The 142,531-nt window shown below is 36.7% G+C and overlaps 10 protein-coding genes and 1 pseudogene across 14 annotated transcripts; 6 read left to right on the plus strand and 5 right to left on the minus strand.

The window, feature by feature from the left end:
• Nucleotides 1-14,125: 14,125 nt before the first annotated feature.
• Nucleotides 14,126-19,385, plus strand: LOC126795829 (uncharacterized). Its single transcript, XM_050522575.1, has 10 exons — nucleotides 14,126-14,459; nucleotides 14,564-14,605; nucleotides 14,853-15,578; nucleotides 15,711-15,869; nucleotides 15,958-16,068; nucleotides 17,002-17,106; nucleotides 17,338-17,403; nucleotides 17,689-17,733; nucleotides 17,835-18,256; nucleotides 18,527-19,385. Exons 1-10 carry the CDS (start codon nucleotides 14,126-14,128, stop codon nucleotides 19,163-19,165), a joined length of 2,649 nt encoding a protein of 882 aa, XP_050378532.1. The 3' UTR covers nucleotides 19,166-19,385.
• Nucleotides 19,386-28,305: 8,920 nt separating this feature from the next.
• On the plus strand, nucleotides 28,306-29,461 carry LOC126794583 (uncharacterized). The gene is made up of 2 exons (XM_050521339.1): nucleotides 28,306-28,527; nucleotides 28,620-29,461. The coding sequence occupies exons 1-2, from the start codon at nucleotides 28,400-28,402 to the stop codon at nucleotides 29,128-29,130; spliced, it is 639 nt and encodes a 212-aa protein (XP_050377296.1). The 5' UTR covers nucleotides 28,306-28,399; the 3' UTR covers nucleotides 29,131-29,461.
• A 12,471-nt stretch (nucleotides 29,462-41,932) lies between these two features.
• Nucleotides 41,933-43,615, plus strand: LOC126794570 (serine/threonine-protein kinase-like protein At1g28390). Its single transcript, XM_050521320.1, is given in 2 exon segments — nucleotides 41,933-43,459; nucleotides 43,462-43,615. Coding segments are annotated over 2 exon segments (1,515 nt in total). The 5' UTR covers nucleotides 41,933-42,034; the 3' UTR covers nucleotides 43,552-43,615.
• Nucleotides 43,616-62,064: 18,449 nt separating this feature from the next.
• On the plus strand, nucleotides 62,065-62,844 carry LOC126794579 (zinc-finger homeodomain protein 2). Of its 2 annotated transcripts, XM_050521335.1 has the most exons (2): nucleotides 62,065-62,137; nucleotides 62,183-62,844. In XM_050521335.1, the coding sequence occupies exons 1-2, from the start codon at nucleotides 62,065-62,067 to the stop codon at nucleotides 62,842-62,844; spliced, it is 735 nt and encodes a 244-aa protein (XP_050377292.1). The 2 variants fall into 2 exon arrangements, with proteins under 2 accessions (XP_050377292.1, XP_050377291.1); XM_050521334.1 differs by having other exon boundaries at nucleotides 62,065-62,844.
• A 5,336-nt stretch (nucleotides 62,845-68,180) lies between these two features.
• On the minus strand, nucleotides 68,181-71,527 carry LOC126794577 (GEM-like protein 1). Its single transcript, XM_050521332.1, has 4 exons — nucleotides 71,128-71,527; nucleotides 70,878-70,979; nucleotides 69,965-70,236; nucleotides 68,181-68,596 (listed from the first exon to the last, which is right to left on the minus strand). Exons 1-4 carry the CDS (start codon nucleotides 71,453-71,455, stop codon nucleotides 68,420-68,422), a joined length of 879 nt encoding a protein of 292 aa, XP_050377289.1. The 5' UTR covers nucleotides 71,456-71,527; the 3' UTR covers nucleotides 68,181-68,419.
• A 15,978-nt stretch (nucleotides 71,528-87,505) lies between these two features.
• LOC126794568 (transport inhibitor response 1-like protein) lies at nucleotides 87,506-90,902 on the plus strand. The gene is made up of 3 exons (XM_050521314.1): nucleotides 87,506-88,468; nucleotides 88,773-89,274; nucleotides 89,355-90,902. Exons 1-3 carry the CDS (start codon nucleotides 87,837-87,839, stop codon nucleotides 90,111-90,113), a joined length of 1,893 nt encoding a protein of 630 aa, XP_050377271.1. The 5' UTR covers nucleotides 87,506-87,836; the 3' UTR covers nucleotides 90,114-90,902.
• Nucleotides 90,903-108,840: 17,938 nt separating this feature from the next.
• LOC126794569 (pyridoxine/pyridoxamine 5'-phosphate oxidase 1, chloroplastic) lies at nucleotides 108,841-115,238 on the minus strand. 4 transcript variants are annotated; one of them, XM_050521318.1, is made up of 14 exons: nucleotides 114,990-115,238; nucleotides 114,734-114,868; nucleotides 114,610-114,648; nucleotides 114,160-114,327; nucleotides 113,920-114,025; nucleotides 112,914-113,077; nucleotides 112,534-112,776; nucleotides 112,346-112,434; nucleotides 112,035-112,085; nucleotides 111,844-111,934; nucleotides 110,612-110,716; nucleotides 110,058-110,128; nucleotides 109,779-109,892; nucleotides 108,841-109,230 (listed from the first exon to the last, which is right to left on the minus strand). In XM_050521318.1, exons 1-14 carry the CDS (start codon nucleotides 115,122-115,124, stop codon nucleotides 109,164-109,166), a joined length of 1,578 nt encoding a protein of 525 aa, XP_050377275.1. In that variant the 5' UTR covers nucleotides 115,125-115,238; the 3' UTR covers nucleotides 108,841-109,163. The 4 variants fall into 4 exon arrangements, with proteins under 4 accessions (XP_050377275.1, XP_050377276.1, XP_050377272.1 ...); XM_050521319.1 differs by having other exon boundaries at nucleotides 114,734-114,863; nucleotides 114,990-115,135; XM_050521315.1 differs by having other exon boundaries at nucleotides 108,842-109,230; nucleotides 114,734-114,919; nucleotides 114,990-115,237.
• Nucleotides 115,239-118,031: 2,793 nt separating this feature from the next.
• Nucleotides 118,032-120,039, minus strand: LOC126795830 (hypersensitive-induced response protein 2-like; annotated as a pseudogene).
• A 1,051-nt stretch (nucleotides 120,040-121,090) lies between these two features.
• LOC126794580 (uncharacterized) lies at nucleotides 121,091-125,171 on the minus strand. The gene is made up of 5 exons (XM_050521337.1): nucleotides 124,790-125,171; nucleotides 124,602-124,700; nucleotides 124,429-124,470; nucleotides 122,233-122,362; nucleotides 121,091-121,452 (listed from the first exon to the last, which is right to left on the minus strand). Exons 1-5 carry the CDS (start codon nucleotides 125,015-125,017, stop codon nucleotides 121,271-121,273), a joined length of 681 nt encoding a protein of 226 aa, XP_050377294.1. The 5' UTR covers nucleotides 125,018-125,171; the 3' UTR covers nucleotides 121,091-121,270.
• A 2,553-nt stretch (nucleotides 125,172-127,724) lies between these two features.
• LOC126794584 (bet1-like protein At4g14600) lies at nucleotides 127,725-130,072 on the plus strand. The gene is made up of 4 exons (XM_050521340.1): nucleotides 127,725-127,874; nucleotides 128,026-128,197; nucleotides 128,907-128,963; nucleotides 129,660-130,072. The coding sequence occupies exons 2-4, from the start codon at nucleotides 128,084-128,086 to the stop codon at nucleotides 129,816-129,818; spliced, it is 330 nt and encodes a 109-aa protein (XP_050377297.1). The 5' UTR covers nucleotides 127,725-127,874; nucleotides 128,026-128,083; the 3' UTR covers nucleotides 129,819-130,072.
• A 158-nt stretch (nucleotides 130,073-130,230) lies between these two features.
• Nucleotides 130,231-132,373, minus strand: LOC126795831 (uncharacterized). The gene is made up of 4 exons (XM_050522576.1): nucleotides 132,359-132,373; nucleotides 131,540-131,952; nucleotides 130,982-131,426; nucleotides 130,231-130,620 (listed from the first exon to the last, which is right to left on the minus strand). The coding sequence occupies exons 1-4, from the start codon at nucleotides 132,371-132,373 to the stop codon at nucleotides 130,231-130,233; spliced, it is 1,263 nt and encodes a 420-aa protein (XP_050378533.1).
• Between the last annotated feature and the right edge of the window lie 10,158 nt (nucleotides 132,374-142,531).

The raw sequence follows: 142,531 nt of genomic DNA on the forward strand, positions 1-142,531 counted from the left end.
TGACGCCATGCTTGCTTACATGTCTCCAATTCGACTTAATGTGCTTATGTGCTACTTTGTGTTTAACTAGTACGCTTCGTTATGTTGAACTCTTGTTAGCATACGTTTAGGATTGAACGCTTCGTTGATTCTAAATAAATAATAAGTCTTAACGATTAGATGAACCGCTTCGGACTCTAATTAGAATTGGAATTGAAATGGACTTAGAAAGAATCGAAATAATTTGCTGCCTATATGTTGTTCTATGCGTGTCAAACATGTTTCTTGAGTGAAATTCGTGTTTTGTTTATGTGATGAATGGTTGATCAATTGTATATAAGTAATTTAGGATTTATTTTAAGTTGTAGTTTTAGAATCCAACTCAAATCCCCCAATAACATGATAAGTGTTGAGGCCCTTTTGATTCCCCGGACTGAACGATCCCTACTTATTCTATACTAACGATGATGTTTACAGGGTATTTTATAGACGTTCTAAACGAACGCTCTATCATTTTAGCGCCGTTGCCGGGGAATTGATTAATTCTCAATGCTTTGAAGTGTTAATTTTATGTTATATTGTGAATTGTATAAGTGTATATTGGTTTATATGTTTCTGTGAATAGTATTCGGAAATTTCGTTCCTGTGAACAGTAATTCGAAGGATTCGAAAAAAAAAAAAATTTGTGTGTGGAAAGTTGTTTTTTGTTATATTGTTGTAGTAGTATGCCTATAGGAAACTTGTTACACATAGTAATTTTTTTTTTTTAGGGAAGCTAAATGTTTATTTATGCGAGGTTTATTGTAAGTTATAAGGTGAACGGAATAGGTAAAGTCCATTTTGTTAATACTAGCCTTAACCCTCCATTTGTACCTTGCAAAGGTCACTTGGGGTTGAGGGCGGCTTTTATTAACACTTTGGGGCCAGTCTAACACGCAAAGTTGTTCCGAGCTGAGTAAGGGGCTATGCTATTTTCATTACCCTGGTTCAAGGTTTACAAAATTGGATCTCAGAGGCCCATAGACTGACATATATCTCGGTGATGGAGTCGATTGGGAAAGCATCCTTTCGAGGTTGTGGCCCCCGTGGTGTCCAACAAATGAGTCCTGCCTTGTGACTATCTCTTATTCTAGCTATCAAGCCTTCTGAAACAAAGGAATGAGTTTGTGTCTAGACGACGTACTTAGGCCGCACGTCCACCTCACTTTATAACTTAGAAGATAACTTTGTATAAATAGATGTATATAGTTTCAAAAGAAAATGATGTTCTAATTTTTAAGGTATATCGGATAAAGCAAGACCCTCACCTTGGGCTGTTTCAGTCCATTGCACAGTTAGCTCCTCTGCTCCACGTGCCTTAAAAGTTAGGATTGTGTGTGAATAAAATCAATTAGACTTAGTTATACTCCTACACATGTAATTTTCGAAATATAGAAGAAAAGAAACAAAGAAAACGAAATTGAACAAGATATAAAGAGAGTGACGTTTTTGTAAAGGAAGAGAACGAAAATTTGTAATTGAAAGGAAGAAGAAGTTTATATTTACTTATACTTGTATTTCATATGTTGTAGAGATACTAATATATATGTGTTCTTTTCAGGCTAATGAATGTCCAAGATTACTGGTTGGTCCGAAGAGATTAGTGCACGCCTGAAAAGAATTCAGCCTCCATCTCAGTTTGATAACGTATCCATTGAATCAGATTCATTTCACGAAGAGAAAGAGTTTGGGTCCATTTCGCCATTTCCAAGTGCAACAAGTTGTAGTGGGCTCAATCCTTTGTTCTTTGAGGATCCGGAGTTAGAATTGTTGACAAGCCCATTTCCATTAGCCCAGTTGAATTTCGATCTACCCGATCCAAAACTTGAAAATCAAGAAGAAGTAATGGCATCAATTAGAGAACAAAATGGTCAAGTTGAAGGAGCAGTTGGTGGGACAGCGCCCTCTAACATTGCATATCATGTTCCACAAGAGGGCAAGACTAGTGATTTCGTTTTGAAGAGTGGGTTTCTACATCATTTACCCAAGTTTCATGGTCTTTCTGGTGAGGATCCTAATCAACATCTCACCTTGTTCCAATTCAACTGTGAGACTATGTGCCCAAGAGGAGCAGACATTCAGATTGTGAAGATGCGAGCATTTCCCTACTCATTGGAGGACCGTGCTCAGAAATGGTTATTTGAGGTGCCAGCTGGTAGGATTACTTCTTGGACCACTATGGTGAACGAATTCTTGTCCAAGTATTTCCCATCTTCAAGAGTTACTCACATAAGGAAGCAGATCACTGGTATCAAGCAAGGCCCAGATGAGTCGTTTTACAACTACTATGAGAGATTCAGGTCTCTTATAGCATCATGTCCAGCTCATGGCATTAGGGAAGGTCTACTCCTTCAATACTTTTATGAAGGCCTTCTACAAATGGAAAGGGAGTTCCTTGATCCAGCTGCTGGTGGATCGTTCTTGGACAAGAGCAATGTCATGGCAAAAGATCTTTTGGAGAAGAGAGCAATGAACAACCAACAGTTTGGGACATCTGCAAGTGCTACAAGGCAGGTGCATGAGACTCACTCCAGTTCGAACTCTGCTCTAGAGGACAAGGTCGACAAGTTGTCCAAGATGATGAGCCATTTCATGAAGTCTAGCGGAGCTCAAGTCTGTGGGATATGTACGGAGGGGCACCCTACTGATCAGTGTCCTCAAGTTGCATCTAGTGGAGGGTATGAAGAAGTCAATGCCCTTGGTTATCAAGGAGGTCAGAGGTACAACCCATATTCAAATACCTAAAATCCTGGCCTACGCGATCATCCTAACTTTCGATGGTCCAACAATGAAAATGTACTAAGGCCACATCAGAATCAAATGCAATTTGGGCCTCGTCCGGGTGGTTTGTTTAGACCACAAGCTCCACTACTCAATGTACCACCTCCAAATGTGGCTGCTACTCCGAATTATGATGAGTTGTTGAAATCCTTAGCTGCTGGGCAAAGTCAGTTGAACACCGTTACTCAAACTTTGGTGGTGGGTCAACAAGCAAATAGCAAGGACATTGCGGAGCTGAAAACGCATATGGGCCAGGTAGTGGACTTCATGGGCCAATTTTCTGAGCAAGGGAAGCTGCCTAGTGGTGTCATACCCAACCCAAGAAATGAGCAAGCCCAAGCTATCATAACAAGGAGTGGGCTTGAGCTAAAGGAGAGCCCAAGTGTTGCAAAGAAGGCCCATATGGCCCATGAGCAAGAAAGTGACGAATTTCCTATGAAGATGGACTTGGAGAAGGATCCAGCTACCTCCAAGAAGGAGATGGTGCCGCGCCATGATGCACCCAAAGGTACAATTCCTAACTCAAGTGGTTTAGTTAAAACTAACCCTATTTCGTGTGTACATTTCCCTTCTAGGTTTGCAAAGAGCAAGAAGGACAAATCTGATGAGGAGGTATTGGAAGTCTTTAGGAAGGTGGAAGTTAACCTTCCTTTGTTGGAGTGCATCAAGCAAATCCCCAAGTATGCGAAATTTCTAAAGGAGCTTTGCACTTCAAGAAGGAAGACTAGGGAGGAGAAGGTAGTGAAGATGAATGAGACAGTTTCAGCTGTCATCCAAAAGAAGCTACCCCCTAAGATGAAGGACCCCGGAAGTTTCTCCGTCCCATGCAAAATTGGTAACACGTTATTTAACAATGTTATGCTTGATCTAGGTACTTCAATAAATGTTATGCCATATAATGTTTATCAATCACTAGGATTAGGACCTTTAAAGAATGATAACGTGATTATTCAATTAGCTGATCGATCTAACAAGTACCCTAAGGGGTATGTTGAGGATGTCCTTGTGCAGGTCAGTCACCTTATTTTCCCTGCAGATTTTTATGTGCTAGACATGGAGGTATCACCCTTGGAGACAACTCCACTGCTTTTGGGGAGACCGTTCATGAGAACTGCTAGGACATGCATCGATGTGGCCAATGGGAGTTTATCAATGGAATTTGATGGAGATGTTATCAGTTTCAATGTTTTTGAGGCTATGAAATACCCAGTTTCTGACCTTAACTTGTGCTTTGCTATTGATGTTGTTGAATCTATTGCACAGGTTATGTCAGAAACGTTGGAAGCATAGCAATTAGCTATGGAGCAAGGGGCCGGATTTGACAAGCATGGGGACCGTGTCCCAAGAGAGGAGTGGGCTGATCTTGAGCCCAAGATTTTTGAAATTCTTTGTGAGCTTGAAGCTCAACCGTTCAAAAGGTATCCCTCTTTCTTGTCAATTCCCATTTCCACTAACAAATTGTTACCATCTGTGGTTCAGGCCCCAAAGTTAGATTTGAAGCAGCTTCCAGATCATTTGAAGTATGTGTACCTTGGAAAGGATGATACTATACCAGTTATTGTGTCATCAACGCTGAGTGAGCAGCAGGAAGCTAGATTGATTGATGTGCTTAAGAGGAACAAGACAGCTATTGGATGGACTTTGGCGGATATCAAGGGAATCAGCCCTACAACTTGTGTTCATAGGATCTTATTAGAGGATGGCGCCAAGCCTACACGTGATGCTCAAAGGAGATTGCACCCACCAATGATGAAAATTGTGAAAGATGAGGTGATCAAGCTGCTTGATTGTGGAGTGATCTATCCCATCTCGGACAGTCGGTGGATTTCGCCAGTGCAAGTTGTGCCTAAGAAGAGTGGGGTGACTGTTGTGAAAAATGAGGCAAATGAGTTAGTACCCCAGAGATTGGTGACCGGTCATAGGATGTGCATTGATTATAGGAAGTTGAATGCTACAACACGCAAGGATCATATGCCTTTGCCGTTCATGGACCAGATGTTGGAAAGATTAGCCGGGCACGAGTTCTTTTGTTTTCTAGATGGGTATAGTGGCTACAACCAGATATGCATTCATCCGGAAGATCAAGAGAAGACGACATTTACATGTCCATTTGGCACTTTTGCATATCGACGCATGCCCTTTGGGTTGTGCAACGCACCAGGTACGTTTCAGCGATGTATGCTTGCTATTTTCTCTGATTTTATCGAAAATATCATTGAAGTTGTTATGGATGACTTTAGTGTTTATGGTAAAGACTTTGATGCATGTTTAGAGAATTTAGAGTTAATATTGAAAAGGTGTGTAGAAACTAACCTTGTGCTTAATTGGGAAAAATGCCATTTCATGGTTAATCAAGGGATAGTTTTGGGACATATTGTATCTGCTAAGGGTATTCAGGTAGACAAGGCTAAGGTTGATATTGTGCATCACTTACCCTCTCCCACAACTGTGAGAGAGGTTCGTTCTTTCCTTGGTCATGCAGGATTTTATAGGAGATTCATCAAGGATTTTTCCATGGTGGCGAGACCTATGTGTACCCTATTGCAGAAGGATATGTCGTTCATATGGGATGATGCATGTGAAAAAGCGTTTGTGAAGTTGAAGGAGTTGTTGACTAGTGCACCCATCATTTGTCCTCCGGATTGGAACCTGCCCTTTGAGTTGATGTGCGATGCTTCGGATTATGCCGTTGGGGCGGTGTTAGGCCAAAGAAGAGAAAAGAAGCCCGTAGTGATCTATTATGCGTCTAGGACTCTTAATGAGGCCCAGATGAATTATTCGACTACGGAAAAAGAACTTTTGGCTGTAATATTTGCTTTAGACAAATTTCGATCATATCTTTTGCATTCTAAAGTTGTTGTGTATTCTGACCATGCAGCCTTAAGGTATTTGATGACAAAGAAGGATGCTAAGCCCAGATTGATCCGATGGATTCTATTGATTCAAGAGTTTGACCTTGAGATTCGAGACAAGAAGGGAAGTGAGAATGTGGTGGCTGATCATTTGAGTAGGATCGTGCGAGATGAGGAAAGAGAGCCACTACGTGAGACTTTCCCAGATGAGCAACTCTTTGGGATAGAGGTAAGTGTGCCTTGGTATGCCGATATTGTCAATTATTTAGTTACTAAGGATTTTCCTAGTACACTTTCGCATGCTAATAAGGCTAAATTGAAGAAAATGGCTAGATACTATATTTGGGATGAACCGTATTTATGGAAACAATGTAGTGATCAAGTCATTAGGAGATGTATCCCAGAGAATGACCATAGGTCGATTCTTAACTTCTGTCATAGTGAGGCATGTGGAGGTCATTTTGGGCCTCGTAGAACAGCTTTAAAGGTGTTGGAATGTGGTTTCTATTGGCCTTCTATTTTCAAGGATGCATATTTGTTTTGTGTTTCTTGTGATAGGTGTCAACGGACTGGTAATATTGGTAAGAGAGATCAAATGCCCTTATCCCCCATTATAATTGTCGAAATTTTTGATGTGTGGGACATTGATTTCATGGGTCCATTTCCTTCATCTAGAGGTTTCTTGTATATCTTGTTAGCTGTTGATTATGTGTCGAAGTGAGTGGAAGCAAAGGCCACCCGAACTAATGATTCGAAAGTGGTTGCAGGTTTCTTGAGAACTAACATATTTTGCAGGTTTGGAGTACCAAGAGTTTTGATAAGTGATGGAGGTTCTCATTTCTGCAACCGGACTATTGAGGCATTGCTTAAGAAGTATGGAGTAACCCACAAGGTTTCGACACCATATCATCCTCAAACAAGTGGCATGGCAGAAGTGTCCAACAGAGAGATCAAGGGAATTCTGGAGAAGACTGTAGGTCCAACAAGGAAGGATTGGAGTGATCGATTAGATGATGCATTATGGGCCTACAGGACTGCGTACAAGACGCCTATTGGGATGTCACCATTCAGATTGGTGTATGGGAAGGCATGTCACCTTCCAGTGGAGTTAGAGCACAGAGCATGGTGGGCGGTGAAGACATTCAACATGGACAAGGATGCAGCTGGTCTTCATAGGAAATTGCAGCTCAATGAGCTTGAGGAGATACGAAATGACGCCTATGATGCTGCATGGATTTACAAGGAGAAAACGAGAGCCTATCATGACAAGATGATTCGTGGGAAAGAGTTTGTAGTTGGTCAAAAAGTTCTTTTATTCCACTCTAGACTTAAACTTTTTCCTAGAAAATTACGTTCTCGTTGGGTTGGTCCATTTGTTGTTACTAATGTGTTTGCTCATTGTGCTATTGAAATTAAGAGTGACAAAACAGGTCAGACATTCAAGGTGAATGGGCATCGACTTAAGCCCTACTATGAACCTTTTGAGGAGCACACGTATGAGGAGACGAGTGTGAGAGATGCGCCAAAAGATGTATGAGCATGAGAGAGTCTAGGCTGAGAGACTTTAAAACTCAAGCGCTGCATGGGAGGCAACCCATTTCAACCGTACCTGTGGAGGAGTCGTCTACGGGAGTTTGAATTTTCTTATCCCTTCACTCTTATGGTTGAATTCTATATGTATTGATGTGTGATCTTATTCTCTACTTATGAATTACATTCTGATTATTGAGCTTACATTGAGGACAATGTAATTTTCTAAGTGTGGGGTAGGGTTGCATGATCATTGTTTGCTGATTTTTGCTTTGATTTCATGTTAAAAAACGAAAAAAAGAAAGAAAAAATTCGAAAAAATGTTAGAAAATTCGAAAAAAAAAAGTGTTGTTTTGAGTCTTAGGATGCCCCTAAAGTCTAGGATGATTATGTCTCTAAATGCATAGATGATGGTTTTGCATTTCATAAGAATTGAATTGTAAGTTTCATTGATAATGTGGATTTGGTATGAACATGTGAGAGTTGATTGAATGTAATATGACATACATGTTTGGTTAGTCTAAGTCCATAACAACCTGTGAGTTTTTGAGCCTATATATGCTTTCTTCTTGAGTGATAATATGAAATTTCGTGGTTGTTTTGTGAACCTCATTATTCTTTGCATATTCAATGACTATGTGCCATAGCTTTTAATGGACTCTAGAATTTACTAGAACTCATCTTTTGTGATTGTTGAAACTTTTAAGTCATAAAATGCTCTGATTTTGAAAGGGATTTATGGATCATTGCTAGGATTACCACCACTTTAGCCAAACAGCCATGTATCCCTATATGTGCCATGTTTGGGACCCCTTAGTTGAACCCCAATTGAGCCTACATTGAGCCTTTTCTTCATCACCTATGTTATCTCCATGCTTAGTATAGTTATCTCTACCTTGTCCTATAGACTTGGCAGAACTAATTTTGAGATGATGTTGTGATGATGTATGAAATAAGTGTGGGGTGGAAGACATGAGAAAAAATATGAACAAGCTTTTAAGCAAATGCCGAAAAAAAAATGATGAGATCGGCAATACAAGGAAAGAAAGGAAAATATGTTGTCTTCCATGTGTGATTTGGAGTTGAGTTGTAATTGAAGGTCTAAAAATGTTTATTTGACCTTTGTCCATGTTCACTTTGTGGTTAAAATGATGTTGGGCCCAACTTGTTATATTTGGCCCTTGATGGTGTGTGGTGTCATAAGGATGGTGTTTACTCTGCTAAGTCTATAGGATTACCTTTGTAATTCCTTGATACTCCATGCCTTTAGCTAAGCCTAAACATTCACCTTATCAAATGATCCTAATAATTCTTAAAATGAGCAAATCTTGGTTTGTGGAGATGATCACAAGAGTTGAGCATATGGTTTTGGTCCATTTGTGCACTTAGTTGTTAAATGAGGTTTTCCTTTTGTTATTCACAAAGTGCTTTCATTTGATGAAATATGCAAGCTATTTGATGCTTTATTATCCTTTCTCTTGCATATACTTATGTGTGAATCATAACCATGAATCTGAGTGAAAAGAAAAAAGTATGCCTTGTGAGGAGGATTGGATTGACTAAACATGTTATGTGCCTATTGTCTCATTTCTTACTTATTCATACTATGAAACATGTTTATGAAACTTGGAATTTATGTGCTTACATTCAAATGCTTAAACTTGAAAGCTATGTGTTTTGAGATTCTGAGACAATCATTTAGGGGCAATAGTGTTTTGTGTAGTTTTGTTTTGTTTTGCTAAGGGACTAGCAAAAGCTAAGTGTGGGGTAGTTGATAGGAGCACTTTGTGCTACGTTCTTAATATGTTTTTACCTCCATTTGTACTTTGCTTAACCCTTATTGTTGTAATATCGAGTCATTGAGTCACAATAGGAGTCTTGGATGGTTATGGATGTGTTTTTGTGCTTAAACGAGTTAAAAATGAAGAATTGGTCTAGAGTCCTAGTTTGAGTAGGAATCCTTATAGGACTAGGAAACCTAGTTGAATTAGGAGTCTTCATCTTTCTACGTTTTGGTCGCATTGGCGATATCTTGAGAGTCATGTTTGCATTAGGAATCCTTGTTAGACTAGGAAACGTACCATTTTGGAAAGTCCTACTTGAACTCAAACTCTTATTACGAAACTTTCCTAAATGAACTTCCTTGTTCTAGTAACTTACTTATTCTAGTAAGTTTCCTTTTTTGCAAATTAGAAACTTTCCTAATCTAGTTGAGCTCATCTATTACATGTGTCTTTTTAAGACAACTAATGCTAGATTAGGACATGATTTTCGAATGGATTATCTCTTACTTATGTTTTCTTTTCTTATTTTCAGATTTAAGAGGTAATTGCAAGGTAATTAAATGATCAGCCGTGCAACATAGGAGATGAGATAATGCACGAATTGGAGAAGAAATAGGAGTCCTTGCCGTGCAAGACTCTTGAGAGAAAATAGGAGAGGAGGCCGTGCCTTGTGATCAGCCCAAGGAGTTCCATGCCGTGTGAACTCTTGAGAAATTGTAGGGAGGAGCCGTCCACATTCATCAAGGAGAAGGAGCCCAGCCCATGCTATGCTAACCCTAGAGAAACAAGGAGATAAGAGCTTCTTCTACAAGAAAAGCAAGGGCAGCATTGGATCCAATTAAAAAGAAGAAATCCCAGCCGTGCATACATGGATCAGCCCATCCTAAACCCTAGCAGCCTCCTCCCTTGGTTCCTCTATATATAGCTCGGCCTCCCTTCATATTTTTCATCTCCATTCTCTCACAAAGCTAGCCGAATTGCTGCCCAAACACAACCAGAAAATTCAAGCCACAAAACCTTCATCCATCATCACCAAACCGTGCTCATCTTCCTCCTCTCCCAAATCGAATCCATTCTTGCCGAATCCTAGAATGTTTCTAAAGTGTGATTCATCCATGGCTTGTAATTTTTCTTTTGGTTTTCTGCAATTTTCGATTTCATTGTATGAATTCTTGGATGTGATTTTCGGTTTTATATATGAAGAACATAAATTCAGACTTCTTTGGTTTTATGTTTTGATTGTATGAATTCATGAGATTTGTATGTTTGCTATGTATAATGACATAGGGGCAGTAGGTTTCGAAATAATTTTAGGTTTTATTTCAATTAGTTCCTTGAACTTGTACATCTAAATCAATGCTTGAGGAAGCCAAGGCCATGGTTCTCCTAGGGTTGCGATTTAATTCACCAAAGTGTTCTTCGATTGAATATGCGCTTCGTGTTTCAATTATGGATACTTATATAGGGCTGTGATAGTTCTAGGAATTTGCATGCTTAATCAAGATGAGTGACGCCATGCTTGCTTACATGTCTCCAATTCGACTTAATGTGCTTATGTGCTACTTTGTGTTTAACTAGTACGCTTCGTTATGTTGAACTCTTGTTAGCATATGTTTAGGATTGAACGCTTCGTTGATTCTAAATAAATAAGAAGTCTTAACGATTAGATGAACCGCTTCGGACTCTAATTAGAATTGGAATTGAAATGGACTTAGAAAGAATCGAAATAATTTGCTGCCTATATGTTGTTCTATGCGTGTCATACATGTTTCTTGAGTGAAATTCATGTTTTGTTTATGTGATGAATGGTTGATCAATTGTATATAAGTAATTTAGGATTTATTTTAAGTTGTAGTTTTAGAATCCAACTCAAATCCCCCAATAACATGATAAGTGTTGAGGCCCTTTTGATTCCCCGGACTGAACGATCCCTGCTTATTCTATACTAACGATGATGTTTACAGGGTATTTTATAGACGTTCTAAACGAACGCTCTATCACGTCACGATTAAGAAACTTCCGCAATAACACTTAATAACTTATTAGAACTATAACAAATTAAAGATGTTTTATTCACAGCTAAAAATTCAAGGCTACTTTGCGTGAACCTGAATTGACAATCTCCAAATATAAAGAACATAATCATGGAATGAAAGATATAATTATAAATAATAGTAAACACTTATTAGAATAATTTGAAAAGTAAGAAAAACAAGTCGATAAACTCGATCATCCAATACATGAATTCCAATGTCGAAAAACAATAACCAATAACATAAAACCAATTAATCATAGTACAAGACATAGAATTACACTTTTATGGTTAGAGCAAAGGCTTGAAGCATTAAAAATTTGGCTGGCTCGTAGCTTCTTGGCTTAGAGATGTGAGAAAGGTTTTGGCAAGAGCTTTGGCAAAATTAACGTAGGGAAGAGATCCCTAATCTGTTGCCTCTCCCCTCCTATTTATAGAGGATATCTCTATTGATTTTATAATGTAAATAGAGTTAAGAAACCCTAGTAATTCGTTCATGGGCTTTCTGGAGTGGTCCGAGATTTGAAATAGAACTTTGATCCACAATAGGAAAATTGCACAAACCAACCTTCACTCACTAAATTGATAAATAACTTTCTCCAGAAAATTGATATTTTCTATGATTTCAACAGCTCTGAGAAGTAGACTCATAAGGCTTTTCATCGATATATTACTCATAATTTTCCTCCATGTAGATTGCCCGCCATGATCCGTTAAAGCTGACTGTTATGCAGATGTAGAATCCTGATTTTAGGCTTTATTACTTTTTTTTTGTCCTTTAAACACATATTTCTCTTTTATTTTGCTTTAATATACCTAAAAACAATACCCTAAGTTAAAATAGACAATATTAAGAGAATAGCTATACTAAATGTGAGAGATAACATATGTATTAAGAACGTTGCATTATATGTTCATATCAGAAACTATGGATTGATGATGGCGCCGAAAAACCTCTCTCCCATAAACCTTGGTCTAAAAGCCATGGCTTTGGGGGTGCTTGGAGTTAGGCATTCAGGTCCTTCACCGGCGAAGGCTGGTCGTCCCAGACGTAATAGGAATAAGAAGAACGCCACTAATTGTCCACCCAATATGGAGGCTATGACGGAGTTACATATGTCCTTGGATGAGTTGGTCCAGGGTGCAAATCTAGTGGTGGCGCATGAAGCAAAATAATTATAATCGTAAATTAAACATGTAGGAACAAAACAATAAAATGAAAGAAATAACAGCTTAAGTAACAAATCTTTATATTGAGTTTATTTATAATTTTCTCTATCTACACTACTTTAATGGGAAGTCTTCACTACTGTAATAGGAAGCGCATGTTTGGTGTCAACAACTTTATCAATCTTTTGAATTTCTGATATTGTCCATGTAAAATAATTTATAAGTAAAATAAAACATATCAATAATGATTATTATCGTAAATCATAAAAAGTAATAAATGAATTAGAACATGGGAGCAGTACTGCATTCTAACTGCTATTGCAATTATAAATTGTGAAAAGATAGGAAAAAATACATTTTCTTTTATTAAAATGTTAATCAATGAATAATTAAATATGCAACAACAACAAAATACAAATTGACATACGCGAAACTTTTTTTAAAAATTTAATAGGGCAAACTGCCCCTAATTTATTGAAATCAAACTAACAAAGGACCACAAAAAATTTGACCTCCTATGTCTGATAAACTCTAACAAAGAGGATAAACAAATGCTCAATCCGACATGTGTACACTCACCCATGCAAAACCATATATATAAAAACTCATAGCAAATAGCAACCCCTCAGCCAAGAAACCTTTAATTAAAGGACGGGATGAAGCTGGTAACATTGACAGACAGTTGTGAGATACTAAGAATAGAGAAAATAGACACATCATGATGCTTCTTGTAAGGATGAAAGGAATGCAGAGCAGACTCTGAACAATTCCAAAAGATGACGTTGGGCTTCTAACACATTAAAAATCTTACATTCGAAACGCACCAGATTCCTAGTGATCCAAATAAACCAAATTAGATTACATGAGACTAGAAACCAAAGTCGATGTTTAGGTTTTGGGAATGCTGAAACACCAACACCATTAAACACTTCATCAAAGGTAGCCCAAGGTGAGAATAAATGAGAAAATAGAAGGCAAACTCATTTCCATAAAGTCACAATTTCAGAACAATGCAAAAGAAGATGTGTACCCGATTCCGCATGACTTCCACAAAAGAAGCAACGAGATGGAAGTGAAAAACCTCGCTGTTGTAAAACATCATCAGTTAGTAAATGTCCATGAAGAGCCTTCCAAACAATAAGAGTTTTGCGGGATTGAATTGCTTTACTCCAGATCACTTTACCCCAGTCTTTATGCTCACCATGATTTGAGAAGAAAACAAAAGCTTCTTTTGCTGTAAGAATTCTTGAGGAGGAGTGCGGCCATAAAAGAGAGTCAGATGTGTCTACATCAGGCAGAGCAATGCGCTCAATTTTTTCTGCTGCTTGAGGGAATGAATAAATAAAATCTGCTGGAAGAACCCAATGAGAATCAATAATAACATCATTCACATTAACATGAAGTGGAATAAAGCCACTTATTCCAACACTAGTAGCAAGAGGCTCACCCAACCAACATACGCCTAGTTTCGCGTGTGTTAAAGATGCTAGTATTTACAAATGAAGCGCCTATACACCAACTGGGCTAAAAAGTACGTGCTGTTGACTTCTACGAACAATCATTCTTATTTCTATGTCAACTACTTGAACGCTTATATAAATCCTCACTGATGATCCGGGACCCTCAGCACAGGTCATACTTCTATTTTTCTTTTCCAATGAGGTCGTATGTTTTTGTTTCTACTGTAAGTCTGTTGCCGAAGTCTTTTTAAATTGTCAAATCTAAAATATAAAAGCTTGCTCGGTAGCTAGCTACTGCGCGCAAGGCTCTACACAAACTACCACCAGCTTTGTGAAGTTTGTCCAACTAATTCCGATCCATCTGTGATTAGTTATATCTTTTTCCCCCATTGATCTTTTTTCTTGCTTAATTTCTATTCACTTACGTATACAAATTAAGTCTTATCCGGACGTGGAATTGATCAAAGCATTAGCTGCTAGGTAGCTGGCTAGTTGAGCATGTCAAGTACTACTGCAGTTGCCTCCAATACAATAGTCCACCAAGTTCTTGATTATCTTGACCAGCAGAACTATCAAGATTGGAGTTCTCGGATGGAGACTTACTTATCAGCTGAAGATTTGTGGGATGTCGTCACAAGTGAATCTCCTGTACCAAGAGATGGGGAACCTGATGATGAGTACAAGGGTTGGATGAAGAAAAATGCCAAAGCTTTACATGCTATTAAAGTTTCTTGCGGGGCTCAAGTGTTCTCTACTATCAGGGAAGCTCGAACGGCCAAGAAAGCCTGGGATGATTTGGAGAAAAAGTACAAATCGAACGTCGATGAACAACGTAACCCCCTCACAGTGATATTATTGCTATTCTCACTCCATGACTTACAAAAACATCAATGCCTGGTAAGTGTTAATTAATTATTATTATTTTTTATTTTGCAGAGCAAGAGCAGGAGGAATTGTTGGAGATAATAGAGCCTGAAGGTAGGTGTGCGTGGATGTATAATTATATATATATATATATATATAATTTAGCATTAAGTGGTCTGCTTTCTGAATTAAAATTAGAAAAATTATTATCTCTTAATATTATTAGTCTATTTTATTTGATCCTACAGTCCTAAAGAAATTATTACTTGTACTGATTGGATGGATGACGACAAAGGATCCAAATTATTACCAATCATAATTTATAATTTTATACCAAGTCCGTACGTTGACTGGCGTGCAGGTAACTCCAGCTATGATAGTTTCTTTGAATTTGTGGATGCTGGTGATTGCGACAATGTAAACAAGTGTCTTGCAACACCGCCTGGCGATACTAATGCACTAAAAGCCAGAGATCTGGAGAACGGATATACGCCTCTTCATTGTGCAGCTAGGAAGGGGCATTTAAGTATTGTGGAAAAATTCCTTGAGCTGGTAACACCAGATGATATGAAAATAAGAGACATGTATGGTTATACAGCTCTTCAAGTAGCAGTAGACAACGGACATCTGGAAATTGTGAAAAAGATGTTGCTCAAGATGAGTCGAGAAGATTTGGGGATTACAAACACAAAGGGTGCTACCGTTCTTCACACGGCAGCCAAACTAGGGAATGTGCAAATTGTGAAAGAGTTGGTTACTAAAATGATAATAGAAGATCTGGAAACACAGAATAAAAGAGGTTACACAGCTTTAGGTTATGCCTTGGTTGCACGCAACGTGGGTGAAGACAAGTGCAGTGAAGCAGACATCATCAAAATGGCTAAATTTATGGTCGAAAAGAACCCGAAAATACTAACAATCTCTCTTGGTTCCAAATTAATTCCAGTTGTGGAGGCTTGTAAGGAGTTTAAATGGGATGTGGTCCGTTATCTCTGTTCCGTTACTCCACGCGAGGCTATACAGCCTCCGGAGAACGCATCTCAGGGTGCTACGCTCCTTTGCTGTTGTTTAGAACAGCAAAAGTTTGGTAAGCCAGCAATTAATTAAGAGGACTTTTATTTTTTATTTTATAAAAACACTTACGAGAGCTAATGACATCCTCATGCTTAATTACTAGATTTTGTGTATGTTATTCCTCTCTGTTCTCTCTACTATTTAGATATTGCGAGCGATTTGCTTTCACGCTGGCCAGCCCTGGCCGATGTTGCCGATTTACGTGGAGAAGGAGACGATTCTCCTATCTTACTTTTGTCTCGTATGCGTCCTGTATTCATGAGGGATATGCAACTGAGATTTTGGCAAAAGTGGTACTATGACTGTAAGTACGTTTGCTCTTAAGTATTGAATAACGATCGAGCATGTGTACCAATTGCATGACTTGTGTTTCTTCTCTCTTTTTTTGATAGGGATAAGCAGACCGGTCGATTCTAAGAATCCTGATGGTACTAAAATTGTTCCCGCAAATGTTTCAAACTCAAAAAATGATCAACGCAAGCATGCGGATGTCATTAGCTCTCGTAAGTTGAATTCTTTCATAAATATAAAGGATAAAAACCTAAAAGCCAAAATCTGTCAAAAATGGTAAATTCCTCATATAGTACCTGATGTATGGCTACTTAAACAATTTAATACATAATGTATGAAAACGGACAATTTGGTACCTGAAGTTCTCAAATATATGTCATTTTGATACTTAAGTTAATGTTGACCATATTTTCAAGGCTATTTCCGTCATCCTAATTTTACTTCTTCTTTTTTTCATATGAGCTTCAAATTGCCTCTAAATGATTACCAAAATTTTGATAACTCCTCCACTTCGCATTTATGATGATTTACGTATATAAGTTTTTGTAATGTGGCTACCAGTCTAATTTAAAAAAAGATTTTTTTGAATAAAAATTAAGATTTTTTAATAACAAAAAAATTAAGAGTAGATAAAAGCAATTTATTTCCTTTGCCGAATATAATTAGAAAGCAATAAGTTTTTTTAATATATGCGAAATAGATGCTAAGTTGAGTGGATGTATCAATTTAATTATCTCCAAAAATAAGCAATTATACGAAAAAATTTGAAGAAAAATGTGAATATGATAAGTTTAGGACTAGAATGACGAAATAACCCCAAAAATGATCAAAATTGAGAGAGATAACAAAATGGTTTACAAATAAGAACTTCATGTACCAAATTGTCCGTTTTCATACATTAGGTATCAAAATGTCCAAGTAGTTATACTTCAAGTACCATAGAAGGAATTAACCGTTCAAAAAATGAATGAAAATGATGGTCATCTGAAAGAGATATGGGAAGATTTATTATACCATTTTCTGTATACTGTCCCTTAATGAGCTTACCTTTATATATATAGCAAAAATGAAATTCTTTCATATCAACAAGTAATTGATTTAGCACTAACATGCATTCTTCTACGTACGTTCTTTTTCTGTTATAGCTTCAAGTATACAACCTCAGGCTGATTCTAACCCTGATCAAGTTTCAATAGATGTTCCAAACTTGGAAATTAATCCAGGCAGTAAGGACCCTGTCCTTAGCTCAGGTAAAATTGCACGTACGTGCTCCATAATCTGTTGATGCTTATTATTCGTAATCACACGGTTCGATCAGTAATGGGTTTAAGATCATAAACACACATACATGCATATTCGTGTGTCTACGTGTGTGTATAGCACTATAGCTCACAATAATAAGGAAATTTTTACATTAAATGATCGAGTAGTCGGTTAATATCTTCGATTTATAGTTTTCCTTCTTGTTGTTGTTCTTATAGTCATATGCTTACCACCACCGGCTGATTCTGATGTTAGACAAGGTAGTTATGCGCATCTCAGCCCAGGTCCGTGCGTTCTCTCTTTTTGATAACTTCACACATCTCTACAACTCTACCACTATGGCTCTATGTCAACAAGGCTACTGTTTAGCTGTTAATTAGTGCATACATTTTTGAACTCGAGTGCAATAATATGTTATTCACAAGCCTTGTTGATGGTATCCCTGAACTCTTGGTTATATGTTAAAATGCATGTCTTACTTTATATTAATCTAAGTTATATATATATATATAATCTAGTGTTAATTTCAAACAATAGCTAATACTAACATATCTGACCTTGCGATGCAGTAATGTTATTCAAAAGGCTCAAGAATCGTCTATGTCAACTTACTGGTATAGAGTTGATATTGTTTATTTTCATTAACATTGTGGTTAAATGAATTAGTTAAAGTATCTTTGAGCTAACAACGGTTCTTAAATTTCTGATAATCTAGGAATCAATCGTATACGTAAAATAAAGTCTGTCCATGATCAAATCGTTGAATGTATATGCTTTATTGGCAAAGAGTCTGAGAACCTTAATGACGAGATGGTCAGTAAGTCGATATTTGAAGCAATAAAACAAGGAGATGTGGACTTCGTTACTCACATGTGTAATGAAAATCGCCAGCTTATTGATGTGTACGATGAAGAAGGAAAAACCATATTTCATATGGCCATTGAATGTCGTCAGGAAGAAGTTTTTAATCTTTTATTTGGTCTCAGCGAAGAAATGATAAATGAGTTTGGACGGACTACTGTTGTGGGTACTAAAAATAGCATGTTACACAGTGCAGGAACTAGACCTCCACTTTCATCGTTTAATCATATTCAAGGTGCCAGTTTACAAATACAAAGAGAACTACAATGGTTTAAGGTTAGAATTCTTAATTAAACACTAATTATAATTCAATTTGTATCTCAACGTATTCCAATTTAAATCTAACACCGATGAGATCGATAGTGTTTAGATCAACTTAACATATATAACACTACCCATATATAGAAAATTAAGAGAAGTAGCTAGGCCGGGTTGATGTCTTGCTTAGCAAATAAGAAACCACTCTTAAAATAAATCATCTTTTAATTACAGTTTTAGTGGATGAGCTTTTGACCGATCTTATTCTTGATCAAATTCAAAATGCAGGAAGTGGAGAAGGTTGTACCTCCGGGAATGTACGAATGCCGAAATACAACAGATAAGTTGACAGCTCGCGAACTATTTCATTCCAATCACGAGAAATTGATGGATGAAGCTGAAAAATCAATGAAAGGGACGGCATCTTCTTGTACAGTTGTGGGATCTCTCATTATAACCATGATGTTTGCAGCAGCATTTACAACTCCCGGTGGAAACGATAGTAACTCAGGCATTCCCGTATTCGTATCAGACGGATTATTCATGTTCTATATAATTGCGGATGCTGTGTCACTAGTAACATCCACAACTTCTGTCCTTATATTTTTGGGAATTCTCACGTCACGTTATGCAGAAAAGGATTTTCTGATAAATTTGCCCACAAAGATGATGATAGGACTTTTCGCCCTCTTTGTCTCTATTGCCACCATGATGATGACATTTTATAGTGGCCTTGTCATGATGCTTCGTGGACAATATTCATGGGTCGTTACTCCTACCATAGTGGTTGCTAGTATTCCAGTCTTCTCATTTGCGTGGATGCTCTCTCCCCTCCTTGTTCAGACTTTCATATCGACTTATGGACGTGGAATATTTAGGAGGAAAGTCAAGTGCCAGCAATGGTTGCAGAAAGAGAAGCTTTTATGAATTCTATTGATACTAATAATAAGCAGTATGCAATGAAAGATTTCAGAGATAAAGATAGTTCTGCAGCTCTTCCTTCCTATCCCTGTACAGGTATGTGTTTGATTCAAAACCACGCTTCGAATCAGTTCAGGCCAGTGATGACGATCAACTCCAGTAGGTTGTCATACTAGTGTCCTCTAGTGATCATCTTTCGATGGATCTGTTTATTGATTGTGGTATTTGTAATATATTTCATGTTTTGATGTGAAAGATCGTCTGTTTGTGGAATTTCTAAGCCATTCAGTTATGAGTAGGAAATGGTTTTATTGATTTTCCATATTTTGTAACGGCACCTTCAAGGATGTGTTATCTTCCACTGTTCCACATGGAAGAAGCACTCAAACCCTTTGTCAATCTCATTGACTCCTCTTGTTCTCTGTTTACAATCCCCCCCCCCCCCCCCCAAATGATCAAACGAAGAACGCACCCGAACAACCTCTCCCCAAACTGCTTTGTTTTGAAGACTAATTTGTAAACGCTGCCACATCTCCACTAAAATTTTCTTCCTCTCTTGGGGATATGTCTAAAGGCGACTACAAATAAGTTTGGCTAGGCATATATCGGTTCGGTTCGGTTTTTGGCCCAAATTGAAACCGAACCACTTTGATCAGTTGTTTAGAAATTCAAACCATTCATTGAATTGAATTAATATGAATCGAAACAATCAATTTAACCGAAATTCGGTTCGGTTTCGGTTCACATCTCATATGTAAATTTTTTTAATTTTTCAAGAGGTGAGACTCGAACTCCTACCTAAAAATGATGTCACAAATTACTACATCACACACTTCTCATCAATAAAACATCAAATATCAATATTGAGATTCAAACTCCTGACCTAGAATATAATAACCATGCGCTCTACCAACTGCGCTAAACAACTTCTATGTTATGTTTGTTATTTTTTGTACTAATACTCATTATTTATTATTTTTTAAATCATTAAATTAAATTCGGTCGGTTTGGTTTTAAATCGGTTGGTTTGATCACGTAAACCATTTTCAAACCGTTTAAACCAGTTTCGGTTCGGTTTTTTTCATTTTCTAAACTACATCTCTTCAGTTCGGTTATCCAGACCATATTTTCGGTTCGATTCGGTCAATTTTTCTTATTTAATTCGGTTTACGCCCACCCTACAAATAAGAAGCCAGCCAGAATTTGGGAGAGTATTGTCCCTTTTACATATCTATTGCGAGCTGAACAGATTGTGTAGCTTTGGGTTCATATATAATTGGGTGAGTATATTGTTGGTGTTGGCTTTCTCTTCACGGGCTTGGCCCAAGTTGATATAATCTCATGTGGTCATGTGCGCTGCATGTGCTAGGTTAATAACACAAATTGGAGGCACATATCTAATTATATTGCCTTGAGGAGCAGCCGCACGTGCAAGTTCGAATGAGAAGAAGAAAAGCATAACGGCAGTCATATACTTCAATACTCCTACTGTATTTTCTCTTGGTCATTGTGACGTAAGCTTTAAAAGCTTAGTTTTTGGGGCTGTAGTATATTGTAATTGAGAAGTATTACTCTTCTTCTCTATGAATTCAAGAGAGAACTAATAGGTTTGGGTGTATTGTGTTTTAGTGGAAAGAGTTATTATTAACTCTAGTTATTTGTTTCTCATATTTGATCATAGTGAAATATTTGCTGGAGAGTGGACATAGATCAATTACATTGATTGAGTAAACCACTACAAATTTTGTATCATTGTATTTCTTTTCTTTATTATTTCATGTAAATATTGTTGTTTGTTTACGTTTCCACACAACATGTATTTATTTTACTATATACTACTCTGTGTGTACTGTTCCTAAAGTCGCAGTTACGGTTTGGCCCTTACTAATGTGTTAATTGCAGCCCTGCCACTCGCTTAGATATGGAAACAGATCGGTTCATCCTGAAGCTTCCACTCTGCGTTCTCTTCTTCTGCGTTCTGCGTTTCTTTCTCTCTCCTGCACAGTTTTTTTATCTCTCAGGTATCCAGTATGGGTATTTCTATTTCACCTTCAATTATTCAACCTTCAAACTTATTTAATGAGAATAGGAGGATGGAATGAATTCAATACAAACCCATTGATCAATTCATACGATTCAATTTAAATTCCGAGCGTGCAACTTCTCAGCGGTGAATTACGAGTATGATATATTCCGGGTTTCCAGTTTAAGTTGTTTTTCTACCGTGTTTGTGATGATGATCATTTGTATCTGTCTCATTGTACGAGATTGATTTGATCCATAGAAAGAGAGACGAGGAGTTGGCATGACCAAGCCAACAGTAGCTACCAGACATTTTTCTCTGGATTGAAACTTGAAATTAATTGCAAGCTTTATAGTATAAATTTTCTTCTCATTTTTCTTCCTCTCTTTAATTCTGGGTTTGCATTTGATAATTTTTTTTCAATTGTGATTTTGATTTGAATTTGTTGTTATCTTTATATGTTCAATTGGGTGGACACTACGGTGCCTGCTATTGATGTTGTTCCTCAGCTCTCCAGGAATACTTAATGCTCTGTAAATTCATTTAGTTTGTTAGATGTGGGATTTAGATAGAATTTGTCATATCTAATGTTCTTTTGATAGAGCGAGAGTGATTCTAATATTTTGAATACATAATAGTTATTATCATTTTATAAAGATAAAAAGAAGTTAACAGATTGATAAGTGATCTAGATGTATAGATAAGACAGATTCGAAGAATATAGATAAAGAGCAAAATATACTTGAAATTGCAAAAGTGCATGTTTAACAAAGTAATTTAGCTGGATATACAAAATTGCTTCTCAGAATTTAGTTCACCCTTATCAAGTTTCCACAAACGTTTAGATATATATTACACGTATGAATTGTTGAAGAGGAATTGTATTGTGTCCTTTACTTCAATATTTGAAAGAATTATTGTTCCTGGTTAGAAACCGTAGACTACCTGACTTCTACCTGCAAGGCCTTCAGATAAATAAATGCGGATTAGAGGATCTGCCCGGTGGATCCGAGCTATTCCACTTTGATGCTGAAGTTAGTAGAGGGATGAGAATTAATCGTTATAATGGTCAGAGCAGAATGATATAACCCCGTTCACGAAGGTCTCAGTAGTCTATTTGTGATCAGCTGAAAGCACTGCCTTTGGGCTCTCCTCGATTTGGAACTGAGGCCCTTCTGATGTGATACTTTAGTTCTTTTTTCCTCACTTGTGGTACCGCCTGGATCGATTCTCCGGCCCATACCATCTGCTGGGCTAAACTAGTGCAGTATCATTTATTATTGGGCCGCAGAGGGCGGGCCCAGATGACCCAGTAGCGGTCTCATTGCTACTGTCAACAATTATGTTAGAGAGAATAGATTTCAAAAGGAAAATATAGATTAACCTCTATTTTTGTATTACAGTAAATGATTGTTCGATATTCAATGACTGCAAGAGACTCATGTGCCTTCATATAAAATGATTGTGTAATGAATGTTTCCAGTTTTGTAGCTCAGTTGATGGAAGATTTGGTTTAATTTGTTTTTCCTGGAACCGTTTCAAATTTAAGAAACAAACTATCATCTTAACATGAGCTTTGTGTGTGTGTGTGTGTGTGTGTCAGGATATATGGAAACTAATGAATATAGAGGTTGTATGTAAAGGAAGGAATGTTCTGAAACTGTTTCATTCTTGATCAAATGAATATATAAAGCTGAAAATGTTTTGATCTTCATTCTTTCATTTTATTAATTTTCACACTTATTTGAAGTTGATTGAACATGGTAATTCCATTGGATTTCAGTCTGCAAGCTTTCATTTGTGGGTTTGAAGAAAGAGACCAGAATCTTGGGGTTTGAAGAAAGCGATATTTGAGAGCGGATTGTTATTGGTATTGTGAAAGGGAGCTAAAAGTTACCAATTTCTTAATTCCATCTGCACTATTACTTCTTTTAGAATATATAGCTATACATGAATGACTAATATTAAGTTTCAAAATTCAACGGTTCTTCTTTTGAATATCTATACTCTAGCAGTAACCTATATATTCTGTAACTATAAGCGTTTATTAGTACAATTTCATAATATAAACTAGAAAGATAAAAACGGCAGCGGATCGCGGGTGTTCTGCTCAGTGTAGTTTATATATTCACCAAAACATGTTGGCACTAATTAGTTCAATAGTACTCTATCCTAGTTTCATTGCTTTGTACTTTTGTAGTGCACTCTGTTTACAAATTATGATTGAACGTACGTACTGTAACTATGTAGTCGACAATCAGCTATCTGAAGAAGGTAGCTAATCAAAGCTGTATATATTAAGTTCTTTCGATTCTGAGCTGCATGCTTAATAGTTTGAGATGTGGAAATCAGCTTGTGACAGAAAATTGATGCTGCATTATTAATTCTTCTTTTTTTTGTACGTACGACGTAGTTATCGATCATATCAAATTGTAATAAAATCAATACAATGAGATTAGTGGATACGGCTGTCTGATGACTCTGATCAGACTCCATGCCAGGACCCAAGAATGAAATCATGCAGACAAAACACTACCTAGCCAAATTAACGATTAGAGATGTTCAGATAAAAGATCAATGATGAAATGCATGTCTCTTTACGAAAATGATTTGTAATTATTCTGAATCCTTTTGCAATGGATAGTTGAAACTGGTAAGCAACTGCACTTCCAAGCTCCAAGCAGGCAAGCAGATTCTGGTCGATTTTAAGCCATATTATCTAGATGTTGGTTCCTTGCAATATCTTTTGCTGGATTTGGTGCTTGCTAAATTTAAGTGAGGTTTCTGTAATACAGAATAGAATAATTAATACATTGGTTCTAAACGATTTAGTGGGTGGCCGTAAGGATTCGACTGCAAAAGAAAAATGATATATTCTAGATAGTCCCAAGTAATGTCGGCCAGATACATATGTTTTTCCATTTCTAGCTTCTGGAATTAAATAATCGGTTGGTTTTTGGTACTACGCAATTTCTCATGAGCTGTTCAACCTATTCTATATATGAGAAAGCAAAACGTGTACAACATGACAGACTCACAATGGCTGTTGATCACTACTAGCAAAAAGCCAGAGCATGCATGTGTTCATATAATCCGCTTCTATATGTTAATCTTATTGATGAAATGATCCCTGTCTAACACTTGTTATATTCTTATAGAAATGATTGCTGCAGTTTTGTTTGGTCACGTGTTTAAAAAAGATCACCACGAAACTTATTTAGAGTATGAGTTGCACTTATACTAACTTAAATTATTGATTAAATTTTTATTAAATATACATTTTTATTATTAAAAAAATATCATTAAATATCAATAATTGAATTATAGATGATCTATTTACACCTTGTTGCATTGAATAACAACCATTTGCGACTCAATTATAGCAGGCTAGCAGCTCAAAGAACAGAAGAAAACGATGAAGTGTTTTGGTTTGGACCCGGGGCGATCCAACTCAATATATGTTCAAAGTTTAATGCATTTCTTTGTCCTTCAACTTTAAAATATTTTAATAAGAAAATTGGAAAATAAACCAAATTAGACCAACTATTGGGCGACGGCTACACTAAAACAAAGGGGATCCGGAAGAAGTATATAATGTCCAGGTATAGATGATATTAGTTAGATTTGGTGTGTTATGTCATTCTCAACTCACTGTGCATGTAATCTATTTCTGTAATAATTGAGTCGACCAGCTGTTTGAACAATGTAAATACCGGAGCGTTTATATATACTATTCATAGGAATACTCCAGTATTGAATTTTCTGTTCCAGCTTAGCTGGACAATTTTAAGTGCTTCCAGTACGTATTTCACATCAAATTCCTTTTTCCAGTACGTATTGATGGTATTGTTGTGTTGTGATGGAAGAATGTTCACCAGATAGCATACACTTGTCTGGTTTTTCAATTATTTTCAGATAGAAATTTCCTTGGACTTCATGTTAATAATAGATGTGTATATAATTTTGAATCAAATGTCATTACGAATTTCAAATTAATAGGGACATGTCACCGTGTGTATATTGGATTATTTAAGTGAATTGATAATGTGTCAATCACGGGAGGTGGCAGGCCAAAACAGATAGATCGATGGGTGATATTTCGATCCTAATTAGGGTGATGAATACAGATCGATTCGATGGTGATAGAACTTCTTATTTGCAATTTAAATCATTTAAATTGCTACTTAAATGTGCATTTAAGCTCAAGAATTTAAATGGTGCACTTGCGTTCCTGTTTTTTTTAGAAAGACACTTACGTTCCACTTTCATGTTATATATAACAAATCAACTTGCGGATACAAGTTTTTAATTGCTACACTCAATAAGTTTTTTGAAGTTACAAAATTTCCAAGTGAGAGTCTTGAAAAGAAACTTAATAAGTAGTGTCTCCATCCTAAATTAACACGATGTTGTGGCTTGTGCTGCTATGGCTAATGATGTTCCTCCTCTTCCCAACTCTATAAGACCTTCTCATCCAGTGTATCCATATGCAATTGCTTGGAAGCCCCCTCTTGAGGACCATAATAAAATTAACTTTGATGGTTCTGTCTGCCAACAAAATTTAAATGCTGCTATTGGCTGTGTTACGTGATCTTACCGGTTGTGTACTTGTGTTATTTGTGCAAGTGCCAGGAGAATAGGACAAGCTAATGTGCCTATTGCGGAAGCTACATCTCCCAAAAATAGTCTCCTCAAAGCCAGAGAGCTTGGTTTCTCCAAAGTTAAGTGCTATTACGAGAGATGCTAAGGTGTTTGCTTCAGTTTTTGAGCGTATCTCTTTTATTTATATCTTTTGAGAAGCTAATTATGTTGTTAATGTTGCGGTAACTATTGGTCATTGTCATAATGTTGGTGTGGAGTGAGATGTTAATACCTCATAGTGTAGCCTTACTTGTTAATTTGACCTCTTTGAGACAAGTTACCCCATAGGCGATTCTTTATAATTAGATCGTTTAGTGCACTAACAAAAAAAGAAGACCACAAACGTTAGAAAAAGTGAAGAGTACATTGGCTATAAACATCTAAAAGAGAATGTTCGAAAACAATGCAATCAAAATAGACTCCGACAACTAATAGCTTTGGGTGCTGAAATTGGCACACCCTAATTTGAAATTTGCACACCCCTTGTCTGTATTTTACCATAGTACCCCTTTGACTTGGACCGTCCTCTCCCATCGCGTAAAGCACACACGCTCCTCTCTCTCTCTCTCTCTCTCTCTCTCTCTCTCTCTCTCTCTCTCGGCACCGATTCGATCACCTCCATGGACTCCTCGTCAGGTCCCTCATCATTCTCAACCAATGCTTAACTCGTCGGTGACTATTTCTTCCACATGAACACCCCTTGTAGTAGTTGTTGAAGTTGTCAAGGCCGATGACGCAGTCGCCGTGCTTTCTAAGGGCGACGGAGTCGTGGGTACTGATGAATCTGACGGCGCCAGTGACGAGAACGGACATGCTGCCGGAGCAGTGGATCTGGGCGGAGCTGCTGACCTGCTTCTCCCACTGGATTTCGCCCCAGGAAGTAGCGGTTGTCGAAGTCAACGAAGCTCTGGAAGCTAAAGTAGGAGGCAGGTGAGGGCTATGAGGAAGATGGCCCACATGAACATGGTGCTGGTGGAGGCGAAGCAACGTTGGAACTTCCGGTTCATGCTGTGGTGGTGGGACCCGCCCCAGTCAATCTTGAACTTTCCCGGCGTCGAGGGGAAGAGCTCGTCTTCCAATTGCGACGACGACAACATTCTCCTCTGATTGTTCGCAATTTTCTCCTCCCTAAATCTTTAATTAATCTCACGCTTTCTAAATTCTTCTTTAACAAAAACTTGAGGGGGTGTGGGGGGATTTGATGAGAAAGAAGAAGGAGATTGTTTTCATGTGGGGGGGGGGGGGGCTGATGTTTTTATGTGCTTTTTTGCCTGATCATAATTATCTGTCTATTGAAAATGATGCTCACTTCTGGAAAAATCAATTGGAGGAGTTGTAGAGACTAACACAGAGAAAGTGAGAGAGATGAGGGCAGTTTTGGAAGAGAAGTTTCATGAGTGAATAAATAAATACTAAATAATAGAAAGGGTGTGCAGATTTTAAAATAGAGTGTGTTAATTTCAGCACCCATAACTTTTTGTATGAAATTTCACTTTACTTTGATCATGTATATGGTTAGTTTTCATGCTTTAATTTAGGGATGGGTAAGGGATGGGACGGAATGAGGGTTTTTAAGAATGTATCCCACTCGGAATTAATCTCGGTTGGGACGAGACGTGATCGGGACGGGACGGGACAAATCTCATCTTCATATGAAGTTAAATAACCTATATTTTTACTTTTTCATTAACAAAGTAACATTCAATAATGAAATTTTAACAAAAAAATGCATATTATGTTCAAAATATTATAATTTACCATTATTATTTGAGTTGATATAATTTTGGAGTTATTAAAAACATAAATTAGTTTCATTTTAATACAAATATATAAGAATTTTTAAGTTTTCATTAAAGGTGGGACGGGACGAGACGAAGCGGGATAAAAATTATTCGTCTCACGTCTCATCCCACTATTATGAAACGGGACGGGACGAACGTTTTGAGACCTCCGTCCCGTCCCTATAAATTTCGGGACAAGATCGGGATTTCCGTTTTTTATGCCCACCCCTACTTTAATTTATTTGTCATCTGACTCATCTCTACATAAAACATGAACATCAATTCTTTGTGATTCAAACTGTGTATAGAGGTGGCAAGCTTCTCAAATTTTACTACCATTGAAGCCTAAAAGCCAATCCATCGTTCCCCGGAACACCGCTCTGCCTACACTGGCTACACGAGCCACTCCATTGATGGCGGAGATACATAGGTGTACGAGTGTATCCGTGTATATTGCGCCATTATTTGAGATCAGTGATTTCTTAGGAATCACAAAGTGTATAGGAGAATCAGCTAACACACTGACACAAAACTTAAGATGTCAGGTTCGTGGTCAACACTCCTCACTAGGTCAATGAAATATTGGAGAATTTGCTTCTCTGGAGAAAAAAAAAATCCAGATAGATAATTGTCTTTTATTTTCCTCAGATACCCTATAAAACATCATCCTTTAACGTGGCCTTTTGTTGTGTGGCCGACGGCCTACCGAAGTCCATCATTATTCATCTCTCTCTCTCTCTCTCTCTGCATGAAGAAAATCGAAGATCAAAACAGAACAAGAAGCAAGCAATTAACATGACAACAAGCAAAGCAGGAAACTCAGCATCAATTGAAGGAACCCTTGAGTGTTGCATGTGTGGTGATTTTGGCTTCTCTTACGAGCTCTTCCAATGCAAGGCCTGCCAGTTCAGATCCCAGCACAGGTAAAACCATATTCTTAATCCCTCTTGTTTTAATTAACTTGTTCATATAGTTTCTGGGGTTATTGAATTCAGTTTCATGAATCATCATATAGGTACTGTAGCAATCTTTACCCAAAAGCAGAGTCTTACAGACTATGCAATTGGTGCCTCACCCAGAAAGAAGAAACAAAAGAAAAGTCCCAGAATTCGTCAAATTCTTCGTCTTCATTTAAAAAAGAGCAATCCCATCAAGAACACCTTCATCAAAATCATGATCCCAAAGTCAATAGGAAAAAGAAGAATTCAACAAAAGCCAGCCATGATCATGATACGCATGGTTCTGGTCTAAGAGGCAGCATGAAGCTTCAGCCAAGTGGCCCTATAAAGAAGCAGAGATCATTTGATCATCATCAGAATCAAGTTTCAACATCACCAAAATCTCCATCTGTGGCCAGAAAGAGGATCATCACAAATGGAGCAAAGGAGGAGGCTGAGAAGATTAGGAGGACAATATCAGAAGATATATCAAACATAAACAGAATCAATAATCGAGGGATTACAAGGCAGGTATTTAGGAATAAGGTGAGGAGGTACAAGCTTCTGGATGAGGTTTCAAGTCAATGACCCCAGTTGACTTGGCTGCTTGCTAACAACTATTCCCATTTCCCTTTTTTCAATTTTATTTTCTAAGAGGCAATGAATAGAGATATAGACGCCCCATGAATTATGGTAGGATGCAATTTGGTTCAACATATGTACATAAGCTTTGGGGTTCATAGGTGTAGTGGGAGGTGATTTTGACAATTATTACTCTCTTATCAATTCCATATTACGTAGTAATTTGCAAATAAATTTGAAATTATAAGAGCTTGGATAGTTGCGTAGTTACTTTCTAAACAAGAACGAGACTTCTTACTCTATCTTGGAACGATCTATTCAAGTTATCTTTTATTCTCGAACCACAAATTCATTTGAAAGCTGAATGTAACCGAAAATCAAACAAAAATGAAGGAAAGTAGTGTATATATCTCACAAATTAGATCTTACGAAAGCTACTTAAGAATATCATATCAATGTCTTATTCTAATTGGCCTCAAAATCTAGTATTTTCCATGTTACGGTACCGCAAAGGCTTCATACGCCAAAAAATTAATCACGTTAGGTGTATGAATGCTCAAACTATGCATTGCAACAGTGTATGTTCACTTTGAAACTACTCTAAAACTTACTGAAATTATTGACATATTTTAATTTTCTTTTGTAAAATTAACTGCAAGTCCAATTATTAAATCTGAAGAAGAGCTTTCTAAGGTAAAACCAATTCAGTGGTATGCAGAAGTGCACAACCCACAACCATAATATAGCTAGGTAGGTGGAATCAAACCTACTATCTATCTACATTTTATCCTAATTGGAAAAAACAACAACCTTAGAACAAGTCATTTCATTATTCAAAGCCTGAAAGGGAGGCTATCTAAAGATTCCAAGTTGCTCTTAAGGTTCAAGAACAAATCGAACTTTCTGGATTTTATGAAAACTACACAGATGCCAGTAGGAAATATACTCAACTTTCTTGTTGATACAAGTGAACAAAATCAGTAAATTAAATATGTCGGACGTATCAGAATAAGTTGACTTGGTACTTGGTAGGAGGCAAATCCAGACTTGATCATTTTCAATATGAATAAATGATCGGATATGAAAATGGCAAAATCATTCACAGATACAATTTTTTTTTTGTTTAGTTGTAGCCTACCGGCCTGGGAGGAATTTTCGAACTGTAAATAAACAACCTCCTCTCATAACTTTTAGAAATTTAAAAAAAAACGAATATACTTATTCTGGCATGAGTCACAGGTCTAAATTGAATATGGAATCTTATAGAGAAAACTAGCTTACCTGAGAAGGTTAATCTCTCGGTTGTTTCTGAACCCTAATCACATCATCCAAACTAGCTAGGGAAGCAGAAGAGTCGTTGCACTTCCTGTTGGTGACTGTGTTCGGCTGAGAGTGATGTCCGGACGAGGCCGGGTTGTGGAGCGCCGGGGTAATCCACTAATCCGCCGGAGAGAGATGAGATATGACGGCGAGTCGGCAAGAATAGTCTTTCTTTTTTCTTTTCTTTGGGCCTTAACAGGCTGGGCAAAATCGGCGAATGGTGAGACCGGCTAGGTGAATCCACTTCATGTGGGCCGAGGTGGGCTGGACTGCCCTCCTTAAAGATACAGGAAAACCCAAATATTAATTAATCCAAAAAAAAAAACGAAGGGGAGAGGAGCTGTAGAAGATCGAAAAGCGTTACAATAGCAGCAGGAGAAGAAAGCTCAATGATTTTAAATCTAATCCCTGCATCTCAGAGAGAATTTTAAATTGTAGAGTCACTGATTTAAGAAAGAAACAGGGAAATGTAGTCTTGAGCAAAAATCATACGCTTCTGAGCTTTGACAATGAAGACTGGTGAAAAGGGTTTATTTTCTACCCAGAAGGATTGAATCAGAACGATAACTATAAGATGAAGTCCATTTCGTTCCAAAAAAAGAAATCTGAGAAGGTTAAACAAAATATATAAGCTCTCTTCTCCACCTATAAAAGCTAGGTGAAGGGAAGTGAAGGCACTCGATCGTTGTGATGCAAGAGTCTCAATGAGATTATTAGTGGTTTTGACCTTCAGATTGTACGTGTTAAGTTTTGTTTTAAGTGCAAGTATTTGTTGAAATAGTGTGATCCTTGAAGCATGGAGCTCAGTGGTTGGACTGCAGGATTTTCACTCATCTTCCTCATCTTGTGTGATCTTGCGTTTGTCATCTCAGCATGGTCAATGTATGGTTAAGGATGGGCTTCTTGTTAATACCATACTTAACTTTTAGTAGGTTAAACAGTGTAGTTGATGTTTTTATTTATTTTCCTCTTATAAATTGTAAAGTGCTTGTTTTCAAATAATTAATCAATACAACTTTCAAAGGGAGAAAATTTGCTCAAATTATCTGTGTTGATGAATTCATTTTTCTTCATGGTATCAGAGCAAGATGATTAGTATTATGCTTCTGCCTGTGTTATTTGCTTGTACGATCCAATCTTGTTCATAGTCTTTCTCTTTCTACTCAATTATGGCAGACGAAGCTTCTTCAAATGTCAGTTTCTACTCCTAGTTCTGGATCTGCAGACCATGATGGAAACACGAATCAACGTTTGTGTTCGGTCCTGCTGAACCAATATAATTATCTTCACTGGTCTAGAGCAGTGACTTTAGCTCTTGGTGGTAAATCCAAACTCAACTACATCTATGGAACTGTTCAAGTTCCTGAAGTTGGAACTGATCAGTTTAGTGCATGGCTTAGCACTAATCAACTCGTTCAAGCATGGTTCATCAACTCCATGAAGTCTTCAATGACAGAGATATTTAGCTATTCCACTTCTGCAAGCACAATGTGGAAAGATATTGAAAGTTTCTATGGCAATCAAAACAACTCAGCTAGAATTTTTCAAGTCAAGAAGGAGATAGCTAGTATTGAGCAAGAAGGTAACTCATTTGTGCATATTCTTGGCAAGTTAACTAGTATGTGGAATGAGCTAAATCTGTACAGACCTCATACTACCACTACAAGAAAAATGACATACGACAACGTCACAATAACAACATGCGCGTTTAAAGCGTTGTTGATTACTGTTTTCAACAACATGCTTATTTTGTGCGTTGTGAAAAGTTATATTCAACCACATACGTCACTAATATGTTGTTACTGATAAGCCTCAAACTTCAAGATATAGAATTCTTGGTATATGTTCTGGATCAGACTATCAGGTTTGATTTTTGAATTGTTTATAGATTAATGAAGTGGTGGAAGGTGTTGGTAACCAGATGGATAGCATGTCTCCTACTTTGCTGGTCATGAATAAGAAAGATTTGATTAAGCCAGGTGAAATTTCTAAGAAAGTAGAGGTTAGTTTATGTTTGTCAATATCTATGTTAGCATTAACTCTGGATCTTGTTGCTCCAATTGAGATTTTAAGACCAAGTATCACATTTTACAGTGGTATGAGAAGTTCACAATTGTTGATGAGGTCAGTGGTATGAGAAGTTCACAAATGTTGATGAGGCTATACCAGTGAGTGCCCATGAACTACACTTTTTTAAAAGCGCAGTATCCTTTTATGTTTGCAAGTTCAATCTTTAACTTAACTCATAACTTCAATCTGATTGCTGCTTACTGTCCATGATACACTTCATCTGCATTTTCATTTAATACTTCAATCTCCAGTTCAATTATTTTCACTCAGCTCTCTTGCCACTTTTTAGTTTCCTTGACATACATAAGATATATATCTCACTAAGAAGATTAAAAGACGACTCGAGGATGATGGAATATTTTGGTCATGCAGCCCATCAGTACCAAGCTCACATAGTGTTTGTGGTACAAATTGTCATTGTGGGTAAGTATGACATAATCTCTCTACCTTATGTCCGGTTTATGAACTCTCATTTTGATATAAAATTTGCTTACATATGTAGTAACCTTTGTTTTCTCTAGTTAGTGGTGCTTGTTGCCCGCCAAGGTAGTATAGCTATTAGGCAGCGTTGGAATGTTTTCTTATTGAGACATACACAAATGTAGATTAATGAATGATGCATCTTGTGTGTCTCTTATTCTTATTCATATGTTCATATTTGTGTGTGGAACAATTTGATGAGGTCAGCATATGATACTTGTCTATTTTTAGTTCTTAGGCGCATAAACTTATCGATGCTGGTGGATCTACAAGGCTCCTCAGTTTTCAATGTGATACGACAGTTGACAACTTGAAACAACTGCTGAAATAAGTTGATCCTATATTTCCCACATGATGCTACTATCTAGCTGCTCCAAAGGTTGTAAATGTGGAAGTTCATGTCTGAACAAAGTCAACAAACCATTCCAACAGCAGCCTATGAAGAAGATGAAGCTAGTGAAAGTATTTATCTTACGTTTTTTTTTTTGATACAAAAAATGTAATACATTTTCTGAGAAGGGAACAATTCAAATGGAGAAAGATCTTTGAAAATTTCCATGTTAAATGAATTTAGGATTTTAGCTATTATAAAGAAGGTTCCTTCATATAAGTTCATATATATTTATATACCTTTGCGAGCTCTAATATATATGAAAGATATGAATCTTCTTTGTTATATGATATATGCTTTTGTTCAGGTATATATACTATTCCTGTTAATTTTGAAACTAATGAGTATGCATATATAATCAACTGAACACATTGTCTTCTTTTCATGCAGGAGATATGCATGTGGAGGTGATCCAGTCTTTGTGTTGTAATTTAACTAAGTAATGTTGTTGATCCCTCTCATTTTAGATATTTCCAAGTGTACATATGCAGTTTGTATTGGAAGGGGTTAATTCAGTGTGTCAGTGTAGTATAAATATTTTGTAAAGAATGATGTATATATATATAATACCTATGGTAATGCAATTGTGGTTTAGCCAAGTGAGTCTTTATTGAGTTAAAAGCACATAAGATCCCAGTAGTTTGAATGAATGTAACATTTGTACATATTGAACTGGTATACGTAAAAAAGCATTTAGTAAAATAACAACATGCATGTCAAGTTGTTTAAAATGTACAACATGTAAAGTTTCTTGTTAAAAAGCACAATGCTCAAACCGCATGTTGTCAAAAAACTTACAACAACATGTAAAGTGCGTTGTGGAAAGCACAACGCACATAATGCATGTTGTTGTAAGTTTTCAACAACATGCAGAGTACCTTGTTGAAAAGCACAACACGCATAATGCATGTTGTTAAAAACTTGAAACAACAAGCATTGTGTCTTGTTAAAAAGCACAACATGCATCCTATTTGTTGTTGAAAAATTACGACAACAAGTAATATATATTGTTAAAAGAATACAACAACGTGCATCATATCTTTTTTTTACAACGTGTAAGTCGTGTTTTTAAAAGTTTTAGATTTTTAACGACTTCAACATCTACAACATGCGCCGAACGTTATCAACTACTTTTGACAACATACATTGCATGTTTCTAAATGCTTTTTATGGTGTAGTGTACTGACTCATTAATCTTGCACAAACGAGCCGAGGAGGATAAGATTTTTCAACTTTTGGCAAATATCAGTCCTAATTATGAAGATCTGAGGAGTTATATACTTATGAACTCATATCTTCCCTCATTCATTTCTGTGTGCAGCACAATTAGAAGAGAGGAGACTAGAAGGGAAGTGATGAAGCTTGACATGAAGTCACATCATGCTGAATCAAGTGCATATGCCTCCAGTTTCAGACTGACTGATAAAGGGAAGAAAACAGGTGGAAAATGTTCTCACTGTGGTGGAAACCATTTTAGAGATAAATGTTGGATTTTATTTCCAGAGCTCAAGGTTAAGTTTTTGAAAGAAAAGGCCAAGAAAGAGAGCAAGGGAAAAATGTGGAGTGACAATGGTCAGTGGTCACAAGGCTAATTCAGCTTCTTCTCCTGTAGTCTCAGATGAATGTCCTCGAGCTAATTTGGTCACTGCTACTTCTGATATGTCTATGGATTTCACTAACAACCCATGTTCTCTAATCAATGATTTTGCAATGTATCTCCAGCAGAAACAGAAAAAAGGTGAAGGTAGCCGTTGAAATCATATTGCCTTATTGAGCAATTTTGCAGAGTTTCTTGCTGAAGCCGATCATGTGAAGGATAGTGATATCTCAGGCATCTTGACTACCTTCAAAACTACACTTCAAGTAAATTTTGAGAATGATTATTGGGTGATAGATTCTGGAGCCACTTATCACATGACAAATAAATTTGAGAATTTACATGATTTTGAAAATTTGTCTTCATATGTCTCTGTTGCAAATGGAAAGGGTGCTGCAGTGTTAGGAAAAGGGAAAATTAAATTATTTTCAAATCATATAGAGTTAGATGCTCTATATATTCCCTCCTTTCATCTTCAATTATTTTCTCTCCTCACAGTGTCATTTTTCAGGATATCACCACCAAGAAGAATATTGGTGAAGGGTTTTTTTTGAATGGCCTATATTACATTTTCAAACCCTTCCAGGCTTTTCAAGTTTCATCTTGTAAAAATTCAGATATTTTGCCGTGGCATCATTGTCTAGCTCATCCATCAGAAAAAGTGTTGTCTATTTTGTTTCGCTCTCTGAGCCAAGAAGTCAAGGACTGAAGTTTGCCACCTTTCCAAGCTTACTAGATTACCTTTTAACTCTTCAGTTTCTAGAGCTTGTAATCCATTTGAAATCATCCATTCAGACAGGCATTTAGGGGCTTATTCTAGAATCCTTTGATGGATTTAGATATTTGTAATCTTTGTTGATGATTTTACTAGGATTACATGGTTGGATCTGTTGAAATACAAGAGTGAAGTGTTTGAAGTTTTCAAAATTTTCCATGATCTTATCAATACTCAATTCTCATCAAAAATCAAAGTCTTAAGATCTGATAATGGCTCAGAATATATGTCTCGAAAAATGTCTCAATTTTTAAACTCAAATGAGATAATCCATCAAACCACTTGTATTGGCACTTCTCAGCAAAATGGTGTTGCTAAAAGAAAAAATAGAGATTTGCTTGAAAAAACAAAGGCTGTGATGTTTCATACTAATGTTCTTAAGAAATTTTGATCTCAAGCTGTCCTCAGAGCAACCTACCTCATTAACAGACTGTCAAGTAGAGTTTTGAATGCCATATCACCTTTTGAAGTTTTGAAAAATAGAAAGATTGATCTGTCTCACTTGAAAGTTTTTGGTTCTGTGTGTTATGTTCATGTTCAAGCCAAGCATAAGGATAGACTTGATTCTAGAGCTGTTCGATGCATTATTCTTGGATATTCATCTACTCATTAAGGATATTATTGTTATGATCCAATTGCAAAGAAAATATTTGTCTCCAAGGATGTGAAATTTAATGAGTCAATTCCTTATTTCTTTGAGAAGTTGGATATTAGCTATCAAGGATGTGAAATTTAATGAGTCAATTCCTTATTTCTCTGAGAAGTTGGATATTAGCTATCAGGGTGAGTTTTATACATATTGTTTCCTCAACCTAATTTGAGTATTGATGAAGATGTGAGTCACTTACCTGATTTGGTTATGAACAACAGAAGCTCTGGTTTAATGATGTTAATGATGGTTATGGTCAGTTTCAACAGCAAAATGATGATGCTACTGCAGTTGACCAGTCAACTACTGATATTGACCAAACTATTACAACAGTTGACTTACTTGTGTTTTTCTGCATTGCCTAGGAAAATCATGCTCGCACTAGGAATCCTCCAATAAGGCATAGAGACTGTCTCATACACTTCCAAGTATCCAATGACAAATTATATGAGTTGTTAAAAATTTCTGCTTCTCATATCGCTTTTTTAAGTGCAATTGACAACTGCACTGAACCACAAAATTATCATGAGGCTTGTCAATATGAAGTCTAGAGGGAAGCTATGGATGCAGAAATTAAAGCCTTGAAAGAGAATCACACTTGGAGCATTGCAAGCTTCCTAAAGGCAAGAAAGCGGTTGAAAGTAGATGAATTTATAAAACTAAGCTTAATGTAGATGGAACTTTTGAAAGATACAAGGCTCAATTAATAGCCCGTGGCTTCACACAAACCTATTGTGTAGACTACAAAGAAACTTTTTCTCTTGTGGCTAAAATGAACACTTTAAGAGTGTTGTTGTCTGTTGCAGTGAATCAGAACTGGTCTCTTCACCAAATAGATGTAAAAATGCTTTCCTTCATGGTGAATTGCAAGAAGTTTATATGAAGATGTCTTCTGGTTATGAACAATATGATGAACCTGATGTTGTGAGCAAGTTGCACAAAGCAATTTATGGCTTAAAACAATCTCCTTGAGCTTGGTATGCAAAGCTTAGTTCTGTTCTTGTAGATATTGATTTTAAAAGAAGTAATGCAAATTTTTCCTTGTTTGTCAAAAATAGTAGTGCAGGAAAATTGATGGTACTTATCTATGTGGATGATCTGATTATTACTGGTAATAATATTGATGAAATCGATTCTCTTAAAGATTTTCTTCAAGCTAAATTTGCTATGAAGAATCTTGGACCTCTGAAATATTTTTTTGGGGATTGAAATGGCTTCATCCTCAAAAAGATTATTTTTGTGTCAAAGAAAGTATGTGCTTAAATTGCTAACTGAGGCAAGAATGCTCGAGTGTAAACCAACTCGAACTCCTCTTGATAGCAAACTTGTTCTTGATTCTGAAGGTATTGTTCTCTCCAATTACAGTTACTATTAGAGATTAGTGGGAAAGTTGATTTATCTCACAATTACTCGACCTGATATCTCTTATGATATAAGTATAGTCAGTCAATTCATGCATGCTCCCACAAATTTTCATTTGAGTATTGTGACACTAATTTTGAGATATCTAAAAAGGCTCAGCCTTCTAAAAAATAATGGTCACAATAAAATTGTGGGATTTGTTGATGCTGATTGGGCGGGAAATGCAATTGACAGAAAAAACACTAATGGTTATTGCACATTTGTTGGTGGAAATCTGGTTACTTGGAGGAGTAAGAAGCAAAATGTGGTTGCAAGATCTAGTGCAAAGGCTGAGTATCGAGCCATGAATTCAGCCTCTTGTGAATTAATTTGGCTGAAAGGTCTGCTTCTTGATCTTGGATTCTCTTATTCTGATCCTATATCTCTTCACTATGATAACCAAGCTGCAATGCATATTGTATCTAATCATGTGTTTCATGAGCGCACAAAACATATAAAAATGGACTGCCATTATGTCAGATCTCAAGTGCAAGCTAAGCTTATTCAAACTGTCTATACTAGAAGTGAAGAGCAACTTGTAGACATTTTTTACAAAATCCCTTTTTGCAACTCATTTTCAGTTCTTTCTTGGCAAGCTTGGATCAATCAACCTTCTTAATCCAGCTTGAGGGAGAGTGTTGAAATAGTGTGATCTTTGAAGCATGGAACTCAGTGGTTGGACTGCAGGATTTTCACTCATCTTCCTCATCTTGTGTGATTTTGCGTTTGGCATCTCAACATGGTCAATGTATGGCTAAGGATGGGCTTCTTGTTAATACCATACTTACTTAATTTTTAGTAGGTTAAACAATGTAATTGCTGTTTTTATTTCTTTTCCTCTTATAAATTGTAAAGTGCTTGTTCACAAATAATTAATCAATACAACTTTCATAAAGGGAGAAAATTTGCTCAAACTATCTGTGTTGATGAATTCATTTTTCTTCAATTTGATAGCTAAATTGCCAACAAAGACTATTAATATAAATAGAAAATTACTTAGTATACTAGACAATATTTGAATTAACTAAAAACTCACTTTTCATATTTCTTATATAAATTAGAACATAAGTCCAAGCCCAAAAATGAGTTGACCAACTGATTAATTAATTAATGCTGATATAACCAAAGTACCACTATTTTCACGAAAATTACCAAGTTGTCACTCCTATATATAACAAGTTTCTCTCTCCTCATTTTTTTAGTTTTTTTTTCCGGCAATTTTAAATTTTCCGGCCAAACCAACGGCAATTTAGAAGGGAGCCAATATATAAAGTTGTTCTTACATCATAGGCTTTCATTTAAGTACCATATTGCATATTTCTTTAGAAACTTTGAAATTTCGAATTTTGCTTACAAAAAACGACATTAGCAGTCATTTTTACAGTCGATAGTAGCATGTACATTCTCAGCCGAAAGTAGCACGTTTTAAGTCAATAATAGCAGTTAGTTTCATACTCGACAGTAGCAGGTTGCTTAATTAGATAGTAGCCGTTAGTTTCATAATCGACAATAGCAGCTAGTTTCTCAAACATTCAAACACCTCAGGGCACGTCACAAAGAAAAGCATGGGCGGGTTCAATTCATAGAGTTTAGCATCATACACTTACCAAATATAGGTAATATGTGCGTATTTCAAAGTTGACACTTCTTGAAAAAAAAAAAGCGACACTTCCTGATAAGACCATAAAGATAAGATTAGAAACAGATACAACATCATTTTTTAGCATTATTGTAGGCAAATTCCATTTATAATCAATAAACAATGACGTACTCGCATTGCCAATCTGGTATAGGATCGATTCAATTCTCTACCATTCTCGATCTCCCAATGAAAATCGCTTGGTTGAATTAAGTTAAGTCAAGCCGAAGAATTGACAATATATATGGTAAGGGGCATGCAATTGTTGATTTTGATATGGTGTCCAAGAGCCATCTCAAATCATTATAAATTTTATGACCTTATGGGCACCAGAGGATCTTCCATTCAACTGATTCAAGAATGGAAAATCAACTGCCATATATTTGCTTTGGTGGAGTTTGACAGGACCTGACTGGAACTCCTGGATGTTTTTGTTTACTGTTTTGTTTTTACAGTTTTAGGGTTTTGAAATTAATGGCTCTTCCCATGCATTCGAATCAAACTGAGTAAATTAATGGCTCCACTCCCTAGTGTTTAATTTGTTAATTATCAGCAGTGTACATATTTTAGGTTGCTATCTTTTCACCCTTCGGAGTGCCGTTAAAGCGAATCAGATTTTGCCGCCGAATCATGACTTATATATGTATATATAATTATATATATATTCCCATACTTTATCTAGAAAGAGCCCTCCACGTTCTGATTAGTCTGAATGTCTGAAGTCTGATCGAGGTCACATCGATCAAGATGAAGGTCACTTATTCACTTAAGAATTATATTTGATTAACTCAACTCTGCAACTTAAGTTGGGATGTCTGAATCGGAAGAAATAACTGCAAGAACCGCCCACATAGGCACATATGAAAGAAGTCGATCAAGAGTACCAATTTATTTTGCTCAATGGTGATATATAGTTATAGAAGACTATAAGTAACCAACAAACATGCAACCGCATATCACTTCTAGCTCAAATAGCTCTAAGATCAGGTCCATAACTTCATGACATCATGATCGACGTACTCATGATACAATAATCTGTCTCATGAGGAACACGATTCTGATAAATATATCTCAATATAAGTCCGTATTAACTCCATGATCATGGAATTTGTTCTAGATTTTCACTCTCACCGCAAACCCCTTATAACATTTGTTGCTTTGTTCCAAGTCGAGTTGACACAATTCATTACAACCTTCTTGTCTCACCTATCTTACGCATTGCACAACAAACATCTGGGCTCCAGTGGTCCTTTCTATATACATGCTCATCATCATCCACATTTTTACCTCTTTGTATGGAATTGATTTACAAGTGCTACCAATTTTAGAATTGTCATTAATCAAATCCAAACTAATCTGTCACTGTTTCGAGCCTGTTTTGATGCATGCAAACAAAAGAAAGGAACGATAAGGAGATAAAACCACAACCACCGGTAAGTGGTGTAGTGGAATCAGTGGGATCCTACCTCGGGTATTTTCTGATTTGGCAAACAGGTTGGGAGTTCGAACGCGGGGGGGGGGGGAACATTGAAGCTATTATATCCACGAAGGTGGTCAGGGGAGGGGTGCAATGCCCCTTCAGCCAGACGGGGCCCCGGCATATGAGTAATTTTAGCCACCTGTGGGAAAACCTCTGTTGCCAATCCGAAGGTGTCAAAAACTGGCTTCGGAGGGTGTCAAAAAAAAAAGGAGATAAAACCACAATTCATTCCTGATTTGACAACTCCATTTGTTTGAACTTTAATTGTGATGATTCAGAAAAAATAATCACAAAACGTTTGGGTCGGTTCCTAATCCATTTAGTAAAATGGATACTATGTCATTTGAGTTCCAAATATCATGTTATATGGTGATTGACCATTGGCTAATTACAACTTACAAAATTCCCATAACTAATTTATGTTTTCTTGGACAAAAAAAAACAAGTTCTAAATATTGAAGTTATACACAAATTTTGTTTCATGTTAGGTTTTTTGTTTTTTCCACTTTTGTGTTTAGTAAACGTAGAGAATTGCTGAATATGTTTCTTGGAGTCTGAAATTGTTATCGGAACCAAACGAGGCGTAAAATCAAACCTATGAAAGAATTCATAATGAAATGGAAATGCCACCCAACTATCTTAAGTTCAAACCGGTTGTCACTTACAAGTTACAAATGATTCCTTCTTAAGCCTTTGTCATATAACGCCCCCTCCCTCCCTCTCTTTATCATATTGATGATCACTTAATCGCAAGTTCACAACACCAATTTCAATCCATTATTATAAAAGAAACCCTGAAGAAGAATAAAGTTGATTCTATGTTTCATCGTCTTTTGAGTTAAAGACCAACCACCCAAGAAGATTCTTCTCAAAGCAGCACGCTTTTGCATGTACAACAAACTTAACAAATTATATTTCAAAAACTTTGATCTTTTCCTTCTTTATACAAAGCTGTTAAATCAAATATACCAATTCGAGAAGAGAGAAAGAGCCTCTCTCACTTTAAGCACCCACAACCTCTGCACTAATGGCTTTTGCCGCTCATCTCCTCCCCCATCTCCACCCCCACCTTTATTTTCTTCACCTTCTCAACCAACCCGCCTGAAAAATGGGTTACTTCTCCTGCAATGCTGGGTCCGCCGCCGCTATTTGCGACTCCTACAACAACTTACGAAAACCCAAACCCAACAAGCCCATCTCGATCAGGGAGTTCCCCTACGACGTCCTCGCCGCTGCCACCAATGGGTTCTCCGCCGAGAGCTTCTTGGGCAAAGGCAGCCACGGCAGCGTATATAAGGCCATTCTCGACAAAGGAAGCCTCATCGCGGCGGTCAAGAAGACCAAGTACCCGAAGCAAACGACGTCGTTGGGGCGGCGCAACTGCACCACGTGCGTCGCGGCGGAGAACGAGATAGAGATTCTGTCTCGTGTCCGCCACCCCAGGCTCGTGAACCTCATCGGGTTCTGCCCCGACGACTCCAAAAACGACGGGAAGCTCATTGTCGTAGAGTACATGCCCAACGGAACCTTGTACGACATGTTGCACTCCCGGACCAGACCTCCCGGTTGGGTGCGGCGAGTGCGGCTTAGCCTACACGTGGCGAAGGCGGTTCAGGTGCTGCACTGTTCTAACCCGCCGGTGATCCATAGAGACATAAAGTCGTCGAATGTTTTGATCGATGGGAACTGGAACGCGAGGCTTGGGGACTTGGGTTTGGCTTTGAGAGGACACGTGGAGGACGTTCGCGTGAGGTGCACGCCACCGGCGGGGACGTTAGGGTATCTCGACCCGGGGTATCTTGCGCCGGGTGACCTCTCCGCCAAGAGTGACGTCTTCAGCTTCGGGATTTTGCTCTTGGAGATCGTCAGCGGAAGAAACGCCATTGATGTCAACTACAGCCCTCCGTCGGTCATAGACTGGGCCCTACCGTTGATAAAGCACGGTGACTACGCCGCCTTATGCGACCGGAGAATGGGCCCGCCGCCGGACCCTGCAGTGATTCGCCAGCTCGCGGTGTTGGCTGCGAGGTGCGTGAGGTCGACGGCGGAGAAGCGACCCTCGATGGCGGAGGTGGTTGAGTGTTTGAAGGCTGTGAAAGAGAGAGTTCACGCGCCGATTTGGTACAGCTTGAAGCGGCGCGTGTGGGGCGTAGAGAGGGAGGAAAAGGATGATGAAGTGGAGGAGGTGGTAAGGAGTACGAGGGGGAGTAGGAGGAAGTTGAATGGGAAGGTATCGAGTGTGTTGGGCGTAGAGTACGAGGGTGAGGACGAGGCGATGATTGGTGGGAGGGTGTTGAGGTCAAGGTCGATTGGGTCGGTTAATGAGATTAAAGCGGGAAGCGGCGGTGGGGTGCGGATGGGGGCAGGGGTTGCGGTGAAGGTGAGGCTGAGCAAGTCGAGGTCGGTTGGGGGTGTATTGGGTAGTCCGAGGATTGTGCGGCGGAACAAGAGAGGGCTTTTGATCGAGTCGATTAGATTGGACATGTCGAAATTGGTCATTAGTGTGGACGGTGAGAGATCTGATAGGAATTTGCTGGAGAAACCTCTGGTTTCTATCTAACATTGGGGATTATGGGAATATTTTCTTCCATTGGTATTGACCGTATTGTGGTATACCAGATTTGATGATATTCATCATCTTCAATATTTTGATTGACAAATGTAGAACTTGAATCAAACTTGATCTAATTCTGAAAATTGTACCATATTCTGAAGTACAGTAAAGCATATTATTTGATTGTTCATATAGACAAGAATTGTTGTTGACATGTAATGTACAATGTAGAAACATTGTTTAGTGATCGAGAATAGTAAGCTTTTACACTTCATGAGAAGGTGAATGAATAGTTTAGGTTGTCTTCATTTGGATTACACTTCATGAGACGAGACGTAATGAAATGCAATAAGAAATTATCAATCAACTTAATTGTTCATGATATGTATTAGTTTTCAAGGTGATATGCCTGCGTTCTGGGTAACAAAATCTCACATCTGCGGAATCCCCATTTCCAGTGTAGTACCCGAGTTCTTTGTTTGAAGATAGATCTTACAACCAAATCACAAACCTTTAGCCTTTAGCAAAGCAAACACAAATATGACATGCTTATCGAGTTTAAAGTTAAAATCTTCGATCACAAGTTTATACCAAGATTTAATTTAAAGAGAAAAAATTTAATGTAGAACGTGATGGACTTGAAGTGAGACTACTCTTATGGAGCACAAGCATTGAATAATGCACATCAATGAAAACGAATGAGTACCAAGAAAGATGGGTGCTGAGAGCATTATATATAGAGCGCAGGCAGCCATAGGTGAACACTTCAAAGCTAGTTTTTTTCCCGAATATTTGTGGCTGAAATCATTCTCTGATTCTGGTATGTCAGTTCAGTTGAACCAAACGGTTGTTGGATGGCTCATTAAAGCAAACGACGGTAACCACACACGACGGTGGCTCCATTCAAAAGACAATTAATCAATGACATCCTTTTCATTCTACTTGTCAGTTGGGCAGTTAATATATGGTTCTTCGATCTTCTTCTTGCTCTTGTTTTGTATTCTTCGTTGGATGACTTGGATCCTATAGTTATGAATGCAGATTTGCTTGTTGGCCTTTCTCATCGTCCAGTTCGGCAAAGCCTGTCTAACCTTGTTGTCGCTCCTACTCGAGCTTGCTTATATATGTATGTCACTGTAACATCGTCTATTAAATTCATGGGAAGAAAAAAAAATTATCATTGATTTTACGCTCTTAGCTAAAACTTCTTCTAAGATGGTCTATAAGTTCATGCTTCTGACCGAGTCGAATAAGCTGAATTAATATGGATCAACAACAGTTTATTTAAGCTTCTGACTAAGTTTCTCGCTTAGGTATTTATGATAAGAGTAAGGTCTCAATTTGAAGCAAGACATATTGATTGACTCGGGTTACACTTCATACGTCTTCATCTTGTTGTAAATACGCATCAACGACAGACAAATACGAGAGACAGAGAGAGTCCATCTTACAACAGTGATACATCTTTGGGCCTACGGTTTTATTTCAATTTGGGTCTTTCTTAGGGATTCTTGCTCCAAGTTTGGTTCTTGTATTAGTTAGTAGTTACCCGTCTTTTGTTTTTTTGTTTTTTGTTTTGCATCGTAAAAGAGAAAATTCCTTAGGGAACCAATTCATTAATACTCACGGATCTTACATCAGGAGGCCAAAGTATCTCTAATAGTAGCATCTATCAAAATACTATATTTAATTGAAATTTTAAATTTTAACAATCGATTTAACAATGTTATTCCAGCATTAATTGCTACATGTTATTGCATATTTAGCCATTTCTATTGTAATGAATGACAAATTAAGGGTGGCATTTATGGACCGAACCAAATAACCAATTACATACCAATCGAACTAACACATGTCGGTAGTCGACGGTTCAACGGTTACCGTACTTGTTGGTACGGTACAACCGAACCAAGAGCGAAATATAGTACGGTAGTGATACAGAATTTTATACAGTACATCAATACCACCGTTCCGAATTCTAGTAAATGTACGCATTTTAACATAAATACGTATATGTTGCAAAATGCGCTAAGACTTTGCGAGAGCCTAGATTCAAAACTCTGATTTGCAAGGTGCATAAGATTGCCAAAGACCACTGCACCACTTGTTCTCCTTCTTTTTTATTACACAAAAACTATACTTATTCTATCTTTTGACAATTCTTTTGTTTTGTTGCATAAAACACTTTAGTAGAGTCTATCAAAAGTTCAATATATTCTCCTCTTTCCTAAAACCAGAACGAAAATCTTCATCCTCTCGAGATCTCCTTCCTCCCCACAATTTTATCTAACAAAACTGAAATTCTAAACCCATATTCTAATAATATATTTCCTCCTCCACTTTCTCTTTCAATTTCCTTATTCTTTTATCTTCTTTCTTCTCCTCTAGTTCTCCACTTTTGCGAAAATTGCAGATCTGAACAGGGATCGAAGGTCTCTTTTCACATCTATCTTTGCCTCACCTCCTTCTCCGCCTTCGGCTCTTCCTATCTCATCATAGGCACGCCAACCAAAGCATAAAGTTCTCAATCGAGTACTTATTTTTACTCTGGTATTTCAATCAACCACTGCACTTCTTAGTCCGAACGTCTACAACTTCCGGCAAGCGGTTACCGACCAATACCAACCGTGATATAGGTAATCAACAACCTTGGTAAAGGGATCACTTTCGCTTGATTGTGGTATCAAATTTGCGATACCAATAGAAAGGTCAATTGGTAGGGGGTATGAACCGTACCGAACCTATCCTTATGACTAATTGACAAATATAGCAATTCGATTTAACAAATATCAAATTTAGCAATTATGTTGGAGCTTCAATCTATAAAAAAAAATTGACAGATTATTAGAAAATTTCAAATTAGCAATACTGCAGGAGATATGGCCTCATCAAAAACTCTGCCCCATCAAGTGAGTAAAAAGTGTACCACACCCCTACATCAAAATAAGACTAACATCATTCACCTGAGATTGCCGAACATAAATAGATTCCCCCATTTCAATCTAGGGAGCAAGCCGAGACTGATGATGATAGTGTTGTGGTGGAGCGTGGAGCTCAGTCCCAAGGCTCCAAGTGGAATCAATCAATCTAATTTAGGGATTTAGTTAATTTATGAATTAGGACTTTAGTCTATGGGATTAGGGTTGGGTAGTTGGGAAAACGAATGGAAAGAATATAATTTAGTGTGTGTGAAAGGGTTGGATGTGAGTAGGTGTAGGGGATGTTTCAACTTAAAAAATATATATACATATTACTAGTATTATTTTGTTTTGTGATTGGTTGGGGGATGCTTGAGCATCCCCTTGTTATATAGAGGATGAGAAAAATTCACCACATGTGCCTGAATTCTTGTGCACATGTCAATGTGATACCCAAACTTTTAATACTATGAACGTGATACCTGAAGTTAATTTTTAATCTCCATGTGATACCTCTGTCAATTTTTCCCAACGGCACCATTAAATAAGACACATGTTGGTCACGTGAGACCAAATAGAAGGACATAATTGACTTTTAAACCAAACCAACCTAGATAACTTTTTCCCTCCCATCAGTCCTCATTATCGACTCATTTATCGTCTTCAATCAAAAATGAAAAACTCAATTCATCTCTCATTCTCATAATCAACGACCCCCAAAGAGAGAGTCTCATATTCACATAGCAGAGGAGGACCACACCGTAAACACAGTTGAGAGTCGAATCCCTAACAGTAGAGAATTACAGTGATGGAGAAGAGGTGGGGTATATTTCGGGAATTAGAACCACAACCCGAAAGTAAGTTTTCATTCCTTTTGTGATCTCTTTTCTTATATATTCTTCTGGGTTTCAACTTTCTGTAAATTTTGAACCTTGTTTATGTAGAAACCCGAGTTTCATTTGGTCTAGGGTTTCAATGATAAACATATAACAATTGGATTCAAGTGTAATAAAGAACTTATGGTAAAGAGAATAGATTTGTGTGATGGGTTAAAAAAACTATTGTTATTGGACTGTAGTTGAACATTGTCATCAACTTCAATACAGAATTTTCATTTTTCAAATGATTGAAATCCCCAATTCTATAAAAGTTGAATATTTTAAGAGATGATTGAATTTCATAATAATTTGATTAATAAATTAATGTTTTTATACAATTGATGTTGCCATATGACATGATATCAGAACATATATTCTTAGGTTTGCCTCTTGTACAACTTTTACATGATAAGTTTGGATTATAATCGTGTATTATGTTTGATAACCATTGTGATATCAGCTTTTCTTTTTTAATGTTGGAGAGTGTAAATCAGCTGCTCAAATGGAAGCTTACTTCAACTATTTAATTTGATACTCATGGAACCTCATGTCTATCTAAACTACTTGCAGTTTAATTTTAAAAAATTGAATGAATCTCTGATAACAATTGTTGCTAGCTGAATTTGATATTTACTGTAATGTATGTGGTGTTGCTTATCTTATATATGTTACAATGTGTAAAATGCTTATATATGTTATATGTGATTACGTGGGCATAATTGTTACTTATTTTGTTTTTCTAATTGCAGTACCTGAAGGGTTTTACTCAATGGAGATTTGGCATGGAGGGTATTTTGATAAGAAACTAGATGTCACAATGAAGTATAAGGTACTCAAGTTCAATTAGAATTGAGGGAAGATCTACCTGGATGGACTAGATCCTGAAAAAATTGCATGGGTGGAGATAAATAACACTGCTCAAATTGCATTGGGGTACAAAGAATTACCCATCTCTTACCATTTCAAGAAGCCTCGAACTACTTATGGTGAAGGGTGAATTCCTATTAAGAGTGACGGCGATGCAATGGAGATGGTCGGAATGGTTCCACCAAGGACTAGGCAGATTAGTGTATACATTACATTTGGTGGTAAGAGGAGGAAAAGGGAGGCTGAGTTGGAATTTGATGATCCTTAAGACCCATATTGGGAGAACCCTTTGAACAATCAAACAAATGATAAAAAGAAGATGGTCTTTTATGAAGCAAACTTGAAAGCAAGGAGATTAAATGTAGATAAGAGATCAAAGTCTCTACTAAGTGAGGTTATGCCATTAAATTTTGATGGGGTTAATGTGGCTTTAGAGGTTGAAGCAAGTCAGTCAACATTTTTAGGTTTGTCTGATATAGTGAGTGACATGGGTTTGGGGAAAAAAGAAACACTAGTAGAAACGGTGGAGCTGATGGGTAACTTGAATAAGCCAATTCTAAACCTTAACATTAAACCTCAGCCACAAGGAGTAGAAGAAGAGGTGGCAAGAAGAAGACGTGAGCTAGAGAAAAAAGCAAGAGAAGCTGCCGCAAAGAGAGAGACTGAGGCTTTGAAAAAAGCTACAAATGAGGTTGAAAGGAGGGAGAGAGAGGCTGGACTAAGTATTGAAGAGGTTGAAATCATGACAAGAGAGGGGGATAAAAAGTTGGCAAAAGAAGCAATTGAAAAGTTAGTGAGAGATGAGGCGGAAAGTAGGGAGAGAGAGGCTGCTAACAAGAGGGTGAGAGATGCAGTTGCGGCAAGACATAAGTTAGCTGAAGAAATTCAACAGAGACAGACTGTAAAGAAGCAAAAGATAGATCCAAGTATAACAAAATTTAGTGCATCTGAAAAAGGAAAAAGCTTGGTGAATGCAAACAAGGTGGATAAGAAAGGGAAGAAACCAAAAAAAAACAAGATACAAAACAAGAGAAAGAGCAATGCCCTAAGTTGTGATATTGAAGATACGTCAGAAACTAATGATTCAGACTTCCCAATTGACTCTGATTACGATTTGGACCAAGATGAGTTTGATGATGTGGAGTTTGAAGCAAATGTTGTGCAACCAAATATTGTTAAGGAGTTTGAGGATATGGGGTACACAGGCTATTGTTCAGATCAGGCAAGACCGTAAGAGACTCAGATGGGCTAGAGAGTTTGGAAGGATCAAAAATCGATGAAGACGAGGATGGGAACCCATTGTCTAAGAAGCTGATCAAAGGTGTGAAAATCATACCTTGGATAAGATCGCTTGATATTAAAGATCTCAAGTTTAGGGTAGGACATGTCTTCCCTAACTCCGAGTATTTCAAAGAAGTTGTGAGGGAATATGGAATAATAAATCAAAAAGGTGTGTGGTTTAAAAGAAACTCAAAGCATAAGGTTGAAGTTAATTGCCAATGGGGTTGCCAATACAAGTTGTACGCAAGCACTGCTAAAAATAAAGGTGGTCAGATGGTTATTAGGACTATTTTGGAAAAACTTCAGACTAGCCACTTTCTAACCTACAATAGGATTGCACAAGAGGTTGCATATGACTGTTGTTGGATGAAGATTGGTCTAGGAAGGGTATTCACAACCACACTAGTAAGAAATTTAAGTTAGATGTTGGAGTTCAGGCCATCACAAGAGCTCAGAGGAAGGCAAAAAGAATGAATGAATGTCATTACATTCATCAATACAACAACCTTGCTTCTTATAGGAATGAATTGATGAGAAGCAATCCCGGGTCAACTGTTGAGATAAAAATTATGATGGATGGATCAATTAGAAGATTCCAGAGAATGTATATATGTCTTTCAGCATGCAAGGAAGGTTGGATGAGGGGTTGCATCGCATGTCTCTCATTTTCTTATATGGGTGTCACATCAAAGGGAACCACTATGGATAACTTCTAGCAGCTGTTGGAATAAATGTAAACAATGGGATGTGTTTCCAATTGCCTATGTTGTTGTTGAACTTGAGTGCCAAGAGACTTGGTGGTGGTTTCTTGAATACTTGAAAGAGGATTTGAAGATAAAACGAGATAGCTCATACACATTCATGACCGATATACAGAAGGGTCTAAAAAATGTCATAGCATGTCTGAATCTCTTAAATCAACGGTGCATTAATTTTTTTAACTTCAAATTATGACATTGTTTAGCATCTTTTAATATTCTTTTTGTTATTAATCAGGTGTGTTTCAAAAATCTGCTCATATGCATTGTGTGAGGCATTTCTATAACAATTTCAAGCATAAAAATTCTAGGGAGGGATTGAAACAGTTACTATGGAATGCAGCAAGGTCGAGCACAAAGGTTTGGTTCAATAATGGATGAATGAGATACAAGAGCAGGATGAAGATGCTTGGTTATGGTTGCAAGGCAAGGACAGGAACCCTGAGCATTGGTCCAAGGCTTTTTTTTAAGAGGAGTGAAATTGTGACATTTTTCTAGATAATCTTTGTGAGTCATGCAATTCAGCTATTTACAAGCTAGAGACAAAGCTATTCTGACTATGCTTAAAACATGAGATGGGATATAATGGTGAGGCAAGCTAATAGAATGATTGCTTGTGAGAAATGGAACGATATTGTGGGGCCGAGAATAAAAAAGATTTTAGACAAGATTGGTGAGAGAGCTTCATTGTATACAACAGCTAGAGGTGGAGTACTATTTCAGATTACAGGAGGTGGTGAGAATGGAAGCCAGCATGCAGTAGACTTAACCATGCATACTTGCACTTGTAAAAGGTGGCAACTTAGTGGGATACCATGTGTTCATGCCATATGTGCAATCTGATTCAAGCACCACGACTCTACCTTGTATTGTGATGACTATCTCATATTTTCTACATATTTGGAGGCCTACACCCCTATAATATATGCAATTGCATGCCAAGATGAGTGAGAGTATGTTGATTATCCAATTGCACCAGCATTGATAAGCAACAACCGAGTAGGTCTAAGATGAAGAGGATAAAAGAACCAGGAGAGCAAAAACAAACCACTGCTCCCCCTGCTCCCAAAGAAGGAAAATTGCCTGGAGTAATAATTTCATGTGGGGTGTGTGGAAAGCAAGGACACAACAAGCTGGGTTGTCCAGTCACCAAAGCATCAAAAATGACAGCAGTAGTAAGTTCATTAATATGCAAATTTATTCTATATAACGCTTTCAACGTACATATATAGTTTACTAACTTCTGGATTTTTTTTTGTTATAGGGTGAAGGGTCATCAACATATAAAAATACAAGTAACAAAAGGCAGAGAAACAACAAGAAGGTATGATTTTAGATGTTGGTGTTTTTAAAAATTGAAATGACATAATTGTTGGTTTCATCTTAGTTTTGGGATGGTTTATGTAGCCTAAGAGAGCACCTCTTCCAGAAGGTTGTGCTAACTTGAAGGAACAAGTCATAAGATCAAGGAAAACATGGAAGAAGATGAAAGAAGTTGTTGGTGATGGGTCTACTACTTCAGTTGGTGATTTTTCAAGAATAATGCAACAACCTTCAACTCAATGTAGCCAAAATGTCGTTGGAACAACTGCACAAAGGAAAGCATTCAAGCCTATGCCTCAAAGTCAGGGTTCATCTAAATGGGCAGCTATGTGAACATTGTACCAATTTTACATTGCTCTTAAAATGCAGGATTTGATCTCTTTTGCTTTTGTTTGACTTTATATGTTGGGATATAAGTTTCTTAGTAGAGAATGTGTTTGAATGATACTGGACAAATTAGTTTTTTTTTCCTCGAAATAATGATGGACAAATGATTGGGCATGATCAAACATATGATCTTTAGAAGTGGATCTTTTTGCAGGTTTGCATGAATCAAATGATAGAACATAGAGATGATTGTTCAACTATGAATTTTTCATGTTTTGAGTGTTACACGTTTGTAGCAAAAATGTGATATGTGAAGGGAATCTATTGATTTTGTTCAATTTGTTCAAGATTATTTGCATGTTTCAATGTCAAATTTGATACAAGGGAATAAGATTTGAACCATTTTGTTAAAGAAGTTCACTGCGAACTTTCTTTAGAAACCATTTTGGATAAATTTCATACATAAACGACTTTTCTCTCTCTGTCTTCTTCTTATTCTTTGTGGTTTTAATTACAAAATCTTCAAGTATCTCATCTCCACCACCCAATCAAAAACCCACCTAAAATCCTCATTTCGCATCTCAAGCCCTTCTCTACTTTCCGAAACACCGAGCGCGGCGGCAGCAATTCCAACGCTAGACCCACACCGCACAAGTCCAAGCCTTCGTCGTCCTTCTCCTCCACCATCGTCATCCTTTTCGGGTGGTGGAGATGAGATACTTGGAGATTTTGTAATTAAAACTAGAAAAAAAAAGAAGAAAACAGAAAGAGAGAAAAGTCGTTTATGAAGAAAATTATCCAAAATGGTTTCTGAAGAACATTCGCAGCGAACTTCCTTCACAAACCGGTTTCAAGTTGTTTATGCCCTTTCTAAAATGGGCATGTGCTGCACACGTGAGAAAAATAACGGGTTTGTGCGAGAAAATGGCCTTCGGCCCCTTGTTGATAGCAAATAATGAGTTTGGGTACCACATTGATAGTTTTATAAGTCTGAGTACCACATTGACCTTACCACCAGCGTTTAGATACTGATGGTGAATTTTTATTTTTTTCTTTAATTTAAAAATTACAAGCTCGCTCACCCTTATGGTCAATTTAAGGAACTTTTGTGGGACAAATGCATTTTAACCACATGTATTAGATTAAAACACAGAAATAATAACAATTTATAATTGTGTATTTATTGTTGGCCGATAAATTCACTTAAGAGACGCACAGTTCTTTTATAATTGTCTCTAAGGTGAGCACGATTTTAATAATTTATGCTAAAAGTGATTTGCTTAAGTTATATATATATATATATATATATATATATATATATATATATATATATATATAGCCCCTTCTAATGATAGATCTTTTTTTTAGGTATTTTAAAGGGATAGCTCAATAATCAACTTTTTGATTACATTTTCACATCTCCACCGTTCAACTTTTAGGGTCTAATGTGTAGATCACTTCTGTAAAATTTCAACCAAAATGATGACCGTTAAGATATCAAACTTTGTGAAAACAATGGATGCACCAAATCTATCAAACATAAATCGTTCATGCTTATAAGTTTAAATCTCAGTTTTGAATGCCTTAAACATCTCAATTTTGTCTGATTTTACAGATGTGATATACAAATTACTCTACATATTGAACGGTGGAGATGTTAAAAGGTGATAAAGAAGAGATAATAACAACAAGAGATAATAAGAGAGTTGAGACGTAAGGATACACTAGCTAGCTCAAGAACACTCTCTACTTACCTTTTTCAAAAGAAGGCCGGGTGACATAGGGTGATAGGGGAAAGGGCTTGGCATGGGAGTTATATATACTTAAAACCTTTCTTTTAAATTATATTTTGAAATGATGGAAATGTTTTTCTTATTTATTTTTTATTGAATCGCTTTTCTTATTTGTTTGGATTTTTTTAAGAACAATATGAAAAGTGAGAAAGAAGTAAAAAAAATTGGTACATGGGAGTAATAAATCTGAACATTAATTTGAGAAATCAGTCATCGACCAAATTTTTTTTTTTTTTTTTTTTTTTTAGAAAACAGACGTAATTTGACAGAGGGACATGGAAAAGGGAAACGGAAGTGAGGTCAGAAACCCTAAACCCTTCAATATTTTTTCTTCTCGCTTGTCGTTATCTCCTCTCGATTCCCTCTTCCGTCTTCAAGGTTCAAACGAGTGATCAAATTAAGAAGTCATGCATGCATATGGTCAGAGTCTCTCACTCACATCTCACAGGGTACATTAAACAGACTCTATGCAAGTACAGCTATACCCCGATCTAAATGGAACCAGAAAATCTAGTCTTCTAGACCTTCAGTCTTCATTCCATAATCTATGTGAGTCGATCTCTGGTCCTTCATCTAGCTAATAAATTAACGCTGACCATTTGCTGGTCTTCTCTCTCTCTCTCTCTCTCTCTCTAGATGCAGAACGGTCTGAACAAGTGAACCCACACTTCGCTTTTTCAGACTTCCGGAGTTCCGGACACGAGATGAGGGAATTTACGTTTACCTCACCAGGACAAAACTCGAGCAGCTAACTTGATAAACGAGGCCAGTCTTGATATGAAACCAGGCCCAAAGCATTTCAAAGAGGCTCAGGGTACGGTGCAGGGCAGCATATAATCCATAAATAGCTCAGCCAAACCTTCTAAGTTCTCACTAATTGATATATACTGTTTCTTAGTATCCTGACTCCTGAGACGTACTGTAAGAAAATATAATAAAATTTACTCAATTTTTCAAACAAAAGTAGGTTAGTAAAGTACACTAATCAACTCACAAAAAGAAAATATGAAGAATAGATCGCAAATTAAACTTTTGAATTCTGTTGGGATGTAAGCAAAGAATAATCACAATTATACATTTATCTTGCAACACTCCCTTAACAACTACCACGAAACTCATATATACAATATATTTTATCTTTTTTTTTCATTTCTTCCTTCCATGCTTTATTTTAGGTAAAATTGTCAAAATACACTCTAAATTTGGTTGAAATTGTCAATTTTCACCACGAACTTATATTTGAGTCAATTTACCTCCTAAACTTGGTAAAAATTACCGATTTGCACCTCATCTGTTACATTTAACTGATTATATCCAATTTTGTGTCACATGTCATGCACATAAGAAGTCATTTTGTCATTTTCTATTTATATTTTTCTTAAAAACAAATAAAATATTCTTTAAAATGATGCTTAATTTTTTTAATCAAATTATGTATTTACATCTTTTTTTCTACATACTTAATCCTACTTAGAATTATATATTTAACATACTCACTCATTCAAATATAGTGTGTTGTGTATATATATATATATATATATATATATGTATGTACACATATATTTTTCATTTTCTATGTATTTATTTATATTTTTCTAATATATTTTAACATATTATATCACGTAAAATAATAAATATATAAATCAATAGCATGTTTTAAAAAAAAATAAAAAAACATAGTAGTACGTGTTCCTTTTAAGTAATTTTATTAATTTATTTCATTATTAAATATGAATACATATATAATGACAATACGGCCCCTCAAATGTATGATATGTGACTTAAAATTGGATGAATATCATTAAATTTAACGAATAAGGTGCAAATTGGCAATTTTTACCAAGTTTATGAGGTAAATTGACTCAAATACAAGTTCGGGGTGCAAATTGATAATTATAACCAAATTTAAGGTGCAAATTGGCATTTTTGCTTTTATTTTATTTAAACACAAATTTTTAATTTTGTCATTATTAACAGTTGTAAAGCATCCATTTTCAATATAAACTAGAAGGATTATATTTGCACCTCTAAAACTTTTGTACATACCTCTATCATATTTCTATTTTTCGTTGATCGTGTCAGTCATATGTGTAATAAGTACCGAAGATATACACAAACGTTTTAGAGGTGCAACTACTGAACAACCCCCTAGCTATAATTCCTATAAACTATATCCGGGGATGAAGCCAAACTTTAATTTTTTATTAAATTCTCTAACATATATGAAACGAATTCCATTGAGTAGAATAGATAAACACCCCATTGGAGCTGAGATGCGTGCTATTAGAAGATATGCCAAAACGAGGATAGCCGATAGCCCCTCCAAATAGCACTGATTTGTTGGAATTACCCTTTCACCATCTGTGTACAGTGTAAACCTCTCGAGAAATCTCATTTAAATACGCACCGCGAGAGATTTACCTACAAGAACAGAGAAAGAGAACGGTCTTGTCATTGGTATTATGTATCTTCCAAGACTTTAATATATGAAGTTTCATTTGTCCAAAAGAAAAAAGTAAAAAGAAAAAGGTTTCTGTATGGGCGAGGCTAGGCACAGTAGACCAGAATAGAGTACTGTAGAAGGAGCCCTCGATCCTATTATTTTCACGACAACATCAATAATCCAACATCACTCCATGTCTCCATACCAAGGACGAGGGCAACTGTAACGCCAGTTGATTAGTCTAATCGATGTCCAATCCAAACCAACTTTGTATATTGAAACTTTCAAGTTGCACGTTCCACGCTCGAGTGTTGAGTTTACTATCTCCATCCTTCTCAATTCTAACATCTTAATCACCATTATGAATTCATATATCTTTTCGAATCACTGTAATTTTCGGTGATATTCTACTAGCATATAGATATTATCAAGCAAATGTGAGGTAAGTAATACGTACTTGGAAACAGTTCCGTGCATTAGAGGAGATTAAAAAAAACTGTACGTCAGTACGTGTTCATATATAACTTCATACCTACGGTGGATAGAGGAGAAAGAGACTGATGCACGTGGGATATTAGTATGAATGTGTGGTGAATGTTATTGTTATTTGTCATACAGTAGAGCAACATATAATTTTCCTCATTTAACATTCTGACAAATAAAATGAAACCAGTCGTATTACACGTATATAAAAGAGTACAAGATATGCTTTGCAAAATAAGATAGTAAGAAAGGAAAGGAGGAAGCTAGCTAGATATTTAGGAACGGGAATTAAGAACAATTAAAATGTAGTTCTTTGAATTATTTATATATCAATAACTATATATAGTTCATTTGTTCATATACCGATCTTAACCGACGAATCCCGATCCACAGTTGTAATGTTAAACCAACGAACCATTGCCGCTCAAGATCTTCCCGAACAATAAGCTTGCAGCCGTAATTCCGTACACGATGAAGGAAAATGAAAGGACTTGGCTAAGGCCTAGATATAAAATCCATGCAAAGGCCTTTTGTGTGTAGTATAAGGATTGACAGCACTATTTACATATATATGAGAAATTAATAATCGTTCAAGCTGGTGCACACAAATATCAGATTCTCCAAAGAAAAGAAAAGAAGAGGTGTTCACAATTTCACATCGTTAGATCTGTTGAAGGAGCAGAGAGGACGTGACATAAACATAATGTCTGAAAATGGAGGGCAAGGCAGCTCCCCGAAAATGCAAACAATTTAATGTCGGTACGGTTATTGTCATCTCACAATCTACTTTGTTCATCCTATAACTTATTATTTTATTAAAATACTATTATACCCTGAAGTAAAATTGTCACATATCGGGACCTGCTCCACCGTAACATGATATTTTTCGCTTTGGACACTCTCCTCTCTGGCCCTCACGGTTTTGTTTCTAAGAGCTCACGAGCAACTTCCCAGTAAGTCACATATCTTGGGATTGTTGTAGGCTCAACTTGCTTAACTTCGGAGTTCTCATCCCCTCCGAAGTCAGTGAGCCCCTAAAAGGCCTCATATTAGATGAAGGTGGGCATGTACCTAAGTAGCACGGACACGGACACGAGTGTCCGTATTGGACACGATTCGATACATAGACACGACATATAGAATTTTATTTTTGACACGGACACGTTAATTAAATATTATTTTTAATGTATATATATTTATTTTAAAAATTATTTTATAAATTTGAAAGTATTTAGAATTTTAGATGTATATATATATATATATATGTCAAAGTGTGCATTAAAATGATGAAAACATAACTTGTTTGAATAGCTAAGGACTTGATAAGTACCTTGGATAACCAAGGTTCGAATCCCACCACAAGCATTCTTATTTTTATCATGAGTTTCTCTTTTTATATATATTAAAGTGTGCATAAATATAACAAAAACTGAATCTGTTGAAATGGTTGAGGAGTTGTTGAGTGCCTTCGATGAGCAAGGTTCGATTCTCACCATAAGCACTTTCACTTTTATTATGAGTTGGTGCGTGTCCGATTCGGGTACTCGCGTGTCCGATTTGAATACTCGCGTGTCCGGACCGTGTTCAAAGTCAGTTCGCGTGTCCGTGTCCGTGTCGGACACGCAATACGGTGCCATGAGCACGTGTCTGTGCTACTTAGGCATGTACATATAAGACACATCACCTCCTATCCATTTGCCGATGTGGGATATTTCAAAAAAAAAAATTATTATAATTGATAATAAGTTATTTAAATTTAGGCTAAATTTTAAGAATGGTACATTTTGCTCCACTAATAATTAAGGTTACTCTATTTTCAAAACTATCATATAAGTACATAAACTACATATTTCGATCTACTTTTGATACATATTGTTATTTACTTGGTTAGTTGATATGGTTACCGATATACTTTCAGGAGTAAGTTGGTATTCTCAGTAGTGATGAATAATGGAAAACTACTTTTACTCATTTTACATTGTTTTTTTCTCATTTCTTTGTATGTGTAATGGAAAGCTTCCTCAAAATTATGTTGTACGTGTAATCGATGAAATTATTGATTTTGGGGTTATTAACAATTTACTATGGGTATCTAGGTCTTAGGGTTATAAATAATTTCATCCCCTCTTGTCTCCCCCATCTTGCTCTAAACCACAGTTCCGGTCAAATATGGGTCATTTCCTTGCATTTTGTTTTCTTTCTCCTCCTCTTCTTGCACAACCTCAATTATTATTTCAATCAACATGTTATGAATGAGAAAGATAAACCCATAAATTTCAAAGATGGAGGAGAAGGGGGGATAAATTATTTATAACCCTAAGACCCAGAGTAAAATTGTTAATAATCCCAAGACCAATAATCTCATTGATTACACTTGCAGTATAATTTTGTGGAAATTTCCATTACGCAGACAAAGAAGTGTGAAAAAAAAACAATGTAAAACGAGTAAGAATAATTTTCCCTTCTTCATTACTACTGAGAAGACCAACTTACCCCGGAAAGTTTATCGGTAACCATATCAACTAATCGAGTGAATAGCAATATGTATCAAAAGTAGATCGAATTATATAGTTTATGTACTTATATGATAGTTTTGAAAGTAAAATATTTTGATTATTAGTGGGGCAAAAATCATGTATCATTCTTAAAATTTAGCCTTAATTTTATATATGTTTTTGTTTCTTTCACAAAACATACATCTATTAATATATATAAATATATATATATTAAATAGTTAAAATTGAAATTAATGAAAAGATCAAAATCTTTATACTTATGCAATATTGTTAAATTGAAGAGTGTGTTCTTGTTTTATTTGGAGTTCAATGTGATTGATTTTTTTTTCTTAGCTGATATTTTAAATTTTAACTAAATCATACTATTGATATACGTATAAAGGAGAAAATTACAGTATATGACCCCATTTTATATTTACAAAACCTAGTTACATGGAGTAGTAATTGTATTTTTTTTTCTTAATAAAGATTGTCAAAATAAATTTGAAATAAAATCTGAACAAAATTTAAAATTGAAAAAAGAAATTGTGTGATGTAGGGTGAAAAAAATAAGCTTAAAATTGAAGAAATTATGTTGGGTTATTGAAAATGGGTAATTTAAGTGTTATAATTGGGTGAACAAAATAATTTGAAAATATAAAAAATATACATGGAGTGAAAAGAGAATGTGAAGTGAACAAAATAAAATGGGAATTAGCAATAGCTACCCCTTTAATTTTTGCTGTGTTAAATCAGTGTACTATCCTTCCTCCTTACTCCTTAGCTTACAACACTTCTACTCCCAATTCTTCAACCACCAAACTTACCCTCAATGCCACCCTCTATTTACTCCATTTCATTTGGTTCATCAGTCATCAATTATTATTCATTTTGGCAGATAGTTCATCCATCTCCCCAAACATACAAAACTCCCTAAGTTGTCATACCAAGCCAAACTAATAGACTAAACATAATTTATTAGCTTTTATTAATTTCTCTTAAATTATAATTGTCACGACAAAAGAAGTTAATTGAGTTTGCAAACTATGAAATGGAGTGACGTAAGATCACGTGAAAAAAAAACTTTATTAAGCGTTAAACTTTGAAACATAAATGTGCACAAGAAAGTCCACATGCAATTAGAAAAAATTGCCAATTTTAGTTAACATATCGAATAAGATATGGATATCACAAACAAACTATATTTTGTATATATATATATATATATATATATATATATATATATGAGATTAATTATGTTCAAAGTTGTGCCAAACTAGAGTTAAATGTCACCTAATAAGGATATTTTTGTGAAAGCTTGTAGCGCTAGCAAGTGAGACGAACGCTACAAAGATACTCTTTCTAATATGAGATCATTGGTTCAAACCCTTGTTAAAAAAACATCCATTTGGAAGGAGTCAAAACCCAAATTGCTCCTGATCCTAGAGTGGTTAGCTCACTCAACCATCAATTTAATTTTTTGTAACAAAATAATAATAATGTTAATTGTCCATTTTTACTGTTCTTTTCATTATGTAATTCTCTATAATATCTCACGCAAAATTAAATAGTTTTGTTATTATTGTAATTCCTTTCTTATGCCAGCTAATAAGTCCGGTACGTTTAATGGAAGACACCGGAACTTCGTATTCCTAAATATTTTTGTATCACGTCTAATACTGTATAAGTTCAATTATCGCACCTTGTTATCGAAGTTGAAGTTGATATATTCTTTATTCAAGGGAAGAAGTTGAAGCTGATATAGTAGTAATGTACTTAGAAAGAAAAGATTATTGTGATTTGACTAATTTCTCTTTATCTTTTCTAGTTAGTGGTGCACTATTTGCAAACATTTGAGTACAAAGCTAGTGGGTTGGTTATAGGGAAACAGGTCTATCAGTCTTATCCCTGTTCTCAAACATCAGTGCTACGTCATTGTTTTGGAGAATACTGGTCAAGTGGGCGGGCATCACTCCTTTCCCGCTGCCATTTTCCTTTTTTCCATTTTCATGCTATTACTGATTACTGAGAAAGTGATTCCCCACTCTATACTTTTAACCAGAGAGAAAAATTATACAAAACAGAGGACAGTACTGTCTCCACAGAAAAGGAAAACCCAGAACCCTAAAACAAGGACCATAATTCACCATCGAATAATTAACCCAAAAAATGAACAATATATATGATATAGTTAGAGCATCAGCAAAAACCCAAAGAACAAAACCAACCAGTAAAGGTTTTCCAAAATTAACCTCTTCCTATTACCCCACGTTTGGTTCATAGAATATAAAGGAATTGAAACCAATTCTTTGTTCTTTCCATTGCCAGCCATGAGAATATTAATTTTCTATCAGGTTTCTTTTCTGGTGTTTGGTGTTGATAGAGAAATGAATCGAAAATTCAGTCTATTTTTCTATAATACCCTCACATATGGTATAAAAAAGGATAATATAGTACAAAATTTTAATAATGATTGTAGAACTTAATTAGGAAAATGATTCCACAGGAATGAGGAGGGAAACACTTTCCTCCCTATTTTCCAATCCATTTGGAACCAATTTAATTTCCCTCTCTTTTTCTTGAGCTCTCAAACAAAGGAAAAAAGCTATTTTCCTTTCTCATGCCATAGTTTCTTTGAAACAAACATAACCTTAACCTTAAAGGAGAAAGAGTGAGAATAAGACAGGTGTTTTTTTCTGCATATAGAGGAATTGATGGCCACACTCTCTTCCTCTTCTTATCTTCTCCTCTGAGCTGCACTGAATCCTTTTTTTCCTTTCATATAGAACCAAATAAAAAGATTAATAATTTATTTTAATTATTACGTTATTAAGTAACAGATGTACTTAGATGTAATAATACAAACAAAAACCTTGGTCATATTTATATGTATATCTCCGATGGTGGAAGCTTTGTGCTGATCATCGATTTCAGTTGCAGGTAGCTAGCTACCGGCTATGTAGATCCTTCAGTTCTTCACTTAAACCACATCCCGAGAGAAACAGAAAGACAGAGAGCATGGAATTTAGCGACCATCACGACGACCAAGACGAGGAAATGGAGCTCAGCCCCACGGCGCCAACACCACCAGGTTACGACGCTTCCAGGTCCAAAATGGGCAGCGGCCGCGGAGGAGAGGCCACCCCCAGAAAAAGGGGCGGTGCTACCAACTCAACGTCTACCGGCTCTAATATCAGGTACAGAGAATGTCTGAAGAACCACGCCGTTAACATTGGAGGCCATGCCCTCGATGGTTGCGGCGAGTTCCTTGCTGCTGGAGAGGAGGGCACGCTGGACGCGCTGCAATGCGCCGCGTGCAACTGCCACCGAAATTTCCACCGCAAGGAGCCCGCAGAAGTCGGTGGAGGGGCCACTCTCGCCAACCACCAACAGCAACACACCCAGCAGCCGTTCTCGGCTTACTACCGCCACCCTTATCCACCCCAGCCATCGGGTTACCTCCACCTCACCACGGCGCAGCCGCACAGGCCTATTGCCTTGCCCGCCGCTGCTGGGTCGGGCGGGTCCCACAGCAGGGAGGAAGGGGACGACGTGTCGAACCCGAGTTCAAGCGGGGGCGGTGGGAGTGGGGTTGGGCTGTTGAAGAAGAGGTTTAGGACCAAGTTTACGGCGGAGCAGAAGGAGAAGATGGTGGAGTTTTCTGAGAAAGTGGGGTGGCGGATTCAGAAGCATGACGAGGCGGCGGTGGAGGAGTTCTGCGCCGAGACTGGGGTGAAACGACAGGTGCTCAAGGTTTGGATGCACAATAACAAGCACACTATCGGTAAGAAGCCCTAATAAGGGTTAGCATCATCACCATCTTCTTCAAATTAATCAAGTTTCATTAGCTCAGGGAGAGAGAGATGGGTCAATGTTTGTAGTTCAATATTTAGCTTGCTTGTTAGATTATCTTCAGTCAGTCATTAATGCGAGGTAAACTAATTAGCAATAACTAAGAGCATGCTAGAGAGAAGCCATTGTAATCTCTGCTGTGAATTAATAATTTTCATGTAGTTCTATCAATCATAGTTTAACTAGCTAGCTTAGCTTAGCTAGGGTTTCTATTTGTTTGTCGATTTTTCTGTCTCATCTTAATTAGTTTTTCTTCAGTATAATTGGTCGCTGATTACTTAACCTGATAATTAATTAATAGGCTCTGCTAATTAAAGCTCAAAGCTTCTCTGTTGCTCAATGGAAAATCTATAATCCATTCACATTTGCCGTAAACTCCCAAACTGAATCAGAGCTCCCATTTCCAATTTCCTAAACTTAAGCTGAACTGGGTTGTAATAAATTTGCAATAATCATGGTGATAATGATGACGATGATGATAAGGGGTTGGTGATCAAACCAAAGATAGCTGCAGTGAAACTCCCAAAAGTCCAGTCAAAACGTGTAAATACCGGCATGCAAGGCAAAGGCAAAGCATAGCTACAACTAAAAGCTGGAAAACTGTTGTTTCTTTCTTTCTTTCTTTCTTTCTTTCTTTCTCTTTATTTCTGTTCAATTTGTTTTTGTTTCTTAATCAAATCTGTTTTTTTTTTCGGGATATGAAGTCTGTACATATATCACCACATATGTCAAGATTTCCTTATTTTCGTCCATGATCTCACTGCTATGTAGAGGCTTCATCTTTACTCTCCTTCCCTCGGTGTTTCTCTCTCATATTTAATTTGGCTCAACCTCTTTGGATGCAAATATGCATTGCATTCTGGTCTTTTCTGGACATTTCGACCAGAAAAAAACTGAAAGCATTAAGGAGCTGCTGGGGTTCAATGACAATTACTCGAGAGTTTTTCTGAGCTAAAAGGCAACATGTCTCATCACTCTCATGCATGAGAAGAAGCTAGATCGATTACCCACTGCATTGGTTTTACATTTCGATTTAAATTTTCGGAACCTCTGATCCTTAATTATATATAGCTAGCTGTAAATTTTGTTTGTTTGTCTCACAAGGACTGAAACGGCATTCATGATCCGTCTCAATCACAACCTTGGTTTCTGTTCTCTCTAATTTTTTTCAGTTGGTAATTAATATCAAACACTTCAAGAAAATCCATCTGCAATTAGAAAAATGATATATACTCTCCGTCTTTTAATACAAGTCGTTTTAGGAATTTTCACACCGATTAAGAAACAATTATAATGATAATTTAACTCATATTTAAGGCTTCATTGATATACATCCCCACAATGAAATTAATGATAATTGATACTCCCACAATGAAATTCTTGTCATTATTGTGGGTTAAGAATAAATTAAAAAATATTATGAAGTAAAAATTAAAACGACTTATATATTGAAACGAAAATCAAAACCTAAAACGACTTATATTAAAATACGGAATGAGTATAACATCTTCAATTACTGCATGTGCTTAGAATACAGTTCACTAACAGTCGTTTTATGTTTTTGGGTACAAAGTTAATTAACACTTGTTCAACAATTAAAAAAGTGATGATCGATCTAGCAAGTTGCAGGAAAGGAAACTTACCATTGAAACACACTAGCAGCTAGAGTTGTGGCTACCAATAATCTTGTTAGTAATATAGCCTAAAGACAAGGACGTCTTCGAGGAACATGCAGAGAACCACAAACTACGTACGTAATTGCTTCGCCTCTACGGGCATCCTATATGGAACAGAATATCCCATATGAAAACCAAAAAAATTAACACGTTAATTAGTTTCTTGCATTAAAATTATCAAATAAAAATAATCAAACCACGAGTCCTTTGTTCGAAAAGGTTGGCTTAGATTAGAGCCATATGAAATCTCACGTTGGAAAAAGTGAATAGTCATCCTTAATTTATAAATATTGATACCACACACTAATGTCAATGTCTTTTGTGGAAAACCTTATATCCTAACTCTACCGGGTGGCTAAAAAGTGGGGAGAGTGTTGATATTGTTGGACCCAAGTGTGGGAGACTGTTGGCCATTTCTGCACAACAAACTGGTATCAGAGCCCAAGTTACGTTTAGAACTTGATGTCTCGTACGATCGAATTTGGTAGAGACCACATTTGAATTGAGATCACAAGATTTGGAATTGGATGCTTGTGGTCGAGGTTGAGCTATTCGGATCGTGAGATAATTGGTGATGACTCAAATCACGCTAAGTTGAAGATTGCTATAAAATGTTGGCTTAGATTAGAGCCGTACAGAATCTCATATTAGAAAAGGTGAAGAGTCATCCTTAAATTATAAAAATTGATACCACACACGCTAATATTAAAATCTTTTGTGGAAAATCCTATACTCGAACTCCACCGGATGACTAAAATTGGAGGAGTATCGACATATTAAACCTCTGTATGAGACAACGTCCTTAAATCTCCACGCAGCAGTCAGTCTAGCTTTGTTGACCGAGAAACTAGACTGGAGCTCTACCTACAAAGTTGTCATCCCAAACTTGCAATTTTTCAAAACTCAAAATTGGTCAAAGATGATCAAATAATAGTGTATATAACGTAGAGTTTTCAGTTCACAGTGAGTTTTTTGTTTTTATTATTGATGCCACAAAATACAATTAAAATTACTATCTCATGTTTAATGAATTGCATGTTAGGTAGAATCCTATGCAAATTCTCCCTTCTTTTGAGAGTCGGTGGTGTTGATTCCCGCCCACTATTTTTTTTTTTGGTCAATACGAATGCGAAAATTCATTAAAAGCCAACCGGCCAAACCAACAACACAGTGAACAGAACAACAACTGAACGAAGGAAACACTAACCAAACTACTGGATCTCATCATACTAAAATCATGGTGGCCGGTGACCATCAGATCTCAGAATTTCAAGGAGGGAGTTCGGAGGACGATTGGTCCAGTCCGAGGAACACACCTTCACATTAGCTTCACCATTGCAAGCTATGACGACTCTAGTTATAGTATTCTGCTTGGGGTTTTTCTTTGGTAGTCTCTCTTTTCCCTTTCTTATTAGTGTTGGTTCTGTCTTAGGCCTCGTGTTAGGTTACATTTCTCGATCTTTTCAACTTGATCCGAAGTCCTTTCTCTTCAGATAACCCCTTTCATCTTCCTTGATTTCGAACCACTAATTTGCTAATATTGTGGTGACTTTCTACCATATGCTACACATAACTGCATTACAGTACGCAACAATCAACAAGGGATTACGTTTGGATACGTCTATCCCTTTGATCCCTCTGGGACCTCTCTCTCTCTCTCTCTCTCTCTCTCTCTCTCTCTCTCTCTCTCTCTCTCTCTCTATATATATATATATATATATATATATCCTTCTGGTTTCAATGTTGGCGTGCAGAAGGTATTCTTCGATAAGGAGATCGAAGTTGATTGAATTTAGTTAGCAGTAGAATGGTCCAGAAGTTGTCTCTTTACAAAAAAATTGTGTTTGAGAAAAATGTTCTTGTTCACAATCGTTATTTTAACACCTAATATATGCGGGTTTAGCTGCTGTGCAGCGCTGCATACCATACATACCGAATCAGACAGTAGATAAAGGGTGTTTTGAAATACTCGTGGGGTCTGTGGAGATGTATGGACGGTGAATTAAGAGCGTTGTACGCATGCGCTGCACTAATTTTACATGTCGAAAGAAAAACAACAAAAAACAAAAAAGAGGAAAAAGGAAGAAAGCATCAGTGATATCCCACTGTCGTAGCTAAAGAGTTGAACATGTTGGAAAAATGATCGATGTCAAGTTCGATCAAAGCTTTATGCTGCTGCTTTATTCTAAATTGGCGGGGGCTCCTAAAAGCTGACTCAAGTAACAAATGGAAATGACATTACATCTAGGCTTACATCGAATACAACTGTTTAACAATTTATTTGGGAACAATTTCAATAATGGTACATGAACTTTCTCCCGCGGATGAATATGGGTTCTCAACTTCATAACTACAACATAAGTAGTTAAGTACATGAACTATTGAATTCATACCAGTTTTCATACATCCCTGTTAACTTACAGTTGCAGGCCATGCCATTATGGTAAGTGGTTTAGTTATCAATGAGCAACCATATTGATTTGTTCATTCTCCTTTCCGTTACGTTTTTGTTTCCAGGAAACTGTATTGTAATAAGTCAGACACAATGTTACGGGCAACAGCCACCCTAGAAAGTAAAAACTAAGTTTCAAACAGGTTTATTTTCTCTAAAACTCTTCCTGAAACCACTGTCATAGATTCTCATCGATGCTAGAAGACATGGTATAATTGGTATTGTTTACGCAGAATCATACATGTTGCACGAAGTTAAGAAATACTTTGCTTGTATAATCACATTTCCCGTTTACAAAACTTTCAACATCCAAAAAGTTTCAATATCACAAAAGAAAACATGCAACAACATAATAAATAGAAGCTAGGAAATCTTTCGATTCAGAGCTGCAAGAAAGAGGAGACTTAACTTATGCATCAAGCTAATAATCGATCTATATATCAAATATTGTACAGTTCAAAATTGAACCTCCAATCCAAGATTGCTTCTGTTTCATACTTACACATGGTCAATTCACATCTCGATCTTGATACTGGCAACTCACGGTGTAAATGGTACCGGTGTAAATTGGAAAATCGTCCTTTCCGTAAAGACACAAAAGTACGTATACGTACTTCGTTGGTATGTACGTCCCAGAAATTACACCGCCGGCAGTTCGATCTGTTAAACCGTAAACATATCGGATGAACTAATGGTGGTAAACCTTACTGAACAACAAAACTACAAGAAGTTACGTAAAGACTCTTTAAACAACATGGGTATATGCATGCAATAATGCGGAAATCACACTGCAAAAGCCTACTAAAAAAAACCCAAGAGGTGGAGAGATAGAGTCGTGCTGAGCAGCAGGGGCGGAGCCAGAAATTTAGCTATGAGTGTACATTTTATAGATGACTTGTGTCTTGAGCAACGTAAGGTTCAAGTCACTAGGACAGCCGGATAAGACTTGTTTCAGCTTCAGAATTGTAACATAATGTGTGAGGTCTAGCGGTCTAGCCTCTATAACAAGATTGCGAATTTCTTCTCCTGGGCTGTTAAGTCATGGCGCATAGCGAGTGCACCCTTGCCGCACACTCCTTATGCATAGGTCACGTCCTCTAGAAATCAGAATACTCCCTACAATCGGGAATACCAACGGTTGCATTCACAACAAGTCAGTGTCTGAAACATGATGTACATAATCGCAAATGTCATTTACAACAAAATATATGAATTTGGGTAGACGATTTTCATCCCAAAATGTAAGAGAAAATAGGGGGTTCTAAACAAACACATTACACGGCAATTCCACTACTCATACCATAGAACATACACATCAGAGCTCATATATTCTTTTATAGCCTTTCCTGTGAACACCGAAAAGATTTAGCCTTGCACTCATTACAAGCTGGGGCTAGGGGTGGGGCTGCACCACTTCTTGAAGGTGTTTCACAGCACTATCATAGTTTACAAAGCTCATAAACCAGAACTCATGGTTGTCCACAGATATGACCTGGATATATTTTTCAGCTGCTTTGACCTTGCTTGTTGACGGGTTCACTGCCTTAAGCTGATGTAATGGAATAACCACCTGCATATGAGAAGGGAGATCTTGTAAAGCTACTGATGATAAATACATAGATGATCAATACTGTGCACTATTTGCTAAAATATACCTGTTTCTGCTGTCATCAGATCTCACTTTCACACATCCCTCAATTACAAATGACAGGACTTTTTTTTAACTAAGGATATAAGTACAATCTTCTTGTGAACATCAGGAGACACTAAACACTTCAAAGTAACAGACACTGAACTGCTTCAAGATGATCCGACACTACATGAAACAGACTAGTGGCTTAAAGACTTCCTAGAGCCTATCATACACGTCTATAGACATTTCAGTCATTCACCCGCAAAAAATGGTGAAATAAATGTTGGCATCAATCAGTGAAAGACTAAAAATGAAGACTCGATTAATCCCATATAAAGAATATAAAATTGGAGCGAACTAGAATAGGACCATTACAGGTTGCAATATCCAAATTATGAACCTCTCAATTTTCAGAAATCAGAAAACCTGTACAGTTTCATTGCATTTCAGACAAAGATAAATGTGCTCCCGAAAAAAAAAAACGTGTCGCTCTAATTCTAAACTCCATTCCAAAAGCTCATCAGAGAGAAAATTTTGTTCTGTACTACCAGCCATCTCCAAACCATGATCTATATGGGCATAAATCCAAAAAAAAGAAGGTATTAAACATAAAACCTGACATAGAAGCCTAGAAGGTTAGATTAATCTATGCACCTATGAAGACTTTTCAATTTCACTAGTCTAATAGGTTATCTATTAAAAAAATCAAGTTTAACTCCAAATTAGGCAACGCAAGCAAGGGGCACCAACAAGGCTTTGTATACTAATTACCCGTTAGCCAACTTGAGAGGTAGCTAATTATTATAGGGTTTATGCATTTTGTCTATCTTAAATTTGGTCTATTGGTTTCTTTCTTTCACTTACGAGCAACTTTGTATACAAACTCAAATGAAGTTTTAAGTAATCTATATATTATTATACAATAATGGCTAATCTGAAAATTAGAGGTTCAGAACTTTAGATGCTATGGTTTCTTGCCTCTAGCTCATCTGCATTATATCTTGGTATGGTTCTTTACTATAACTCCGGAAACAAAAGTATAGATTTTCTTGGATCTCTTTGCCCATATAGCTTTTGGTTAGATTGTTCTCACTTTAATTCTACGCTCCTTGTTTGTCTATTTCTGGAAGTAGTTTCTAATGAGAATTTATCCTCTTGTATCAATCAGAAAGTAGCCCTAAAAAGCTTCTACCTTTTGACATAACTCACAAGGATTACTGGTCCCTAGGTTGTAATATAATCAAATAAAAGTGTGAGCTGCTTAAACAGTAAATACTTTTGGCCAAGCAACATTATCCACAATACCTTATAATAGCTCCATGCCGTCTGATCACCAGTTTTGTATGAAAGTGGATCGTCACTGCAAAACGCAAGCTTTGCTGTTGACAAATATATAACTCCCATCACGGGGCCAGCAGATGTGGATAGGTAACAAGCAAATGTCTTCAGAAGTTGTTCGTCTGGGACTGTCTCAAAATTTTTCTGAAAAATCTTCTCATAACCACCTTCAGCAATAACTTTAGCACTCTGAGCAATTCTTCCTACAGCAGCATCAGCAAAGCTGGGTCCTGTTTTCACTGGTTCAAGGAAACTTACATGCATTACTCTCTAGAATAAGAATAAGCTCAGACAAACAAATATGAAATCCAGAAATGGTTTTGAATCCCAGAAATCACCATGCTTACATATATAATGCCACAAAACTTACGTGATGTAGATCTACTACCACAAAAACTTATGGTCCTATAATTAATAACTCTACAGCCTCTACTACCATTACCTCAACAAAAACTTCAGCTGAAGGAACGCTTATCAAAGTTAAAAGTTAGAAGAGACTCTGTGAAGGTCACATTTCGCACGTATACAATTGTCATTGGTTATATAGATGGGGCAACAAAAGCATCAAAAGATGCAAACAACTAGATTCTACACCTCCGAGTAGCCTATATTCTCAAAAACACACCACAAAACAACAATATACCTTCTATGCACAAACAATTCAGACCGAAAGAACAAAGTAAAAAATAGCCACTAGGAAGGTTTTGCGACGCAGATATAAGGGAGATCACAATTTTAAGTACATTCATGCCGCAAACAATATTCGAGAGCACATATTAATATTAATCCACTTTATTCCATATACAAGTCGATAACAATCGCAGACTACAATCAGAAACAGTAAAATTCAGTACACCTTCTACTGGAATCGAATGCTTACAGTGTTGCCACATGTTGCCCGCAAGATCCTGACCCTTCTTGGTAGTCTCCACAGCCTTCTTCCCCCATTTTCCAAGAACACCTTTCACCGACTCCACCGTATCTAATCTCACCCGAAACATAAAATCACACTCATCAAATTCTCATTTCCACAACTCCTTAACTCATCTTCACCAAAAATCAAAACCCTAACACGGTACATCACACTAGACTCTACAATTCAAACGAAGTCTCGGTTAACGGTGACTCACTCTTGACGGACGAAGCGGGAGGCGGCGCCGGATTGCTGACGTAAGGATTGGACTCCATCGGCATAGTAGTGGCGGCGGCGTCTGCGGGGATCGGCGGATCCCGAGCCTCGGGGTGTACTTCGGGAGTCGCGACGGGCGGCGTCGCCGGGAATGAGGGAGTAGAATCCGGCTTCGGCGGCTGGTCGGAGGCGATGGAGACGGAGGTCCAGGTTTCGGAGTGTGGAGGCGGAGCGACGTCGTTTGGATCGAGCTTAGGATAAGGAGCGTATTCTTGGGAGTGAGGAGGAGGAGGCTTTGTGTCGCCGGCTGGGTGTTGAGGCTCACTCATATTCGCCGGCTTTGTCTTCTTGTTTGGGATTTCAAAACGGCGACGGAGATTCCGAGAAGAAATGGAGGACGATCAGTTTGGACAAATGGCCGACGAACCAGGTTGTAGGGAAGGAAATATGAGCTGTATTTGGGCTGCCTTGTCATGGCCCAAATTGGTAGGGTCCAAAAAACTGAATTACAGGCTCAAACACTTACCCCTAGGCCCATCTCAGAAATGATGCTTCCAAGGGACTGCTATTCATATTCATAAAATGTAGAATAAACAAAGGCAAGATTGCCATATCAGAAAAATGATGGTCTTTAACTCTTTATTCCTATAAAAAGATAGGGTCATTACTTTTTGAAATAGTTAATTGAGACAGTATCAGTGCTACAAATGAATTATGATGTGATTCGTAAAAACATATATGGGCATGTACTATAATACGTGTGCATTTCAACTATTTTCTTACTGAAAATGCGGTACCGCACCGTATCGCACCGGTTCAAATCAGATAGTAGACCGCACCGTTTCATGTGGGATGAATTAAGATCGTGAAAAATATTAAATCGCTTATAAATGGACTAAATTAAGATTAGGCATTTTCCAAACCAAATAAACTGAATCGCGCATGTTTAAATAAATAATTATTTTTATAAATGAATTAACCCTACTATGGTAATATAGTAATACACAAATACCATAATAGTAACAAAACCTTAAATCTAAGGGTCTAAGTAACAAGTTTGCCAAGATCTATTCTAAATTGAGGTAAATTATATTACTTTCTACCGGTTCCTCTTTCTTTCTCTATTTGTTTTTTATATTGTTTAATCTCTAGTATATTGTTGTGAAATTTTAATTATAACTTGTAAGGGCACAAATCGTCGTTAATATAGTGTAAGTACGAGGTCGTTCCAACTAGGGATTGAAAATCGTTTTAATTCTAACTTAATTGATCTAAACTAAGAACATAAATTTTAGGTTTTCAAATAACAAATGATACGAGAGTTAAATAAAGAAACAAACAAGATAGAACCTAGGGTATCAGAACCAATCATTAACAATCCTATTTATGTATCAATGTAACTAATGGATTATTCGTCTCTCTAAATGACAATTCTTGTATCTATGTCCTTCTCATGTACTCTAGACTATAGTTTTCCTTAAGTGTGTGATGCTCTTCCTCTCGGGTAAAATTCGTATATCTCAACTATGCAGTCTATCATTCTCATGTATAAATTTAATATGCAGTACTCATTACGTTCTAGAAAACAAGGAAATCAAGCAAACCATGATTGTTTCTCGAGTAACAATGTAATTCACTACATTTAATTACAAGAAGCTTTATAAATTATATTGCAACTTTACTTCAAATTTATTTTCGAATTACTATATGCAAAGTCTTAAACTGATCAATCAGAAAACTTAAACATAACGCATCAATTCAAATGGTGACTAAGAATTCATCATAAAAAAATATAAATCCTTAAATAATAAACAATCATGATATGATGGCATCCTAACCCTAGAGAGAGGTTTAACAAACAACGACTAAACAAAATATAACAAAAACATTAAAGAATGAAATTGTGAAGATAGACGATTGGTCTCTGTTCATTTGGCGTCTACATTGTGCTCAAGAGATCTCATCTCATGTGAAATTCATAATCTCTTACACAGGGAAGATTTTTGCTCATCTTTGACTTCAGTTTCCTTGTAAGACTTGGATTTCAGACTCCATACTTGATATGAAATATGAAAACCTTGAAATATCTCTTATAAAAGTAGGAATCCATATACTATTTTCATATTCAACTGAATCATTGACCTTGATGTATTAAAATTAAATGCACTTGGCAACACAACTTGAGTTTTCCATGAATGTTAACGAACCCAAGCAGATTTCAGCTATGACCGCTCGTCACTCAAACAATCATAACTTCTTCTTAAAGTATTGAAATCAAGATCCGTAAAATTATACAGAAAGTAGACATCCGTATATTTCCAATGATATAGCTCATGATCTAATTCGATCTGGAACTTTCACAATAGCTCGGTAAAGTTGGATGTTCTACACTAACAGATTCTGTCAATGAAGAATGTAATTGTCATTTAATCTTTATTAGCTCATTTTAACTTATTTTCTTCTATATTTAACACAAACTTATAAACACAATAAAATAACATAAATTAATAATAAATTAGATAACTAAATTTATAAACTAAAGATATGATGCATAGAAATATAAGATAATACATGCATATTATATATTTCAAGGCCTAAAATACTTATTATGTAGTATTATTCAAATATTTTTACATTTGAAACTTGATTAATATTTTGGTCTGTAATATTAATCAAAGACTTGATGACTTTGTTTATTCTAATTTGGAAGCATGTGGTTTATCCAAAAACACACTAAAACCGCATAGGAATGTAAAGAAACGGTTTGACTAAACTCAAAACTGGATATAGTTTGTAAAATTATCAAACCATTTGAAATTGATGTTAACCTCCAACCCGCATTGCACTGTGCACCGTGCACACCCCTACTATAGATGTATCTCGGTGGCTCAGGTTTGGACGTAGTGTGTGTGATAGTTTATTTAAGGGGGCTGAAAGTCTAAAAGTAGTCATTACCCCAAAACCCGCATGATGCAGGGTGAGCAATACCTAGTTAGTGGAGTCGAATCAATCATATTTTACTTTTGTAACTGGTGTTCTTAACGTAATTATGTGTCTATTTTTCTCATAGTTAAGGAAATAGTAAAGATAAATAAATAGTGAGATAGAGTGCAGTCGTGATGGTAAACAAGAATGACGTGGAGGCGGCAGAGCTATGGCTTTCTTGCTTCTTTATTTTCCAGAATTCGACAGCCCACTTGCACGGAATATCAATGTCCTCTTTCCCCTCCAATTCTCAGAACAAGCATATATTAGCTGCTGTCCTTTACTTCTAGCTTAACAATTTAACATAGGCTGCTCATAATACACAGCTAAAAAGGCTATTGCCAAAAAGTGTGGCCCAAGGCTAATGCCATTCTGGTCCGACTCTACCACAACTTTTGAAATTGTGAGAGCCAACCCGAATCTATTGGCTAAAACAATGCTTGCTTCCAAGACAACTCATAGCAAATGAGCACTACCGGCAAAAGCTGTCTTGCGGTTTTCAATCTCCTTATAATTTCCAGAGATCTTTCTAGCTTGGTTGGTCTCGTCGAGTCCACTCAATGGCAGTAGCTGCTTGATCCATACAGTACAAAATCTACAATACTAGCAAGTGGAGAAGATATCCTATCCAAGGTGATATACTTTGTAGAGAAGATCTTGGTTCGGTTCGGGATGTTAGGGGCATTCGTCCCACCCCCGGCCACAATCTAAGATAACAATTATTTGTTCACAAAATAGTTTGGGGTACAAGTCAATAGGACAACTAAATGTGTCTAGCAATTATCTTGTATCAAAATTCATAAAATGTCACTACTTTGTTGTCAAATTGCACCTGTAACGATAAAACTAATAAACTTAATGATCCGACTCGTACTAATATTAAGGTTTGTACTAATAATGTAGATGAGTACTTTGGTACGATACTATCCTTTCTTTTTCATATAACAAAAATAAAATATCAAATAACAACCTAAAACCTACGAATGATTTATTAAAACGAAGAGCTTTAGCCAAAGAATATGAAAACTTAGAAGTCCACGAACCAAGACAGACAAATAACCCAAGTGTGCCACTGATATGCTGCAAAATTAGCTTCTTTCCAAATTAACACGCTGGAACTATCTCGGCCTATACTTTGGAAGTGATTAGCCAAATGCTTTATATCTGGAACTAGAGAACTGATTCTCCAAGAAACACCATATAGTGGTGATACAGGTATGATACTACCATTACGATTTGTACTTTAGGAACAATTAAGATGCATTATGTAGGTGCCAAAATATAAGTTCATGCGTACAAAAAATTCCATTGAGAGACCATACGGAAGTTTTTACTTGTTGACTTTCAGCTTAATTTGATCACCAAGATCTCAAGCCTCCATATTTTTTTTAATCTCTTCCAATGAAGTCACTTGTCTGTTTTAATTTATTTATTTTTTTCAACTTGTACCAGCAGTGGCTGCAGTGCCTTCTCCACATGGGTTGTTTAGTGGTTGCCTCCTCTCTGTCTTTTAGCAATTAACATTATCCTTCAATTTTTTAGTGCAATTTTTTAAAATGAATTTCTGGATCTAAAATGATGGGCTTCAATTTGATCAAATACCGATCGCTAAATTCAATGGAATAAAAAAGTTTCTGTAGATTGATTGCAGATGGGTGGTCTTGTTTGATGTGTAGAAAAAAAAAGTTAATCTCTCTGGGATATGGTTATATTAAGAAGTTAATTAATAATTACAATGTTCAACTGTAAGGCTCTTGAAACTGCATTAACCCTATCATTCTAATGCAAAGGTAAATTACATAAATTTGGTAACATTCTCCAATATGACATATTGGTGAAATCTTTTTTTGTACAAATAGAGTCATTAGTCCAAACAAAAAAAAAGCAACGAAGAAACTAGTCTAGCTACAAGTCATAAACTCCATAGCTCTAGAAAGACCAACAATGTCATCAAACAGAGCATCAGAAACCAGCGTAGGAGGGTCATGTTTCACATTAATAAAGTCAAAATCACACATCAAGCTTATGCAGTTCATTATCAAGGTCGCAAGAGGATGCAAATCAATATTATCATGTTGAAGAAGATTGATAAGCACTAAACAATCAGACTGAACTTTCAATCCTGAAATTTTTAAGCTACGAGCTAGGTGTAGACCATGGAACAAGCCCCAAGCCTCAGCTTGCAGGACCTCCCTAGTCCCAATGTTCACCATAAACCCACCCTGCCAACAGCCAACCTCATCCCTAAGCACACCCTCTGCTCTAATATTTCCATTATTCATCCTAGAGCCATCAACATTCAGTTTAAAATTTCCAACAGCTTGTTTAATCCAATATAGCATCTCCACATGTTTAGGCAAGTTTGCACCAATCTTAGCATTAACTTTAGCCCATTCATCAACATAACTAAACACAACTTCAGAAAATATTAAAAGGATACTTGAAGGAGCTATCAAAAATGGATTTGCACCTCCATTTCCATATGAACCAACAACAGTATATGAAGAAGATATTCCAACTGGTATTATTCATATAATACCATTTATGAAGCAAATTAACATAGATCCAATTTTCCAAACTCAGAACAAATGTAGCAAGGATATTCAAGTAAATCTTAAAATTTTGCCAAACCTGTTTAGACTTAGGACAATCCCTGAATAGGTGAATAATTATTTATATGGTATTAGTGCAGAATTTGCAGTGAGGATTGGAGGCAAGCTTCATTTGAAACATATGCTCATTAGTTAACAATTTGCTTGAAACAAAGGTCTATAAGAATATTTTAATCTTTAGAGGTATAGGAAGGGACCAAATCTTCATCCAAACATACTTTTAGAGGCCGTGTTCATCACATAGCACATTATAAGCAGATTTTACAGAGAAGATTCCAGAAGAAGTCTACCCCCATATAACTTGATCATGAATATCACATTCAGTAATAGGAACAAATAACACTTGAGCAATTATTTCTTGAGGGAGATTTTCACCAAGCATGATCATATTCTAGCTACCATCAATCAAAAATTCATTCACAACAGAGTTAGTATTGACAATATCATGATTAATAGCATGGTTGAGAAGGATACCAGAATGAGCCCAATATCAGTCCAAAATTTAGCCTGAAAACCATTGCCAACTCTCTAGGTAAGCTATTTTCGCAGTAAATTAGCCTCATACATAATACCAGACCAAGTACTTGAGCACTGAGCATGCTTTTTATAAGAATTATGCATGAGAGAACCAGAATGCAGATAATTCCTCATATAAATCTCGTTCCAAAGCCCTTGGTCTTTCTGGACAACTCTCCAACTAGCTTTAGCAAGCATGGCCATGTTCATATTAGCTGACTTTTTAATCCCCGAGCCACCATAGCATTTAGGCCTCCAGACTGTATCCCAGTTAGTAAGATGAACTTTCTTTTTCTGTTCAGTATCGCCCCATAGAAAACCCATATTGAGTTTATTCAGCTTGTTACAAATTGACATAGGAAGCTTAGTAGTGCATTGCATAAATTGGAATGGAAGCATTAACATATTGAATCAGATTTAATCTTCCCGCCATATTAAGAGTCTTACTTTTCCAACTAGCCAATCTGACTTGAACCTTGTCAACAATACTAGCATAGGTGTTCTTATTAACTCTTTTATGAAGTAGAGGCATACCAAGGTAAGTTTCTAGATCATCAGTTAGTGGAGAGCCAGAGAACTTGCTTATTTCCTCGGCAATCCTAACTGACACATTAGGAGATACAAACACCATAGATTTCTCAAAGCTCACAGTTTGTCCCGAGAGGCCATAAAAGAGGTCCATACATTGCTTCATCCCTTTAGCATGAACACTGATAGCCTTAGCAAAGAGAATTAAATCATTAGCAAAGAATAAGTGGGAGACAAAAGGCCCATTTGTAGAGGACTGAATTAGGAGCCAATGTTTGGAAACAACCGAAGTTCTAATAAGATGAGATAATATTTCCATGCAAAGGACAAAGAGATAAGGGGATAGATGGTCCCTCTGCCTAATTCCCCTGCCCCCTTTAAAAAGCTCCGATAATTCACCATTTACGATAATTTGATAGCTAGCAGAAGTAATACAACTCATAATCAACTTAATAATATTGCACTAAAGTTTAACCTCATAAAGAACCTGCTCAATGAAACTCCAGCTGAGTTTGTCATAGGCTTTCAAAAGATCAATTTTCCAAGCCATGAAGCCTTTAGCACCCTTAGAGTTCCTGCATTTATATAAGATTTCTTGAGCAATCATAATGTTGTCAGAGATATGTATTCCTGGAACAAAGCTAACCTGATTAGGGCTAATCCATTTTTCCAACATAGGTCTAATTCTATCAACAATGATTTTAGAGATAATCTTGTAAACAGTACAACAACGGCTGATAGGGCGAAAGAGGTGCATACGTTGAGGGGCTGACACTTTTGAGACAAGAGTGATAAGAGTATGGTTTAGACCGGGAGGGATAGAGCCCGCATGAAAAGCAGTGGTAACAACTTTAATATTCTCAGAAGAACACAAGGGCCAGTGTTGTTGGTAGAATAAAGCAGGAAACCCATCAGCTCCAGGAGCTTTCATCTTACCAATTCTGAATAAGGCACTATGAATTTCCTGTCTAGAAACATCTATGCCAATTAAAATTGACTATGCAAGAAGAGTATCAGGAAAAAGAATAGGAATATGAAACCTGAGATCCAAGCCACATTCAACTGCAAAAAGATTATAAAAGAAATCCACAACAATTTTCTTCATCACAGTTGGATCATTAGACCAAGTACCAGAGGAGTCAAACAAGCCATCAATCTTATTTCTTCTCCTCCGAACCACAATGGTTAGAAGTTAAACCTTGAGTTTTTTGGAAGAGATCACCACCACAATTGTTCCATGTGTCAGTCATCTTATCAATATAGTTTTCATGCTGCATTCACATAGCTTGAAACCTGAAAGGAGAATTAGGTCTTGAAGTCCTAGCATCAGGCTTCAACTTGATTAATATAGGGCAGTGATCTGATTTCACTCTAGCAAGGTGGATGACACATGCATCAGGAAAAAAGAGCCTCCATTCACTAGAACAAAATCTTCTATCTAACCTCTTTTTAACAAAATTATTAGTCCAAGTGAAATCTGCTCTTTGGTAGCCCATGTCAATCAAGCCATTCCTAACGACCCAGTCTTACATACCCCCAAATCTATAATGTTGAGAGCCACCAATCTTATCAGAAAAAGAGAGAAGTTCATTAAAATCACCCACCAAAATCCAAGGCAAATTGTGTTTCTTAATTAGATCATCAAGAGAAGTCCAAAGTCCACTTCTAGAAATGTTGCAGGGACTAGCATAAATTCCCGTCAAAAGCCAAGTATGAGAGCCATTCCAAGAGATCTTAACTGAAATAGACTGAAAATTAGGATAAGTAATATCAACAGTAATTTTGTTTCTATTCCACAAAAACCAAATGTTACCAGAAAATCCATTTGCTTCCATGGCTTCAACGTCAGTAAAGCCAAGAGAGAGTAAGCATTTCTTAGCACCAGAGAACATGATTCGAGGTTCACAAACAATAAGCAAGTCTAACTTGTTCATCTTCACAAAATCCTGGATAGAGGACCTGAACTTTTCACCCCCAGCTCCTCGAGCATTTTAGAAGATAATATGATCCATTAAAAATGATGAAATGGAGAAGGGACCTAACTAGGAATCAATCATATATTCCCCAGAGTGGGAAAGAAGATCAGCAGCATTAGACAACTTGTTATTTTCTACAAAAATCTGGTAAGCAATATTATTAGAACTCTGCACTTTAGAAATCTCACTAGCATTAGTTAAAACATTCTGAAGAGGGCAATGACCAAAGAGAGCAAATATCTCATTACCAAAAACATTATCAACATGATCAAATGAGAGCTTCTTAATAGCAGTTGATTGCTTGGTAATAGTAGTTGAGAATTTTTTATTCTTCTTCTGATAAAACTTCACCATTTTAGTACCACTAGCACTAGCAACATTAGAGACATCTTCCATAGGAATACAAATGCCTTCATATAAGTTAGCAAAAAGAGAGTTACATTCAGCATCCTTGGAGGTAGAACATGCCTTATTCTTAGTAGAGAATGTCTTATTATGAAGCTTCACTTTGTCCTGGAAATTATTCCACAGTTTCACAATAGCGGGAGCATCAGATATATTAGCATTGTCTACAGGGGTCTCAGGCTCAACATGAACATTATTTCCCTCAACATGAAGCACATAAAACCTAGAGCCCTTATTGGAGTTTTTCTTTTCGTTGATACTCTCATTACTTTTCTTTTTTATTTATGTAATTCATTAACATCCAAGGACCTATGTCCTCTTTAATCACTGAATTCTGAGCACAAGGATTAGATAAATCAAGGACTTGACCTTCCTTCTTTATTGTATCCATTACATTAGCAGTATTGGCATCATAATTAGACTCATCAGCATCTGTAGGCAAGGAATATGAACCACATAGGGGCATTTATCCTTGGCATGTCCATAACAACCGCACTCAAAGCAGATTAAGGAGATACCTTCATAAATGACATTGTTGGCAATTGATTCTACTTCCACAAAAGGTTTTAATGGTTTGTTGAGATCAATTTTAACACAAACTCTTGCAAACTGACATCTAACTTGGCTGATGGTAATTGGGTCAACCCTAACAACATCTCCTAAGATTTTCCCAATCCTATTAACTGTGTAATTTTAGAAATATTTCACAGGAAGACCACAAATTCTAACCCATAGAGCCATCTTACCAATCACTTCCTTCATAGAATCAAAATTTGGTTTCCAGTGCCTAACAGTTAAAGTCTGACCAGCTAAAATCCAAGGCCCATTGCACAAGACATAGTTCATATCATCTTCCAAATTGAACTTAAGAATAAAGAAACCATTAGGTAAATCAATAAACTGCTATCCACCACTTGCCATTTACGTCTAAGACCTCTAAGCATGAAATCAAAGGAGTTTATAGAATTTGGCTTACCCATCAGCTTGATCACTACTGCACATCGCTATTCATAGTCAAGTTTGTTGTGTACTTTTGCCGAAAACGAAACAATTTGACCATGAACCCCTTGGGTGTATGAGCAATCTTCCTCCCAGAAAATGAACTCTTCAGTCATGGTCTTGTTGAAATGATCGAGTGGTTTTTCAGTTTGCTTGCATAGTTTGAGCCCATAGAGGGAGGAGAAGGATTGGTTATAGATAAATCAAGCTTTTCCACCCGCAAAGCCTCCATATCAGAAGCTATATCCCCACCACACTTAGAACGTTTTCGGTGCAAATTAATAGAGCTCATACCTCCGTCACTTCTACTAGGAAGGGCAGAGAAAGTGAAGATTGGAGACGACACTACCAGTTCTTCAGAAAAACCCAATTTGCAGTAGCCTTATTGAGAGACACAGTACAACAGAAGACAATAACTTAGAGTTGTCTGATCAAACCGAGTCATGGAGGCTTCAAGTTGACTCAAGACTCACCAAGCCGCACCCGGAGCCTTCAAATTCCCAAATGGTAGAAGGCTTTCCTTCAGCAAATTGAAGGATGCAGAAGCTACCACAATGAATACATGCTATTAACCGAACCAAGAAAGCTTCCTAAATGCCAAATGACAGAACCAAAAGCTATTGAATTGACGACTAGAGACTTCAAAGGTTGAATCTTGTCACCACAACCCTTCCTCACAGCGCCGAAGACGTCGTTGGGTTGGTTTCATGGGAAAGGGTTAGGGACTCAGGACCCAGGCAGAGGAGAACATAGGAGGGCGGAGAGCGCCTCAGTCTCTGGGTGAGATCTGGTCGCAGAGTGAGGCGGTGGTGATGAAGGCAGAGCTCCTCGGTCTCTGGGTGAGGTCTGGTAGCGGAACAAATGCCGGTTACTGAGGCTGGGCGGTGTCGGAGACAGAGCTCGAAAGCTAGTCGGAGACTCGGTGGTTCTTCATATTGCGTCGGAGATGAAGTCACATGGCGATGGTTCTTCAGGTCGCGTCGGTCTCTCAGATCAAGATCGGTCTTTAGATCGCGTTGCGTCGGTTGTCAGATCGCAGAGCTGCAGTTACTGTAGTTAGTAAAATTTGATTATTATTATTATTATTATTATTATTATTATTTAGAAATCCTTCTTTGCTAATGAGTTGCAATAATGTTCTTTTTATTTTGTGACATTCTCCAAACTTTACATGTACTATATATATATATATATATAGCAATGCGTTGGAATAAAATTTTCGTTGCAAACTTCTCATCCTCCAACCTAACGAGGTTGCAGAATTTATGAAATCAAAGCTCAAGGCATTCCTAACCCATTTGAAACAAAATTAGGATTGCAGTTGACACTTGAGGGTACTATTAGCTCTGAGATAACTGGATCAACCTAGGGTTTTAACAAAAAACTATAGTATCCGTCCAACGACGCGTCTGTTAACGTGGCTGTCGGATGGGAATTTCCGGCGGGTCAGATGGTGGCTTAGGTTGGTGAGAGTGGGCGGTGGATCGACAAGAGGGCGGTAGGTCTGGTTTGTGATCAAGATGCTACTTGGTTTCAGATCTGCATTGGTGGGTTTTTCGGTGGCGATTATGGCATTAATTGGAGTTGCTGGCCAGGATGTTGTGGTAGGTGGAAAAAGTCATAATGCGGTGAGAAGAGACGGGGAAGCAGCTCGGCGACAGCTTGCCGTGATTGTGTCGTGGATCCGGGCAGGATCTTGTTGCCTTGTGGCTTGTTGAAATTTTGATGAGTGGTGTGTTTGTATCTCTACTACAGATCTGGGCGGCGGTTTTCTGGGGGTGTCTAACATCGTTGACGGGAGGATTGCCTGAGGTCTGAGGTGGCAGTGTGGTGGATGCGATCTTGGCTGGTTGTCTTTTGTTGGTCCAATATGGTCGGCTTGGGCCTGAGTTGGGGTGAATGTATGGTGGGTTTTGGTCTTTTGGCCCAAGTGGCCCAAGTCTGTTTTTTTTTGTCTTTTTAGTTTTTCTTGTCATCCCTCCACCTTGCGCGAGGGTTTAGGATGTTGGTAGGTAGGTTTTGGTTGTGTCGTTGAATGCACATGTTTATGTTGTATGTCATTTCCAAAGATTATTTAAAAGTATGTTCTTTCCGGGTGTCAATGTAATAGGCATGTTGTCTCTGCAAATATGTTGGAAGTTTTAGTATGTGATGCTATTTGAGCGGTTCTCTTATTCTTTGGCTGAGTGGTATGTATTTCCGTGGTGCTCGTTTTTCCAATTATGAAGCATGGCTAAGTGATCCTACTCACATTGGACCCAGTGCCTAGGTGGTTTGGCCAATAATGGGTCAAGAAATATTGAATGGTGATGTAGGCGGAGGTTTCCGAGGAATACAAATAACCTCTGGTTTTTTTCAGCTTTGGCGATCTATTGAGATTGGTGACGAGTAGGACATTGACTACTTCTAGAATCAGTTTTGATTGGTTCACAATTGGGTCTTCTTGGTTCACATCTATTGTTTCTTGTGATAGTCCTGTAACTAGTAGTGTTTGATCGGACGGAGTGTGGGGAATCTTATTCTACCACCGAGTGTTCAATTTATTTGTAATTTTTGTTTTGGTGAAATATATATTTTCTCTTTCTCAAAAAAAAAAAAAAAAAAGCAGTTGCAGCAGTAGTACATACATCGATATCATATATGGTCACCCAACTCTGATGCCAATTATAATAGAGTACTGAACTTTCCCTAAACTCTGTGTTCAGAAGAAAATGGCAATTCATTCTTTCAAAACCTAATCAAGGAGCTAGGCACATAAATGAGAAATGACATATGATTGTTTCCTTTTCTTCGATTTTTTCCTTTTCATTTCTCAGTTTCCACTTTTCATTTTTGTTTCTCTTTTTTTTTGGAATAATTTTGTTTCTCTTAGACACTCTTAATTTTGTTTAAGAATTGATCGAGTGAGGCAGGATCTGGAAAACTTTTGGCATGGTGATGCTCTTGCACGTGTCGCTTACCTTCAGGAACAATCTTTGAGTAACCGAGTGCAAGTGGATTGAACTTAGAATCACAACTACATAAGGTTGAAGTGATATGCCAAGACAGACATGATAACATGAGCTCTCAACTTGAATTTAGAGACTGATAGGGCCGGTCCTCAGCATACAAGGGCTAGTATGAAATTTAAAATGAGGTTTTTTATAGAAATAATTTTAAAAAAATGATATATAATTGTCCTCAAATCAACTCATATGTGTAAATAAACACCTCAAACATCACATATACCTACATGTACTTTCCATCAATTCACTTGTGAACTTCTCGACAATCTCCGTCAAATTTCAAAAATTTTCAATTTGTACTAAAATGCTGCCAATCATTCAATCCGTGTGCTAATTGACTGGTTGATGCCTAGTTTTGAACAATTTGCAACATAAACAGAACACTTTATCAAGATCTTTCTGGTATACTAACCAATTCCGATGATACTTCTCTCCATTTGGTAAACATTGACTGTTAAATTCTTGATCCGAACTCATAATTCATGCCTAGCTAGCTAGTAGTAAACCTAAACACTGATACACTACTGATGTCTATCAGTCGTATTTGGCTGCTTAGCACATGAAATTTTCTCAAATGTTCTATACAAGATTGAGCCAAGATTATGCAGAGACTTCTATCACTTCCTTTCTAATATGACAAACTTGTTTCTACCCCATTTGTCAACTATAACCAATAACCAACTTATCAGAATGGCCTAAAGATGGCATTATTTGACATTGCGTTCGAACCTCACATATGATCGTAAACATCGATCTTCAAACACGCTCCTCTTGCACTGATACATCCAATTCTTGATGGCCCATCGAGAGATATTTTCATGGTGATATCAACATCATAACGTAACAAAATATATTGCTTATCTTGAATCTGATATCGTGTAAATTGTGTGAATGTTTTACATGCACCAACAAATTAAGAGATGCGAAATTGTATTTTCTATAGTTCTAGTTCTTTTCTTTGGCTTGTTAAATTGCTCCCCATGCAGGATGATTTGGATCTACAACTTACACTTAAATGTCGTTTTAAAATTAAGAATTGTGAGGGTTTAGTTTCATTAGGCGCACACATGTATCTATCAATATGATTTAGTATGCATATCACACAAAAAAAAATTGTGTACGTATATCATTCTGCCCATTTTATTTAGTAGTTATTGGATGTTATTACACAACCATTGTCATTGCATTATATTTATGCTAGGACAGATAAATCCTCATAGAAAGTATATCACTTCATGTCCGATTATCTAGGCCCTGTTTGGTTGACATGAGTGTCGAGACATGAAAATGAATTATTTTCCTTTCCAATCTAATTTAGAATGAAATAGGTTTTTATATTTCCATATGAGTGTTTAGAAGATATTAGAATTATTTTGGTAAGTCATTAAAATGACATATTTATCAAATTTTCATTAAAACTTATTTATAAGGAACTAAAATACAATTTAAAAGGAAATTAATCTTTATCGATGAGAATGGAAATAGAATACCACCCGTAGATAGGTAACTCATTTTAGGCTTTAAGATGGAGTCAATTTCCAGTCAAATCATTTTTTTTTCCATTCTAATATCAAATGACAACCAAACAACACTTAGAGATGAAAACTGAAATGAATTTCTTTTCCATAACATGATTTCCTGTTAACCAAACGAGGCCCTAAAGTAATCGAGAGCGTAAAACATTAATTCCTCTGTGCATGAAACATGTAACATGACCTCGGAACATGGTAATGGGGAATTATATCGTCCCCTCAAAATTTTCTTAGAAATCGACCACTAAGGCCTCAGATAACTTGAATAAGGATATACGAGACTATATGGAAAGCCTGATCAATAAAACTAGAAGAGAATGCCATAAGTTCATGATATTTGAAGGAAGAACATGCTAGCAAGATCTTCACCCATGTCATATGTAGGATTAAAAAAAAATTCACTTTTACCATATGAGGAAAAGTTTCCCAATTATGCTAAGTTTTACTCCAAAGAAAAGATAAGCTAGGCCTTTGACCAAACACAAAAAAACAGACATAGTAGCTATTTATAGAATACCATCACAAATAGAGTAATTATGAAGCAAGCAAATCACCTAAACTTAAGCCAAAAGGGGTAATACTATAAAGTTAGCATATTTAGCAAAAAAGCAACTTCACCTGGGGATTAAATGTTTCCGGGTATGAATCGTAAACCCGCGGCATAAAAAGTTAAAAACTAAAGAAGTGCTGGTAAAAAAGGAAATGGTATTATTTACTGCTGTAAAGAAATTTGAGATAAAGAAAGTGAAGGGGAAAAAAGGTAGTGGGGAAGTTGGACAGACGCGAATATTGTGCGCGTGCATATGACGCCAAATATAGTCTCTGCTAGTTTCTCCCTCGTTCAGCTTTTTGCTCAAACCAGCTCCAATGAAAAACAACTGTTTACTCTTTCTGGATTGGCCCGTCCTTTTTAACTCGTATGGCTACTTTTCTGTCTTTCCGAAGAACTAGAAGAAACGCATAAACTTCATTAAGATTCTCTGGATATTATTTACACTTCTGAGTTCTGAGACAAGAGTTGAAAACTTTGCAGGCAAAGAGAAGTATGTGGATCAACAGATACGGTAACACATATTATGTGTATTTTTGTACAAATTTGATTGAAAAAGTGAGTTTTCATTAAGTTACAGTATCACAAAAAACATTAGATTAGAAGGAATTACAATGAACACAACACAACTCAGATAACATTTATCTTATTCTACATATAATGAGAGCAAATACTTTGTCTCTTTGTGAATTGTCCAGATCATTGTTAATGAGTTTAATAATAATTAACAGACGACACACCATTTTCTTTACTGATTTGGCAAGTTGAAAGAGATTGGAACCTAGTTTGCCGAAAAGAGTTGATCTCTCGCACCTAAACTTATTGTCCTTAATTTCATACTAGACTAACTGACTAAGTGTGGACATAGGACCGACATCTTACAAATCTATGTATAGTACAATTTCTCAAGAACTTATATCCATGAGTCAACTGCCGCCTAACTTCCCCTAATCTGATCATACCATTTTTCCAAGCAACCGATATTTAAAGACTGATGTCTATTAATCTGATAACTTTGATCCAAATTTGGTGATCAATATGAATGTAGCAGCAAAAAAGGAAAGTAACTTTTTTTAACTGTTAAGGGAAAACGAGAAAGGAAGAAGGGTAAAAAGAAATAGAAGAAGAAAAAAAAAGGAAAGGAAAAAAGACAAGTTTTTGGAAAGGCTAAAACCCCCCAAATAATGGAGCCTAAGTGTGGAGAGCCATTGGATATTGCCAGAGAGAGAGAGAGAGAGAGAGAGAGAGGGACTGTGTTTTGTAAGAAGAGAGAAGAAGAAGAGGCATGGAGAATCCCAATGCTCAGAGACACTGAGAAGACACAGACAGCACACCCCTACTGTTCACACACTCTCTCTATATCTTCTCTGTGAACCCCCCAATTAAAAAATAATTCCAACCCACATCTTCATCAGACTCTCTCCTCTGATCAAACCCCCCCCTCCTCTTTCCTCTTCAAATCCAATTCACTGCTCAGAGCCCATGACATGATCTCTGAATTTATATTTAAAAAAAACCCGCAACAGAAAGATTCGATTTTTGATTTCTGATTGGGTTTTTCTATTTTATCAGAAAAAAAAAATACCCAAACCCAGATCACTCATGGGAGAAGAAGGGTCTTCTTCTTCTTCGCCGTCCCAAATGTCCGAGGACGACGACCGATCTCCACCGTTGGATCCCATCTCCAACAAAGCCCGCAATTGCTCCTCCGGCTCCGGCTTCCCTGGAACCAGCAGCAGCAGCAGCAGCAGCAATCTCACCTCAGATTACATCATCCCTTACCCTGACCAAGTCCTGGAGAACGTTCTAGAAAACGTCCTCTGCTTCCTCACCGCCCGCCAAGACCGCAACGCCGCCTCATTGGTCTGCAAGTCATGGTACCGCGCCGAGGCCCTCACCCGATCCGACCTCTTCATCGGCAACTGCTACGCCGTCTCCCCTCGCCGCGCCACGTCGCGCTTCACCCGCGTCCGCGCGGTTTCCATTAAAGGAAGGCCCCGCTTCGCCGATTTCAACCTCATGCCCGCCAATTGGGGGGCCCACTTCGCGCCGTGGCTCTCGGCCATGGCCAAGGCGTACCCTTGGCTCGAGAGGGTCTATCTCAAGCGGATGTCGGTCACGGACGACGATCTGGCTATGCTGGCCGAGTCGTTTCCTGGTTTCAAGGAGCTGGTTCTGGTCTGCTGCGACGGGTTCGGCACTAGCGGCCTCGCTGTGTTCGCCAGTAAGTGCAGGTAAAGTGGTGCTACTCACTTTTGTCGTCAAACTTGGTTTCGGTCTGATTGATTAACTCGGGTTCAAAGGGAATGAGAGATGAGATCCGCAAAATGTGTGTTAAGATTTAAGGTTTTAGGATAAAGCTTTGTTTGGATCTGAGTTAGTGTTTTTAGATCTATTATGGTATTAGTGTTTTGTTTGGAAGTTAATGCTTTGTTTTACCTGATTAAGTATATGAATGCGGTTTCTATTTCTGGGTGTTGTTTATGAAGTTACAATGGGAAAAAAACACTGATGAAGTTATAATGTGTGATTTCGCAGACAGCTTAGAGTGCTTGATTTGATTGACACGGAGGTTCTGGACGATGATGTGGATTGGATGTGCTGTTTTCCTGAGAGCTTGACCTGTCTGGAGTCCCTGATTTTTGATTGCGTAGAATGCCACATAAATTTCGAGGCATTGGAGAGGCTGGTGATGAGGTCGCCTTCCTTGAAGAAACTTGGGTTGAACCGCTATGTTTCAATTGGGCAGCTGCACCGCCTGATGGTTCGAGCTCCGCAGCTCACTCACCTAGGAACAGGCTCATTCAATACACCGGAGGGCAATGCTCAGGGGGATCAAGAACTGGATTATGTTTCTGCTTTTGCTGCTTGCAAATCCCTAGTCTGTCTATCGGGGTTCAGGGAGATATTGCTGGATCAGTTACCTGCAATCTACCCCGTCTGTGCTAATCTGACCAATCTGAATTTCAGCTATGCAAATATCACCGCAGAACAACTTAAACCAGTCATACGTTACTGCCACAAGCTCCAGACTTTCTGGGTATGTGTTCTGTCTCCTTATTTGTGAAAACTATAAGGAAATGAAGCTTTTTAGAGCTTATGTTTGATATTCTAATGCAGGTACTAGATTCAGTATGTGATGAAGGCCTTAAGGCAGTGGCTGCAACTTGCAAGGAATTGCGTGAACTTCGGGTTTTCCCAGTCAATGCTAGGGAGGACACTGAGGGTCCTGTTTCTGAGGTTGGTCTCCAAGCCATTTCTGAGGGTTGTAGGAAACTGCAGTCTATATTATATTTCTGCCAAAGTATGACGAATGCAGCTGTGATTGCCATGTCAAAGAACTGCCCAGATCTTGTTGTGTTTCGTCTCTGTATAATGGGGCGCCACCGGGCTGACCATGTTACTGGTGAGTCCATGGATGAAGGTTTTGGAGCAATAGTTATGAATTGTAAGAAGCTCACCCGCCTGGCTGTCTCTGGTTTACTGACTGATCAAGCTTTCGGCTATATTGGGCAATATGGAAAATTGGTCCGAACTCTCTCAGTTGCCTTTGCTGGTGACAGTGACATGGGGCTAAAATATCTGCTTGAAGGCTGCCCTAAATTGCAGAAGCTTGAAATCCGGGACAGCCCATTTGGGGATTCAGCATTACGCGCTGGTTTGCATCACTATTACAACATGAGATTCCTTTGGATGTCCTCATGCTTGTTAACTCGGGAAGGTTGTCGAGATGTTGCTCAAGCACTGCCCCGCCTGGTTGTGGAAGTGATGAAGAGTGATGAGCAGGTGGCTACAGGTGAATATGTTGATATATTATACCTGTACCGATCCCTTGAGGGGCAAAGGGATGATATTCCAAAGTCTGTTGACATTTTGTAGACTTTGATTCAGAAGTCAGTTAGAAGTTGTTTCAACTTTTCTTTATGGCGGCATTGGAGCAAATGAGAGACATAGTACTGGAAGTATTCTTCGGGTGACTTTTATATAACCCGCTTGGCGGCTCCTGCATCGCCATGTATACAATAGATGAGTAAAACAACTTTTGTTCTTGAGACTGAGTGTTTGCAATGGCAGCCAGATGCCGCAGTTGCAAAGGCAATCATATAAGCACTGCAGGCCACATTTCCTCTTCTTTGCTTGTTCTAAGTTCTTTGGAGGACGGGGGTGCTGATGCTGAGGAGTCTGGAGGTGTTGGAAACCATCATTGGATGTTTGTATTGGTATGCTTCTAAATTTCATGTTTGTTTTTGTTCCATATTCATTTAATCATAAACAACGGCCGCCAGAGGCGAAGAGAAGGGAGGGTTTTTCGAGCTGATCATGATTCACGTCCTCAAGCCAACCATACTGTTTACCTCTTATTGAGAAAATATGAAATGGACAATCTGAAAGGTGAAAACTCTCCGACGTCCCTCGCCTGTGCCGCCTCAGTAGAGAGGTAGATTTAGTTTGTTTATTTTGAATCAAATGAGTAGTTCTAGTTTTTAAGCTGTAGCTGGTGAGATCTAAGATTCGAAGTGCCTTTAGACTGATACATCTCTCTGTTTCTCTGTCTCTATTTCCAAGTGTTTTGTTTCTTTCAGTTTCAGATGTGTTGTAACACCTGACTGTTGAATTTATTATTATTGTTAGCAATTGCAAATGTGAGATGGATAATAAATGCCAAAATATGCATGGACCATTTTATTTATTTATTTATTTTGTTACTTAAATGTGGAATGATTAATTGACAGTGAGATTTCCATTAATGATGTTTGAAGTGTTTATACAAGCACACGCTCCTTAGTCATTAGTCCTCACAGAAGAACCTACTTTAAGCTCGAGCCTTATGACACGAGTTTTAATACTCCGGAACGCTGTAGAATTTGCAACGGTAAAACGTTTTTGACGGTTTTACTTAGCTTTTGAATTGCATTATTGATGTTGATCTGACCTGCTTATGGTTATGAGTAGGGCCTTTTATTTCTGATGATTTGTCACACCCCCGTGATTGCGTTATAAAGCAGCCAAATCCAGTGACTCACCATCTCTCTGTCTATCTCTATCTCATTATTTTGGAGAAAAAATGAAAACCAGAAAAATCGATCTGCCTTCTTTGTTGGTATTCCATCTAACTAGATGGTAACAGCTGACTTCTCATCAAAGTGGGATCTGACTCTGCATTTGAACAAGTGATTAAAGGACAAAGAGAAGCAAACGTACATGAGAAAAAGACCAGAGAAAACTATGGGAAGCAAAAGCTTGGCTTTCCGTCATTTCCAGCTATTTGAATCACGAAATCGAAGTTCCTAATGAGTTTTTGGTCTTGATTGAAGCTCCAACTGAGTTTGTGGTCTTCATTTGAGCCGTCCTTATGTGGTAAACTAGCTTCGCATTATGTGATAGAGCTCTAACGACCCTCATCAGTAAAAAAAAAACTGAATTTTTTTTACATGTTCGGGTGGTAAGTCAGCCCCTTCGCTTCTCCAATAAAGAACCCGACGATGGATGTTTTCTTAATGCGGTGGTAGTCTGTTTTTGTGCTGATTTCTTAATCCGGAGGTACAATATCTTCATATGAAAATAGAACTATAACGGCTTCAATTAGACGAGTAATTTGACATGCTGACTGACCATAAAATTTTACAATGAAATTTCTAAACTCATGATACGTAATCTATAAAATCAAAATTAAGGTACGTAGGATACTATTTCGAAGTCACAAAGGATGGTCATCCGAAATCAGAATAACTTTAGGATAGGAGCGTATCTGTGTGCTCATTTGTTCATTACATATGATGAAAGAGCATCGAGTTTTGCAGTACTTGCCTACATTGTCTTATCCAAACTGCATATGGAAATGAGAGTGGAATAGTCCCATGGAGGATGACCTTTGCCGAAGAATGAAAGAATGATAGCCTTTGCTTTATGATGATTCTATCATTCTCAGTTTGCTTTTAAATTTTTTTCTGTTCAGCAACCTTCCTTGTCCCCAGAGAAACAAGTGAGGAAAATTAAAAAGAGAGAAGAAAATTGATGGGGACTTAACACAGGGACGAGAGAGTGACATATTATTCAATCAAAGCCGTCCAAATGCCCTTATGAGAGACCTATTTCACCTACTGCAAGCATCATCCCCATCATTTTATTTGATTAGAACTTCACCAAATTAGATGGTCCTTGATGAATTTAAGCACACAACCCCCAATTACTTAGCACATGCTTTACTACAGTCAAGTGTTTTGCTAAGCACACATTGTGACCCAAGTTAATAATTGCCGAGGGTCTACATATAATTCTGATTATGTAATACATTGATGTAGTTATAGTTATCGATATGACTTACCTTAACTCATCATATATAGACAGATTTTGTTGAGGTGATGTATGAGGTTAATTTGGACTTGTTTTTTTTTTTGTCCTGTTCCGTATTATAGGGTTTATTTGGAAATAAGCAGAAGCTACAATACAAAATTACAAACAACAAACTGAACCAATCTACCAATTGTGGTGGAAGTGGGTGGCGGTGGAAAATAGGAAAGAGCCGAAGTCGGTGAAGCCAAAAAATAGAAGAAGTTTGAGTTCCCTAATAAGCTTTTGTCTGTTAAGCACATTGGTGGCTGAACTAAGCACGAGGTCAACCACTAAATAAAGTATGCTCTTTCATCTCGCAATACACCATTTAATTAATCTAACCACGTACCTAATTGAACTAATTAATTAATTCGTTTAAACTTGCCCTATAATTTAAGCATACTTTATTTTTTTAGAGGATAATTTAAGCATACTTTTCTTTCTAGAGTTTGCACTCTATCCCACCGATTCTTTTCGTATTCATCATCGTCCTTTTATCGAAGTATTTTTCTTGAATCTATGGTTTCAAGGGTTAGCTGAAGATCTGCCAAGAAAAAAAAAAGATTAGCTGAATAGTTTATGTACCAGTATGTACTTAAACATCAAAGTGCACTCTTAAATTAGTCATGTTATAGATATATGTCCGATTACATGTAATAGTTTATAAATTGATGACTTGTGTATATATTACGTCCCTTCGATAACTCAAGGGGTCATGAAGTGGTAACCTAATTTTTAAATTTGTTTGTATAAATTTATAATATTATTTTAAATTTTTGTATTAATGGGTCCATGCTTCACGTCTCACAACAACTGCACCAAGCTCCATGCATCTCCCTACCGAAAGAACAACTGCTACGTGGATAAGAACTGATAAAGTTCAACAAAAAAATATGGTGTTTTTCCTCTGGAATAAAGATGATTCTAATTTTCTAAACTAACCATCTCTAATGGGCGATTCTAAGACCTTATCCAACATGATAAACGTTCCTTTGCTAGGGTTTACCAGCAGCCACGCCAACCAAATCTCTCCCAAATGACCGACGACGGGAACTTCCTTCTCGGAGGAAAAAGCTCTCTCCCCTCTCCTCCTCTGTGTTCGGTATGGGGGGATTTCTCATATCTACGTTCCTGGTTTTACCTTTCGTTCTGTTGTTTTCTTTTGCTGGTATTGACACAGGCGATCTACTTGATTCGGAGTCGGATTTGTCTATGATTGGATTTTTTGTGTGGCAGTGGGGCGGCCTTGTGGTGGGGGAAGAGCTTCATACCCCCTATGTCTCGGGTCATTGGTGGTGCGATCCGAGAAGATATGATTTCAGATCGTTTTGATCTTTATGGCATCATATGGGAGGATAGCGGCGACAATAGGATCCGTATGAGTATTCCTATAGGCAAAATTGGGTTGTTTTATCGAGGGTGGGACTGTGCTCGGTGACATAAACGAGATCGGCAGCGTGGTGAGGCTGATGATAAAATGGTTGGCTTGAACATCATGACTTTTGGGTTGTGGTGCTTGAGTCCACTTTGGCAGGGAGGAACAAGCTGGGAGAAGCCAATGGAGGGATCCCTAGGCAGTATTGACCAGAATTGGTATGTTATCCGACTAAGGGCATGAACAGAGTCATGGTTGGCAAAGAACCTCAGTCGTACTTGGGTAGTGTTGAATTCAATGTCTCGGTTTTGGCTCCTACTTCGGCGTAGGTGTGGTTGGACTGGGTGTTTATGGGCTATAGTCAAATCTAATCTTGGGCATACTCACCTCATTTGGTTGGACAATTTATTCAAGCCTCTAAGTGACTAATTGAGTATGTAAAAATAAAAGTGCTATAATCGGTTTTAGAAGATGGATGTACTTTGGTTGTTAATTGGGAGGTTATTCCAGACACCAAGGTTGATTTGAACCTGTGAGTTGCATTGACAGAATCTGTTAAGTCGTTGGTTAGTCAGATCACTCAGATGTAGATAAAAAAACGAACTATGGTAAAAAAAACTGAAGTGCCTTGTAAGTTATGAACACCAGCGCATATGAACATGGCTCTCGATCTTTGACACTTTGAGTTAATTAACATAGCTTTTCCATATTCAAAGGTGCCCCTATGGCTTTATAGATTCTCCCACAACGCTGACGAAGAAATTTGAATGTTCTGATTCATTACATCTAGATCTGCCATTGTTTTCTAAACCCAGATATGGCTCATCCGTGTATGTGCCAATTTGATACCCAGATCAAAGAACTTTGAATTCCCCGATCCACTACACCTCGCAGTCGAGTCGAAATTCTCCTTTTCGAATCAGACCCTTTCATCTTCAAATTTTCTTGCCGATCCAGATTGATAACTCCTCATTTCTAGTTTCTTTGGCGTCGAGAAAGAATATTCAAATAAAGAAGAAGCTCATTCGGAATAAAAAAGAAAAGAGGGAGTCTTCAAAACAAGATCTTGGCAAGCCCATGCATCAAATAGATATGAGATTTGATGAGGAGGCTACTTGAAGCGAGTTCGACCACGGTACCCTCCAATCACCTCCGAGGCCGCTGATGACAAAAAACCCAGCGAGGCAAGATTTTGAATTATGTTCGACGTGGTCTGGGTTCAAGTTCTTCGATTCAGTTTTCTTTTTTTTTTTCACCGACAATCGATTGCAATTGATATGTTTTTACAGTGTTACTAATGTTTTGCTTGTTATCTTAACAGTGTTAATATTGGTAATAGTGTCGTAAAAGTCAGATTAAATGAACGGTCTAGATTGAGTAATATTGATTGGTTCAATAGCACCTTGGTGCCCTGAATAAGTTCCCTTGTTAATTTCTTAAGTGAAACTAGGTCTTTAGTAGTCATATAGACTATAGAGTAATTTTTTATGTCGGCCGCATTTTACTTATAACACTGTTCGTTGAGCAATAAATCTATTCTGACTGCTAAAAAAAAAAATTCAACTACAACCTAACCTATTTTAAAAGTATCAATTTATTTTTACACCCAACCTCGAGAAGAAACATCCATTTCAACACTATGCCAAAATTACAGTAACAACATGTACGAATATGTTACATTCGTAATATATTTACAACAAACTAACCGACCTTAAAATAATCCATCTAAAATAACACCACAATCATGTGACACCCCACGACATGACCAATGACGTACACCAACTAAATTTCTGAGATTCTAAACCCTCGTGAAAGAGATTAGATGAATAAACGCCGCTAAGGATGAGGAGGGATGACTAAGGTCCAGATATGTAGTAAAGTACGCTCTCTATTTAGTAATTAAGTTCTAAAAGATGCCATACATTAACATATTATAGAATTTAGATTAATGGAAGTAGTGATTATGGAGAAGATCCTACGGTTCTAGTAGTGTTTTGTGGTACGGTTAGGTTAGCTAGGCTAGATTAAGGGTTCAATCTATTCCCATGTATACGTCATAAATTACTCATGAATATAACCTACCATGTACGTACTCAATATTTTGCTACGTTAAATCCTGAGGAGGACGGGGTGATAAGGTGATTATTTATCTTTTTTTTTTAATGATTTACTTAAGTTCAACATGTCATCCTAAATGAAGCTCACGATATTACAACTCTCTACTCTGTAAACACCTGACGCTTCTAGGATTTCAAATTTGTGCATCTCCTCCGTCCAGCAGTGCGTCCGGTGATGTTGTCGTCTAACGGGAATTTAGGGTGGTCAAACGGTGGTCATGCCTTCTAGACCGATGGTGGTGGGTAGAGGAATGTAGCTTGTTCATGCAGACAGATCAAGATGCTACTGTTGGATTCGGGTTTTATTGGTGTTCCTTTGACAAGTTTTCCGGTGATCAAACAAGAGCGTTGTCGTCGACGAAAAAGACTGCAAAGGAACAAGATCAGTGGAGCGTTGTATGTAGGGGTGGGCACGGGACGGGATGGGACGGGACGGGGCTCATTCCACGTCCCGTCCCACTCTTTTGAATCGGGACGGAATCGGGACGGGACGAGGGTTTTTAAGAATGCATCTCACTCGGGATTAATCCCGGTTGGGACGGGATCGGGACGGGATGGGACAAATCCCACATTCCTATAAAGTTAAATAAAAACTTATATTTTTACTTTTTCATTAACAAAATAACATTTAATAATGAAATTTTAACAAAAAAAATACACAATTATGTTCAAAATATTATAATTTACCATTATTATTTGAATTGATATAATTTTTGAGTTATTAAGAACATAAATTAGTTTCATTTTGATACAAATATATAAGAATTTTTAAGTTTTCATTAAAGGTGGGACGGGACGGGACGAAGCGGGATATAAATTATTCGTCCCACGTCCCATCCCACTATTATCAAACGGGACGGGATCGGGATTTCCGTTTTTTATGCCCACCCCTAGTTGTATGGGTGAACTTGGCAACAGTGGGCTGGTCTGGATCGAGAGTGAGTTTTTGACTGGTGGACAACAACGGTGGCGGGGCGGCGACTGAGGTATGATGCTTGTGGTATTGTTGGGCATGGTTGTTGGTTAGTTGCTTTTTGAGGCCCAATGGGTTGATGGTGGGGCTTGGGCTGTTTTTGGCCTAGAATTGAGTTTTGTTTTTTAGGTATTATGGGTTTGAGATTGTTTAGGATTTTGTCGTCCCTCCTTTTTGAGCGAGAATTTAAGGTTTCTTCGTAAGTTTGGGTTGGTATTTTGTTGTCCCTCTTATGTGAAGATCTTGGGTTGGTATGATGGGTCATTAGTCGTGTAAGGGAATGTGCCATGGTTATGGTATTGTTTTTAGGAACCATTCTAACGTTTGTTAATTATTGTTGTAATAAGGAGGGCTGTCTTTGCATATATATGCAAACAGTTTTGGTATATAGTTTTTCTTCAAGCGGTTTTCTTATTCAAATTGGCCGTGAGGAAGTATATAGGTTTTTGTCCACTATAATTGTTAGTTTTTAGTTGGGGATGAGTGTGAGAATTCTATATCTACTACCGATCTCTTTTTTATTTATTTATTTCCAGTTCCCAGACTTTTTTTCCTATGTGGGGCTCGAAGACAAATCCAGCGAAAGACAACCTCTAATACTCCACGGTGGTACACCGTTGCATACCGAAGCGAATGAGCTAGTCTAGAATCCGGGCATCAAGGTATCCTTACTGTCATAGCCCTGAAATTTCGAATGATAAAAATTCGAATTCGAAGTAATGAAAATTCTAAAACAATCTCAAATATATTAAAATCATCTTATAATAACAGTGTATCGAAACTGAGTCCACAACACGACTCAGTCGACTTGAAGAAAAAAATATAATATATAAACGGTTTATACCTCTGCATTATAACCAATGGAAATGTAAAATTCACTCAATCCTCACCACAAACAAAAGAAAAAAAATCTTCAGAATAAGCCCTCCGAATCTGCTAATCCCCACCTGCAGAACTATCCCCTACACCATCAAATTGATGCACCGGGATTGTAAACACAAACCCGGTAAACTTTTCAGGCCTATGAGTAAACCAATAGTATAACATACATCGCATACAAAGGAAATATGACAGAAAACATTTAAAGACAAACATACTCATGTGACATTAGACAACTCATCTGTTACCCAATATTATTTAAAATATATGTAATCATGAAACAGTGGGCAACCCATTTGGTTACCCCAAATCATATAAAACATGGGTACTCATGAGACCCAGGTACCCATCTGTTACCCCTCATGCATGACACCGACAGACACTGGGCAACCCATCTGTTACTCCTTATGCAGTACACCGACAGACACTGGGCAACCCATCTGGTTACCTAAATCATTTAAAACATGGACACTCATGAGATCCAGGTACCCATCCATAACCCCTCATGCAGTACACCGACAGACACTGGGCAATCCATCTGTTACCTAATATCACTCAAAAACATGGGTACTCATGAGATCCAGACAACCCATTTGTTACCCCTCATACAGTACACCGGGAGACAGACTAGAACTCTAACTGAATCGTAACCGAAACTCGGCCACTGTTTGGTTTCGATTACTGCCAACAACATCCAAAAACCATAAAACATTTTAACAAGACTCAATGTTAAAATGATAGAGCGTTTTGTTAGAACGTCTATAAAAGACCCTGAAAAACATCATCGTTAGTATAGAATAAGCATGGATCGTTCAGTCCGGGGAATCAAAAGGGCCTCAACACTTATCATGTTATTGGGGGATTTGATTTGGATTCTAAAACTACAACTGAAAATAAATCATAAATTACTTATATACAATTGATCAACCATTCATCACATAACCAAAACACGAATTCTACTCAAGAAACATGTATGACATGCATAGAACAACATATAGGCAGCAAGTATTTTCGATTCGTCTTAAGTCTATTTCAATTCCAATTCTAATTAGAGTCCGAAGCGGTTCATCTAACCGTTAAGACTTCTTAATTATTTAGAATCAACGAAGCGTTCAATCCTAAACATATGCTAAAGAGAGTTCAACATAACGAAGCGTCTAGTTAAACAAGAAAGTAGCACATAAGCACATTAAGTCGAATTGGAGACATGTTACACAAGCATGGCGTCACTCATCTTGATTAAACATGCAAATTCCTAGAACTATCACAGCCCTATATAAGTATCCATAATTGAAACACGAAGCGCATATTCAATCAATGAACACTTTGGTGAATGAAATCGCAACCTTAGGAGAACCATGGCCTTGGCTTCCTCAAGCATTGATTTAGATGTACAAATTCAAGGAATTAAGTGAAATAAAACCTAAATTAATTTCGAAATCCTACTGCCCATAGATGCTACACACGACATAAACACATATTCAAGAGTTCATACAATCAAAACATAAAACTAAAGAAGTCTGAATTTATGTTTTTCATATATGAAACCGAAAACAACATTCAAGAATTTATACAATAAATTCGAAAATTTCAGAAAATAAAAAGAAAGATTACAAGCCATGGATGAATCACACATTTGAAACCTTCTAGGATGAAGCAAGGATGAATTCGGATTTGGAGAGGCAAGAAGATGAGCACGGCTTGGTGGAGATGGATGAAGTCTTTGGTTTGTAATTTTCAGGATATTTGGGCAGAATTTCGGCTTTGTTTGTAAGAGAATGGAGATGGTGAATTGTGAGGGAGGCCATGCCTTTTATAGAGGAAGGAGGAGAGGAGGGGCTGGTAGGGTTTTGAATGGGCTGATCCATGTATTTCCTTTTTTTTTTCTTTTCTTTCCTTCTCGATTGAATGATGATCATCTTTGTTAGTCATATGCATTCTCCCTTCTTCTAGACCACATGCATTCTTCAAAATTATCTCTTTGTTCTCTCCTTCCTTTTTCTTCTTTTGTTTCCTTCTTTTTTTATTCTTTCCATTTAATGGCTGGATGAACCTTCCCTCCTTTAAGGCTGCATACTTCTTCTTTTTCATCTTATTCAGAAACTAAATTTCTTCTTTCATTTTTCTCCTTTTGTTTCCTTCTTCTCCTCTTTCTTTCCATAATTTCCAAGTCATTATCTCACATTTAATTCTGAAAATAAGGAAAGGAAATAATAAATATAAATCACATATGTTACAGAAATATCGAATAATAAAAATCCTAACCAAACTAGGTTTCCTAGTTCGACAAGGAATACTACTCTATAGCACTCTCGACAATTTCTGCATTTTACATCCGTTTTAGCACCAAAAGGGAACGAGCGTTACTAAAGACTCCTAACTCGACTCAATGACTATATACTACAATAATAAGGGCTAAGTAAAGTACGAATGGAGGTAAAAACATGTTAAGAACGTCGCACAAAGTGCTCCTATCATAAAACCACGTACAATATAACAATCCACACATGTTATTGTACTACAACCATGCGACTCTGACACAACAATAAGAATACAGTCACAACCCTATAATCTCACATATGAAATAAAACTGGAAAATTATATAATATAGCAACCCATATATATGTATTGTATTTACACCATAGTCCATAATCACTAAAACCTTTTTAAAATGATTTATTAAAATAGTGTTTCACTTACCATGACCCGTAGACGATCAAGTTCATGTAATTTAAACCAAAATATATTTTTAGAATAATTTTTATAAGATAGTGATGCAACGACTATGATAAAAACTCAAACTAAATTCAATAATTATAACACTACTTCGACCATGATGATCATTGTGAGGTTTACTCAACTTATTTCTTGCGTGCAACTTCCACGATACCGAGAGCGAATTCCTCACTCGTTTCTTCGGTCACCTAATAGCATGATAAAGTGCTTAGAAAATGATATGTAAAATCTCAGGTCACGATTCAGTACAGCTGAACACTGTTCATAAAGCAATGTTCCCAAAATCACTATTCATGCGCTGCCACCGTTTCCGACCACTACAAATGACCACCAAATTTCACCACCGCAATCTAATTGACATTCTTAACAACTTTATAGTTTATCACAAAGTCCAAATCTGAGCCTAAACACTTCAATTTTACAAAAAACTGAAAAAGCCCAAATTTAAACCCTAGGATTTCTTTTCTTCGTTTCTCTTAGCACAATATGATTTGGGTTAGAGGGTTTATAGTATGGAAGGAGACCTTCAAAATGGGAAAATAATCTCACCGATTGGTGGCCGGAGGAGAGAGATCCGGCGAGGTGAAGTTCGGCGAAACTATGCACTTTCGGGGGAACTTCCAGGCTTCACCGCTCCCAAACGGCGGCGAGATAGCGGGTGGCGCTGCCACTAATCGACAGGGGACGCAACAACCTTTCAAACGGGACCGATGCGCCGGTCTATGGGGCCGGACGACAGAGATCCGACGGCCCAAAGTTGGCCGCTCGGGAGGAAAAATCTGGGTTTTCAGTGAACAATATCCGTGAACAGTACCCAATCCGAATTTCTGATTTTTTCTCTCCCTTTTTCTGTTTAATTCCCCTATTTATATTATTTTCCAAAAATGTCCAAATACCTTTTGATTCATAACTTCTTCATATGAACTCTGATTTAAGCGTGCCGCATGTCCACGAATTCGTATTGACGAACTCTGCGACTTTCATGAATGAAGTTTTATGAGATTCCTAACGGATAAAAAGTCAACTCTTGACCCCTCACGGTAACGTTTCCGAGTATAAATCGCTCGAACACTTTCGTTTTCTCACTCGTACTATATAATCGGATAACCACCAATTTAAATATCTCCGAACAATAATTAGAAAATAATTATAAATTTCCCGGGTATTACACCCACGGTCGGAGGCTAATCCCTGATAGGGCCCATGTGAAACAGTTCCAACCCGGAATTTCACCGGGTGCCCTGACCACAGTAATGTCCTCAATGCCCCAGCTCAGGTCCATATTGTGGCCCAATTAGAAATAAAACTGTGTGTAATGCCTCAGCTAACGATCGAACCTCTGACCAATGCCACGTTTAAGGGTGAAAGAGTTACCGCGGTCAGAAACCATTACACCACACCCCGTGGTTTATTTATGCTGATCTCCTTTGGTTCGTAACCCTGGATTTTATCCATATAATTATATCTTTCTCATAAAAAAAACATGTCATCTTAATTACCACATAAATAGACATAATGGTAACGTAGGTCTTCAAAAATGTAAATATCATGTGAAATAGAATCTCTAACACACTAATCTAATCCCAAGCTTTCATATATCTACAAGATAATTTTATTTTAGTAATTAATTTGTTAACTACTATAAATTTGAACTATGTAACATGTGTTATAGGGTTTGGACACTACTAATGCTTGACAAATAGTAATATTGATTATAGATATGATTCATGAGTTGGATACCCTTGTTGAGCTAATGAGCACATATAAAACAAGTTTAACATACTGACAGACGATATGAAGTTGCATCTCATTTCTAAGTTTAGATCCGATCATGGGGTGATTAATTGACATATTCTAACATATTAATATGTAAAGGAGTCATGCATCTACGATTCTTAGTACATTGCTAATGTGTTGCCGACGTTTTAGATGGATATAAGTTTTAGTATAAAGAACAAAAATATGAGTGAAAGGTCTAGTTGAAAAACAAAGGTGGGATGAAGATTAGGTTTGGCTATTTTAATCACAAGGGACATCACCATGTATATACGTAAAATGGCAGAGGATAAGATGAAGCCAAACAAGACATGTTGCTAAAGAGGTCGATCTAATTAAGCCATTATTTCAAAACTCCAAAGTGAAAGGAAAAGATGTGTAACCAATTGATCTCTTCCAAATTGTGGGCAACACCAATCACATTCAAATAACAACAAATCAATTGTTTTGACGTAAACCTAATTTCTGGCGAGTCACGACTATGGGAGATTCTATGGATATATAAATCACAAAGACTTTCTTCAAATATAAATTACAAATACGTTGATCACTTTCATGTGCATTCAAATCGACAATAACACGTCATAGAACAACGATGAACATTTGAATATATATAGCTCTCATGTCTTGTGATTATTTTCATGTAGGGGCTATGCATTAACATGCCACATCTCCTATGTCTTGTGTTTTTTTTTTCTGCCTTCTCCTTCTTTGATGTTAAGAATGTTCCTATGTATTTTTTTAAAGGGTTTGGAACCCACTCAAGCTAAGGAGGCTCAGCCCCATGTCTGGTTTTATTTATTAAAAACAAAAATAAAATACATAGCAAGAGAGACTAGACCAAAATCTTGACAAGAGAAATAGAGAAAGAATACAAAATTCTAAAGAAATAAGAAATAAAAAATAGGTCATCATACTGTGAAAACCGATAATTCAGAAATCACAAGTAATCAGCTTGTAAGAACTTAACGAGCGCACTAGGGGGACTATCATACCAAGTAAATGTGTAATTGGTGAGGCATAAATTGGTCACTTGTTAGCCACTGCATTTCATTCTCTAAAGATATGACTATAGCGAAAGGACATTAGACGGACTTTAGATAGATAATTGTGCCACTGGACTCTCAAGTTCCATGGAGGAGAGAAAGACCAAGAAGTGAAACAGGCCACCACACTTACAACATAAGTAGAACCGACCTCTAGCAATAGTAATTTCAATTTCTAAAATTACAACATAAAAATCAGAATTCCATCCAAGCAATTGATAAAACCTCCTTAAAAAAACCACATGAAGAATCACGAAAACACCCCCACATTCTGCAGGACCTAGATTACTTTTAGCCAAATCGTCAGTGCTAACTTTAACCTAAGGAACAATCAGACCTGCAAAAAAACATGATGAATTTTTGGAGGCTTACACCAGTTGGGAACAACACATAAAGAGACCAATAAACGGGCATCAAGAACGCCTTTAAAGTGACCAAGAGAAAAAGAGCTAATATGACATATCCAAGTCATAATTGAGCAACACAACTTAGAGAAAATAGGGGGACGATTGTCAAACCTTAACCTATTCTAAGTCTTCCATAAAGCCATGACGGTAAACATGCTTGCCGTTAGCCATAGAATTGTCCCTATGCTATTCCGATCGACCTTCTGAATTGTTGACCCTATTCTATGCGTGGGAGTAATTTGCTCTAGATTTTTAAGTCTTATTGGGAGCTTGAAGACAATTACATGCATGTTGCTCATTTGGCTTCTTGTATACCTTGTTTCTACGAGTCCATTGTTACATGGAGGCCAGGGCTTTTTCAAATTGGTAATATATTTCATGCAAAACTATCATTAGTTTGTTTGTTGATGACTTTAAAAACAAACAAACACATAAACTACGACAAGAAATCTGTAAGAACTAAGAACTCCCCTTCCCAACTGATCCAAATGAAACACCGGGGGTATAGATGGGGGAAGACAAGGAAACAATACTAAATGAGATTGAGTTTTTTTTTTTTTTAAACTACCGTTAGTTTGTTACCAAGTAGGTACATAATAAGATTCTCTTTTGGCTTATAAGAAGAAAGAGAGAAAATTATGAGAGAATGGAAGTTATGTGCCTCATATGTGCAAGCATTTTGCCTTAGTGAGACGCGTTTTGGATTGGGAACCAGGAATAAAATCGTGAGGTCAAGGCCCGAAGTTGATGATAGGAAGATATGTGGGCTGCTAAAATTACAAGCTCATTGTGGCTCTTCGATCTGATCCCTTACCGTTGCCTTTGAGTGACACTTTGATATTGTAATCTAGGCCTACCACTGCCACTACAAATCTACAATCCGCTGAGGTTCTCTCAGGCTTGTTTATCAATTCATCTATTCTTAATTTCATTCTAATTTAGTAAATGTGTCATAATTATTGTACAAGCATTACATCTCCTAGACCGAATAGGTTTCAATCCAGGGTTTGCTTATCAATCTCTCTATTCTTAATTCCATTGCAGGTTAATAAACGTGTCATAAGTATTGTACAATTATTACATCTCCTAGATAGAATAGGTTTCAATCCGTTGTGATATTAATCATAGATAATGATAGGTTCATCGATTTGGTTCTAAGAGAAGAGTGATGGTTGCTTTGTGTTTCAGGAGAAAAGGGAAATATGAAACATGTTAAACAAGCACTATCCAACTTGCTTTCTATATTTAGATAAAAAAAAACCTTGCTTTCTATATTAATTCAAACCAAAGCAATCACAAAGTCTTGCCATGAACCATTTCCTTGATTATCTTCTTTCGATTTCTTTATAAATTATGTACGTTAATCTTGGGGACTAGACAAGACTTAATTGCAAATTTCCAATCTTTTGAATGCGCCATAGGTCCCAATATGGCATCCACAACTATGACATCCTGATCATAGATGTCAACAGCATTCGGATGCCATAAATTCAAGTGCCCTCTCCAGAGAAAACTAGCTAATCCCAATTTTCTTATTTTATCAACATACAAAAGGAGGGAGAAATCAATTTAAGGCATTGCATCCATCCTCATCCAAAAGGTTGACCCCAGAAATAAAAAGGGATCGCGAAGTCATATTGTTAACCGCTAAAATTCCTTTTAGTGCTCATCCAAAAGGGTCATAATACAAGGGAAAGTATGAAGGGGGCCATTTTTATTTGCTCACCAAGCGCCTCTTGGAGTCTCTCATATTCTAAGTTGTGCATATATGTGGGGGTCCTTCCCCCCTCCTCCCCCTCTTCAATATCTTTTGTTTTGTGTTTGTTGAGGGACACTAATTTTTGTATTGGAGATAAGATTGAACCCCACTTTGGATGTTTTGTTTTGTACATTCTAAAAGGCATTGAAAGGAAAATTTTTAACTAGGCCTGTGATCGGTTCTAAAATACTGATTTTTTCCCGAAATCGAAAAAGAAAAAACGGTTTGGATTTAACACCATTTGCCTCCAAAATCGGAATCGAATCGAATTGCAAATATCGGGTTGGTTTCCAGGTTTTTACGGTTCCAAAAGTTTATAGTAATATATATTTATCTCCACGCCTTAAACAACCATATAAAATACTAATTTCAAAATGCAAATACAGAACGTCAACAACCTCTTTAGTGCAATTACTCAATGATCAACAATTAACATACTCAATTATTTCAAAAAGAATTGAGAGAGAGAATACAAACCTAGAATAATTTAGATTATAGGGAGTAACAATATAATAAAAGAAATCAGGGCGTAAGACAAAGCTAATAGGTTTTTTTTTATAGTTTATATAGTGATTAGTATAAGTCTAAGAAGTAAAGAAAAGAAAGTAATGAGGGATGCGGCGACGAAAGATGTTTTTTTTAAGAGTTTTTCTTATATAGTTGTGAATAGTCGTTCTAACGGTTTCAAAATCATTTTCAAAAATAGGAACCGGAATCGAATAAGTGGAACCCTAATAGGAACCGGAATCATTTTCAAAAGCGGTTCCTTTAGGGTCAGTAATTACTTTTTGGAATCGAATTGAATCGACAATTTCAGTGCGGTTCTGATGGTTCTAAACGGTTCTCGGGTCTAAAATCTCATACCTAGTTTTAACTCCATTGAATTAAACCTCAAGATGCACACCCTCCCTTTTAAAGCATTAATCATCAAAACCATTCCTTCTATACATTTTTAGAGAAGTAATGTTTCCCATATCTTGTAGCAGGCATTATCCAAGTCTTGCATTCTTCAATTTACCATGACACAATATCTTAGTAAGTTCCCTACAAAGAAATTGCCGACGTAAACATGTATAGCCCTAAAACTGTAAACACCAAAACAAGAAGAAAAAAAAAGCGCAAAAATGCAGAACAAGGCCTTAAATTTGATTCTTTGTAAGAGAAATCTGTAAAAGAACAGTTGAAAGCACATAAGTATGTTTATTATCTAAAACCTCTTGAGGAATATCAAAAACACTTCCAAAACAGATGTCGAACAGTTTATCAACATAATCATCCTTGGCTAAATTAGAAAATCCCAATGCCTAATTATGTCACTCATCAACTAGGTAAGAACGTGGCCACTGGAAGTGAAAACAAAAATGGCTGCTCTGAGCGACTTTAATAGCAACATTTCTCCATGGGTCTCCAAGTAGAGACCATTAGTCTCCAAAAGGGAAATAGTATTTCGCAATTCAAAATACTTTCAACTAATGGGTTTGATCAAACACCTTTACCACTGCAGAAAGTAAAAGAAGCCCAAGCCTTTTCAGATCCATGATATGAAAGTAGGTCATTTTAATATGTTTCAACCTCTTGAGTTCTTTCATTTCTTTGGGATCTATCTGGATTCTGATATGGGTGATGTTCAACATGGCACAGTAACCGAGTCACATCTCTTAAAACCAATCACTTTTTATACCACATATATACTGAGATACAAGAACAAGGTAAAAAAAAATGAAAAAACAATCCATAAAATCATAACTCAAAAACAAAAGTGAGTGGTGTGGTCACTCATCGAATTGTCCTTTCAATAATAAAGTAGTGTCAGCTTTCAGTTTCAGCTGGTCAAAAGATCCTTGAGATGAAATTCCAGTTTTTGGTTTTCTTGGTGGAGCCTCAGGTTGGTCATGAACCATGATCATATTACTATGATACCATCCACAAATTTAAGCATAATAATATTTATATAGGGAAGAATCCCTGGACTAAAAAAACCTACTACCAAAAAAAAAAAACCTACAAAGTATGAGAATTTTGAAGAGGACTTCAATTTTTTCTCTCTTCTATGCTTTGGTCACAGATCTTATCACTAATACATATATAATCTCATTTTCTACCATTTCATAGACTTATATTAACATTAATACACATATAATCTCATTGTCTACCATTTCATAGACTACCATGTACCCACAGAATGATTCTCTGGCTTTAATAATGAATGATAAAAACATGTAAGTTTGGATATCAAAGCTATTTGAGAACAAGCATGAATATTAAATAAAACCTCAAAAAGTTGATTCAAGAGTGGCTTTAGTCGGCTTTACATACTCTGAAGAGAGCAAAAAGAATTTCTCCTTTCTTTTGGTTTAAAATTATAACATTCCAATATAAAATTTTAATGAACTGTGCACTAAATCAAGTCAGAAAGATTCAGACTCCGTATTATGAGAATATTACTTCTGGTGTGACCTAAAAGACAAATACTTGTTAGTCAATTATGAAGTTGAAATACCAAAGTGAAACTTTTAGATCCACTATCAAAAGTAATTTCTATCTTGCATGTGATAAACTGTCACATATTGACCTCCCTAGTTTAGGACTGCAGCCAAATCCACAGAAAAATGGGTGTGTTCAATGATGGCTACCTCATTTGAACCTTCTTGACCATCCCTTTGACAAGGATGGGCAATAAGAGTGATGATACAGCCATCACAGTAACATTGAACCAATTAAATCAACAGTGTATTTTGAGTTCATAAGTGTTTTCATCTCTTTAATTTTCAGCAACTAAGCACACTTTGACATATCCTTTCTGTATCAGTTAATAGCACTTTCAATATTACTAGCTCTTGCAATGCAGAATCATAGGGGTCACGACAACGTGACTAAAACTGAGAAATAAATAACAGGTCTTCAGCTGAGCTACGTATTAGTTCATCAATGATTTTCTGCGTCCCAACTCCAAAAGAAAATAGAACTTCAACACAATATACTGAGAAATCGAGCAGTTCTTTTACTAGTAACAATGCAAGAGCAGCCATGTTGAAACAAATTAATTCAAGAGGCAAAGACACTGCCTATCACAATCTTGGTGGACTTCAGATTTTACCAACAGATGGAAAAAATAGATAAAAAAGACAAAAAAAAAAACCCAGGAAGAAACGTCTTGACCTTTTACAGTACCTAATTCACCAACTCTTGTATAATTGGTATCTCAAAATAATCCATGCTCTAGCAATGTAGTACACTAAACTTGCAACAAAAGTTGAGCAATGAGGATGATTGGGCAATATAAGTGGCAGCATATCATCTGCGTTCTGGTAAATCTCTCTATCACAATTGTGTTTAATATATTCAAAGTGTTTGATGTCACTAATACTGTACTTTCAGAACCCATTGCATAAAGGACATAATCATGACTTTACGTACCATAACATTACACATGCATGCCAAAGAGAAAAATACATAAATTCATAGGACCAGTAACTATGAGTAAGAATTACATAATAACCTGAGGGATGAACTTCATGCTGAACTTATTCAAGGAGCCAACCGCTCAATAATCCACACTCGTTGTCCATTGATCTCCCGGGGAGAATATCGCAGCCTATTACCAAAAATATACTCTAATGTAAGACTTCGCAATACACATGTTATTTCTTTCTCTATTTTTTTTTCACTGAGCTGGCATCTGATGATTATGCAATTCCAACAATTTGTATAACAAATTAGGTGAATATGACTTCTTTAGTTTTCTTTTGGGTAGATTTCTAATCGAGACTATTATAAAAATGAGCCACCTCACTGAAAAAGCAACCCTTCATGAAATCAGTTTATTATCGTTGTTTATACACAAATTGAATATTAATTTGAAAATAACCTAACACTATAATAGAGTAACGCTACAGTCGACTCAAAGTATCAACCAGATTTGGTCTAAATCAAACCCAGCCAAACCCAAACTCGAGTGATATCTGAGTTACAGTTCATATCCAAGCTAGTGGCCAAATAATTACGATATGAAGTTGCATAACAAAGTCACAGAATCAGGTATATGCCATTGATCCCATTATGGGACATGTCAGTAGATAGTAGATAGTATAGAAAAAGAAAAAGGATTAAGAAATCACCCTTTATAAAAAGGATAGGAACCACCTGTCATGTAAGCGAGATTTTTGACCTTGCCAAAATTCAAACATCTCTGGCTTAAGCCTGTATCCTCCCCAGTTCTTAGGTTTAGGAATTATACTTCTGCAGACAGAAACAAAACTAGACTGGAATCACATAAGAGACCATTTAATGGCACGGTTGCCAAGAGGAATGTAGATACAATGTAGTCAATAATCCAAGTCATTGACATGGTTGGTGGTGATTGGGCCAAGGACAATCACATCATAATTGTAAATAAAGCAATTGGATATATAAACTGCTTACCCATCTGAAAATTTTTCCTCTAGTTCTTTATATTGGTCATAGAGAACATGCCTTCCAGGAACTATTGTGCTCTGAAGGAATGAGATAAAAGTTATTCATATTCATTTTGAGGAACGTAATAAAATTAATAAAGTATAACATTATATTACATAGTAGTATATCTAATTATTCAAATAACTGCAGATGCTTCTACAGCATTACATTTACCCACTGTTCATGGCACACACATTATAACCAATGTTTTATTATTTACAGATTCGTACCTTACACTTCCCAGATATGTTAAAATTACAAACACATAACTACATTATCTTTGACATTCGAGTTGTTTAAATATATGTGTTTCATTTGTCTTCTTGTTTTATGAAAGAAAAATATAGGCAAGTCTCGATGAATTAGGTATCTATCTCTCCAATAGATCAAATCAAATCTTTCATAAAATAATAAAACAATGTAATAAATTTATTTAAACAAGTCTCGGTGAAATTACATCAAATTTTCAGACCCTAGAAACATAATATTTCATGCCTTCCAAAATGGATGTAACAACAAACCTGCTTGCTAACTATTGCTCCAATCTGACTTCCGCGAGGGCGGCTATGGAAGTACTGGTCAGATTCCTCCTCAGAAACTTTCTGCACAGATCCTTCCACTCTCACCTATAAATCACAGATACTGTTATTACATAATCTACAACATGCAAGATTATCACACATCTACATCTTTTCCAGAACAGAATTTGGTGAATTTCTATGCTTAACCACATGTTTTATAGATCATTGCGAAAACAAATTTCTTTTGCTCTTACAAACTACAGCACTACCATCAGCAAAGAAATGAAAGTCAGTGCTGATTTAAGTTGGTATAGATGGCATCATATATGACTTCATATGCTATAAAAAAAACCTAGTAAGAAAAATTTTGTAACCAAATACAACAACAAACTCATGTCTGATGTAAACCATGCAAACATATCACTTGAAGCCCAATCATCAATTTGAGTTTTTGTGATGCAGGAGCATCCAATAAGAAATAAAACTGCTAAATTAAATTAGGAATTATTGTCATTTATTGTTATTTTAAGTCTGTATACATTCTTACTGGGTTTTCAGGATTACCATTACCTAGTTTATATAGCTGTGTTTGGACTCTTTGTAGGCAGCTTGCTTTTGATTATTTCTAATTGAAAATAGAGCTTCTATGGGATAGTTAGCCCAGAACTCAAATAGATCATTCCTCCCCAAGTCTTACAGATTAAATCTCTATGTTTTTTATGGTTTCTTGCGGAGTTCTTTGCTTCCTAATGTTATTATCCCTATCTAGCCAATAGGGCAGACAATACTAGCTTCTGCCTTGCATTATTTTGACTACATTTGAGTTTCAAGCTTCCAAACATTAGGAAGGAAAGGAGTTTCATGTCATCCATTTACATATCCCAAGTCTAGATTATTATCCATCACACATTACTAGCGGTTTATTATTCTCCAATAAACCAATGAAAGAGGATTGATACATAATAAATTGACCATCATTTTTCATAGAAAGACAAATAGGTTCAATCATCATAATCCCTCCTTTGATCAATTCTGTAATAGTTAAATGTTTTCTGAAACATCAAAATTATCTATGAGTATTTTGGACAGCAAGTCTGATTCTACTTTCACAAAGGATGTGAACATGATCTGCATTATTTAGTTTTCTGATATCAGAAGGGTGTAACCTATGTCTACAATCACTATGAACCAAACATTCTGATAAGTAATCATAAAGAGAAAATATGGTTTACCTGCCGATTCAGACCATCCCAATAGAAAAGAAGAGACGCATGAGGATTTTCAAACAATTCCTGTGCCTTTTGACTTTCATAATTGGTATACCTGCATAAATTTAATAGCGCATAATTAACAATACAACTAGCACTTATAGTTAGAATCTTGATGTATGTACATGCCACATCAATGATAGACTGCTACTAACCAGACAAAACCATTCTTATCAAATCCTTTCAGCAATACCATTCTCGATGAGCTGTTGATAAAACAAATACTGTCAAGTAAACTAGTAAGAGGTCAATAGGTTGTGTGTGTGTGTGTGTGTGTGTATATATATAATGATAGTAATAATGATGATGATAATAACATCTAAAATGATAAATGAGCATGTCCTGTAGGTCAAACTGCAGAGTTAAACTAACTAAAATCCTTGGTGTCAATGTGCAACATATATAAAGAGTTGGCCAAACAAAACTTAGGAGCAACACGAGAGGAGACATAAGGAACAGTATTTACGGTCTTCCATTCTTGCGAGCAGTTGATAAGGCCATCGCATTTGGTTCCCTCAACCCAGCAGCCACTACATCATCAAACCATTTGCGGAACTAGAAGAAAAATTGAAGATTACTAATATATTATTGGACAGCTTTTTCAACTTTATGTAGCACAGTCAAAACCAGCATGTAGTTCATCTTGATCCATACCTGATCAAAGGGGTCAGCATCCACCTGTTCCTTAAGAAACTCAGGAGAAATATAGTTCTCTCTTAGAGAAGAAATTTCAACTTGAGGAGGCTTTCCAATTCGTACACACATAGAAGTTTCTGGATATGGGGGGAGACAAAGCTTAAATTTATCAGCAATAGACGGTGGGACAAAGCGACCACCCAGGAAATGGTGTGAACCACAAAAGTTCTTCGCACACAACTTCGGAGCAGTCAGAGAAACCTAGAAAGTACCAATTTTTTCATCAAAGATGGATTTATGATTATAAATATACTTAAAGTACGTAAGTCTACATATCAAGTATGAAATTGTAGATCATGTGCAATCAAACCACATTAAGTTGTTCCTAAAGACCATACCAACATGTCGGGCTTAATGCCTTCTGGACCACCATCTCCTTCAACCTGCCACCCGGATGGGATATCTATGGAGACAACAACAGAGGACTTTTGGCGTGTCTGATCATATTTATTGATACAAAGAAACTTTTGGATCAGATTATCAAAAGGGGGCCTTGGAGCACCTGAATCATCCCACCGTATTGAGTTAGATATAATTCATTTAAATAACTATCAGAGTAATTAACATTGAAGAACCTCTAATGTGGATGAGATTTATCAGTGTTAGGTGCCAGGGTCTGCATAATAAAAGGACAAAAAGAAATCTATAGGTCATTTGTTAAAATTGTATTATTTAGAAGGCTTTTGGCTTATCTAAGAAAAACTTAATTCTAAAATTTATACTGTGACTACCTACCACACAATCTAGGATAAGTTCCAATGGACTTCACCATGAGGAAAGCAGTAGTTTCACTAACTAAATGTGTGGACCTCTGTTTGAAAACACCAGAACCACCTCCTGCTCTACTTTCTAACTAAGTTGTAATGGCAACATATCAACTGAAATGAATAAGTTAGAAGAAGTAGGAGCTCTGAGGAGTATTTTTGTTTTTGGTTAAACAAGGACAATTTGACTGCATCAAAGGATCTAATGATCCAATGAAACTGATTGACACATAAACAAGGACCAGAAAAATGGATTAGAATTTGGCACAGACTACAGGTTCAAAGGCCATAGAATGATAGTATTTAGCTGGGAGAACCGGCAAAGTTAATAGGTGTTACGACAATAATTACATTATACAGGAAATATAACAAATAATTTTGATGCATAAGTATCACGGAGAAATCGCATGCATCCATTGTTCTATTGTTTAACAAAAAACTACAAGACCGTGAAGAATTGTTTCACATTCACATGTTTTATACACATAAACCACAGTTCAAGGAGAATAAGAGTACTTTTATCAACGTCCTTTACATACATGGGAAAAAGGAAATATATCAATGAGAACAGAATAATTACCATGGAATGAAAACCCAAATATTGCATCTACAACAATGTCAAAGTCCTTTGACAAGTCTAAAGGCAGATCATCCACAGATATGAAAGGGACAGACAGTGATTCCAGCTGAAAAATCACTCCACTGGATAAGAATATTTTTCAATATATGTATGCATCTAATGCAATTCCAACAGCCCCATATATATGTATAATAGTAAAAGCAAGCACTCAAGACCTTGAAGTTTAAGTTCTACTCTTACTTGAGTGACCAGCCCGGTATAAAGAGGCTTAGCAGTACGCTTTGGATAACAAACAAACAGCTTATATCCAAAGTGATGTAGGTGGCGAGCAGCCACGAGACCATCACCGCCATTGTTACCAGGGCCACATATTGCCAGGACACGATTATACTCGCTTGGTTTATAGACCTGTCAAATAAAATTGAAAAGCAAGCATAAATCATCATTTCATCTAAGTACAGCTCCTCATTCCTACTTGCAAGCAATTCATAGTATAACAGCACAATCTAATCCATCCCCCAACAGAATACTAAATCCATCACACCGCATTTCCGACGACAAATTAGAACACATGTTCATAATACTAAGAAGGAAAATATTATGAGCAAGTTGTGATTATAGTTCATAACAAACAATCATGAATCAAAAACAAGTACAGCCATAAAAATAAAAAAAAGCACAAAACTTTACCTCTGCTATTGAAGTGGCCACGCTCAAACCAGCCAATTCCTACAAAATAAGCAAAACCCAAATCAGAAAAGAACCCATTATCAACAATTTTTCATCAACAAAAACCCATCTCCAAAAAACTAACCATTAACTGGTCCACACTGAATCCCAGAGGACCCATGAGAATCTCATCGATCTCAGCAGCTTGGCTCTGCGTCAGGTACGAAATAGTTTCTGGGTTTTGCATGGTGTGTAGTGCCCGTACGAAATAGCTTCTGCGCTTCAAGCAAAACGAACCAATTGGCGGGCTCCGGATTGGTTTGAGAAAGGTCTATAAATTTATGAATTGTGGGTCAGAGTGAGAATGCAAATGAGAGAGAGAGAGAGAGAGAGAGACTTACCGAGGAGGAGAGAGGAAGAGAAGGAGTGTGGTAAGTGTTAGAAATGAGTTTGGGTGATAGTGATAGTGATTGTTGGGATGAGATGAAGAGACATTTCATATTTGAGATTCTGCGTAAGGAGGATGACCACCACATTGGGTTTTGCGAAAACAGAGCAAAGTTTGGTTCTTTAGCATCGTTGCTTCAAGAAGGTGCGGGAAGAGAAGAAACCCAAGTCTGGCTCAAACTGATCTGGTGTGTCTCTGTCTGTGTTTCCGACTCATTTTTGCCAACGTATTGCACGGCAGGTTTTTGAGACAGGTGTCTGCATCACAGCCTTTATTTTGAGTTTGAGAAAGAACTTATTTTAGCCGTAGGTTTGTTTATGCATACTATTTGTACAGTCACCTGTACAACGTGACTGTGAGAGGGTGAAAAAAATTGGCAGAAGATTTACCTTCTTCATTAACCTTTCAATTCCCCGACTCGGCTACCAGATTGGGGGGAAAAGTTGTGAAGTTTATACTACCCTGGGAGGTTTTGGAGGGGCTCATGATTTTTGGGTTGAGAATAGAAGAACAGAATAGCACGATTCTGGGAGATTGAAAGAAGGTGAGGAACACGATTTCGGCCTTTCGAGGCTTCGATCCGTGTTCGAAATGTAAGCCTCAATAAGCTGATTGTCAATTTGAATCAGAGTTAGTTTTGTATCTATTATAATTTCAAGTTCTTAGTTTTTCATGAATTTTAAGAGCATTTTTTTCCGAGTTTTACAATTACATACGAGTGGTAGAAATTGTGATTCTTAACATATATATATATATACAGGCCGCTTCAGGTGCGGACGTCCGCACCGTGCGGATTCGCCGATTTTAGCGACGGCAGGCTGGAGAATTTTCAGGTGCGGACATCTGTACCTTATGTAAGGTACGGATTCGCCGATTTCGGCGAAGGCAGGCTGCAACGGCGGGGCGGACCACGACAGCCGCACTCCCCACCTCCCGGCGGTCCCGTCTGTGCCGGTCGGAGCTCCATCGGCGACCCACAGCGGCCGGAATCGCGAAATCGCCAGAATCTGCCCAGAAACTTGATTTTTGCAGATTCCGGCCGCCGTGGGCCACCGATGGAGCTCCGGCCGGCACAGACGGGATCGCCGGGAGGTGGGTAGTACGGTTGTGCTGGTCCGCCGCGCCGTTGCGGCCTGCCGTCGTTGGAATCGGCGAATCCGCACGGTGCGGACGTCCGCACCTGAAGCGGCATATATATATATATATATATACACACTAGCTGTTAGTGATGTACAACACATATATTAACTTAGGGCTTTGATTTCTGAGGAGCATTGCGAGTAAAAGTAGATGGTAGTTGGGTTCTGTGTGGTTGAAGTATTCCACTAATTCCCTAAACTATATTTGTATTATTGTATATGATAAGTTGGTTACTCAATTTGTTATTGAATTAAGATTCCGGCTAAGCAAAAAAAAAAGCTTATTCTGCTAGCAAATTTCATCTTTCAGGCCTTTTTAAATTATGAATTGTCTTATGTGCATGTCTTTTCAATTAAATTGCATGATTGGGTTAGGTACAATTTACTTAGAGCTGAAACTCAAATTGGAGTATCTGATCCTAAGCTGGGGGTGTGTTTTGTGTGTTATGTGTTGCTGAATAGAATGTTACCACTGGGGACATAACTGACACTGAGACTTATATAAAGATTACTTTATTTGTTTTATTGATTTTGAATCTGCAGCACCACATAAATCATTACTGTGTTGTTTTTGCTTTCACGAATATCATTTCCACAGTCAATATGTGATGCAAATTGGATCTTAAGACCATTGCACTGCAAGCTCCTAATGCAGAATACAACCCCAATATATGTGTGTGGAGAATAGCTCTCTCCCCCTCTTTTATTTCAGAACTACTATTTTCAGGTTCCTATTCGGTGCATCTGGATTCTGAACAGCTTCGGAGTCAAGACATTTGATTGCAAATTGTGTTTTCTAGTCATCTATTGGAGTAGAAAAGATGCCACTCCATTGCTCTTATAAATTTTTTATTTTTTTTGATTGGTTGAGTAGATAATTAGATATATTCTTACCAATAATTACATGGCCAACATCACATTATAATCTTAATCCTCTTCCAGCGTTTTGCTGCTGTGATTTTTAAGATAAGAGAACCAAAAACTAATGCATTGATATCTGTATATGGTTAAATGGTAAGTATGAAGTCCCAATTTAGCACTATTGTTTCTTCTTCACCCAAATATCAATCATATGTACTGATATGTGCAGCACTTTGCTCAGCACTCTCTCTCTCTCTCTCTCTCTCTCTCTCTAATTACTTTCATATCACTTATCCATCAGCACTATGTAAAAGTTCATATCCAATCCATCATCATTATATTTTCCATTCTTTGTTTTTGTTTAAGATGTCAAATATGGTTCTTTGTAGGATTCGGGATTGCTAGTACAAATAGGTATGGTGGTCTTTGTTTTCCATTTTTCCTAGCTACTGTCAGGATCATTTTAAAAGAACATTGGTCTGGTATAGTGTGATTTCAATTTATTTTAGTATTTGAATTTTGCTTACGGTTTACATGAGTGGCACGAGTATTTCTGTTTTTTTGCAGGCTCCTGGGGATGATGTTGGTGTCTTTCATTTTGGTTATGGGTTGTTCTTTCGCTTCTATAAAAGGTTGCTGCTATGTCTTTGTCTCTTCTACTTTGTTGTGTTTGATGAGGGGGTAGATTAGTTTGCTGGTGACTTGAGCTTGGTGGAGTTAGTGCTTGGTGAAAATGCATCCAACAACACAACATATCTGGTGATCAAGGTTTATGGCTATATGATTTGTGTCTGAGATTTAGAGAATTTATATCTATGCCTTTAACATGAGTGGAAGAATCACAAGAAGGCAATAGAACAATTTTCAGAATCTGTTAGGTTTTTGTATAAACGCATGACAAAAGGACAGCGAACAAGTTCCACTCAAACACCAAAAATCTGAGAGAGGAAAAGGAAAAGAGGAAATCATTCCCCCTCATAGTTAGTCCAAGGACATCATGAACGAGTTGAATTTCCTGGGAGGAGACCATCTCTTATCTGAGAAGCAATGTACTTCACATCACTAGGCTCGTATGGGATGAAAACCGAAATGAACTTTGAAGATGCCTCTTTCATTGTGTCAAAGTACTGCGTCACCAGAACCATGTCTATGACATCCTTCGATGATGTGGCGGGTACATTCTTAGAAAAAAGCCAACATGTTGTCTCTTAGCCTATCCACAATAGCTCAGTATTGCCTTGCTATGTGAAGCCGTGACAGATATTTAGACTCTGCCTCACCCTCAGCTCACATAATGACATAATTTGTATTGTCTTATCTGTTTGAGCTTTCTCAATTGCCGCTAACCTCATCCTTGCAGCTATATTAATCACAGAAAAAATGAATATGTAATATGTAATATATATATATATATTACTGTAATATGCAGTTCTAGAACACAAAAGTAGTAGTTAAGTGAATACATAATGTATATAAAATAGAAACATGTGAATATGTTCCAAGTCAATTCTTCTTTGTGAAGAAAGCAGATAAACCAATATGACCATTTGAAGATAAAGCATTATGTGTGCATATGATATATTTACAATATTTACCTGCATTGATCTCATTCATTACTCCCTTCACATACTTAATTATCTGATTCAATATCCACAATCAAAGTATGCACTATCTCAAACCGATAATGACATTGCCTACATAAAGCATCACAAAACTAGTTACCAATACGAAACATGTTCTGGATTTTGATTTATATTCAAAGTTTCAAACTAATGTGAAAAGTCAGATTCACAGAGAAATTACATTGTAGTTTCAATTGATAAAAAGATATAATATTATGTTTAGGATGCAACCATCAAACACTACTCAACTAGAAAGGAAGAACAATCATCATTGGTAATTAAAGAGAATTGTGATATCCCCAGATTCTCAAGTTAGAAGCCAGGGCTTAATCTAATAAAGAGTTTGCACATGTTTGTTATAAAAACTGATGTAAAAGTCATATATAGGCACTGAAACATCCTTCTTATTAGTGAATAACACAATTGTCAGTTGGAGAAAGAATTGATGATGGATATATGAAAACTTATCATTGATCGTTGCCTTCACCAGTGAAATAGTCGATACGACAACATATCCGTCAATGGGTTGTAAATCGAAAACCACATGAATTATGACTTATCTCCAATTTGAAATCAATACAACACTAACATCGAGGAATTGTGACATTTCAATGATCGATCCTCAGTTTTTTTTACAAGAGGGAGAGGAGGACCAAACTTCCACGAATAACGTATTGGAATTGGGAAGCCAACCGGTGCTCTTTGCCAACCAAATTGCTCAAATAGTCGAGAAATCAAGAGGAGGAAACTGGTAGGGGGTTTGAACCATTTGGATTTGGTGAGCAGCGTATTTTATAGCAAACATTTTTTTATTGCGCTTTTTTTTTTGTTCTATTTTCAAGTCCTAGTGAACGTCCAATGATTAACGACATTCCTTATTATTTTAATCACGTGTGCGACACATGGCCGTGTATCTTCACGGCCGTGCACACAAGACACTCTGATTGTAAACTAATGGAAGTGCAAAGAATTACTTATGCCACTGAACTAAGAGAAGAAAAAAGGAGGCGTACAGTACAGATGCACACTACCGGCTTTGAAAAATCCAAAGATGACGTAGATGAAGATTTCATAGAAGAGTGATCATATTTGCAAAGCTGTTAAATGCATTTCTTCAAGAAAAAAAAATGAGCAAGAAGGTATCGGAAAGTTCGAACAAGCAAATTTGGCAAGCATTGATCCAGAAAATTGCTTATTAATTTTTGGCATAAATGCTGATTTGCATCCCAAATTTGGCTGAAATTGTCAATTTACACCCCGAACTTGCATTTGAGTTAATTTACCTCCTAAACTTGGTAAAAATTACCGATTTACACCCCGAACTTGTATTTGAGTCAATTTACCTCCTAAACTTAGTAAAAATTGCCGATTTGCACCCCATCTGTTAAATCTAACTGTTTCTATCCAATTTTGCGTTACATGTCATACACATAAGGGGTAATGCTGTCATTTTCTATTTATATTTTTCTTAAAAACAAATAAAAATATTCTTTAAAATGAGGATTATTTTGTTAATCAAATTATTTATTTACATCTTTTTTTCTACCTACTTAACCCTACTTTGAATTATATATTCAATATACCCACCCATTCAAATATAGTGTGTTGTGTATAAATATATTTTTATATGTACACATTGTTGGAGGATGAACAAAACGAGAATAATAACGACATAATATAACAGAACATAACCGTTTATTGATTGATAATGAGGCCAATATATAGGCATTACATAACCACAATCAGTAGGATTCAGAGTCCTAATCTATTACAGAGATGCGAATCTATCTCTAACAGGAAACCTAATAAGGCTAACACACACAATGACAGAATAGTAATTCTCTCGGAACACATTTATTTTTAATTTTCAATGTATTTATTTATTTATATTTTTTCTAATATCTTTTAACATACCATATCACATAAAATAATAAATATATAAATCAATAACATGTTTCGAAAAAACAAACATTGTAACAAGTGTTCATCTTAAGTAATTTTATTAATTTATTTCATTATTCAATATGAATAAATATATAATGACAATACTACCCCTTAAATGCATGACATGTGACTTAAAATTGGATTGAAAACATTAAATTTGACGGATATGGTACAAATCGGCAATGTTTACCAAATTTAGGAGGTAAATTGACTCAAATGCAAGTTCAGGGTGTAAATCGGCAATTTTTATAAAGTTTAGGAAGTAAATTGGCTCAAATGCAAGTTCGGGGTGTAAATTGACAATTTCAGCCAAATTTGGGGTGCAAATCGATATTTATGCCTTAATTTTTTGGAGGTAAGATGTTCAGAATATCAAAATCCAGTGGTAGTATCACGGTTGAAAGAGGAAAAAAAAGACGATACATATGACAAATTAATATACCCCTTGGGGTACTACAGGTATAATGGTTGAAATGAAAAAAAAAAACAATACAAATGACAAATTTATATACCTTTTCTATGAAAAAAGATATTGGCACGCATATATTTTTCTTATTAAGTTCCATTGAATAACAATGAAAAAATATGGCCTAAAATAGCGCCAACAGAAGATTGAGGAATACACCTATATATAGATCCAGAATAAGGGCCTGACCACAACAACATCATTATTGTTTCTCTTCCTTCTCGTCCAATTTCTGCTTAATCGTCTCAACGAAGCTCATAATGGTCTCTAAACCTTTTTCATCAAATCTTGGTATCGTGTGGCCTTTGGGATGATGAATCACGATCGGATCTACACAATTTTCGAGCAGTTCGAGTCCATATTGCTTCAAGAAGTCATTCTCTCCTGCATATATTTACAGTTTTGTCAAAACCAGTACACGGAGAGTAAAACCTGGTGATTTACCAAGAATTTTGATACTAGCTCCTTACTGGAAAATGACTCATTCCCCTTGTCCCAGTCTTATATGCACAGAATGACTTGTTAGAGAAATTGAATTTTGGCCTAATGGTGTATCGGAATTCACCTATATTACCAAATGTATGTGAATAGTACCCGAAATAAGAAGATGAATAGTACCAAATGTAGGCTGAACTTCAAATCTTGATTTGTCAGTACTGATGATGAGCCTTGTTTTAAGCCATTAAATGTTTCATCATGCTAAAAAGGGTTCTCATTCTAATTGTTTCAACAAAAGATTTTCATGCTAAAAATTTCAATATAAAAGAAGGCATATTGACAAGTCACTAGAGAACAGGATTCTCATGCTGAAAGCTTTCATAGAAAAGACAGCTCTCATGATAAAAATTTCATTAGCTAATAAGATTCTCATGCTAAAAATATTTATAGAAATGTGGGTGGTTTCATGCTATAATCCTAACAGAAGAGGTTTCACTATTTTCTGAATCAAGCCCACAAGGCGGCTTTCATTCATAATATATTTTACTTATTGAAGTATAACTTGTGTGATTGGAGCATGTACTCTATAATTTGGAGGCTGATGAGTTAGTTACTACCACTGACATGCGTGTATACTATGGTACTAAGCACAAGTAGACGATTTTGTATCTATAATTCATCAATTTGCACAATAAAATTCGACCAAACAAACCAAACAGAAATTACCTAGAAAGTGAAGAGATGGAATTTGAATTGGAGTGGAATAAGCATTTTCAACCAAGGTTGGTGACCTGAATTTTGCGCCTCCAATTATTATCAAGAACTTAATTTTAGGCACTTTAGTCAATGCCAAACCCTGCAATCAAATAACAAACAAATGGAACAACTCATCAAATTAGTATAACAAACAAACAACAAAAAACAAGGCAGTACAGTGAGAGCAATAGAATCAAACGTAAGTAAGAGAGAGGGAGAGCGAGAAATGCGTTACAGAAAAAAAAAATAGAGAGGAAAGAAGAGGAAAGTATAGAGAGGGGACTGAAAGGTAGAAGAAAGGCACAAGTAAAGAGATAATTCCAAGGACAAATTTCTGAGAACTAGAAAGAGATTATTACAAGGACAAATTGCTGAGAACTAGAAAGAGATGATTGCAAGGACAAATTGCTGAGAACTAGATTTGGGATTCAAAGGTCTGTTTCATGCCTAACATCTATTTGCTGTTTCTATGAAACTTTGTTCTTATGTTTAGGTCTGTCCTTTCCTAAATTAGTTTAAGTTACTGTCAACTAAATATCTGACATATTATCCAAACATAACATAAGTTTAAAAGCTGATTAAGATGGTTAGATAAATGGTACTAAAATTCAGGTGTCCTGGTCAATTTATAGGTTGCTGTTTGGTCAGGATTATTCATTTGTCTTAAAACTAAGAGCTTAGAGTGAACCATGTACCTAAATTTAATGAATTAACGCCTTACATAGAGTAGCAATCTCATATATCAGATTGTAGACATTTGAGAAAGCTGTAACATATTAGTATTTTATAATTACTTACTTGAATATGAGCCATCATATCATTTGTTTAAGACATCTATATCAGATACCATTTGCATATCTTAAAAGCTCATACTTTAGGCTTTTATCTATGTAGTTTCATGTAATTTGATTTAGAATTCGTTGGTCGAGTTCAAACGTCAAAGCAGAGGTCTGCATTCTGTTAATAAGCTTTTCTGCATTTTGGACCCAGATACCATTTTACTAAGATACCCTAATTTTCAATTCAGTAATTAAAGTGTGTCACTTCATATAAATTGTAGCACACATCCTAATGATCATTTCAGAACTGAAATCTCTTTAAAAGGAGCTTCCTAGAATAAGTTATGATTTTTCAAAATTAAGGATCTGCATTAGGAAATTCTGCATGCAGATCAGTTATTTTGAGTTTTGTACCCTGTCACTTTGCTTCTAGAATATTTATATTTCGGTAAGGTATTTGGAGTTGTTGTCTTCATAGAAGTTGTAGTCACATTAAAGATTATACCAGAGTTTGAATCGCTTGAAAACGAACGTTCTATATTAAGATATGTTTTTTCAAAGTTGAAGGTCAGTATCAGTTATATTATGAAAATCAGGTTTACTGAGTTTTCGACCCAGATGTGTTTTTACTAAAATCTGTACATTTTGGTTTGTTAAATGAAGTTAGTCTCTTCACAAAAGTTTTTGAGGACATCTTAAAGATTATTTCAGAATCAAAATCTCGTGAAAAGGAGGTTTTTAGAATAAGTTATGATATATCAAAGCTGGGTCTGCATTCTGAATTCAGTTTTCTGAGTTTTACATCCAGTTTATTGTTAACTTGAATTTGGTACAATTCTGTTGGTTATTTGAAGTTAGTATCTTCATAGAATTCGTAGTAGACACCTTAAGTACTGTGTTGCTGCTGAAATCTCTTCAAAATAGATTTTCTCGATTAAGATATGAATTTTGGAAGTTAATGGTCTGCATCAGAAATTTCTTTATATATGTTTTAAACCTAGCTAGTCACTTTGTTACTAAAAAGTGAACATTTCGGTTGGGTATATGAGGTTAGCGTCTTCATATATAAGATGCAGTAGACTTCCTAAGGATCATCTCAGTACTGGAGTATCTTGAAAAGAAGCTTTATACATTAAAACATGATTTTTCGAATTACAGGGTCTGCATTTGTATGACAGTTTGCATCTTTGATTTCAATAGCTTCTTTGTATCAAACTTGTTTAATTGGATTACAAACTGAATTTGTTTCTTAGTTTTTCAACATAGCATGTGGCATCATTTTCAGTATTTATTTGAATAGCTTACGGCATGGTCAAAAACAAAAAACCCAGCAGATTCAACAATAGTTTTGAAAACTCGTCATGTGAATCTGGTCATTTTCAATTACCTTTGCTTGTAGACCCGGAAGTGCCGCTGACAATATTGCCCCCTGCATTATTTATAAGCAACCAGTCAATTTTTTACTACAAGAAATGAAATTTAATAAAGCATAATCAAGCTAAATATGTTGGGGCTAATATTCAATTACTTGAAGAACCCAGGAAGAGAACAAATTGCTACCTGGGAAAAACCAAGTAGCCCATCAAATGGTCCATTCTTGACCATGTAATCTTCAATGAATTCAAGACACTCATCAAAATTTGTGTACTCTGCAAATTCCTGGGAACAAAAACAAAGAGAGCCATCAATATCTATTTGAACCCAACAAGATTATGAAAACGACAAAGATTGAGAAAACAAAAACTGACCTTGTTGAACTGGAACCACTCGTGATAAGGAGGATCGAAAATGCCCTCGACTTCGGATTTACCCACGGCCGGAAAAGGCGCGTCGGGAAAGTCGAGGTCGAAGTTCCGGAGAACGGACTCCGGCCACTTGTTACCGAGTTGGGTCTTGAGGATGAGGCCGCTGGTTCGGAACCCATGAAGGCCGAGGAACCTGGGTTTCCTCGGAGCGGCACAACCCTCGCTTCCCATGTTGTTGGATTTTCTTGTCGTTTCGGAAAGGTTGAGGCTTTTGTTGCTCTTCTTGTTCTTGTTCTTCTTGTCGGTTCCGCTAGTGCGGGAGGTGGCGGGTTTAAAGGGGACGGCCTTGGAGGAAACGACGCCGTGTCGGGTTTGAGTCCTTGGAGTGGGAATCGGGTGTAGGGAATGGGTGATAAATAAAGTGGTGCGTGAACTACGTAGCGGAAATCGACGGCTGAGAATGGGTGAGAGGGTTGGGGGGAGGGTGGATGATGTGTTGGGTGACATCAGGGGGGGAGATGGAGGAGGGACGAAAGAGAGAGAGAGGACGCAGGTTTTGACCCGCGTGGGAAACGCCACCCCCTCTACCATGTGACGGCCCCCCTATTTGAATAGATTGATTATATATTTTGTTGACAAATAGCCAAGTTTGTTTAATTACTCATATGATATTTAAAGTATGACTACTTAGATAATTTGATATATGATGTATGAAAACGGATAATTTGGTATTTAATGTAAGAAAACGGATAATTTGGTACATGAAGTTCTCATTTGTAAGCCATTTTGGTACCTCTACCAATTTTGATTATATTTTTAGGGTTATTTTCGTCTATCTAGTCATAAACTCATTAAATTCACATTTTTTCATTTCTTCCTATGATTGCCTCTCTTTTGAGATAATTAAATTGATATATTTACTCCACTTAGCATCTACTTCGCATATATCAAAAATAATTTTTTTTCTTAATATACTTATTGTATCCTAATTATTTTCTGCAAAGGAAATAAATTGCCTTTATGCAATTGTAATTTTTTATTAAAATATATATTTTAAATTACTTATAATTAAAATTAATTTAGATTGATAGCTACATTATGAAAATTATATATGTAAATCATCACAGATACTAAGTGGATGAGTTATCAAAATTTTAGTGATAATTTAGATGCAATTTGGAAGTATTATGAAAAAATGAAGTAAAGTAGAGATATGATGACGGAAATAACCCTGAAAATATGGTCAAAATTGACATAAGTACCAAAATGGCCTAAATTTGAGAACTTTAGGTACCAAATTGTCCAAGTAGCCAAACATCAGGTACTAAATGAGAAATTTACCCAACAATCATATTACAAATCTGGTTCATTATATTATTAAAAAAAGGAGCAAGAGTGTAACAATAAGATTTTTTTGGTTGATTAATTGATCTTACAACATACATTAATATATTTTAAAAAGTATCAAGACAACTCCCTTTTTTTAATTACATTAAACTACAATAAAATTAATAAACTACCAATACAATACTACTGCTAAAAGGTTTGTCGACCATCATCTTCGCTACTCATAAAATTTGCCCAAAAAAAGACAAATGTACCAATTGCCCATTATATTGAAGGTATGAGCAGTACATTGTGAATGTATTATAACTTAATCATAAATTTGTTTTTAGTTGACTCCAATACTTTTTAATTATAAGATAAAAAGGAGTTCTTTTGATGTTCTTAGTAATTTCAACCTTCGAACAAAATGGTGAAATTGCATATTTTACTGTAACATATCAAGCAAATTGTATGCGTAATAACTTATTACATCTCATCATTTTAGGGTTAAAAAGCATGACACTAACATATCAGGCAAATTGTATTTGTAATGGATTGTCACACTTTAGTTCATCTTTTTTTTTTTCGAAAATGCTAGAGACACAAAAAATATGTAAAAAAAAGCTATACAGGCATGTGCCACATCCTACACCTAATATTTTCCAACTTGTATTTTTATCAACTCTTTTTACATCTAAACTAAAGAAAAAATCTGCATTTATTAAATTCTTATAATTATCGAATTGAAGTCCTTTAATTATCTCTTATATGATGCAATAGAATAAGAATCATCACATGATCCTTCCAAAAACGTTAGTTGCAATCTAACTAGTTTATATGTTATACATGATTTGCAAAACCCAAGAACTTTGCAATGATGGATTAATCTCCGGTGCTAAATATATGAATCTACAATTAATATACTAATAAATTACAATGAAAGTATACGTACAGTTGATTAATATGAAAATTGATGCCAAGAAAATTTTGCAATCAGTTCGTGCTCGGCATTGCCACACCAGCGAGCAAAAAAACAAACAGAAAAGGAGAAGTTGAGTTAGTCTGCGTCTGTGAGAACTGGAACAAGCAATGAGGCACAAGAGCAACAAGCAGTGACAATCTAAATAACGAGATTATTAGCGCAGCAAAATAGTTCTGCAAGTTAGGTACAATTAAGGACAGCTAATTAGTTCTTTACTTTATGTCAATCTCATTTACTATTTTAATTATTTATTATTATTATGATTTAGAGATAATTACAAAATGTAAATATTAGATATGCGAGATATTATTCATTCTCAAATGATGACAAGTAGGATGTTATGTAATTTTGTATCAATTTTTTGTATATACCACACAGGATTTCACGTAATTTTATATGAATTTTTTGTAAAATTTAGTCGTGTACGTAGCTGAACTCTTTTTTGGTTACAAACTTACAACTATTTTAGTTCATCTTTGTAAGCACAACTTGATTTTTTAAATAATAAAATCAGTTTTAAAAGTAAAAAGAGACGATTTTGACTTGATAAAAAAGTGAAGAAAACTCTGAGAATGTAGCCAAACTTCAGGGACCGATCTGAAATTCATCTTTGCTAAAAGAATAAAATAAATTCCTTTAACAATCTGCGTTTCTTAATCCCCACGAATCCCAACTCCACAATTCTCCCGGTTCTTCGACTCCTAAACCTCTCCGACTCTTACGTCAGCAACGCCACCGTGATCGTCGCTCGGCGGTACCCAATTCTGATCGCCGTCGAAGGTACCTTCTGTCGATCCTCTCTTCTGTTCGTGATCTCTTAAGTTATCGGATAATGGGTTCAGATTTCGATCTATCAAGTTTTGTAGTTTTCATGGCTCAAAAGATTGAGAATTTATGATTGTGATTGTGATTGTGGAACTGGGTTTTTCAGGTAGTGAAGAAATTTGATATCTTTGGTGGGTTTGAGGTTTGAGGTTTGAATTAGAGAGATGACGCACAGAAGGGTTAACCCAGATGAAATCCAATTGAGGATTGATCCGATTCACGCTGATGTTGATGAGGAGATCACTGGTCTTCGAACCCAAGTCAGAAGATTGAGAAACGTATGCACATTCTTATTTGTTGTATTATAATTATAGGTTATCTACTTCAGTGGAGGTTTTGTTTGTGTATTTGTATTGGTTTCATGATTCATAGATGTCGACATTGTTCTTGCATTGAATGAATATGTTGATATTGCTCGTGCATTGTTTTTGGGGTATCTATAAGGTTGAGTATACTGCGTGATGCTTCTCTTTGGGCACTCTGTTTAACTGTTTAGTTAATTGGTTTGTAGTCTGCCTAGAGATGGCCCTGCGTAAAAGGATATGATTTAAAACATTTTTGAATGTTATCTTGCAAATGTTATAACCCTAGTCATCAATTTGTAAATGTTTGTTGCATTAATTAGCTGTTTATAGGTAAGTCATGTTTGCTTTTTGACTGAGCGGTCGCATGCTTAGTATTTAATAGTAATACTGTGCTAGTTAGGGTAGAATTGTTGAAGTATCTATTCCAAATGACAAGATGAAAGGTTTTTTTTTGTGCTTACAGAGTCCAAAATGATATATTGCTCTGTATTTCGTGAATTGTAGATAAGCCGTTTGAATTTTTGGTTATCTCTGTCTGCTTATGTTACTTCATTTTGCCGCAATAAAACTTTTTTTATTTTCCCCCATAATAGCTACCTGAGGCCTGATATTGTGTGAAGTTTGATCACAACAATGTTCTAGATAGTTTTTAATCTTGAGTTCTTATCGTTTATTGGTGCAGGTGGCTCAAGAGATTGAGGGCGAAGCCAGAATTCAGAATTCTATGCTCAATCAGCTGGTATGCCTTCAATGCTCAAGCACTTTTTTTTATGTAATTCATTTATTAACAACTTTTGCATTCTGTATTCTACAATTGGAATAAGGATGGCTAGATAACAACCTTTTTACCATCACCTAGGATCCTCCGTATCTATACTTTGGTTAGAAGAACGAGACAAATGATTGTTCCTCAAAAGTAGTGAAATTATAGAGGTATGGTTGTTGAATATTTGTACAGATTGGTGTGCAGAGGAGGTAGTTAAAACTTAAAACAAGTCGTTCTTCATATAAGAGACTTGCTAGAAATCCAATTTTTAAAATTTATATGGTAAAGAAGAATATCTTGCCATCTCATGCAACTGGAAGGAATTGTTAGGAGAGGGAAATTTTTAGGAACCAGAGAAAAAGCACCTTATGTCTTAAATGTGCATTTTGCTGAACTAGTTACTGAAAGTTAAAACATTGTACAATTTGACAATGGTTTTCGGTTTGTGTTACACATCTATTCCCTGATTAGTTGCTCCTCTTATATCCCCTCCCTCCTTACTCTTTAATTGTAAACAAGTAGTATGCATCACTTACTTACGGGTCAGTTGAAAGAAATACTACTAGTACTCACTGGCACTTGTATGAATCTGCCTTAAGATTTTGTGCATGCTTCTCTTTGTCTGGGTATGGAGATAGTGCGAGCTTGAGTAACCTATTACTTTTGCAGGACCTAACAATGACAAAAGCTGAAGCCTGGTTGAGGAATAATGTCAGGAGATTGAACAGGAGCACCATCCAAAGTGGTTCAAACCATGTTGTCCATGTGGTGTGTTTTGCACTAATTTGTTTCTTTCTAGTGTACTTTTGGTCCAAGATATCCAGATGATGAAGGATGATCTCAAAAGTATTTTTGAACTTCCAAAAATCCTTCCGTTCAAGAAGAGATTCTCTGGAATGCCGAATTACTGGTCTCATTGTAAAGCCATTCTCGCGCTTCTGTTACTATAACAAGTTTGAATATTGACTTTAGCACTTCAGTTTTTGGAAAATATAGTAAGTGAAGCAGTTGTGTTTTCAATCAGGGAAACAATCTTATGTTTCAGATATTAGAGAAATGATCTATGTAATAAAGTTATATCATGGAGATGTTTAACGACTAACCTAGTCAGCTATATGAGATTTGCTCTTGCTTTTCCCTTTACTTTGTTTTCATTTGTTTTCTCTTTCTCTCTGCATGGGGAAAGAAATTTCATTATTTTCAATTTTTGTTGCTATAGAATACAAGGTATGAATGAAGATTAGAGGCCTAAAGCATTTGAACGTCTCTGTGAAGTGTTCATGGCTTCCTGCTTGCTTATCCTAACATGGTCCAGAACAGCTCTAGCCCACTCTGCAAAGTAGGTTTCATTGTGACCGACCTTGCCATCTTTGTAAAAGTTGAAGCATTCTGGTTGATTTTTAGGATCAGGACATTCCTCTTCAGCATTAGGATCCCACCATGCGCCTTGGTGCTTCATACCGGTTTGATCTGCCATCCAGTGGTGAGCATACTGGCCGACCCCGGCAAACTCCAACCACCCTTTGGGGAAGAATTCCATCACGCTACTGTTTCTATCCATGAAGAGCATGTTTGTTAGCTGAGCACCATGTGGGGATGCAAGGATATCTGTGTTGGTCATTACCCGAACCTGTTAAAAAAATTCAGAGGCCACATTCATTCACAGATGGATGCAGGGAAGGGAACTTCACATTACAAAGGTCCTAGAGTAAACAAAGTAAAAGCAATACAGTTTCACCTATAAATAGTGACCCATGATTTCTTCACCAAGAAGTATTGGCTTCTCAAGACTCGAGATATATGGTTGCATGATGTGAACATAAAGTTGATGAAACCTATTGCCACAGGCTATATGCTCACACAAAATTTTAGTCTTAACGTGTTTACCAAATAATGTATCGGGTCCTAATGGTAAACAAAATTGATAATAGCAGTATGTCCTAAGCCAAATTCTAAAACCCTGTCTTTTGAGTTGTAATGGAGGGCCAAACCTGATCACAGAAACTTAGGTTTTCAGACTGAACAACGTCTAACAAGCACCCATCCACCATTGCACACTCCCTTGCAAATACACTAATAACGGCTGTTGGATCCTTGAATGATCTTAAAGCTTTCCTCATTAACAAAGTTACTTTTATAATTGGCTCCCCTGTTACACCAACCTCTTTCCCTCTACCTGCAGGGTTTATGCCACAAAACACTCTTGCCTTACACCTCAGCAAGTCAGAGTCTTGAAGCTTCTTCTCCTTCCCCATTTTTCCAACATTATGTCTCATCACAACAGCCTTCTCAAAACAATAAGGCCCTTCTCCTTTTCCCATTTCTTCAACCACCATTTTTCCGAAGTTTGCTTCCATTAAGTTCTGTAGCCACAATCCCATTTTGTCCCTCAGCTCTCCCCAGTGGAACAACACCCATCTCGTCGGCTTTAAGCACCTGTAACATGTCGATGTTAACAGAAGCAACGAAGATCTAAAATTACAGAAAGATTGAGTTAAATGTACCAAAAAAAACATTTAAAAAGTTTTGAAGATACTTAGGATCATGACCTGTTCTTCATGGACCAACCAACAAAAGGGACCACAGCAGAGAGGCCATGCCACAAGTTAACATAATCATAGTATGTGTCAGACACAAATGTGAGGCCCTGCAAGTATGTAGTTGAATTTGGTAGACTTTGAGGCCATGCCAAGGCATACGAATTCTTGGTGCCATCTTTTTGGTCATGACCTTTGATGCATAGCAGTCTTCCCTTGGACGCTTGTGAAGGGAAATAGAGGTATTGGGATTCATTTTCTTCGTATGTGTCGCTGAAAGAGCTCATAAACCAAGTGTTGCCCTCCATTGCAGTTTTGGTGAACCTCAAGTCTTTGAGAGGAATGAAAGTAACTGAGTCTCGGAGCTTTGAGTTGAGATCATCGCGAGCATCATTATTGCTGGTACCAAGTTCACTTTTCCATTTCTGGAAATCCCATGAAGCAGAAGAGTCGGAGAGTGCAGAAAAGCCATGAAATATGATGAGAATTAGAGAAAGTTAAAAGAGGCCAACGAGTATGGTTATGGAGGAGTCAAGCTCTTTGGTCTGCTAGCACTGCTTTGCACATCCATGATTTTGTTCAAGGTCAAGCAGGATTCATTTGGGGGTTTATTTGTGCCAAAAAACGATTTGATCGACCTCAAGAATCGAGATTGAGATCTAGTTCCACATTTAAGAAAACCATAGATAATTGAGATTATAATATAATTTGGTCAATGGCTGATGCATGTTATAACGTATTGATATGTCTACTATGTTGGCATCCTCATGGACTAATCTCCCTGGGGCATGCCATTCACTATTTCACTTGCGTAATCCGAGAATAAATTACCACCAATGTGTTCATGGTATATCATTTTAGACTTCAGGGGTCATTTGCTAATTAGAGATCGCATGCCATAGAGTGGGAGGAGAATGTGTTTGAAAAGATCAAAAAGGGTTTCTATAACCCATCGAGAATCATAATCATAATCCTCCAACTCCAAACATCTGTTGAGAAGAGACCCATAATTTAAACTAGAACTTCACTTCATAATCAGTCTCATTAACCAAGTACTAAGAAGAGATTTGATTTGCAAGATGGAAAGATTATTCGCCTCAAAGCACTCCACACCATTTTAATAACAAAAGATTACTAACTATAACACCTATGATACAATGTTGAGAAAGCACATTGTAACACTGCAGCATTCTATTTACAGAATTTGTACAACGATTCTTAATTTGCCAGGTTAAAACCATTATTAAATTAAAATAAGCACACATAAATTTGCCCTTATCCCAGAAGAAATGAGTTGTGAGTTTTAAACAGAAAAAGAAAAGAAAAGATTGGGACTTCCCAAATTAAACTGAATGTTAAACTTACTTAGTACTTCTTCTGCTGTTGTCCGTACTGAAACATCCCTAGTCAGCATTGCAGAAACAATTTTATGAACTGGCATTATATATTTTCTATATCAGTAACTGAATTTTATGGACTTAGGTTGTTACATAAATATTACTGCACATTATATATGTTTATCGGATTGATATGTGTAGTAGAGTTTGTTTAGGATTTGAAATTCAAATACATGATAGTAGGACAATGATAAATCAAATTAAGGTGGTTAGGAAGTTCCTTCCACTTCCTTGATGGAAGGAACTGTCAAGTAACTTCCAACAAGCAGTTAGAGAAACTCACTGCATATATATATATATATATATATATATATATCCTTCTGATCTCTGATAGAGCTCTCACGTTATTCTCATTCATTTTGTCCCATTAATAAAAAGAGATATCAAGGAGGGAATCTAGGAGAAGATTGAATGGATTTCAACAACATCAACCAACCAAGTTAGTTTTCAGAAAATCTTATTTCACTTGATTTGATATTTGTCATAGTTTAAGAAATAAATGTATTTTCATTGAAGTAGAATTTAACATTTGGTATCAGAACAATTATGCTCAGATTTCATATTGGTGTTTGATTTTGTATAGAGATTTCATTTTCCTGGGACCATGTTGAGCATGTAGAAAGTTTTTATATTTGTTTTGTTTCTGTCATGTTCTTCTCAAGTTAAATGCTATCTGATATGCTATTTACATACTTGAATGATTTGTAATCAGTATGTAATCCATCAAATCTGATACACAATTCATTATTACATAATGCTATCATAGTTGCCATGTAAATGTGTATATGTATCAGTCTAAGTTTTTCTTTCCTTGATGCTTTCATTAACTTATGTATACCTTCAATGCTAACATATTAGCCAAAGTACATATACTGTTCGGTATCTTAGAATGAACCTACAGAATAACATGAACTTTTGGAATAAAATTTGATTGCCATAGCAATTGATTTTTTGAACCAGGATTCATGTTAAAGTTATATATAACAGACTAAACATTGCAATAAATTTTTTATTGGATCAGATTAAGATCCTGATGCTTTGAAATTGTTTTGTTGATGTATCTCATTATATGACATTGATTAAATGTTATTTATGTGAAAATAACTTTGGGACAAGCATATGTTCATATATATTTTATAGTATATAGCAAAACTAGAATATGCATAAATATATATGATTCTGCAAATTTAGTTATGATGAATGAATGACTGGTTGAAGTTTATGACTCCACTACGACCATGCACCTTTTGATCAACATCAATCAAATTGAACTCAATGGATTCAATTATGATAAGTGGAAGGATGAGATTATGCTTAATTTGGCAATACTGGATATTGATCATGTGTTGAAGGAAGATCCAATGCCTGAACCTACTACAATTGCAACTAAGGAACTGAAGGACAAGTATAAAAATGTTCCAAGCACAACAAAATAGCTTTGATCTGCATTAAGAAGGGTATAAACAATGTTGTGAAAGGAGGAGTCCCTGGTTCCCAATTTGCTAAGGAAAACTACAATTCAATTGCTGAAAAGTACAAGATATCTAACAAGACTGAGATGGGAAGGCTAATTAGCGAGTTGACTAGTATGAATTATCAAGGAGGAAGCATTAGGGAGTATATCATGAAAGGGGTTGAAATTGCTGAGAAACTGAAAGGGATGAAGATGAACATTGAGGAAGGATTCCTAGTGTTCTTGTTGCTAAACTCTTTTCCTGATTAGTAAAGTTATCTAGAAGAGCATGTACTACACACAAAAAGAGCTGGAGTGAATGAACTGATTTGTATTTCTGTGCAAGAGGAGGAAGATAAAATCAAGAAGGGCAAGATAATAGTTGTGAATTACATCTCTAAGCCAAAGCACAAGGATGGAAAAAGGCAACTTGGTAAAAGAAACTTTGGCAATAAGGATGGTGCTTCAAGTTCTGGTGTGAAACATGATAAGTATAAGGAGAAATCTGGTACTAACAAGCCTAATGGTCCACTAAAATATTTCTTCTGTAAGAAAGCTGGACATTTTAAGAAGGATTGTGAGGGTTTCAAGATCTGGCTGAACAAAAAAGGTAATTTTCTGTTAAACATAATTCTTTCATTAGAGTCTCATGCATACACTGATAAGAATTCATGGTGGTTTGATACCGGTTCACCTATTCATGTTGTTAATTCTATGCATGGGTTATTCAACCAAGAAAGTTCAGATGTATGTGAAACAAAAGTCCCAAAAAAGAATGAAACAAAAGTTTGTACTGCTAATGGACAAAGGGTGGCGGTTCAAGTTGTATGAAGTGTTAAGCTATTGTTTAGGAATACGTTTGTGTTAGTATTAGATAATGTCTATTGTATTCCCTCAATAAGAGAAACCTTATCTCTGGTTCTCAGTATGTACTGAATGATGGTTATGATTTCTTTAGTAATAATAAATTTATGTATTATTATTATAATTCTTCTTGTTTTGGTGATACTAATTTAGTTTATGGTTATTGGCATGTCAATTGTGTAAACGCAATTGATAAAAATCATGATATTTTCAATATTTCTAGTTCAGTTGGTGTCAAAAGAAAATTTCAACATGTAAATTCTTCTTATCTATGGCATAAAAGATTAGGACATGCATCTAGACAGAGATTGCAAGATTTGGGGAAGCAAAATATTTTATCTGCATTAGACTTTGGTGATTTCCACTCATGTATAGATTGTTTGAAGGGCAAAATGACCAATCATAGGAAATTCAGTTCTAAGAGGTCTATTGTATTATTGGAATTGATACATACAGATGTATGTGGCCCCTTTCAAGTTCAAACAATTTGTGGGAATACATATTTTGTGACATTCATAGATAATTTTTCAAGGTATTGTTATATTTATTTAAGAATGTCTGAGAAATCACAAGTGCTAGATGTTTTCAAAATTTTCAAAACTGAAGTAGAAAGACAAATAGAAAAACTTATTAAGGTTGTGAGATCAAATCGAGGTGGTGAGTGATAGGAGCACTTTGTGCAACGTTCTTAACATGTTTTTACTTCAATTTGTTATTTGCTTAGCCCTTATTGTTGTACTATTGAGTCATTGAGTCGTAGTAAGAGTTTTGAGCGGTATTAGATGTATTTTTGTGCTTACATGAGTTAAAACGCATAATTGGTTTAGAGTCCTAGTTTGACTAGGAATCCTTGTTAGGTTTTGAAACTAATTATCTCTTACTTATGATTTTATTTTCTTATTTTCATATTGGATTGAAGAGTTAATTAAAGAAAAAAAGATGGAGCCAAGTCATGCAACAATTAAATAGAAGATGATCATTAAAGGCATAAAACATGGCATGTTTTAGGAAATAAAACATGGCATGTTTTAGGGATTAAAGCATGCCATGTTTTAGGGAATACAACTTTCCATGTTTTAGGGATTAAAGCATGACATTATTATAGGAAGAAAGAAGCAATTTCAAACCCTCCATCTTTCCTCTATATATACATAGCTTCACCTCTCAAATAGGATCACTTCTCATTAGCATTCAAGAGCCAAAACTCTACTAAAACACCACTATAAACTTCCCTCACAAATTAGCCAAGCCGTCCACCCCAAAATCATCATCATCTCCACCGAGTTTCACCATTGAAGACACACCTCCAAGGTTCCTACAACGTGTGATTCTCGCAACTCATCTCCATGGCTTCGTCTATTTGTGTTAATCTACAATTCTTTGTCTATGAAGATTGTAAGTTGTTGTTTATGTGGAAATATTGGTTTTGTATTTGTTTTAAATTTCAGTTGTATTTGATATTTTTTTGAGACTATGCCAAATCTATGTTCTTATAATTAATGAGTTTGTATTTCTATTGTTGTGTTCTAATCATCTTTCTCATATTTTTAGATAATTTTCAGATATGTGCATATGAATTTAGTGGTTGGATGCAATCCCTAAGATTGTGTTTGAGTGCTAGATTCATCAACCATATTGACACAAATCGAATCATGCCCTAAGTAGGTTCGGTTTGTGTTGATTAAAAGTGGTAAAAATTCTGGAAATTTGCATGTGAAACCATGGTGGGTGACGCCACACATAAAACATGTCTCCAACAAAGATTTGGTGCTTAAATGTAATCTTGTTTGATTTCTACTCTAAGTGTTATTGAATTCGATTGCATGCAAATTTAGATTAGGCCCTAAGTCAATCTAAATGTTAATTGAAATCTTGCATGATTAGATGATCCCCTAAGGCTCTAATTGTATTGGTGTCTAAAAAGTATGTAATTGGTCGAATTAGAATGCATGATAGGTTCGAACTTGTAATTATGTGGTGTAATGGTAAATTTGGTTTAAGTTTGTTAAAGAGAAGTCGATCATGTAAATAGTAATTTAGGTTTTATTTTAGTAGTTAATAATCAATCTCAAACCCCCCATTATTTGTTAACACTAAAAGTTTAGAGTTCCCTTCAATTCCCCGGAAAGAACGATCCCTGCTTATTCTATACTAACGATGATATTTTACAGGGTTTATTATAGACGTTTTAACAAAACGCTCTATCAGTGAGTACTTTGGAAAATACTCAAAAAAGGCAGCATAAAGGTCCATTAGCCATGTATTTAGAAGAATGTGGCATTGTTGCTCAGTACACCACACCGTATACACCACAGCAAAATGGTGTGTGAGGAAAGAAATATAACTCTCATGAATATGGTGTGAAGCATGTTTTGCATATCCAATCTACCAAGGTTTCTATGGGAAAAAGCTATTAAGACTGCCAATTATATATGCAATATAATTCATAGAACTGCAGTGATTAATACTCCTTTTGAGAATTGGTATGGTTACAAGCCAAGTTTGAATCATTTACATGTTCGAGGTTGTCCATCAGAAGCAAGAGTTTACAATGGAGAGAAAGATGATAAGCTGGAATCTAGGACTATCAATACCTATTTTATTGGGTACTCAGAGAAATCAAAAGGGTACAAGTTTTACTATAAGTCAAGATACAACAGAATTTTTGAAACTCATCATGCATCATTTCTTGACGAAATTTTTGATCAGTATGATGGTAACATGAAGCAAGATGAACCTAAGGAGCAATTTTTTAATATGGAGGAGTGATTCCAGTATCCAAAAAGTGTAAGTCAAAGCAATATTCTCAAATATAAATGAAGATGTTGTTGAAAATCAAATGCCACCAAATGTAAATGAATTCCCTCTTATTAATGAAGTTCTAGAAGAAGTTGGGAATGAACAACCGATGGAAGCAGTAGTTCAACATGAAATAGTAGTTGGTGAGAATCCACATGTTCTAAGGAGATCACAAAGAGAGGAAATCTGCAATTCCAGAGGATTATTTATTATATCATACAATTGTTGAATTTGATTTGGGGGAAGAAACTAATCCAACTACACTCAATGAGGCTATGAAGTCAAAAAATAGTCACAAATGGTAATTAGCAATGGAGGATGAATTTTTGAGCATGTCACATAATAGAGTTTGGACTCTTGTAGATAAAATGGATGGAATGAAGCCAATTGGATGAAAATGGGTTTACAAGACCAAAAGAGATGCAGAGGGCAAGATTGAAAGATATAAGGCTAAATTGGTGGCCAAAGGATATAATCAGAAAGAGGGTATAGATTACAATGAGACTTTTTCTCCAGTTTCTACCAAGGATGATTTCCGAGTGATCATGGCATTAGTTGCACATTTCAATTTGGAATTGCACCAAATTGATGTGAAGACAACTTTTTTTGAATGGGGATCTACAAGAAGATATTTATATGTTGCAGTCTGATGGTTTTATTGGAGATGAGAACAAAGTCTGTGTATGTTGCAAAAGTCGATTTATGGACTTCAACAAGTATCTAGGCAGTGGTATTTGAAGTTTGATGCAGTAATTAGTAGTTTTGGATTTGAAGAGAACAAGTTAGATGAATGTGTATAGAACAAGATCAGTGGGAGTCATTTCATATTTCTTGTATTGTATGTGGATGATATCTTATTGGCAAGCAGTGATGTTGGTTTGTTGAAGGCTACTAAAGATTTTTTGAAGCAACAATTTGATACGAAAGATATGGGGGAAGCCCATTATGTACTTGGCATTAAGATCAGTAGACATAGAGAAAGAAGTATGTTGGGACTATCACAAAAGAATTACATTGATAATGTGCTGAAGAGGTTTGGAATGGAGAAGTGTAGAGCTGGTAATGCATCTGTGTCTAAGGGTGATAGATTACACAAAGGACAATGTCCTAAAAACAATCTGGAAAGGAAGAATATGAAGAATGTGCCTTATGTAGGGTTGGTAGGCAGTGTAACGACCCTAAAATTTCGAGCAGAAAACTCAAAATTTCAAAGTCGAAAAACACCAAAACAATTTCAGCGAATTGAAATCGTTTTAAATGCACAGCGGATCATTACTGAGTTCACAATACAACTCAGATAACCAATTATTACAAACCAAATTTATAATTCAACATTACATAAAATGGAAATGTAATAATCCTCATAATCTCTCACAAAACTCACAAATAAAACCTCACAAGTTCTCACACACAAATCCGCACTAGAAACCTCACCACAAGCTGGATAATGAACAACTTCGAGTCTCCGGAGTCGTCTCTCAATCTCCGCTAATCGACACCTGCGGAATTATCCCCTACACCATCGAATTGGTGCACCGGGATTGTAAACACAAACCCGGTAAGCTTATAGCTCGTATGAGTAAAATGAAACTATAACTCGCATATCAATATATACGAAAATCCACAATCAACAAATATAAATGCACTCATGAGTTAATGGACGGCCCATCTGGTTGTCCCAAAAATATATGAAATGAAAGTGCTCATGAGAAATCGGCCAACCCTTCTGGTTACCCAAATACATTTATCATACGGGTACTAATGAACGCTGGTACACATCTGTTACCCCTCACGTAGTATACCGCCGATATTGGGCAACCACCTGCTACCCAACATCAAACAATATGAGTACTCATGAGCCGATAACCACCTGTTACCTCACATGCAGTACTCCGGCAGACAGACTAGAGCTCTAACAGTATCGTAACTTTCGCCCGGCCAAAGGCTAGGTTTCGACTTGCCAAACATGTACAATAATCATACCTCATATTGTACAAAAATTAAGTCCGAAGACAAATCAACATTTTAACAATCTCCATGTTAAAATCACGTACAATAATCACACCTCATATTGTACAAATCAAAATCACATGCTCGATGTATAAATCTCGTCATCAAAATGACATCATCACGATAAAATCATAACAGTATATTATATAGCAAACTATATATATATGTACCTATTTACCATTTATACAATATATATATAATCCGTTATATCATATACATGTCATATTTCATAAATACGTCCGAAGACAAATCGTTTAACAAACACCATGTTAAAACCACGTACAATAATCACACCTCATATTGTACAAATTAAATCACTTGCTCAATATATAATTCTTGTCATCGAAATGACCAATTCGTATTGAATTCATAACAGTATATAATATAGCGAACTATATATATATATACTTATTACCATTTATATGGTATATATGTAATCCACTATATCATATACATGTCGTAATTCAATATTAAAAACTCTTGTAAAATCTTGAATCTCCGCAAGGGTAGATTCGTAAATATGTGAGATTTTACTCACCTTATCAACTCGAGCGTAATTCCACAATTTCGGAAGATAATTCCTTTTCTTGATTTATCGATCACCTTGAAAAGATAAGAAAACCTTTAAATGCCGAAACAGTAATAATCTGTTACTGTTCATCAGTTTTCGGTTTTACAAATTTACTGTTCACTGAGTACTATTCACGTATTTAGTGTTCATGTATTATTGTACAAATACACCTCCATTACGTATTCATGTACGAGTACATACTGTTTACGTATGTCTGTACGTATAATTACTATTCAAATGTACATACTCTCTTAGTAAATAATAATTACTGAATTACCTTTCCAAAATTACTTTTTATATTTACTAAAAGTAATTTACATTTACATTTACTGTACGTAAAATAAATTTACATTTACCGTATGTAAATCACATTTTTACATTCACCGTTGTAAAATAATTTTTTACAAATTACCGTGTCGATTCACTGTTCACGCGCAACTCGCCGGCGGCCGCGCGTGGGGCCCACGCGCCTATTCCGACACCGGAGCGTATCACGCCACCTCCGCCCCAAAACTCTTCCTCTCCTCCTCCTCCTCCTCCTTCCTACGGTCTCAGACCCTAGACTGCCCCACGCCCCCACACGCGCCGCCTAAGGCGGCGGTGTTCATCATTTCTCCCCCCCGATCTCACTCCAATCTCCTCCACAATCATCCAAAACATCCACAATATACACAACAACAATTATAACATCATTTTAGTCGAAACCTCACCTATTTTTGGTCTTGGAGGCACCGGAGCTCGTCGGAGAGCTCGGTCCAGTCGTGCGGTCCGGCAAGGCGTGACGAGCTTCACGGCGGCGAGCTGGCTCGAGTCTTGCTCGGTGATGCGTCGCGTCGTGCCTGCGAGGTGGCTGGTGCCGGCGGTGAGGAGCACCTCCCTCGGAGGAGGGAGATCGGGGTGAGAGCCGAGAGGGAGAAGAAGGGATCGGGTGAGAGGGAGAGGGAGGCGGAGAGAAGAGAGAGAGAGAGAGGGAGAGAATGAGGGGTTTCCAATTTTGGAAACCCTAGCCGATAAAAATTCCTTTTTATACTAGTTTCCAAAATCGGAAACAACTTCTATCGTTAATAACTTTTACGTACATCGTCCGATTAGAACGCGTCACTTATCCATGAACTCGTATCGACGAGCCCTACAACTTTCGTGAAGGAAGTTTTCGCAACCGAGCGACGGAATAAAAGTCGATATATACGTTGCAGAAACGTAACGTTTTTCTAATTAAACGTTCCGAGAACGTTACCGTTCTAGTTTTTGTAATGTTGCAAGCAATCCAAATTGTCATTTTAATGAATTTCACAACTTATAGAAATTAAACAAACCAAACATCGTTCCGAAAAATCGGGTTATTACAGGTAGTCTTATGTATGCACAATTGTGCACAAGAACAGATATAAGCTTTGCAGTAAATATGCTTTACATGTATCAATCTAATGCTAGATAAGAACACTGGATAGTAGGCAAGAAAGATTTGAGGTATTTAAAGAGTACAAGAAATCACATGCTTGTATACAAAAGAATGGAAGATTATGAATTGGAAGTGGAATGTTATACTGATGCATCATATAAGCAAGATCCAGATGATTTGAAGTCAATTTCTGGATATATCTTCATGCTTGCAGAAGGAGCAATTTCATGGAAAATGAATAAACAAGGATTGACTGCTACTTCAACTTTTCAAGTAGATTATATTGCCTTGTTTGAAGCTACTGCACATGCCATATGGTTAAGGAATTTTATTTCTAAAATGAAGGTTATTGATTCGATAGAAATGCCATTAGTAATTTATTGTGATAATCCAGCATCTATGTTCTTTTGAAAGAACAACAAGAGAACTGCTGCATTAAGACATATAGATGTGAAATATTTTCTGTCAAAGAAAGTGTCAAAGATAATGAGATAGAAGTTGTGAAAAT

The sequence above is a fragment of the Argentina anserina genome, chromosome 5, assembly GCF_933775445.1.
Source record: "Argentina anserina chromosome 5, drPotAnse1.1, whole genome shotgun sequence".
Taxonomy (NCBI): domain Eukaryota; kingdom Viridiplantae; phylum Streptophyta; class Magnoliopsida; order Rosales; family Rosaceae; genus Argentina; species Argentina anserina.

Coding starts and splice junctions, on each gene's coding strand:
- LOC126794584 (XM_050521340.1), top strand. CDS start 128,084: ATGACGCACAGAAGGGTTAACCCAGATGAAATCCAATTGAGGATTGAT. Junction 128,198..128,906: donor AAGTCAGAAGATTGAGAAAC/GTATGCACATTC, acceptor TTATTGGTGCAG/GTGGCTCAAGAGATTGAGGG. Junction 128,964..129,659: donor ATTCTATGCTCAATCAGCTG/GTATGCCTTCAA, acceptor TTACTTTTGCAG/GACCTAACAATGACAAAAGC.
- LOC126794577 (XM_050521332.1), bottom strand. CDS start 71,455: ATGAGTGAGCCTCAACACCCAGCCGGCGACACAAAGCCTCCTCCTCCT. Junction 70,980..71,127: donor TCCCGCTTCGTCCGTCAAGA/GTGAGTCACCGT, acceptor GGGTGAGATTAG/ATACGGTGGAGTCGGTGAAA. Junction 70,237..70,877: donor GGGCAACATGTGGCAACACT/GTAAGCATTCGA, acceptor TCCTTGAACCAG/TGAAAACAGGACCCAGCTTT.
- LOC126794580 (XM_050521337.1), bottom strand. CDS start 125,017: ATGGGAAGCGAGGGTTGTGCCGCTCCGAGGAAACCCAGGTTCCTCGGC. Junction 124,701..124,789: donor AGTGGTTCCAGTTCAACAAG/GTCAGTTTTTGT, acceptor TTTTGTTCCCAG/GAATTTGCAGAGTACACAAA. Junction 122,363..124,428: donor TTCCGGGTCTACAAGCAAAG/GTAATTGAAAAT, acceptor ATTTGATTGCAG/GGTTTGGCATTGACTAAAGT.
- LOC126794583 (XM_050521339.1), top strand. CDS start 28,400: ATGACAACAAGCAAAGCAGGAAACTCAGCATCAATTGAAGGAACCCTT. Junction 28,528..28,619: donor CAGTTCAGATCCCAGCACAG/GTAAAACCATAT, acceptor ATCATCATATAG/GTACTGTAGCAATCTTTACC.
- LOC126794568 (XM_050521314.1), top strand. CDS start 87,837: ATGGGAGAAGAAGGGTCTTCTTCTTCTTCGCCGTCCCAAATGTCCGAG. Junction 88,469..88,772: donor GTGTTCGCCAGTAAGTGCAG/GTAAAGTGGTGC, acceptor GTGATTTCGCAG/ACAGCTTAGAGTGCTTGATT. Junction 89,275..89,354: donor ACAAGCTCCAGACTTTCTGG/GTATGTGTTCTG, acceptor ATTCTAATGCAG/GTACTAGATTCAGTATGTGA.
- LOC126795829 (XM_050522575.1), top strand. CDS start 14,126: ATGTCAAGTACTACTGCAGTTGCCTCCAATACAATAGTCCACCAAGTT. Junction 14,606..14,852: donor GGAGATAATAGAGCCTGAAG/GTAGGTGTGCGT, acceptor ACTGGCGTGCAG/GTAACTCCAGCTATGATAGT. Junction 18,257..18,526: donor GAGAACTACAATGGTTTAAG/GTTAGAATTCTT, acceptor TTCAAAATGCAG/GAAGTGGAGAAGGTTGTACC.
- LOC126795831 (XM_050522576.1), bottom strand. Junction 131,427..131,539: donor GGTTGGTCCATGAAGAACAG/GTCATGATCCTA, acceptor GACATGTTACAG/GTGCTTAAAGCCGACGAGAT. Junction 130,621..130,981: donor ACCTAAGTTTCTGTGATCAG/GTTTGGCCCTCC, acceptor TTTTTTTAACAG/GTTCGGGTAATGACCAACAC.
- LOC126794569 (XM_050521315.1), bottom strand. CDS start 115,124: ATGTGGTGGTCATCCTCCTTACGCAGAATCTCAAATATGAAATGTCTC. Junction 114,920..114,989: donor CTCTTCCTCTCTCCTCCTCG/GTAAGTCTCTCT, acceptor ATAAATTTATAG/ACCTTTCTCAAACCAATCCG. Junction 110,717..111,843: donor GGGATGGTCTGAATCGGCAG/GTAAACCATATT, acceptor TGTGATTTATAG/GTGAGAGTGGAAGGATCTGT.
- LOC126794579 (XM_050521334.1), top strand. CDS start 62,065: ATGGAATTTAGCGACCATCACGACGACCAAGACGAGGAAATGGAGCTC.